Raw genomic sequence first — 134492 nt, forward strand, 5'->3', positions numbered from 1 at the left:
GCCCAGGAGGTAAGGTTTCTCCGAAGCCATTGTCCTAACTCCTGGGCTCGGGGCGGGGCGGGGGTGGGTGGGTTTGGAGGGCGCCCCCTAGTGCTCAGAGCCCTGTGTCCGGAAGATGGGACTCAGAGCTGTGCCTTTACTGTAAAGTAGGCAGCCATTGGAAATGCAACCTGCTTCTTTGTATGAGTTCTCTCTCTCTCTCTCTCTCTCTTTTTCTGTCTCCCTCCCTCCCAATCTCGCTCTCTTCCAAAAGGAAAAAAACTCAGTTATTTACATAAAACTTTATTACATCATTTGGTTACATTACTGTAACCAAAGGACCCAAGTTCAAACTTTGAATCTTGCCATAAACTTTGAATAATTAATAGTGCTTTTTTTTTCTTTTTTGTACTGTAATGTTTATTTTTAAATGCTTTTTCTACTGGCATGATTTTATATATATGAGGTTCAAGAAAAGAAAATGTTCACTCTGCATTTTTTTGTTGCCATTAATATTGTTCGTTTCATTTTCTGATTATTACTGGAAATAATTTTGTCATACAGGGCACTAGGGCATTTGGCAGGCCTCTGTGATATCCTGTTGGATATCACGCAGGGTGTGGTGTGATTTAGGAAGGGGGGAGGAGGAGCGGGTTCCAGGGGAAACAGGGAAGGCTGTAGGCCAGGCTGGGGCCCAGGTGGCACAGGCACTGGGGTCCCCGCCGGCTGAGAGTCTCATTAACAGCAGGAACCGCAGAACACAGTGTCTGGTTGGCTTCGGGGAGAGAAAGGGGAGGGGCCAAGGAGTGCGGGCTGGTCTGCGCAGGCCTCGTGCCTGGACCAGATGACTCAGTCTAGGGGGCTGTGTTTAAAGAAGGGAGAGTAGGTCAGACCACCCCCGCCCTCCATCTCCCGTCACTGAGAGCTTCCTGAGAACCTTCCTAACTCACTGGGTCCTCAGAGCACCCACCTAACTGATGGGAAACTGAGGCCCAGAGAGAGGAAGGCCCCAAGCTGGAGAGAGTGGGGACGGGAGCCCAGGTCTCCTACCTAACCCCATGGTTGGAAATCTTATTAAGTAAGTTCAGGGCTTAAATCACCTCTGATTATTGCCTTCTCTTCCATTAGGAAAAAAAAAAGTACAGAAACATAAAAATCAAACACACTTGACTACAAAGCCCAGGGGCATTTTGGAGTTAGAAGTGCCCCAAATCTTGCTTTTGCTGGTCATTAACATGACTCTGTAGTTGTCAAAACTCATAGAACTGTACACACACGCACACACACACAGTCACTTGACTTTCACTGTGTGTAAATAAGAATATAAAAACAAACAAACAAGCAAGAACAGGGGTGTGACTCTTGACCTTGAGGTTCTGTGTTCGGGCCCACCTTGGGGAATAAAACTCGTTCAAACAACAACAATTAAGAACAAGTACAGTGAATGGAGCCAGATAAGGATTGGCTGTAAGAAATGTATTGGAGGGACGCCTGGGTGGCTCAGTTGGTTAAGCAGCTGCCTTCGGCTCAGGTCATGATCCCAGCGTCCTGGAATCGAGTCCCACATCGGGCTCCTTGCTTGGCGGGGAGCCTGCTTCTCCCTCTGCCTGCCATTCTGTCTGCCTGTGCTCGCTCGCTCTCCTCTCTCTCTCTCTGACAAATAAATAAAATCTTAAAAAAAAAAAAAAAAAAGAAATGTATTGGAGTGCCTGGTTGGCTCAGCTAGAAGAGCAAGCTACTCTTGATCATGGGGTCCAGTGTTTGAGCCCCACATTAGGGGCAGAAATTACTATAAACAAATAAATAAACTTTTAAAAACATGTTAATTTTGTTAGATGTGATTAGGCATTGTAGCTATGTAAGGAAATATACCCCTCCCCCTTTTCGATGCTCATTGTATCATTTAAGTGAATGTAATGTCTGGTTTTTTGTTTTTGTTTTTGTTTTTTTAAGTATTGGAAACAATGGGGAGGGGAAAGAGGATGAAATGGTAGAATGTTGATGGTTCTTGAAGCTGGGTGATGGGCCTGTGTGGGTTTACTGTCTCTCTGTTTTTGTTTTGTTTTGCTTTATCTGCAGATGTTCATGATCTCAGTTACAATTTTGAAAAATAAAGAAGAGTTTCAGGTCACCTGGCTGGCTCAGTTTGTGGAGAGACCAGCTCTCGATCTTGGGGTTGTGAATTCCAGCCCCACCTTGAGTGTAGAGATTACTTAAAAATAAAATCTTAAATATAATAATAGTTAACATTTCATTCATTTATTTATTTATTTATTTATTTATTTATTTATTTATTTATTTATTTATTTGACAGAGAGAGATCACAAGTAGGCAGAGAGGCAGGCAGAGAGAGAGGAGGGGAAGCAGGCTCCCCGCTGAGCAGAGAGCCGGATGCGGGGCTCTATTCCAGGACCCTGAAATCATGACCTGAGCCAAAGGTAGAGGCTTTAACCCACTGAGCCACCCAGGCGCCCCAATAGTTAACATTTCTTTAAAAAAAAAAAAAAAAGTTTGCTGTCCCTTAAGCAGAGTTTGGAAAATATGGAAAACTAGAAAGACAAAGATCCATTGCCTGCAAACCCCACGACACTATTGTAGTTAACAGGTTAATGTATTTTCATTGAGTCTTTTCTATTTTATTCAGGCTTTAAGAAAATGTGTGTGTCAGTGTCTGTGTTTTACATAACTCTGTGAGCGAATTGTTTATAAAGCCCACTTTTTCCCTTCTTAAAACGTAAGCTGTTCCCCTGTTAAAACATCTTTGTATAAACACAATTTCTAATGTTTGCACAATGTTTACTCAACGAGGCAGCGTTGCCAGACATTGAAGCTGTTTCCAATTTCCTCCCATTATAAATAATGCCGCGATCCACATCCTTGTACGTCCCAGAAGCGGGATTCCTGGGCCAAAGGGTGCGGACTCTGGCAGCTCCGTCAGAATCCCGGTAGAGTTTCTGCCTGACCCGAAGCTGAAATGACCTCATTCGGTTACACTGAGATCTCACTGCTATTTGTTATTTCCTAAAGGTTTGATTCATGACTCAGGTTCATGAAAGGATGTCTTTTTTTCCACTTGCAGGAAACAGAAATCCATTCACACTAGTTTATGTCAAAAGGGGGTTGTATCAGTCAGCAAGGAAAGCGGAACAGTCAGCCTGGACTGTCTCGCTGTGTCGGTGGCTGAGATACTAAAGTACTTGCTTTGGTTGGTAAATTACGCTGCCTTGAGGCCCGCAAATGTCCGTCACCATGACCACTCCAGCTGCCCTGGTCCCTTCCCCAGAGCGTCCCAGACCTCTCCACAATGCAGCAAGAGAAGTGTCACTGTCTTGCACAGCAGTGAACCACACTGACTTCTCAGTGCCCAAAGCACTGGTTGTTAAATATTTTTTTAAAAGATTTTATTTATTTGAGAGAGAGATCACAAGTAGGCAGAGAGGCAGCGGGGAAGCAGGCTCCCCGCTGAGCAGAGAGCCTGATGTGGGGCTCGATCCCAAGACCCTGAGATCATGACCTGAGCTGAAGGCAGCGGCTTAACCCACTGAGCCACCCAGGCTCCCCACTGGTGGTTAAATATTTTGATTAGCCTCATGCAAATAACAGAAAAGCTGACTCAAATGGCTTATGCTACAAAGGGAACTTTAACTGGAAAATCCACCCCTTGGTTGGCCACATCTAAAGCTGAGACAATAGTTCAGCATTGTCACCAACGACCCCATTTTTTTCCCCTCATTCCGCCCCCATCTTTCTCTGTGGCAGCTCCCAAGATGGCTGCCAGCAGCCCTCCGGCCACCAGACACCGCCTTCCTATTCCGAAGGTAAAACAGAGCACCTCAGACTCAGCTTGCCCTGCCAAAGTGATGAGGCTGACTCTGACTGGCTGGCCGAGGTCACATGACACTGCAGCTCTCGTCACATGCCCATCTCACAGCCAATCACTGTGGCCTGGGAGTTGGGAGCAGAATGCCCAGATTGGCAGAGCCAAGTCACATGTTCCTCTTTGGCAAGATGAGTGGTTAACCCCAGCTGCTGAAGCTATAGCGGGGGGTTCAAATTCCCCTTTTTAGCTAATTTCCGTTGTCTTCTGTGCTCTGTTTCCCATCTGTGAGACGGAGATAATAATGACGCTCTCCTCCTAGGGTTGCTGTGCAGATTAATAAGGTGGCTAATGCCAAGCACTTAAAATGGTGCTCAGACACAAAAACACTTAAAATGTTATCAGCTATTGCTATCATTGATATGATCATGTTCAGCTCTGGAGGCTACAGTTCTCCGCAAGCTACTTATTTTCTGCACTCCACCTTCTTTCTAGTTAACTACTGCTGGGTAACAAATCACTCCAAAAACATAATGGCTTAAACCAAGATTCAGCCTGTTCTCTCTCACCATGTCTGTGGTCAGATTTGGGGGAAGGATCCAGAAGGGCAGTTCTGCCTGGGGATCTCATATGGTTGCAATCAGTGGGTGGCTGAAGCCGGGACAGAGAAACAGCTGGGGGCCGGGGTGGGGGGCGGCTCTCTCTCCTCACGTGGTCTCTCCACGTAGATTAGTTTGGGCTTCCTCACAGGGTGGTGGTCCCGGGGCATTTAGAATTCTGACCCTGCAGCTCAGCCTCCAATGGGTGAGTGTTTCACAAAAGAGTCAAAAGAGAGGGCATACAGGGACGCCTGGGTGGCTCAGTTGGTTGGACAACTGCCTTTGGCTCAGGTCATGATCCTGGAGTCCTGGGATCTAGTCCCGCATCGGGCTCCCAGCTCCACAGGGAGTCTGCTTCTCTCTCTGACCTTCTCCTAGCTCATGCTCTCTCTCACTGTCTCTCTCTCTCTCAAATAAATAAATAAAATCTTAAAAAAAAAAAAGAGAGAGGGCATACAATCCTCACTTCTCAAAGAGAGGGGCATCAAGGTTCTCGGGAAATATGCGGGATAGGAAACCTTGTTACAGCCAAAATTGGGAAATTACAATCTGGCTCATCTTGGTACTAATTTAAAACCCACCTCTGTCCCAACTGTGCCCAGTACCATCCCCTGGGATCATGGTGTCCAAGTCCCAATTCCAAATGGAAATCGTTTATTGAGAAGTCTCAGTGCCTGGGGATCAAAACATGAGTTTCCTTTTGTTTTACAACTACTGGCCCCATCTAATATCCATGTTAATTTCTTTTTCTTTCTTTCTCCCCCACCCCCTGCTGGATAAAGGCTGTGGGGGAACCTTAATGACATTTTCACCAGACTCTCTACTGCTTTTCTCATTGTCATGCATTTTGTTTTTATTGAAGTTTTTCTTGAGTTTGGTTGGCACACAATGTTCCATTAGCTTCAGGTGTTTACACTATAGTGATTCCGCCTCTCTAACGATTACCCTATGCTTGCTACGGGTGTAGTTACCGTCTGTCACGTTACAGCGTTATTACAATATCATTGGCTACATTCCCTATGCTGTATCTTTTATCCCCAGGACTTACTCAGCCGGTAACTTGAAGTCTGTACCTCCCACGCCCCTTCACCTATTTGCCCACCCCCCCCCCAGCCTCTCCCCTCTGGCAACCCTCCCCTTGTTCTTTGTATTTCTAGGTGGGATTCTGCTTTTTATTCATTCGTTTTGGCTTTTTAGAATCTGCATGTGAGTGAAATCCTATGGTATTTGTCTTGATCAGTCTGGTGTACTTCATTTTCATTCATTTTAAAACAGAGCCTTGGGTACCACGAGTTTGTATGGAATGAATTGCTCATGGTTTTGGGTGTAATAATGGTATTGTCATTCAGGGAGTGAATATCCTTATGCTTAGAAAATACATAAAGTCGGAAAACCCAAAAGACTCCACTCCAAAACTGCTAGAACTTGTACAGGAATTCAGTAAAGTGTCAGGATATAAAATCAATGCACAGAAATCAGTTGCATTTCTCTACACCAACAACAAGACAGAAGAAAGAGAAATTAAGGAGTCCATCCCATTTACAATTGCACCCAAAACTATAAGATACCTAGGAATAAACCTAACCAAAGAGACTAAGAATCTATACACAGAAAACTATAAAGTACTCATGAAAGAAATTGAGGAAGACACAAAGAAATGGAAAAATGTTCCATGCTCCTGGATTGGAAGAATAAATATTGTGAAAATGTCTATGCTACCTAAAGCAATCTACACATTTAATGCATTCCTATCAAAGTACCATCCATTTTTTTCAAAGAAATGGAACAAATAATCCTAAAATTTATATGGAACCAGAAAAGACCTCGAGTAGCCAAAGGAATATTGAAAAAGAAAGCTGTTCAGCTAGAAAAGGGAATGATTCGGGGTGCCTGGGTGGCTCAGTGGGTTAAAGCCTCTGCCTTCGGCTCAGGTCATGATCTCAGGGTCCTGGGATCGAGTCCTGCATCGGGCTCTCTGCTCAGCAAGAAGCCTTCTTCCCTCTCTCTCTCTCTCTGCCTGCCTCTCCGTCTACTTGTGATCTCTCTCTGTCAAATAAATAAATAAAATCTTGGGACGCCTGGGTGGCTCAGTTGGTTAAGCAGCTGCCTTCGGCTCAGGTCATGATCCCAGCGTCCTGGGATCGAGTCCCACATCGGGCTCCTTGCTCAGCAGGGAGCCTGCTTCTCCCTCTGCCTCTGCCTGCCACTCTGTCTGCCTGTGCTCGCTCTCTCCCTCTCTCTCTCTGACAAATAAATAAAATCTTTAAAAAATAAATAAATAAATAAAATCTTAAAAAAAAAAAAAGAACTTAGCAAACTCAACACCCAAAGAACAATAATCCAATCAAGAAATGGGCAGAGGACATGAACAGACATTTCTGCAAAGAAGACATTCAGATGGCCGGCAGACACATGAAAAAGTGCTCCACATCACTCGGCATCAGGGAAATACAAATCAAAACCACCATGAGATATCACCTCACACCAGTCAGAATGGCTAAAATTAACAAGTCAGGAAATGACAGATGCTGGTGAGGATGCGGAGAAAGGGGAACCCTCCTACACTGTTGGTGGGAATGCAAGCTGGTGCAACCACTCTGGAAAACAGCATGGAGGTTCCTCAAAATGTTGAAAATAGAACTACCCTATGACCCAGCAATTGCACTGCTGGGTATTTACCCTAAAGATACAAACGTAGTGATCCGAAGGGGCACGTGCACCCGAATGTTTATAGCAGCAATGTCTACAATAGCCAAACTATGGAAAGAACCTAGATGTCCATCAACAGAGGAATGGATAAAGAAGATGTGGTATATATACACAATGGAATACTATGCAGCCATCAAAAGAAATGAAATCTTGCCATTTGCGACGACGTGGATGGAACTAGAGGGTATCATGCTTAGTGAAATAAGTCAATCGGAGAAAGACAACTATCATATGATCTCCCTGATATGAGGGAGAGGAGATGCAACATGTGGGGTTAAGGGGGTAGGAGAAGAGTAAATGAAACAAGATGAAATTGGGAGGGAGACAAACCATAAGTGACTCTTAATCTCACAAAACAAACTGAGGGTTGATGGGGGGAGGGGAATTGGGAGGGGGGTGGGATTATGGACACTGGGGAGGGTATGTGCTATGGTGAGTGCTGTGAAGTGTGTAAACCTGGTGATTCACAGACCTGTACCCCTGGGGATAAAAATATATTATATGTTTATAAAAAATAAAATTAAAAAAAAAAGAAAATACATAAAGTCTTTAGGAGCCAACACTCAGGATGGTTCAGCAAAGGTCACGTGTATGAGCATGTGTGGGTACTAAGAGAGAGAGGAAGCAAACAGTATAGAATGTTAGCCACTCCTGATTCTACCGAGAGGATATGTGGGAGTTTGTGTACCATTCTCTCAACTTTTCCATAGATTTAAAAAAATTTTTCAAAGATTTTTTTATTTTAGAGAGAGAGGGCGGGCAGAGGCAGAAGAGAGAGAATCTCCAGCAGACTCCCAACCGAGTGCAGAGCCTGAAGTGGGGCTCGATCCCACAACCCTGAGGTCATGACCTGAGCCAAAACCAAGAGTCGGCCACTTAGCTGAGTGAGCCATCCAGGCACCCCTAAATTTTTTCATAGCAAATATTTGAGGGGAAAAATAAAAAAACTTATGCTGAAACCTGATTCAGAGTTTATGAAGGAAAGAAAGGTCTTGTTACTCTAGGGAACTCTGCCTTTTCCATTGTCTCCAAACAGGTTGGCACTTCCTTACTCTGCTCCATCTTTTGGTGGGGGGGGGGTAAGGGGGTTGCTGGAAGGTGGGTCAGCCTTGTACCATCTCAGTGAATTCTTTGGGTAGGTGGCTAGTTCCAATTGTGGAGACCTTAAACTTAAGCTATGGGGTAGTTGGACACTTTGGGCCCCATCTTGGGGACTTAGTAGCAATTCTGGTGGTCCTGGAAAAATCCAATTCAGCATCCTCTTACAGAAGTAAGAGGAAGAAGGACAGAGAATTCTGTTGACTCTCTGTAGCCAATGGCTGTGATTCTCACCCAGGAGCAGTGGCTGGGCAACATTTGGAAATTTGTGGAATCATTTTGTGACTGTCACAGTGACTTGGGAAAGGTTTGCTATGGGCAGCTCTTCTGGAACTTTCTCAGTCTCAGGATCCTTTTCTTACGAGTACTAAGGATGCCAAAGAGCTTTTATTTATGTGGGGTTACAATTACTGATATTCATTATATTAGAACTTAAAACAGAAAATTAAAAAAAAGATTTTTATTTTATTTACTTGACAGAGCAAGAAGGACCCACAAGTAGGGGGAGCAAGCAGAGAGAGAGGGAGAAGCAGACTCCCATGCTGAGCAGGGAGGGAGCCTGATGTGGGGCTTGATAGAGGACCCTGGGATTGATGAAGTTTTAGAATATAAGTGAGGTCTGGAGCCGACGACCACGAAAAGAATTCTTAAGACGTCTCTGGTGCAAAAAGGTGATTCTGTTAAAGCACGGGACAGGCCCCGTGGGCAGGACGAGCTGCTGCCCGGACCCCGAGTGGCTGATTATATACTCGGGAGTTGGGGAGGTGAGGACAAAAGGGGTTCAGATGGCTGACATGTGGTAAAGAAGACTTTCAGGATATTGGCGGCCTCGTAATGTCAGCCCAAGCTGTGTTTTTGTTTGTTTGTTCTCTAACGAGGTACCAACATGAAGACAGTTGGGAGTTCCTGGTGGAATGTCACATTTCTCCTGTCACAAATCCTTTTCAGTGAGCTTTAGGTTTAGAAGAAACAACCGTTCCTTTCACCTCAGCCTCCTTCAGTCTTACGGGGGCGGGGGAGGGCAGTGTTAGGGCTTTTGGAACTGAGTTATGGGTCTTTGGAAACTAGGCTATTGATAAGAAAGCCTCTTCCCTGCAAATCATGAGGACATTTGCAAACTGAGGGAGACTCGGGTCTTGCAGGATTGTGATCTCTATAAGTTAACTATTTGTTTTTCCTTTAGGGCAGCCAGGAATGCCTGAAGAATGTCACAAATATCCCATGGGGGGGCGGTTAGGGTGCCATTTTCTGCATTGTCCTCAGCTTGCCTTCTGTTCCCTCATCATTTCCCCCCTGAACAATTTTGACCCTTAAATCTTTAAGGTTTTTGAAGGTGGAAGGTCTCTCTTCTGTAACTTCTCTGTTGAATAGGGGCATCGAGCTGTCCCTACCTATGAGTCAACATTGGTCAGTTGGGGAATGTGTAGGGGAGTTACGGAAGATGGAGGTAGCTGAATCCATCAGTGACAGTACAGAACTTATCTCTGTGGGTGGTCAGGATCATGTGAATGACATGAAGTCATTGTAGCCACGGAGTCTCAGCACCAAGTGGAGAAACATTGAAGGAGGCAGCACATTAAGATTAGTAAGACTATAAGAATGAGAAGTCCAGGGGTGCCTGGGTGGCTCAGCGGGTTAAGCCTCTGCCTTCAGCTCAGGTCATGATCTCAGGGTCCTGGAATCGAGCCCTGCATCAGGCTCTCTGCTCGGCGGGGAGCCTGCTTCCCCCCTCTCTCTGCCTGCCTCTCTGCCTACTTGTGATCTCTCTCTCTGCCAAATAAATAAACAAAATCTTAAAAAAAAAAAAAAAAGAATGAGAAGTCCAGGAAAGAGATCTTTTTTTTTTTTTAAGATTTTATTTATTCATTTGACAGACAGAGATCACAAGGAGGTAGAGAGGCAGGCAGAGAGAGAGAGAGGAGGAACCAGGCTCCCCACCAAGCAGAGAGCCCGATGCCGGGCTCGATCCCAGGACCCTGAGATCATGACCTGAGCCGAAGGCAGAGGCTTTAACCCACTGAGCCACCCAGGCGCCCCCAGGAAAGAGGTCTTTAATCATTGACCATAATCCTCCTTTAAACCAGGAACTTAACCAATCGCTGAGAGAGAGAAGGATTTTGTACAGCCCCAGTTGGGGCATTCATATCTTTTATTAGTCTTGTGACATTTTTGTGATAATCTGGGATGTACACACGGCATTCTGTTCTGATCATTGCACCTGTGCGGCGCTGTTAGGACAGCTAAGGCCATTCTGTTCTGTAGGATCGCCTTGCACATCTATGTGACTTCCGTATTAAGTAAGGAAATGCTATTTAGTGAATCACTGAGTGCCTTCACGGCGCATTTATGAAGGGGTTCTACATGCCAGATGACATCCTCTAGCCCTACAGATGAAACAAAAATGGATGTTAAGTGATCATACCATTTAAAAGCAGATCGTGTCCATCTTTGTTTTAAATTGGGGAGATTAGTTGCAGTAGTGATGGTTTTTATTTATTTTTAAGATTTTGTTTATTTATTTGACAGAGAGAGAGAGATCACAAGTAGGCAGAGAGGCAGGCAGAGGAAGCAGGCTCCCCGCCAAGCAGAGAGCCCAATGCAGGACTCGATCCCAGGACCTTGAGATCATGACCTGGTAGTGATGGTTTTTAGTAACGCGTCCATGAATCCCAGCAAAACCTAAGGTGCAGTGACCTATCCACCCCAGAGGAAGCCGGGGCTACAGGTTAGTTCCAAATACCCAGTGGGTTCCACTTGGTGCTGGCCATCTGATGCCAGATCGCCTTACCCAATCAGGAGCAAACCAGTCAGTAGCCCAGAGTACTATTATTTGGGAACATGCTTCTAAGGACAGCCATCCCAGATGTCGTGTGTTACTTGTCCAAGTATCATCTGTAGGATTTCTTTGCTCCCAGCATAAAACTGCCTTTTGGTTGAGCTGTCTGATAGTGGGTGTGAGCCAGAAACATGGATCCCAGATTTGATACATGCTCTCCTCAGTATAGCGATAAGTAGGGTTTTGTAGCTTGGGTGCTGATTGGTGGGTATTAATTTGTGGGTTTGTAAGGTCAGTTAAGATTTTAATAGTTCGAGCATATGAAAAAGTTTGGTCATGTCCTGGTGAGTTCTTACTGATCACGGGCCAGGAAGAAATTTCTTGACTAGTGATAGATTTATCCTGATACATGCTATCTCTATATATTATATCTGAAATATAATCCTATAGAGTGTGCCAATCAGTGCCCTGTGAAGGGGAAACCCACCAGGGTAACCCAGACGTACTTGACATGGGCAAAATTCCACACATCCAACAACCCGTTTGATTTTGTAGTTCAGCATAACGCTGTGCCCACTGTAGAAAGGAACTGTCCGTTAAGATAGGTGAAAGGAAAGCAAAGAGAAGATATACAATCTTTTTCTCTTGAAGAGAAGTTTGAGATCTTCTGTGGGTTCACAGGAGGAAGAAGACACATTAGGTTGAGCACCGGGTTCCTGTGAAGGAGGTGCAGGCTTTATTCTAGATACATGAAGCCACGAAGAGCGGCCTTCTAGCTTTACCGCAGTGGGAGTACATAGTATGACCTGATATGGGCCTTTCCATTCTGGATTTAAGTTCTCTGCTGTATCCAACTTCCAATTTTTTAAATAAACCATGTCTCTGGGATTTACATGGGGTGGGCATTCAGTTATAGTTAAATCAGGTTTTGGGAGTGATGATTAGTAGATTCATTGAGTAATTTATTAATTAAACCAGCTTCCACTGAATAATAGAGCATTATAATCTGCATCTAATAACAGATCTACAGAAAGAAATGGTTATCTGTACAATAACTCAAAAGGGCTGAGTCTTAGGGGTTGTTTTGGAGCAGTTCTTATCCTGAGAAGTCCTACTGGCAAGAGAATAACCCAGTTTTCCTGGGTTTCTAGACCAAGTGTAGCAAGATGACGTTTTGAATTATGATTAGCCTTTTCTACTTTCCCCGAGGATTGTGGATGCCAGGCTGAATGCAAGAAATGTTTAATTTTTAAGGTTTGGGATGGGTTGAGTTATTTCAGCAGTGAAAGAAGGACCATTGTCACCTTGAAGAGATCGAGGAAGGCCAGATCTAGGGATAATCTCTTGCAACAGAATCTTGGTTACTTCTATGGCTCTTTCAGTTTTCCATGGAAAGGCCTCGACCCATCTGGTGAAGGTATCAACAACACTAATAGAAACTTAGAGCCTTTGCAGGATGGCCTTTGTGTGACATCAAGTTGTCTGTCCTCTCCTGGAGAGGATCCAGGCCTTTGGACTGGTTTTAAGAGAGGAGGAGGGCGAGCCGTGCCTTCCGGATTTACTTGGGTATAGACAATAGGGGATCGGCAGACCTGTTTTATTGTGGCTGTTAAATTTACTTCTTCAAATATATATATATATATTTAAAGATTTTATTTATTTATTTGACAGACAGAGAGATCACAAGTAGGCAGAGAGGCAGGCAGAGAGAGAAAAAGGGGAAGAAGCAGGCTCCCTGCCAAGCAGAGAGCCCGATGTGGGGCTTGATCCCAGGACCCTGAGATCATGACATGAGCCGAAGGCAGAGGCTTAACCCACTGAGCCACCCAGGCGCCCTCATCAAATATATTTTTAATTGAATGTTTTAAAGTGTCTTTGCCCAAATGAGTAGCTTGGTGTAGGCCCTGTATTAACTTCCACTGATTATCTTTGGGTATAAAGATTTTTCCCTCATTGTTAACAAGCCGGTCCTCTGTAGTTTTAGTATATCCTCGCTCCTGAGCTATGTGAGTCTCTTGATCTGAGTAGACTGGCGGATTATGGACCCCATTGGAGCTAAGACTGGCATAAGGCTTAATATCTTTTTCTGTTTTGCTACCTCTTTGGTTTCATGATTCCTGTAGATTCTAAGGTCCTATCCTTTTGATGTCCTTTGAGGTGAATCATGCTACCTCCTTGGGCAGGAGTACAGCCTCAAGAAGGGTAATGATTTCAGGCCCATGTTGGCTTGGGGAGTTATGACTTGATAACAATCCCCTTTCCTTCCAAATAGCCCCATGGGCATGTAGTACCAGGAAGGCATATTTAGAGTCAGTATAAATGTTAATTTTTAGACCTTTTGCCAACTAAAGAGCATGGATAAGTAACATTATTTCAACTTTTTGGGCAGAGGTATTTATTGGAAGGTTTTTTTTTTTTAAAGATTTCATTTATTTATTTGACAGAGAGATCACAAGCAGGCAGAGAGGGGGAAGCAGGCTCCCCGCTGAGCAGTGAGCCTGATGTGGGACTCGATACCAGGACCCTGAGATCATGACATGAGCCGAAGGCAGAGGCTTAACCCACTGAGCCAGGTGCCCCTGTCCTGTTTCTTTACAGACAGGACACAGCCCTAGTGGAGGGGGCTTGTTTGGACATTCTCTGCTCCAGTGTCCAACCTGGCCACACGTATAGCATGGGGACTTAACTAGTTCTCTGTTACCGGCCTTTTCTTTTGCCCCTGGTTAGTCTGGTGCAGCCATCATTTGAGCCTGTATCTTACCCTGCAGTTTAGTTCTCCAGTCCTTTTCTTGCCTTAAGGCCATGTCTCTATTATTAAAGCCTCCAGTCACTATTTCTAGGAGGCGCTGGATCGGAGTTTAAGGGCCTAAAGCCATTTTAGTTTGTTTTTGGCAGATGTCAGGTGCTGAGTGGCTTATAAAGTGCGTATTTAGGGGCGCCTTAGGTGGCTCAGTGGGTTAAAGCCTCTGCCTTCGGCTCAGGTCATGATCCCAGGGTCCTGGAATGGAGCCTGGCATCCGGCTCTCTGCTCAGCAGGGAGCCTGCTTCCCCACCCACCCTGCCTGCCTCTCTGCCTGCTTGTGATATCTGTCTGTCAAATAAATAAATAAAATCTTAAAAGATAAAATGCGTATTTAGTATGGTGACTCCCTCGGGTGAGTCTGGGTCCAAATTTGTATATTTCCGGATGGCCTCTACCGCTCGTCCCTGAAATAGAGCTGGATTCTCATCAGTTCCTTGTGTGACTTCCTGAAGTTTATCAAAGTTTACAGGTTTAGAGAACACTTTTTTCATTCCTTCTATCAGTGATCATATGATCTCGTTTTTCTCTCCCTGGACTGTCCTCCTGATAGTTGCAGCGTGGTTTGGTGCTAGGGACAGCAGCACCCCCGGCCAGGCAACCATCCCTGCCTCCCATCGCCAGCTCGTCATGAACTCCTGTGCTCCCTCCCAGATTTGTCTCTTTCCCTCACGGGCGCAACGAGTTAAAATGATATATATATATATATCCTGCCAGGTCAAATCGAACACAATCGATACTTCTTGAAAGCTCTCAATAAATCGAGAGGGGTTTTCAGAATACTGTCCTAATGGTTGTTTTATCTGAGCCAGGTCTGCCATGGAGAATGGGACGTGGACCGTAATTGTGTCCATTTCTCCATCAGTGACTTCCCTAAGAGGATGCATCACATTCTTAAATGGAAGATAGGGAGTCCCGTCCTGGTATGTCCAGCTGGGCTGGGGGCAGAGGGGTCTTGGGGTTTATAAGGAGGAGGGATAGCAACAGAGCAGACATCCTCTTTCTTTGGACTGGCTGCCAATTCCTCCAATATCCCAGGTTTTTAAGAGGAATCAGCCTAGTTAGACAGTCCTCACCCAACATATCCACTGGGGGTTGTTAACCTGGTTGAGGGTTACACACACTCTACAAGAGGCCTGCAGGTCCGGATCCTGATTTAGGGCCATAAAGCCTTGGACATACGGGATTTCAGTCCATTTGCCCTTCTCCTTGCAGAAGAGGTCTAACTGACAGATTGACTTGAAACTTAATGTCCCATTTATGGGCCACTTTTCCTCACCTCCTAAGGAGTACTGAGGCCATTCAGTGTTACAGAGGAAGTTCATTTTTTTTCTTTCTTAAATCTTGTAGGCCGAATTGATACCAGTGGGTTAAAAGGCATCCCAAGGGAGAATCCTTGGGAACAGAAGATGATCCCATGTTCCTAGAAAAAGAAGGTCCATTACCAAAATCCCCCCCGACTCCTGGGTGGCATCCCATACAGGATACGTCAGAGGTTCCAGGTGTCAAAAGTGACCAGAGACGTCCCTCAACGAAAATCACTATTGAGCACCATCCCTGCCTTCCTGTGACACCGTTCCTGCCGGAAAAGGCCCTGGAGGGGTGCCAGCGGCCCTCCTCTTCCCCATCGTATCCTAGGCTACAGGTGGGTGCCTGGTGAATGGACTAAAATATTGTGTCGTCCTACACTCTGGAAGTTGTGTTATTGCCATGGCGCTTTCAACCCATGGAAAATACTAGAAAAGTTTCACAAGGGGAAATTACCCAATTGTGTAGCTTCAAGTAGTTAATAGAGGACATTGGAAGAAAACCATAAAGATAGAAATCCATCATGGTCTAACCGACATTCCAACATATGTGGTCCTTACAGCCAACTTCCCTAGAAATGGTCCCCAGTTGGGTTTTAATTCAGTCATGTACTGGTTTTGGCCGGCTCCCAGTGGAGGTCCTGTGGGCAGAAGTGGCTAGACCAGGGATGTGGAGGGGATCATATTGGATCAGTCAGGAGGAAGCCTCACACAGGAGTCTTAAGATTGGCAGCCGTCCTAGTGACATAGGTGGCTGCCCTGTGCCCAAGACAGACAACTTTGTGTAAAAACAGAAATAAAGAGAGGGCATCAAGTTTCTGGGTCTTACTACCATTCTGACCAGGAAACTAACTTCCAGCCAAAAGGCAGACTTTTCCTCCCCGTAGAGTAGCCACAGGCTAGATGGTTACAGCCTGAGCAATCGACATGCAAGTGTTCCGTAAAGACCACACTTCTTGAAGGGTGCCTGGAATGAGACTAGGGGAAGAGGAAAGAAAGTACTCACCGATTTTGCGCCCAGGCTCAGAGTCCAGATGTAAGGACTCAAAGCCCCATGTTTGGGTGCCAAATGATGAAGTTTTAGAACATAAGTGAGGTCTGGAGCCAATGACCAAGAAAGAATTCTTAAGACGTCTCTGGTGCAAAAAGGTGATTCTGTTAAAGCACGGGGACAGGCCCCGTGGGCAGGACGAGCTGCTGCCCCGGGACCCCGAGTGGCTGATTATATACTCGGGAGTTGGGGAGGTGAGGACAAAAGGGGTTCAGATGGGCTGACATGTGGTAAAGAAGACTTTCAGGATATTGGCGGCCTCGTAATTGTCAAGCCAAGCTGTGTTTTGTTTGTTTGTTTCTCTAACGAGGTACCAACATGAAGACAGTTGGGAGTTTCCTGGTGGAATGTCACATTTCTCCTGTCACACATCCTTGTCAGTGAACTTTAGGTTTAGAAGAAACTCAGCTTGACCTACAGCTCCTTTCACCTCAGGATCCTTCAGTCTTATGGGCAGGGAGGGGGCAGTGTTAGGGCTTCCAGAACTGAGTTATGGGTCTTTGGAAGTTAGGCTGTTGATAAGAAAGCCTCTTCCTTGTAAGTCACAAGGGCATTTGCAAACTGAGGGGGACTCCTATCCTGCAGGATTGTGATCTCTATCAGTTAACCATCTGTCCTTCCTGTAGGGCAGCCAGCAGTTCTGGAGGAATGTCACAGATGTCACAAGGGGTGTGGGGTCTAGGGTGCCAGTGTCTGCTTTGTCCTTAGCCAGCCTTTTGCTTCCTTATCAGGATCACGACCTGAGCCGAAGGCAGATGCCGAACCGACTGAGCCACCCAGGTGCCCCCAAACAGAGAATTTTACACACAAGAACCTGGGGCCCCTGGCTGGCTCAGTCAGTAGAGCATGCAACCTGTGATCTCAGGCTTGTGAGTTCAAGCCCCACATTCTGTGTAGTGATTACTTTAAAAAAAAAAAGATAAAAATAAAGTGAAATCTTACCTCAAAATAAATAAACAAAATATGAGAACTTACAAGCACACGTTCCATGAGTGAAATAAGCTAAATGAACATATTGATATTATGGAAATCATGTGAACTTTGTCCACATGATGTCTCCGGGACCTCCCCTGGGGTCCCTAAACCAAACTCTTGAGACCTGCTCAGAAGGCGTGTATAAACCTGGGATGGCTAGGAGCGCAGAGTGTGCCCCAGTGTGTGGGCCACCCCGACGTCGGGGCTCAATACTTTATTATAAAATTTATTATATATATTTATTATCAAATAGGTCAGGTCTCTGATCAAATGTTTATTTCTCATAGACATGCTCCCTGAACACCTTAAAATCATACCCCATCAATCTCTTTAAAAAGATTTATTTATTTTGTTATTTTTTGAAGATTTTATTTATTTATCTAACAGAGACAGATCACAAGCAGGTAGAGAGGCAGGGAGAGAGAGGGAGAGGGAAGCAAGCTCCGTGCTGAGCAGAGAGCCCAATACGGGACTTGATCCCAGGACCCTGAGATCATGACCCGAGCTCAAGGTGGAGGCTTAAGCCACTGAGCCACCCAGGCGCCCTATTTATTTATTTTAGAGAGAAAGAACACAAGACCAGTGTGGGGGAGGAGGGTCAGAGGGAGAGAGGGAGGGATAGTTTTCTTTTTTTTAAGATTTTATTTATTTATTTGAGAGCGAATGAGAGAGAGTGCGTACACACACACACACACACACACACACACGCACTAGCTCAGGGAGGAGGAGCAGAGGGAAAGGGAGAAGCAGAATCCTGCTGAGCAGGGAGCCCTGATGCAGAAGCTCAGATGTGGGGCTCACTCTCAGGACCTTGAAGTCACAACCTGAGCCACAACCCAGATTCCAATGCTTAACTGACTGAGCCACCCAGGCGCCCCTCACCCCATCATTTTCTATCCCTTCCACTGGCTTATTTCTCTTCATAAAACTTCATAACACTCCACCAGGCATTGTTTCATACGTCTACTTGGTGATTTCTTTATTTTTAGCCTCTCATTAAAATATCCTCCAGCAGAACAGGATTTTTGTCCCGCCTCCCGCCACTGCTCTATCCCTAGATCCTAGGGTAGTACGTGGCACATGGAAGGTACTCAGTAAACATTAAATAGTTTTGAATGAATGAATGAGCAAATGGACATATTTTCCCATTAGCCATTGCCCCAGCCGGACTTTGACTTCCCTGAGGCCAGAGCCTGTGTGTGTCTTTGTGTATTCTCAGCACATAATATCTGATGGAAGCAGGTATCCAGCAAATGTATGTAAAAGGGAGAAAAGAATATATACGTGAGGAAAAGTAGATGAATGGCTGCCTGGGGCTGGTTGTGGGAATGGGGAGTGGCTGCAAAGGGGCCCAAGAAATCTTTTTAGGATAGGTGCGCCTGGATGGCTTAGATGGTTAAATGTCTTCCTTCGACTCCGGTTATGGTCCTGGGGTCTTGGGATCGAGCCCCACTTGGGGCTTCCTGCTTAGAGGAGAGCCTGCTTCTCCCTCTCCTGCTGCTGCTCCTCTTGCTTATGCTTGCTCTCTCTCTCTGTCAAATGAAAAAATAAAATCTTAAAAAAAAACTATTAAACAAAGCAAAATGTGTGTTGAGGGAGAATGTTGAGGGTGCCTTGGTGGTCGTCTGAGCCTTACTCTGTGTCCCTGATTGTGGAGTTACAGTGGTGACCCAGATGGCCTTTGTCCCTTGCCTTCACAGGCCAACAGTGACAGCCCAGGGGATGGGGGTGTAGAGAGCAAAATGGAGTCTCTCATGTCAAGCAGGAGCCTGTGTCAAGGAATGACGCAAGCAGTTAAGGTACCGCAGCTAGGACATATCACCGGGACCAACGTCAGCTGACACCCAGACTTGATAACGAGCAGAACCAGAGGAAGTCAGCAGAGACCCCAAACCGATGAAATCCCTTTAAAAGAGATAGGATTTTGGCAGCAAACTGTTGAGACTCTTCAGACCTGACTCCTCTCTGTCTTGACACTTAAACAAGGCAGCTGCAGGGGCGCCTGGGTGGCTCAGTGGTTTAAAGCCTCTGCCTTCAGCTCAGGTCATGATCCCAGGGTCCTGGGATCGAGCCCCACATCGGGCTCTCTGCTCAGCAGGGCGCCTGCTTCCCTTCCTCTCTCTCTCTGCCTGTCTCTCTGCCTACTTGTGCTCTCTCTGTCTGTTAAATAAATACAATCTTTAAAAGAAAAAAAAGAAAAAAAAAGGCAGCTCCTCCCAAAGACTCTCCCAATTGCTCTCTGAACAGAACCGAGACCCTTCTGTGCTTGAACATCAGAAGCAGTAGGTGCCGCCGCCTGGGAGCTCAGTTGGTTAAGCGTGTGTCTTTGGCTCAGGTCATGATCCGGGAGTCCTGGGATGGAGGCTGCCGATGCAGGGAGTCTGCTTCTCCCCCTGAACCTCTCCCCTCTCATGATCTCTCTCACATAGATAGTATCTTAAAAAAGGGGGGGGGGGGGGCCAGTAGGTGCAAAGAGTTGACCTCGACCTTGCTTTTGGTCCATTCACTTTCTGCCCCCTTCTGTCCTCTTGTTTGTCGTGTGGCTTGTCTTCTGTCCCGCTCTGTGCGCTGGGTAAGAAGCCATGTTTAATCACATGGTGAGGTGTCATTGAGCTTGGAATCCTGAACCTGCTTTAGAGTTGTGATTTAACTTTGCTTCGTGATTGAACAGAGGCGACGTCGTGGAAAGCCCCAACTGGTGCGTGCGCCTTCGTAGTGTCCTTGTGATGGGGGGCCAGACCTGGGGAGGCGTGGGGCAGGGTGCTCAGGGAGGAGCGGGAGGCGTGGGGGATGGGAGGAGTCAGGGAGCATTTACTGAAGGAGCAAACGGCTGAACCAGAGCCTGAACAATGTTGTTCATGACCGCGCCGCCAATTTTGTTTTTATCCACGCATGCGTGTTTGTATGTGCTTGAACACTTTTTTGGCCTTAGCGTCGGTCCTGCGGGTCTCTCCTTCCGAGCCCTGGTCCGGCTTGCCGAGGACAGGGCCACAAGGGGGCGGTGCTCTCCCGCGCTCGCGCTGATCCCCGCAGCCTTGCGGGAGCCGGAGGTCTGGCGGGGGCTGTTTGTCGGTGGGGGACGTTTCCACAGAGACCCGGCGCAGGGGGCGGCGAGAGGCGCGGGGGCCCGGGGAGCCGCAGGGCGCCAGCGCGGTGCGGTCTGTTCCCCCGGCTCGGGGGCGGGGTACCCCTGGGCTGCGGCGCCCTGTGGAGCTTTCCCAAGAGCAGGGGGGCGCTAAGCACTAGCCCTTTGGTGGGACGTTCCAAAAGAGCCCTTGCGGCCTCCCTGGTGCCTGGAGAGAAGGCATCGCGAGGGGCGGAACCCTCCAGAAAGCACGAGGAGGGGCTCACGTGGCCTGTTCCCCGAGGGGGGGGTGGCGCGGGGAGCCGCTGTGAGGGTGGGCAGAGCTTCCTAGACAGAACTGGAAAAGGGGCACTGAACCAGCCTGGGCTGGGTGGTCCCCGCGAAGTGACCTTGGTGGCAGTGGGGTTGGGATGCCCCACGCGGGTTAGGTGGGAGGAGGTTCCCAGATAGGGCAGGGGTGTTAGGTCTATTCTGAGAGCCGAAGCTTGGGGGGGAAGTGAGTGGGTTACCCCCAGATCTGTGTTTTCTGTGAAGGGAGAAGCACCCTGAAGAACCGGTCTCCATGGGGTGTGGGACCCAAAAAACAAGAGAGAGACTTAAAAAAACGTGCTGCTGTGTCAGATGACACTTTGGCCTAAGTTATAGAAAATGCAAATTGACCAATTTTCCAGCTCAAAGATCTACTGTTCCAAAGCTGGTTGAGAATTTCCATACTCGACTAAGAAATACAAAAATGACATTTCAATACTGAACTGATTAGAAGCAGATTATAATATTTTGAATTCTTTGGTTCAGACTCTGTTAAGAATTAGAAATCAGGGTGATTAATTTTGGGTCCCCTTTAATACCCAACCTCTCAAATGCTGGGCCAGCATTCCCTCCTACCATGTTATGACTCAGAGGTTATGGTCCCTCTCGTTTTAGGAGAGGACTCAGGAGAAAAGGCTCTGCTACTGCACCATCCTTGCCCCGACACACCCCCGCTGTCCCCAGGGGCGTCATTATATTCTTCCTTTATTGGCTGTCCTTGTATAATACAAATCTGTAAGTTTAGATACAAAAAAATCTGGAAATAAAAGATAGAAAAGTACCCGCCAGGCGCCCCCGCCTCCTCGTCCCGGACCCCTCCCCAGCGGGCACTGACGTGAGGTAACTGAGCATCTCCTTCCTCTTCCCCCTACCCCGCCTCCTGGGCCCCCAACTTGGCCCCCACCCCCATGAGACCTTGGCCCAGGGAAGATGTGGGCCCCCCAAGTGGAGGAGAGGGGTGATCGGGGTGAGCACAGCATTGGCAGTGAACGCAGCAGGTGGGCAGAGGGAAGCCCTTTGCTTGTGCTGTGTATGGGAGGGGATGACCAGACTTGGGGTGGGCCCTAGTGGGCCCAGAAGAGCCCCGAGGCAGGCGTCCCTTTTCCATCCCACCCGACACTGGAAGGTGGAAGATCAACAACAGAAACTGGGAAATGTCGCTTGAACTGAGGGCACTCAGTGGGACTGTGGCCATCCCACTGTGTTTGGGGGTGGGGGTGGGGAAGGGCATTGCCAGCCTAAGTCTGGTAGTGAAAAGGGTCCCTTAGCCAGGCCAGGTCCATCCCTGAATTCCATCCTGTCACAATCTGGGCGTACAATGTCAGTTCTGTAGTGGTTGTGGGGGGTGATCAAGGGGCTGGAGGGGATGTTGGGGGGCGCAGCCCCAGGGTGTGGGACTAGGGAGAGAGGTTGGGCCTCCATGCCCAGATGTGGGGCACCAGGAGATGCTGGGACAGGCAGGGTAGCTGGAGCTACAGTTCAATCTCGAAGGTCTTCTGCAGGTCGCTGGAGAAGGGGTTGGAAGGTTTTTCAACAGCCGGTTTGCCTTCTAATGCTGCCCACTGGGCCTCAAAGGGGTCCAACTCAGGGGCCGGGGCAGGGGCCGACTCTGGGGGCCACGGTGCCCCATTGGGACGTGGGCGGGCCTGGCCCCCAGGGGCAGTGGCCATGGCTGGGGGTGGGAAGGCTCCAGCCTTCCCGAGCAGGGTGGCGGGCTGGGGCTGGAGCTGGGCAGCAGAGCAGAAGGCGTTGGCCACCATCTGTGAGGGGGTGATGCCCACCACGGGCACCCGGGGCATGGGCGGGTAGCCCAAGCCCGGGTAGGCGGGCACAAACGGGGGCTGCATGTGTGGGGGTGGCAGGAACACGGCCACCTGGGCGGGTGCCGCATCGAAAGGCCCCACGGGGCCAGGGAAGGGCTGCAGAGCGGGGGCCACAGGGGGCACGGAGGCCGCTTGCTGCTGCTGCTGCTGCGCCTTGGCCACTTGGGACACCTCCTCCAGCCACCTCTCGGCCTCCGAAGGGGTCCGCTTGTGCCCAGGCTGGAAGGTAGTTGAGGGGGGCGCGGAGGACTCACCCCAGGCAGAAGTCCCTAGAGAGAGGAGAGGGGACAGTTGAGAGAACCCTAGGCTGGGGGTTGGGCCCTGCCACTCACTACCTGTGTCGACTTCGGGGCAAACGGCTTAACCATCCCGGACCACGGGATGGTTCCGAGCGCTCAGAAAATACAGTTCTGAGAGTCTCAGGTCCTAAGATGGAAAAGTATAGGCGAGACTGACTGTCACCAGCCCAGCTTCCCTTCTGATGGGTCAGGGCCAAACCTGTTCCTAAATATTTTTGATAGCACCCTTAGTTCTGATTATTTTGACAATGTATCGTTTTGGGAGGCTAAAATTCTAAGATGGTGTAAGTCTTTGTCGAGGGGTCCCATACATTTCCAACATAGCGAGGTTCACTAGTTTTAAGGTTGTGCTTTTGAAGATTCTAGAGTTCTAAATTTATACTGCACTTCCGAGGGCTTCTGTGGTTCTAGGATAAGCTCATGGCTCTAAGGTGATTCCAAGGCTTCGTGGCTATGAATCTGGAGGTTCTAATATCCTGTGATCCTAAGACTGTGGGTTTCTCAATTTTACGGTTCTGAGACAGGAAGGTTTAAAATGGATCCCGTGGTTCTAAGTTGACCCCGTGGTTCTAGGATGAACCCATGGCTCTGAGATCACCCTGGGATTCTAAGATGATCCAAGGCTCAAAATTGATTCCATGGAGCTGGGATGGTCGCCTAGCCCTTAGATGACCCACGGTTCTAAGCTCATGGGATTCCTAGGTTCCCGGCGTCTGGATGGAGCAGGGGCCTGCAGGCGGGGCGCTGCGGGGAGGGCGCTGCAGGGTGGCCGCTACAGGGGACGGGCTGGGCTTACCTGCTGCGGCTGGTGGCGGCCCAGGTGCTGGGGCTCCAGCGCTGGCGAAGGACGAGCTGATCTGTGTGCACAGAGCGTTGATGCTGTCACTGTCACTGGCACCCGGAGGCTCCATCTCGGGCACTGGGAAGTCAGGGAAGGGTGGAGGTCAGCCAAGGGGCCCAGGCCCTCAGGTGGCCCCCTCTGACGACCTCTGGGGTCATGGGGTGTGGGTCATGGGTCCACTCTGCGGTGACCAAATGGATCTAGGCATGTGGCATCTTGTGATTACCAAGCATGAGCCAATGCAATACCCACATGTGACCCACGAGTGTTTTCACAATTGCGTGTGAATCTGAGCTGTGACCTCCAAGTCTGCGTGATCCTGGGCGTGTGGCTTGTGAGTGTGTGTACGTCTGCGTGGGTTAGCTGGGTACGTGGCCAAGGGCATGTTAATGAAAACACCAGCTTCTGTGACTTCCCAGTGTGTGTGACTTCTGTGTGTGGCCCCTGTGACTCCTATGGAGCTGAAAGTGCGGGGTGGGGGGCAGGTCACGCCCAAGCAAGCGCGCCACTGCCTGCGGGCACACAAAGCTTCCAAATCAAGGGGAGCCACAGAGTGCGCGCGTGCCAGCCCTGGGGTGGGTGACGGCCGTGGTACGATATGGGACAGGGAGCGCATGTGTCTCACTCTCAGCCAGCACTGGCGTCTGCCCAGCAGTCACCTTTGGGAGCAGCCCAGCCTTCAGGACACAGAGCAACACCTCCATGCCAATCCCCAAGGCCATAAGAGATGGGTGTCTCGATTTAGCAAATGGAAACAGGACCATGGGCCGGACCACGTGACTTACAGACAGCTGGGAGGAAAGGCAGCCCGCTTGCCTGTCTCCCTCAGACAGAACACAGTACAGAGCCACCTCTCTTCCCTCTCTTCCCACACAGACCTGGCTTTTTAGATCATGACTTTTTTTTTTTTTTAAGATTTTATTTATTTATTTGACAGAGATCACAAGTAGGCAGAGAGGCGGGCAGAGAGAGAGAGAGATGGGGGAGCAGGCTCCCTGCTGAGCAGAGAGCCCGATGCGGGGCTCGATCCCAGGACCCTGGGATCATGACCTGAGCTGAAGGCAGAGGCTTAACCCACTGAGCCACCCAGGAGCTCTCCAAGCAGATATTCTTAATCCATCACAATCCTCCTTCCCCTGAGCCCATATCCTTCACCCAGCCAGATCTCATGGCTCCAGTGGCCAATAAATGCTTGGGAGGTTCAGCCTCCTCCTGAGCAGACAGTGGCATCTAGGCAGCTTCTCCCCTCTCCCAAGCCCCTGGCACACTTTGCTCATCGATTGTGATACAAGCCACCTCTCCCCTTTCCCTAACCACAGCAGACATTACTAATTGATCATGGCTTGTGCCACCCTTCTGCTCTTCCTTGCCAATAGTAGACACTGCTCATCAATCTCTCTCTCTCCCCCCTTGTTGGCGGCAGACGCTGCTAATCGACCATAATATGTTCCACCTCTCTTTCCCATGGCAGACAGTGCTAACCGATCAAGGCTTATACCCCTTCTTCTGTCTCTGGTGCTCTAGGGATGGTACTGATCCCGATGTTCCCTCCCGCTGAGCCCCGGGCTCACCTGTGCCCTTCACCTGGAAGTCTGTGCGCCGCTGCAGTGTGGATGGCAGCTCGTTCAGCCGTAGGCTCAGCTGCCGTTTGAAAGGGGAGTTCTTCTGGCTGAGTGCCGGGAACCCGCGGAAGGAGCCCTGGCGAACCAGCTGTTCCAGCGGGGCGTGGCGTCGGGGGATGGCGGCTGCACTGGTTCCTGCAGCCACTGGGGTGCCCGCCTCACCCTTCTCACCGGGAGATGTGGTGGCCGGTGTCGGGGACACGTGCCCAGGCTGCGCAGGGCCAGGAGCTGCAGTTGGGGCAGCTGCTGCCTCTGCTGGAGACATGGGGAGACAGGCGGTCAGATACCAGGCCTAGGCATTTGCTCCTCTCCCAGCAAGCCCCCTTGATCATCTTCCAGTGCTGCTGCCTTCACCCACTCTGTCCTGTCCCCAGGACAGGCTGGTCAGAGCCCTGAAATGCCTCACTATCACCACACCAGTACCGCCTGCCCCAGGGGGCCCTCGGGGATTCCTCCTCCAACCTGACCTTTTGGGTCTCTCTAGTTTTCTGTCCCCAATCTGGCTTTCTTCACTGCTTCTGCTGTTTTCCCTTCTGAGACCTTCTATTTCCCTTTCTGATCAATTTTTTTAGATTTATTTATTTATGAGAGTGAGCAAGCATGAGCGGGGGGCGAGGGGCAGAGGGAGAAGCAGCTTCACACAGTAAGTTCTTTGTAAATTCTAAGCAGTGTTTTCCAAAAATTTAAAAACTAGAATCCACAGTAAAAAAAAAAAAAAAAAAAAAAAAAAATACTGTGACTTAGAACACAATACATTTATATTTTAAAAAACCTGTCTTAGGGGTGCCTGAATGGTTCAGTCGGTTAAGTACCTGACTCTTGATTTTGGCTCAGGTCATGATCTCTGGGTTGTGAGATCAAGCCCAGTGGAGTCTGCTTGGGGTTCTTCTTTTTTTCTTTTAAGGTTTTATTTGAGAGAGGGGTACCGGGGTGGCTCAGTAGATTAAACGTCTGCTTTCACCTCAGGTCATGATCTCAGGGTCCTGGAATCAAGCCCCTTATTGGGCTCCCTGCTCCACAGAGAGTCTGCTTCTCCCTCTCCCTCTGCTTCTCCCCCAACCCCCACTTGTGTTCTCTCTCAAATAAAATCTTTTAAAAAAAAATTTATTTGGGAGAGAGCAAGTGAGCGTGCCCAGGCAAGCACGAGTGGGGTGAGAGGCAGAGGGAGAGGGATAAGCAGATTCCCTAATGAGCAGGGATCTGGTTGTGGGGCTCAATCCCAAATGAGCCACCGAGGCACCCCTCCTTGGGATTCTATCTCTTCCTCAGTATACCCCCACTTACGCTTTCTCTCTAAATAAATAAATAAATAAGCCTCATTGTTTTAGAATTTACAAAGTACCTGCCACTTACCTGTAATGTTAGAGACCACTGATATTTTTGTTGACGGCAACCCAGGGTAAGCAAAACCTTTTGCACGGTAACCTGTCCCCCCCGACACATGCACGCAAATACACAGCCTGGACTAAAATTATCATTAAACTACACTTCCCCTTACTACTTTCAGCTAATCTGATATTTCTATTCTTTTCTATTTCAGTTCTTTTCAGTGCCGGCCACAATCCACCGCGCTGACTTCACAACCCAGTAACTGGCCTTGAGCCACTATTTGAAATGCTTCCGAACCTCCCTGGGTTAGCAGATAACCCAGTTTTGCTGGGATCTCTGGCCAGCCGAATATGGCCCAAACAAGTGAGCTCTGTAAACTATAGCCAAACCTTGTGGCTGGTGCCCTGCTCTGTAAATTGCGGGGTCCCTCGGCCTCTGTCGCTTTCCCCCACCCCCCGCCCAGAATGGATCCCCAGGCCCCACCCGCAGCACCCACCTTTCTTTTTTTCAGGGGCCTCTCGCTCGGTGGGCCGCCCGCCACCTGACAGGCGGAAGGAGCCCTCGCGGGCGAAGCTGGTGCGGCTGGCATCGAAGGCGGCTGTGACCCCGCATTCCTTCTCCCGCCGCTGTTTCCGCTCCAGGCAGGCGGCGAAGGCACAGCCCACGGCATGGCTCAGCCTCTCCCCCTGTGGGAAGAGGGGTCAGGCCGGGCTTGAAGAGGTGGCATTGTGCCGGCTGGAGGCAGAAGCCCCGGTGCCACCAGCTCAGTGTCAGGTGATCCTGGATCAGTCCCCTGCATCCGTGCCTGCCCGGAGCCTCAGAATGCATCTGCACCCAGAGGGAAATAGGACAGCTCGGAGAGAAAAAAAAGCCAGAAACAAGAGTGCAGTGCCGTATGGCTCCCTTAATAGGAAGTTCGAGAACCAGTAAAACTAATCTGTGGCAAAAGAAGCTGGAAGCCTGGTTGTTCCTTAGGGGGCGGGGGTGAGAACTCACTGGGAAGGGGCAGGAGGCATTGGCTGGGGTAGAGGAATGTTCTAGGTCTTGATGGTGGTTTGGATTGCATGAGTATGTACAGTTGTTAACACCCCTGGGTCTGTGCACAGCAAGCATTTGACTTCAAAAAAAAAAAAAAAAAGGAGCTGGAAACGAATGCGTTCTACCGTGGGGCCAGCAAACTGAAGTGTCCGGGGGAAGCATTCTGATGTCTGCAACTTTGAAATGCATCAAAAATGGGACAAATGAGCACCAGAGTAAGCGCAGACATGCCTAACGGCGGGATCTGGGTGGTGGGTGTCCAGGTGACTGGTTATACAAGTCTTTTGGCTTCCCTGAGTGCTTGAAAGCATTTTGTCATAAAGTGCTGGGGGTGAACACAACAGCCCTGTTGAGTGCCTACTTGGGAGGCTGCAAGGCCACGATGATGCTGGCTTCCTGCTTTCCAGCTGTGTTTCTCGAGAAATCCACATCACCTCTTAGTGCCCAAGCCTCCTGGTCTATAAAATGGGGGCCCTAACAGCACTCACTGAACCGGATTGTTAGAGGATTTATCTATGAACTAATATGCAAGGCATACAGCAGAGGGAGCCAGCCCAAGAGCCAGGCACAGGGAAACACCACACAGGTGTCTCAGTGTATCTGTCCATGCGGGACTCTCCCGATCATGCCAGGAGGTGGCTGTGCTTACGAACCCATTTTACAGACAAAGAAACAGCCTTAGTCAACACGCCCATAACAATAAGCGAGTGGCAAAGTTAGCATGAGAATGAGATCGATCTAACTTCTGTTTCTTAACTAAGATGCTCAGCCACCTGTTAAACTTGGGGACAGAAATCATCCACAAAATACCAGCACAGGAAAAGGGTTACACACCATGATCCAGTGAATTTATCCCAGGAATGCAAGGTTGGTTCAACTTGCGAAAATCAATCAGTGTAACACACCACATTAACAGAAGGATGGAAAAAAGCCACACGATCATCCCCATGAATGCTGAAAAAGTATTTAACAAAATCCAGCCCCATTTCATGATTAAAAAAAAAAAAATCAACAAACTTCGAATAGAAGGGAATTTCCTCAACCTGATAAAAAGTCACAGCTAACATCATACTCAATGCTGAAAGAGTGGAAGCTTTTCCCTAAGAACAGGAACAAGACAAGGATGCCTATTTTCATCACTCTATTCAACACTGTGCTGGAAGTTCTAGAGTAATTGGACAAGAAGAAAGGCATCCAAATTGGAAAGGGGAAAGTAACATTACCTCTGTTTACAAATGCCATAACCTTATATATAGAAAATCATAGAGAATCCACAGAAGAACTATTAGTGATAATAAATGAATTTGGCAAAGTTGCAGGATACAAGGTCAATACACAAAAATCAGTTATACCTACCTACGCTAACAGTGAATAGTCCAAAAATGAAGTTACAACAATCCCGCTTACAATAGCATTTAAAATAAAATGGGACGCCTGGGTGGCTCAGTCGGTTAAGCATCCCACTCTTGATTTCAGCTCAGATCATGATCTCAGGGCCGTGACATGGAGCCCCGTGTTAGGCTCTGTGCTGGGTGTGTAGCCTGCTTATAATATTCTCTCTCTCTCTCCCCCTGTCTCTCCCTCCTGTCTCCCCCCCCCATTCATGTTCATGTTTATGCTCTTTCTCTCTCAAAAAAAAAAAAAAAAAAAACCAAAATAATGGTTATGAATAAATTTAACCAAGGAAGTCAAAGACCTGTATGCTGAAAACTACCACACACTGTAAAGAAGACCCAAATAAATGGAAATGCATCCCATGCTCATGGATTGTGATATTTAATACTGTTAATGACAGCAATTATTCCAAAGTGGTCTATAGATTCAATGCAATCCAGGGGCGCCTGGGTGGCTCAGTGGGTTGGGCCGCTGCCTTCGGCTCAGGTCATGATCCCAGGTCCTGGGTTCGAGCTCCACATCGGGCTTTCTGGTCAGCAGGGAGCCTGCTTCCTCCTCTCTCTCTGCCTGCCTCTCTGCTTACTTGTGATTTCTCTCTGTCAAATAAATAAATAAAATCTTTAAAAAAAAAAAATGCCATCCTCACAAAAATCCCAATAGATTCTTGCAGAAATAGAAAAGCTGACCCTAAAATTCACATGGAATTGCAAAGGACCCAGAAGAGCCAAAGTAATTTTGAAAAAGAACAACATAAAAGAACTCACACTTTCTGATTTAAATAGTACTCCAAAGCTACGGCAATCAGAATAATGTGATACTGCCGTAAGGATAACATATAGATCAATGACACAGAATTGAGAGCCCGATATTGACCCACACCTCTATGGTCAATTGATTTTCAGTAAGGGTACCAAGACTTCAATGGGGGAAAGAAGAGTCCTGTTAACAAATGGTGCTAGGACAATAGCCACATGGAAAAAATAAAGTTGGACCCCTACTTCACACCATTTACAAAAATTAACTCATAATGGATTAAAGTCCTAAATGTAAGAGCTAAAACTATAAAACTCTTAGAATAAAACATGGAGTAAATCTTCATGATCTTAGATTTGGCAATGGATTCTTAGATGTGACACCAAATGCATGAAGGACAAAAGAAAAAAATAGATAAACTGAACTTCATCAAAATTAAAAACATTTGTACCTCAAAGGACACTACTAAGAAAGTGAAAAGACAACTGGGGGAAATTTTTGCAAATCATACAACTGGTAAGTGTCTAGTATCCAGAATATATAAAAAGTTCTTACAACTCAACAATAAAAAGACAACCCAATTTTTAAAAAAATGGATACAGAATTTAAACAGACATTTCTCCAAAGATACACAAATGGCCGATAAACATATAAAAAGAGTCTCAATCTCCTTAGTCAGTAGGGATATACAAATCAAGACTATAGTCAGAGGGTGCCTGGGTGGCTCAGTGGGTTAAAGCCGCTGCCTTCAGCTCAGGTCATGATCCCAGGGTCCTGGGATCGAGCCCCGCATCGGGCTCTCTGCTCAGCGGGGAGCCTGCTTCCCTTCCTCTCTCTCTCTCTGCCTGCCTCTCTGCCTACTTGTGATCTCTGTCTGTCAAATAAATAAATAAAATCTTAAAAAAAAAAAAAGAGTCTCAATCTCCTTAGTCAGTAGGGATATACAAATCAAGACTATAGTCAGAGGGTGCCTGGGTGACTCAGTGGGTTAAAGCCTTTGCCTTCAGCTCAGGTCATGATTCCAGGGTCCTGGGATCGAGCCCCACATCGGGCTCTCTGCTCGATGGGGAGCCTGCTTTCCCCCTTCTCTCTGCCTGCCTCTCTGCCTACTTGTGATCTCTCTGTCAAATAAATAAATAAAATCTTAAAAAAAAACCAAAACTACAGTCAGGTACCATTTCACACCTACTAGGATGGCTATAATTTAAAAAAAAAAAAAAAAAGGAAAGTATTAAGTGCTAGCCAGGATGTGGAGAAACTGGAACCCTTGTACTTTGCTAGTGGGAATATAAAATGGTGCAGCCTCTGTGGGAAATAGCTTGGCAATTCCTCAAAACTTTAAACATAGATTTACTATATGATTTAGCAATCCAGCTCCTAGGTATGGACCCCAAAGTATTAGAAACAGGTATTCAAACAAATACTTGCACACCAATGTCCATAACAGCATTATTCACAATATCCAAAAAGTAGAAACCACCCAAATGTCCGTCAAAGGATGAAAAGATAAACATGTAATATATCCATACAGTGGAGTATTACTCAGCTATAAAACAGTAAGGACTCGCGCTACAAGGATGAGCCTTGAAAACATGATGCTAAGTGAAAGAAGCCAGCTGTAAAAGACCGCATACCGTACGGTTCAATTTATATGAACTGTCTAGGAGAGGTAACTCCACAGAGACAGAAAGCCACTAGCCGTCAGGGAGGAAGGTGTGTGGCACAGGGAATGATGGCTTAATGGGTCTGAGCTCCCTTTTAGGAGCGATGAGGATATTGGCAACTAGAGAGAGGTGATGAAGGAACAAGGTTAAGAGCCTACTAAATGCCACTGCAGTGTGGGCTTTCATATGATCAATTTCATGTGAATTGCACCTCAAAAAGTGAAGTTATGCTTGGGGAATCCTGGGAGTTCTACCACTTAATGCTTCAAACCTGTGGCTCAGAAGTGGAAGGGAAAGCAGAGAAGGTCACGCTCTCTACACAGAAGAGATGGCCTTGCTCTTTTCTTGCTTTGATTCTCACCCCCAAGTACTTTTCAAGATTTTACTTGAGAGACAAAGAGTGAGCACACAAGGAAGGGGAGGGGCAAAGGGAGAGGGAGAAGCAGACTCCCCACTGAGTTAGGAGCCCCTGCGGGACTCGATCCCACCACCTTGGGATCATGACCTGAGCTGAAGACAGAAGCTGATTGACTAAGCCACCCAGGCACCAACCCCCACCCAAGTACTTTTCAAATGATAGCAACTGTTCCTAGTGACTGAACCAGTGTTATGCAACTCTGTTCAGAACTTTCTGGGTGTGATCCTAACAAATGCTTCCCCAACACACCTGGGAGCAGCCACTGCTAACACCTCCATTTCATGGAAGAGGAGACTGAGTCCCCAAGAGGAAAGTCACCCAGGCCTCATGTCCCACAGCTATGTTGTTATAACACTGAACCCACACTAACCGTGTAGCCGCGTTTTCCATAAATAGCCACAGCAAATTTCTGGCACCTGCCCACTCCTCCAGAACTTTGGCACTCCCCTATCAGAGGTGAAGTCTGTGTTCTCTCCCCTTAGCCTGGGAAGACCTCTACGACCACCTGGACAAACACAATCCCACAGAAGCAAGGCTGTGTGGTTTCCAAGACCAAGACGAAGCAGGTGTGAGCTCTGCCTCTCTCGAACTCACACTGGAGCCCAGCGCCACCACGGAAGAAGTCCAGCTCTCCTGAACCCCCCTGCCAGAGAGCCCTTGTGAAGAGGTCCTGAGATCCGTGAAAAGTGGGGCTATCCGGCCAGGCTTCTGGGGTCACAGTTCCAAATACCATTGCGCTATAACAGCACAGGAGACCCTGGAGCCAGCACCACCCAGCTGAGCCTTGTCCAAATTCCTGACCTACAAAACCTGAGAGATAGTAAATGACAGTCATTTTAAGTCACTAAACATTGGGGCAATTTGTTCCGCAGCAACAGATAGCTGATACAACTTAGCCTACTCTGCTCAGGAAATCTGCAGTCGCTCAGGGCCCTGGGTTTCTGATATCTCCATACTAGCCCCTGGCAGGCACTCACCCATCCTCACTAATTCATCCTGATACTCTCACGCTAGTTTTCCACCCCCGGTTTGACGTCTGAGATTGTGTGTATGACAGAGGAGGTTGTGGGTGCTGAGCAGTTTTGGGAGTCCAGAGTCCTTGGGGTGGGGATTTCTTTCTCTCTCTCTCTTTTTTTTAAAAGATTTTATTTATTTATTTGAGAGAGAGACAGTGAGAGAGAGCATGAGAGGGGAGAAGGTCAGAGAGAGAAGCAGACTCCCTGTGGAGCTGGGAGCCTGATGTGGGACTTAATCCCAGGACTCTGGGACCGTGACCTGACCCGAAGGCAGTTGCTTAACCAACTGAGCCACCCAGGCACCTGGGGTGAGGATTTCTGAAATACGAAGGAATCCCGGGAAAATCTCAGAGGGATGTGTGTTATTTTACTTGCCCAGTATCTATTCCCCTTGCTTTTGATAACAGCACCCCAAGTTCCCTTTGGGGAGCTCCTCATGCATGTTGGATAAGACAATCTGTGTGCTCCACCCTCCCCTGACCAAGGGGAGGTCTTACCCAAGACAGGCCAATCCCATGCCTTCTTGTTAGAATTTTAACCCCAGGGGCGCCTAGGTGACTCAGTATTAAGCCTCCGCCTTGGGCTCAGGTCATGGTCTCAGAGTCCTGGGATCGAGCCCCAAATTGGGCTCTCTGCTCAGCAGGGAGCCTGCTTCCCCCCACTGTTTCTCTGCATGCCTCTCTGCCTACTAGTGATCTCTGTGTGTGTGCGCGTGTGCACGCACACGCGCGTGTGTGTGTCAAATAAATAAATAAATCTTTAAAAAAAAAAAGAGAGAGGCTGGATTCATTTCTGCAGCAGTGCAGTGGAAGGAACTGTCCACTCTGTGGTGCCCCAGGCTGCTCAGCTCCCTGACTATCCTGATGCTTAATGCTCTGATTGCCCTTTGATTTTTTGTAAGATTTCCCCCCATTATAACATTTTGAAGTTAAATCAGCCAGATTGGTTTCTGCAGCCAGCCACCAAAAAACACTGGCTAATGCAGGGAGCTGAGACCATGCCTTCCTACCAGGTTGGGTGTGGTCTGAGGTCAGGGTTCAGGGGATAGGGCAGAATAAAGAGGAAATTTTCTAATATCTTTTGTGGCAAGAGATGTCCACATGACTACATGCTGACCAATGGGATATAATTGTTACATAGTTCCCCAAAAGGAGAGGGTTTGCCCCTCTGCATGCCTCCCTCCTTTAGGTAGCTGGAATGAAGATGCAAGAGTTGGAGCATGTGCACCCATTTTGGGTCATGGAGTGGAAGCCACACTCCAGTGCCACGACAAGATCAAGGAGCTGCAGCCCTTGATGGGAAGAGAAGAGCCACCCCAATCCTGCACTGCCTACCTCTGGATATCTTTCACACAAGCCAGGAACAAATTTCTATCTCCCTGAACTGACTGGCAGCTGGGGATTTTCCGTCACAGCTTCAGAATCCTAACTATGAGAATGTTTCTGAGAAGACAGACCATTTGTGGCTTCTGTCAGATTCTCAGAGGGGACCCTGATGTCCCAAATATATGAAGAACCGCAGATACATTGAATGGAGGTTGAAAAGAGTGTGTACCCTGGGGTTATCACGGAGATGGGCCCGAGGAACCAGCTGGGGGTTTTTTGTAAGCAAGAGTTTATGGAGTTGTGCCCTGGACACCTGTGCATGTTACTTACATGCGTGTGACCCTCATAAAAAAGAAAAATAAGAGAAACATGCACAACTATGGACAATGAGGATGATAATTAATGCATCCCTGAGCACTTCTGACGTGCCAGGCACCGTTCCAGACACTTTGTATTAACCCTCTCCAGCCTCCCTGTACTCCTCTAAGTTAGGAGCTGCAAAGGACACGGGGAACGGAGAAGAAAGGTGAGTGTCTGGCCTGAGCCCGCCAAAGAGCAGCCAGCCAGCTTCCTCCCAGCTCCGGTGATACTCACAGAGTCCTTGAGCGCCAGGAAACAGTGGCAGATCCAGCGGCGGGTGGTCCCATCCCGGCAGATGTAGGAGAAAGCCTTGTCCAGGTTGCGGTCAGGGGCACAAAAGGAGACCTTTTCGATGGTCTGGTCTACCAGCAGGTCCTGGAAGGTGGCCGGGGAAACCAGGAGAGGAACTTGAACGGTCTTTCCTGTATTCATTCAGTGCTCCCTTATTGTCTGTTCTCTGTCTTGTCCTAAATGGGCAGGGACCCCGCACTGATTGAAACAGAGGTGGGCCCAGCTCCCATGGGGCTCCCCAGTTAACGAGGCACTCAAGGCCCATCACCAGAGAAGACACAGGCGAGTGGTCAGGGCCAGGATTGAGGGAGACACATGGACCCATGGGAGCCACAAGGAGGTGCCCAATTCCACTTGATCAGGAGACATCAAAAGCTTCCTGGAAGAAGTATTAACTAGGCAAAAAGGCAGGGAATAGTCTTTTGGGGCAAGGGAACTGCCTCTGCAAAGATGTCAATCCTGCTTAGTTGTTAACCTAACCCTTGTCATGTGCTGCTGCCTCCTTGGGCAGTTTCCGGGCAGGGAAGTCAACGGTGAGCAAACAGATGCTCTGATCTGGGCCGCGTGAGGCTCCCCTCTGGCCGGGAACAATGACAATAAACCCAGAACAGCTAACATCCACTGATCTGCGCAAGTATGCTGCCCCAGGCACCGTTTTACATGGCATGCGCCTACCCTCTCATTTAAGGGCAGGGTCCGTGTTTATCCACATTTCACAGATGAGGCAACTGAGGCTCGAGGGGTTAAATCTCATACTCGGGGTCACCCAGCAGATGCGTGGGGGAGCTGGGATCCGAGCTAAGGCTCTGCTCTGCAGCCTGTGCTCACACCCACCATCTGTGCCAGCTCATGATAACTGCAGGACTCAGCCCTGAATTAGGACTATGAGGTGTGCCAAGATGTTGCGGGAGCACATGGTCTAGGAAGGCCCGGGAGGGAGGGACATCCTGGAGGTGGGTGGGAAGGCGTCCTAAGTCCTGATTCAAGCCGGTGGGGTTGGGGGGCGAGGGGCCCACCGGTGCCCCCTCCTACCCCCACAGGCCTCCTACCTTGGTCTTGTCATCCACCACTCGGAGTCCGTCAGCTGACACCCAAAGGACAGACTTCACGGACTTCCGGCCCATCTGGGGTGGGGGAGGAGGACAAAGGGCCTGGTCAGGGCTGCCTCCTGGGGTCTGAGCCGGGGTGGGGGGGGGTGCCTTCCCGGCTCCAGCCTCACTCACCGCCTTCAGCTTCTTCACGGCATCTTCACACACATGCATCCCCCGGGACTCCTCCACCTCCACGTGGCCCAGGTACTTGAGGGAGAGGAAACGGGAGGACAGGAAATCAGCACAGTAATCAGTACCTTCCCAGTGTGCCCTGAGCAGCTGCGACCCCTCCTGCAATGCGCCTAGCCCATCATATGTATTAATCCACTCTGCACCTCGGCCCCGTGAGGTGGCTACTCTGCTCCCATCCCAGGCATACAGACGAGATTGCTGAAGGAGGCGGGTAGTACCGATTCCCATCTTGCCTCTATTCTTGGGCCTTAACACGTTACCCTCTTCCCTTTGGGCCCCAGTGTCTGCGAGCCCCAGGACTGGCCCACTGATGAACTGATGGGAGCTGGGGTACACTCGCCCCAGCTCCCTCACCCCGTGGCTAGGATGGCTCTATTTCCCAGCATTTTCCCCAGCAGCATGAAGCCAGGGCTGAGTAGCTGGAGGGAGGCACTGGCCTCGAGTGTGCATGCCTCTTAGAGGGCTTTCTTGCAGGGTTCGGGCGACGAGTACTCAGGACCCTGGGCCAGGTCCAGGTGGCCGCCCTGCGGGCCCACAGCTGCAGGTTAGTAAAACAACCTTTACTGGCCGCCTACCCTTCTTCGGCCCCACAACGTTTCCCACACCACCAGATGGACCCCTCACACTCCATGTCTGCTTCTGGAAGAAGGAAAAAGAAAATGGAGGGTTTGTGACCATCGGCTGTGGTCACCTCACCAGGAAGGGACTGAGTGGGATTTGAACCTGAATCCTGTGGTCTCCCTCACAGAGGTGCAGTATGTGTTGTGAAAAGTCGTCCAGTGCCTTTTGGAAATTGTGAGCTCCCACAGAATAGGGTGACTAATAGGAAGAAGGTAACCCCCTCACTCCTCAGGTAATAACTTCCTGGTACAAGAGAATGTGTTGAGGTTTTGATCCCGCCTTTGAAGGGCCCAGGCCCAGGCCGTGGGGTCCTGCTCTAGCAGGATGAACCTTCAGCCATCCCTCTGTATAGGACAGGCCCTCAGCCCTCTCACCCAACACCAGGGACCCGGAAGCTCACAGCGTCCGCCCATGGCCCCGCCCACTCACCCGGACTGGGAAGCTGCACGTGCCCTTGCGCACAGCGTCCTCGTCCGCTTGCCACTGGTGGGGGCGCGACGCCTCGGGCACGTAGGCTGGTTTCCGCCGTCTCAGGCTCTGCCGTAACTTATTCATGGTGCCCGCCCCTTCTGGTGACACAGGACGGGGGCACGGGTCAAGGGCGGTGGCTGGAGGCATGGGCTCCAGCAGGATGGATAGAGTGCTCAGGGAACATGGGGTCAGATAACATGGGATCTGGGTTACAGTAGGGGGCGTCACTGGGTCAGAGGTATGGCATTCAGGGAACGTGCATCAGCAGCAGCCAGGGGACACCAGGAAGGCAGGGTAATGCCAGAGTAAGCAGTGGCGTTTCAGAAGAAAAACTTGGGGCCAAGGTACATGGAGGTCGGGGATGGGGAGGGTCATGAATCACAGCTTTTAGAAGTCTGGAGATTAGGGAGGTGACAGTCAAGAGGTATGAGGATCCAAACTAAAAGGGAGTCAAGACACTGGAGGGCACAGGGCTTAGAAGGCATAAGGGCCACGGGTCATGAGGCCAGGGGTTTTAGGGGTAGGAAGCCAGGGGATGAGATGGTCAGAGAGCACAAGAGTTCTGAGTTGCCTGGGTTCGGTTTGGGGGGGACTCAGAACATCCAGGGATTGAGGTCCAGAACCCAAGCCAGAGGGTGTGGGGGCTGGGGGCTCATCTCTATGCCCCTCAGATCTGCCCCTCTGTCAGCTGTGTCTAGTCGAAGACAGGAGACCCTGGGGTGGTGTGCACCTGCGACCATCAGATGAAGGAGCGAGAGTGGAGGTGGGACAGTCTTCATTGACTAAGACAGTCTTCACTGACTGAGAAGCCATCCTGACAATCCCAGGAGCGTGAGGGCCAACTAGGACAGAGCACCAGCAGCAGATGGGGACTGTGTGTGTGTGCGCATGCAGGTGTGCAATTGGTGTATTTCCAGTGTCTAGATCTGAACATGCAACCATTGTGAGTGTGTGTATTTCTGAAGACTGTGTGTACAGAAGGCCACAGGTCTGAGAATGGTTGTCTGAGAAAGTGTGTGTCTGGGAATGCAGTCTGTGAGGGGGTCAGTGTCCAAGAGTGCAGTTGTTGTCCGTAAGTGAAGGTCCTGGAAGGTTGTTGCTGAAGGCTATCTAAGTGTGAGATGGTTGTGGAATGTGTGTCGGGAATGCTGCCTGTGGGGATGTGTCTGAGCATGAAGCTCTTGGCTTCAAAAGGGTGTGTCCCTGACTGTTGTCTTGGAAGCTGTGTGTCCATGTGAGAGTGTGGCTACCGCCTTCCATGGCTGTCACCTCTGACGGTGTGTTCCTGTGACTTATCAGAGAGTCTTTGTCTCTGGCCAAGAGTGCTGTCGGTGGTGAGGCTGTGTGTCTGTGGCTTTTGTCTGGGAGGATATGTGTGTGTGTCAGAGAGTGTGGCTGTTGCAGAGACTCTGGGCTCATGAGTGTTGTGCTGAGGCTGTGTCTATGCAACCAAGTATCTGGGTAGATGTGGGATAGCACAAGGTTGTTGTCTGTGAGAGTGTATTCATGTTATTTGCGAGGGTGGGCCTGATGGTCACTGAGTGTGCAGGGAAGACATTCGAGGGCGCCCACTCCTGAGTGTGATGAAGCCCGTGTGAGCACAGGGACAGTTCCTCCTGTCGTGAAAGCCAAACCCAAGCACACACTCAGCCGTTGCCCTGGCCCCAGCTGGTCACTCACCTGGCTCCGTCCTGGAGGTTTCGGGGGGCCCCGGGGCCCCACAGGGGGCTGGGGGCAGATGCTGCTCAGGCCTCCTGGGTCCGCCCTGCCCAAGGAAGGGAGGAGAAGGTGAGAAACTGGCTTGGGGTGGGGCTCAGTCCCCTACCTCACCACCTCTTTGGACAACAGCCAACCCCCCCCCCCATTTCAGGCTCCCTGATGAGAGCCCCAGTTGTCATAGCAACTGTTACTAAGGAGACCAGCCACCTGGTAGCAAGAGCCCAGGAATGAGTTGGTGCATTTCTGGGGGCATGTGCTGGGGATGTCCTGGCCTCAGGAGGCCCTCAGTACCCAAGGGGATGGTGTGAGGAGGGAGTGGCCTTGACCTCTAGACACCTGTCCAGGCTGCACATAAACATACGGTCACATGCATGCACACACACAACTCAGGTCTCCAGCTGTCCCCAGCACCTGGGTACAGCTCCACACATGTGTCTGTGCAGACACCACAGCAGGGGCACACACCAGGTCCCACAGACACACAAAAGTGGCGGCAGCCACTATCACCAGCTGGTATCCTATCCATGTTCACAGACACAGACATCTGTCCATGTGAGTAGCAAGTCCCAGCCTGCCCAGGCACGGCCATAAACACCCGGTCACACCAGCTACTGGATGTTTGGTCCTTCCTTGTTTTCTCGGCCACGTATGGACAGCCGGGCCCAGGCACCCCCACCAGAGCAGCGCTCACTCCCAGTGAGATCTCCTCAGGCCCCCGCCTGACACACTTGCGTCGCTGCCCCTGGAGTCACACCGGTCAGAGGTCGCCCACTAGCACAGACAGGGTCCCCATCACACACACCTGTCACATGCGGCTCTGCTGCTGTTCGAGGACATGTGGTCACGGGGGCATGCAGACACATGGCCACACATTCGGTCCCACACTACCAGCCTCAGCCATGGCCACGGGTGCCTCCTCATGTCCAGGCACACGGCAACCCACAGCTTCCTGGCCCCAACTGCAGCAGCCACATCAACATGTTGTTTGGGTCACGTGCTATCACAGTCACACACACACCCAGTCACAGGGACACACATGTGGTCACCATATCAGCCACCCTTACATGGAGAGCCCTCCCTGACCAATCACAGACAGAGACACGGATGGCCACAGTCTGTGCCTGGTTGAGGACCAGGCACGCACACTGAAGACATGCACAGAACCACCCAGAGACGACTGTCCCTCAGGATGGCCAGGCTCAGGTACGGCCAGATGGATGCTGACTCAGAGTCCCAGCCATATGCATTTCAGAAATGGCTGTGTGTGCCAAGCCACACAGCATCGGTGTCCCAGTACCCAGCCACATGCCCTAGCCATGCTACAGTCCCCCAGTGCCTCCACCACCCGGCTGCACCATGTCACCCCTTCACCAACACATGGCTTCTCTTCATGCAAACACATGAAGAAGAAGCCTGTGGCCACATACAATGACAGTGCCATGTGGACAGACACACAGCATCTCACACAGGGAGACATCGGCATGCAATTTCTGTGTCACACGTCATAAGCACACAGTGATGATGAGACAGAACTCAGAAATGCGGTGACCCGGACATGGCGCTTATAGCTGCGTCCACCCAAAAGACACGGTTCCTGACAGAGCCATGTACGCAGTCAGGAGAGTCACCCAGTCACCAAACCACCCAGATGGAAACACAGTCCAGCACGCACACATAGACAGGGACACTCACACCAGCCACACGGCTATAGACATGCGCACTCCCATAGGCCATGACATATAATGCGCACTCCCATAGGCCACGACATATAATCACCCAGGGTCGCAGATGTGCAGGTCCGACACAAATCTAGAAGCCACCATCACCTCTATCTGCCCCCCCCACACACACAGTTCCCTGGTGCCACCACACACAGCCATAAGTAGAGCTTGAGTCACACATGACAAAATAACCCTCTATTAATAATCAGTCAGGGGTCCAGACCCCTACTCCAATCTGTCACCCAGATCACACGCAGACACAACTATAAATGTGCACACTTTGTATCGACAGAGCTAGATGGAGACCTTTCTACAACCCAAGTCACATACATAGATGTGGCCATGGACACACAATTGCTGTCCTACATGCCACAGGGCCATCACACAACCAGGCATGGGGTGTCTTCGTATACGATGGCAGTTACACACCCAGAGTTGCAGGGACAGTTGTGTGTCATAGAGACGTATGTGTGACCCACATATACGATCAGTTGTAGACGCAACCACAAACATTCGCAAGTCACTGGGAGAGCAGCACATGGCCAGAGTCATAGACACAACTCCACGTACCACCATCCCAACTCCACCCACGGCTAGTCAATGGCCACACATTCTCCCAACCCCAGACCCAACACACACACTGTCACAACCCAGTGATATTTACCAAAGCACACGCCTAGGGTCACAAAAGATGTAATCACAGACCCAACCACACAGTTACAACCATGCACACGCACACTCAAACAGACTAAAAAGTACAGGGTTCAGCATAAGGAGCAGCTGTCTCACACACACACACACCCACACACACACACACACACACAGTCACACCAATGCCGGGGTCACAGACACCATCACACACATTACCAGACACAACCACAAGCACAAAACACAGACACATGCACAGGATTCCTTGGTCCCCAGCTCTAGCGCACACGCGCGCACACCCACAGCCACAGCCACAGTCACACAAACACCGGGTCACACTCTTAGCCACCTCCCTATCCCTTGCTTTCCCCCTTCCCCCCAGGTACCACACACAAAGCCGCCGTCACCCGCAGTCGCTGCAGACAGATAGGGCTGTGCTTGGTCCCTGGGGAGCCGCCCCCCACCCCCAGCCTGAACCTTGGAGCCTGGGGGGCCATACCCAGGAGAGGGAGGCGGCGCATTGTCTGCGGGTGGGGCTGCTCCAAGACAGTGGGCAGCCCCAGGGATCCTTCACCAAGCCTTTGGGGGTTGCCTGAAATTTCCCTATTTTATTTAGGCTGGGTGGGGGGTGGAGTCCCCGGAACAGGGAGCTTGTTTTGAGAAGGGGCTGTTCCTGGGACGCCGCCCAAAGATTTGTGGGGGGATGCTGTGCTCAGGACGTCTCTGAGGCCTGAGTACAGACTGTGCCTGGAATCCGACCCCCCCAGGCCTTGGCTTGGTGGGGGAGCTGTGCCCAGGGACCCCCATCCTCAAGACCTTGCCTAGAGGGTTGTTGTGCTCAGAGACCACCTCAGGCAGGGAGGAGTAGGGATTGCGTCTGCTCTGGAATGGCCTCCTGGAGGCCTTGGCCTAATGTGGGGGTTGTGTCCTGGACCCCAACCCTAAAGCCTTGCCCAGGGAGTTGTACCTAGAATCTGTCCCCCTGCCCTTGATTGTTTTTTTCTTTTGAGGGGCAGGTCTATGTCCAAGATCTCTATCTCCAGGGCCTTGTCAAGAGAGGGCCTGTGCCCCGGACCCCTGTCTCTCAAGCTTTGGCTTAGAGGGTGCCTGTTCCGGACCCCCACCCAGGCCCACCCTCCCCACCCTTGGCACCCTCTCTCCATCCGGGCGCCGCGGCCGCCTCCCACCCTTCGCCACATCAGCAGCGGCGCCGCCCCCCACCCGAGTCCCCCTCTCCCGCCCTTCTCACGCTGGCCGCCGCGCTGCGGGACATCCAGGGCCCGGGCGCCCCCGCCTCCCGTGGCCCCAGCTGGGCCCGGATCCCCGAGCGTGCTGCTGCTGCTGTGGCGGCGGCGGCAGCTCGGTCTGACGCGGGCCGGGGCCGGGGGATGGTGCGGGATGCACGCGCGCGAGCCTGCTCCTCTCCCGGGAGGATTCCGTTCCGGGGGCGGGGGAGCGACCCTCCTGCCTCGGCTCCCCGCCCCGGCCCCGCCCATTGGCCCCCCGCCTTCGGGATATGCAAGAAAACCCCGCCCCGGCCCGGCGCCCGGCCGGCTCAAGCCCCACCCCCTGGCCTACAGGCCCCGCCTATACGCAGATATGACCCCGCCTTCTCTGGTGCGGCCACCGCCCCGCCACGCCCATTGGCCAGTCCCGGACTGAGCCAGCATGTGAGCCTCGTTGAGACCTTACCCTAGGCCTAACCAGGCGTGGGCTCTCTTCGCCTCCGTGAACCTTGACCTCAGGTCCCCTTCTGTTCCACGTCTGTGAAAGAGTTGCTTCGGGAAGCTCTTTGCCGCCCCACATACCCAAATCTTCCAGCTAACCCCACGGTTCTCCCAGCCCAGCGGGGGCGGGCAGAAGCGGTGACGAGGCACTTTTTGCAAGGAAGGGGAGGGGGAACGAAGAGACCCTGGCGTCCTAGTGTGCGAGCGGTTCGGCTTCGGGGGTGGGGGTGCCGGGCTGGGACCAGGGTGCTGTTCTGGCCATCACTGCACCCCCGCTCCCACTCAGTCCTGTGGGTTTGGCAAAGCAGCTGGCAGGGGCATTACGGTCCATTAGCAAAGGCGAGGTTGCCGGGAGCCGAGGCGAGGGAGCGCGGAGCCCGGGAGGTGTGTGGGGCGGGGGCAGGCCTTCTCAGCTGCCGCGGCCTTTCGAGCAGGTGGTCAGCACGTGTGGGAGGGGCCGGAGGAGGGGCGGGTGGGAGGGAAAGGGTAGAAGGAGGATCCCGGCAACAGATGGCCCAGGCTGGGCTGGGGCTTTCAGACCAGAGGATGGGAGGGGGCTGGCCATCTGCACCTGGAGGCAGGCTGAGAGCTCCTCCACCCCCACCTCTCCCAGCGCAGAGAAAAGAGCCGGGAAGGGGAGCCGCTTTTATTCCATCTGAAGTTTCAAACACCCTCCCCTACCCCCTCCCCAACACATAGAAAAGAGGGAGCTGGGAAGAAGGGGGAGAACGCAGCTGGTGGAGGGGTGAGGGCAGCAAAGGTGAGGGCTGCCTCCACTAACCCCCTTCCTCTTTCATTGGCCAGATCGGTGGGAGACCTGAGGCAGAGGTGAGGGGCTCCCCATCTACAGGAGTCTGGATCTGCATGCCTGCGCGCAGGGGACCTGAGGCTCTTAAATGTGGACAAAAATAAGTTAATTCCTGGCGCAGAGTTCCTGGATGCCAACTTTGGAGTGGGGAGAGCAGGAGATGGGGGTGTGAAGCTGGGAGTTCCCTAGCCCAAGGGTTCCCCAGCTCCCAGGAAAGGAGTGAGGCAAGACAGGGAAGCCGGAGGGGGTGGTCTCCCGACCTGCAGGAGAATGGAAAGGAGGCATCACAGCACCACCTCCCCTCCATGGCCTGCTTTGGGGCCAGAATCCCTGGATGGAGGCCGTCTAAGGGGTCTGACCAGGCATCCCCTTTGGTCAGGAGGCCGCAACCAGCGGCTACGCCTGGCGACTGGCCCAGTAGCGGTGGTAGGTGTCCTGGAAGAGATCCCGGCAAGCGATGTGGGCGCGGAGGCGGGCACAGGCCAGGAAAGCCCCTGCCAGCTTGCGGTGCAGGGCGTAGGTCTCCTCAGGCGGTGGGCGCAGCCGGTGCCGCAGCAACACGGGGATGAGGCCCTGCACTCGGCGGGCAGTGTCACCAGCCCCAAAGTCATAGGGGCCGGGGGTGGCGAAGGGTTCCCCCAGGATCATCACTGCCTCCACGTGGGCCTCCGAGAATGCCTGTGCATAGGGGGGAGCAAGAGGCACGCAGGGTGGAGGGACGGGCCTCCTCTCAACCCACAAGGGACAAACCCCCTGGTCTCCCTTGTACTCTCAACTATAAACACAAGCCCCCCACTCCCTGATGAGTCGTAAGCAGCCTCCCCTCCTTCTAGAGACCCTAGGCCTCCCCAGAGTGGCCTTTTACTTCCTCTCAGAGCCTCAGTAGACAAGCAGCCCTCTATCTCTCTAGAACAAACAGCTCCACTTCCCCACCCCCAGTACCCACCAGCAGCCCCCCACTCCCTCCCTCTAGAATAAATGGGGCCCATTTCCTTCCGGTTTCTGAGTAGCGAAGCAGCCTTCATTCCCCCCACTCCTCCCCAGAGCGCCCCAGTAGAGATAAGCAGTCCCCAACCCCTCTCCAGTGTTTCCAACCTTGGTTTCAAAGCCTGTGAGGAATCTGAGGTCCCGGGATTTCTGCAGGACCCGGTCTCTGTCTCCATTGGCTGCTGCCATCACCACCTGGGGAAATGGGTGTTTGGTAGAGGTCAAAGGCCAAGGGAGTGGGGTTCAAGGAGGGCTCTGGAAAACTGGCCTGGCCCTCCCTACATTCTGGTCTACTTAAGCCCTCTCCCCTAGAAGCCGCTCCCTCCTCACCTTGCCCCTATCTGTATCTCCTCCCTTGGGCCTGTTCCAGAGCCTGGCAGGGATGGAAAGGGGGTAAGGGGGGTGGTCAGGGGATTTTCCCACTTGGCCTAGAATGTAGAGCCTGCCTGGAAACTACCACAGTGAAACAGCTGGAGGAAAATAAATGTCAACTGCTATTCGTGGTCCAAACACTCAACTAGACAAGGATGTGACCATGACCCAGAACTCCATCTGAGGTGGCCACTGGGCCATCTCTGTAACAGCCTGATTGATGTCTGTCTCCTGCTGGGCTTTGCACCCCAGAGATGCCAGACTTGTAGCATGAGGCCTGGCATTCAGGTGGCCCTTGGTGAACCTGTTTGGCAAAGAAGCACGTGGAGCACCAGCCATGGGGGCGCGTGGGGAGAGCAGGTGTTGAGCTGAGGGCGCGGACAGACAGAAGTGAGAGCCAGACTGCGGGGGGTCCATCCCAGCTCTGCCACTTGCTGGCTGAGAGATTCGGGGCAAGGCACTCAGCCTTGGCCCTCGACTTCCTCATCTTTGGAGCTGGGACGATGAGAGGATCGTCCTCATGGGGGGCTGTCGGGAGGCAGGAAGAGGTGTCTGCGGCGTGTGGTGGGCTGTGCCTACGTGTAGGGTCCGCCATGATGGTGAGGAGCCATGACCGTGAGGAGCCACCGCTATCAGCAGATGGATGGTAAGGTCCCTACTTCACGGAATAGCAAGGCCGGGAGGGAAAACGTTAACCACTTTCTCGGGAGGAAAGGGAATACAGGATTCAATCTGACAGTTCCAGTCTGTCTCAGCTCCCCCTGCCCGAGCCTGTCTGGCCATCTGTCAGGCCTGTGGTCCTCGGGGACTGATGTGACAGGGCTTTTTTAAACTGGAAAAGGCTGGGGAGACCAGAGGAGAGCCAAATAGGCCTGGGGGCGGGGTTAGGGGGACACACAAGATGTCCCACCCACCCAGAGAGAAAGACCTTGGCTTTGTGCCTCAAGGGGCCGGGAGAAAGGGCCCAAGGAGCCTCTGTGTGTATGTGTGCACGTGTATATACACAGGTGTATGCACATATATGCACACATATACATATGTATATGCACACGTGTGTATGCACAGGTTGGGGGTAGGGACTGCCAGCTCCTCTTTCCTGTCCCTATGTCAGGGGTGGCCCCACCATACCCTGAGTCCCCAATCCAGAGCCCTGGGCCTTGTCCTCTCCTCCCTTCCCTGGGCTCCCAGCCCCCCAGTCTCAGGAAGTTTTCTAATTCTGTCCCTCCCCTGCTCAAATCCCTTCTGGGAGTCCCCCCAGCACCTGGATAAAGTACAAGGTGCCCAGCATGGCTTTTCAGACTCAAGAGTGATTTGGCTCCAGCCTTGTCGCGGGCTCCTGCTCCACCCCGCACCTGCTGGCCCAGTCAGAAATGAACTTCCTTTTGGTCCTCGAGGACTGACTATTCAAAGTGTGGTCCCTGTACCAGTCGTTCTGGCATCAGCTGGGAGTGTGTTAGAAATGCAGCATCTTAGGCCGGACTCCAGAGCACGATCTGCACTGAACAGGCATGGGGGGCCGGTGGGTGTCTCATGGACACTGAAGTTTGAGAAGCGCTGCACTAATGGGAATATCCCTTCTCTCCTCTTGGCCCTTGTATGTTTATCAGTGGGGGATACCCTCCTTGCCTCTTCCTGATTGGTCTCCTCGTCCCTCAGGTCCCAGTCCTGATGCCTCTTCCTCCAGGAAGCTCTCCCTGACCCCCAAGGCTGGCCCAGGCTCCCCCTCTGGGCTCCCACCATCTCCTGTGCTCCTCCATTCCAGCCCTGGCCGCTCTGGGTTCTTACTGTCTCTCCCTGTCCTGGGCTGTGAGCTCCGTGAAGGAGGAGACCAGGCTGGGTTAGTCACCCGGTTGGTATTGCCCAGAACAGGGCTGGGCACAAGGGGGTGTCAGAGAATGCTGGAACTGATGAGTAAACGAGTAGCAGGCCCCCGTCAACTAGTCCATCTCAACAAATTAATGAGATGCCTTAGCTAGGTGGGTGGGAAGGACAGGCAGCAGATGTTCCTGAGGAGAAAGCTGCCCCTAAGGGAGCAGCCGGCCAGAGAGATATGTGAGTGTGAGGCTGAAGGCCCGGGACAGCCTGGGGTGTGGGGAGGTGGCAGGATGGCCACTGTGGGCCATCAGGGGCTAGTCAGGGTTCGGGAACACGGGCTCTGGGCCCAGGCTCCCGGAGTCTGAATCCCAGGTCTGCTGTCACCTAGGGCAAGTGATTTCACCTCTCTGAGCTCTAGTAACTTCATCTGTAAAGCGGGACTAAAAATGGTCCTAACCCGAGGCACTTGGGTGGCTCAGTCAGTTTAAGCCTCTGCCTTCAGCTCAGGTCATAATCTCAGGGTCCTGGGATTGAGCCCTGCGTCAGGTTCTCTGCTCAGCGGGGAGTCTACATCTCCCTCTGCCCCTACCCCAACTTGTGCACCTGTCCCCGTGTGCTCTTCTCTCTCAAATAATTTTTTTTAAATAAATATATTTTTTAAAGATTTTATTTATTTATTTGGCAGAGATCACAAGTAGGCAGAGAGGCAGGCAGAGAGAGGGAAGCAGGCTCCCCTCTGAGCAGAAAGCCCAATGCGGGGCTCAATCCCAAGACCCTGAGATCATGACCTAAACCGAAGGCAGAGGATTTAACCCACTGAGCCACCCAGGTGTCCCAAAATAAATACATTTTAAAAAATGCTTAAAAATGGCCCTGACCCCATACAGTTACTCTGTGGTTTAAATCAGTTACCCCATGGACAGCACCTCAAACAGTACCTGACATTATATTAAGGGCTTTTTATTTATTTGTTATTACTATTACTATTATATATGATTTCTTAATTCCAGATACTGTATTTCTCCTTCTCACCCTCGCCTCAGTATCGGGCTTGAGGCCCTTCAAAGACCTCAGGGTTGGGGGGACTCACCTCGATGTAATGGTCTGTGAATTCAGTCCCAAATTCCCGGCTTGCTCCGAAGTCCAACAGGGTCACCTGGGACAAGGGATGGTGAGAGGGATGCTGGGAGTCCACCACCACTCCCCACCGACTGAGGTTGGGGGGGGCCCGGGTCCATTCCCCACACTGTGCCCCTCATCAGAGTCCCCGCCCTGCTGACCCTCTGGATTCCTGGCCTTCCATCTCCACACTTCTTATCCACCCCCATATGAAACTGAAGGGAACTGGCTTTTATATTGTTGATCCTATCTTTATAATAATATGTTTTAGGCATAGAAAAAAAAATCTAAAGAATAATAAAATATGGGGCGCCTGGGTGGCTCAGTAGGTTAAGCCTGGGATCAAGCCCTGCATCAGGCTCTTTGCTCAGCAGGGAGCCTGCTTCCCCACCCCCTCTGCCTGCCTCTCTGCCTACTTGTAATCTCTCTGTCTGTCAAATAAATAAATAAAATCTTTTTTAAAAAGAATAATAAAATATGTGGGGAAAAAAATGAACACCCAAAAATCCCAGCGGCCCACTTAAAATGTTCAATATTACCAAACCAGGTGGAGCCTCCCATGGACGCTGGCCTGCTCTGACCTCCCCCGTCCTCTCTTCCAGGGTCACCACTTTCCCAAGATTATCATTACTAAACTATTATTTTCTGAAATTCCCATGTGTGCATGTCTACATTCTCTACGTATGTGTGCACCTGTGAACAATAAGGAGGCATGCTATGTGTGTTTTAAAACTTCATATAAACAGTATTTATGATAGTTACCCTGCAGCTTATTCTTTGTGCCCAACATGGTTTTGCAACTTATCCCCGTTGCTGTGTGCAGCCCTGGCTCATTCATTTTTTCCTTGCTGTGTAAGGACTTCATCGTGTAAACATATCAAAGTATATTTATCTGGCCAGTGGACACTGTGGTTGTTTCTGGGTTCTGCTATTAGAAACAGTGCCCGATGGGTGCATGTATAAGAGTTTCTCTAGGGCAGTGGAGTTCACACTATTGATCACAACCCACAGCAAGAAATACACCTTATAGGGGTGCCTGGGTGGCTCAGTCATAAAGCGTCTGCCTTTGGCTCAAGTCATGATTCCAGGGTCCTGGGATCAAGTCCCACATCGGGCTCCCTGCTCAGCCGGAAGCCTGGTTGTCCCTCTCACATGCCCCATTTGTGTTCCCTCTCTCACTGTCTCTGTCAATTAAAGAAATAAAATCTTAAGAAAAAAAAAAGAAATACACATTGTTTTTGGGCACCAGTACCCAGGCACACCCAAATACAAGGTCAAACAATAGCATCCCGAAATAATATGGATCCCTCCCATCTGTGACACACTGGTATCTTCTATTCTATGGTTTTAAAACAAAAGATCCTGTTGAGACACAATAAACTGATGTCAGGACTTGTATCACCGCCCCTCTCATCCCAAGTTACAAAAATATTTCCTTGTGGTGTGAGCCTCGCAGGGACACACTATCTGTGCACTTGGCAAGGAGGGGGTGACAAGAGACTGAGGCTGGGGACTCAGTGGGGCCACATCACACTCAGCAAAGTGCTCAGACTTGATCCTGAGATGGCCACAGAGCTATGAAAGGGATAGTTCAGCCAGGTTTGTGTTTTCAAAAGATCCCTCCGGGGATGGGATGCATACAGACCACGTTAGAGAGCCGTCTGGCAGTCATGCTCACTGAGTCTTTCAATCCAAACTCTTATCCCAGGCCTTTGGCTACCCTGTGTCCTCTGCCGGGAACACTCTTCCCTTTTCTTCAGGTGGCCGTCCCCTTCTCATCTTTCTGGTTTCCGCTTTTTTTTTTTTAATAAAGATTTTATTTATTTATTTGACAGACAGAGATCACAAGTAGGCAGAGAGGCAGGCAGAGAGAGAGAGGAAGGGAAGCAGGCTCCCTGCTGAGCAGAGAGCCCGATGCCAGGCTCAATCCCAGGACCCCGAGATCACCACCTGAGCTGAAGGCAGAGACTCAACCCACTAAACCACCCAGGTGCCCCTCGTTTCAACTTTAATGGCACTTCCTTCGAGAAGCCTTACTTGACCTCACCTACCCTGTGCCAGGTCAGCCATTTCCCTGGCTCCCCGCAGCCCCCTGTGCCTCCCCTGTCACTGACCACTCCGACCTGTGCTTCCCCATCATGGTACTAACTACTCGGTCATAACTGTCTGGTCACAGGTCCCTCCATGGGATTGGGAACTCTGAGAAGGTGACGATCAGGGATGTCTTGGCATCACTGTCTAGAGGCAGTAGATGGTTGGTGTGTTAAATGAATGATGGGTGTGGTAGCGATGACTAACTGCCTTCCTAAAGCTGTTGCCGCTAGGGAACCATTGCCTAGCGGAGATTCCATTTCCCAGCGTCCCTTGCACCTAGCCAGGCCGTGTGACCAGTTTTTACCAACGGAATGGTACGGGAGGGGACGGCGGGGGAGACAATGTGTCACTGCTGGCAAAAGCAATTAGGCAGGGTGCTGCCCTCTTAACCTCTCTTTCCCCCTTCACTGGAAGGAGAGCATTTCAAGGCCTAGGGGATGGTGCCATCACAGAAGGGAAGGAGCCTGGGTCCCTGAGTCACCATGTGGAAGAGGGCCACTCCAGCCTGTCATGTGGGTCATAACTACTGTTGGGCTGAGCTACAGAAATACAGGAAACTGTCTCTTAAAGCGGCTAATGTACCGTGAGCCACATCATAGGGAACCGACCTGGTGGCTGGAGGCATCATAGAGGAAGTTGGCCCAGTTGGGGTCTGTCTGCATGAATCGGAACTCGAACAGCTCCCGCAGACACAGCCTCAGGAGCTGGAAGCAGATCTGCAGTGGGGAGGAGTAACAGACATCTCAGACCCATCGGCCCCTCTAGAGTTCTCTCTGGCCGGGAGGCGGATTGTGGGCCTGGCCAGCCCTACCAGCCCTGCCCAGGGGCAGCGCCCTCCCTACTGTCCCTCGAGCCCCTGTACCTGGTTCCGGATGTCCTGGCTCAAGCTCTGGCACTGGTCCAGGGGCACCCCTCCGGCCAGCTCCATGCCCAGCACCCGTGTTGTGCACAGCTCCTTAATCACAGCTGGTACCCGGAAGAAAGGGTCATCGGCCAACAACTGCCTGGGTCAGTAGGGAGGGGAAAGGACAGGACTTCATGCTTCAGGGCCCTGTGGCCCACCTTGAGGCCTCCTCCTCTTCCTCTGAGAAGTGCTCGAACAGTCTCTGTCTTGCCTTCCCTCCTCACACCTGTCTAGCTTGAGTGATGGCCAATAGCTGGCCAGACTGACATTCATTCAGACACTTCATTCACTCATTCGCCACATTATCTCCATAGTGCTGCTCTGTGCCTACCCCTAAGCTGGCTGCCGCTGGAGCCCCAGTTACCATTTCCCTACTGGGAACACTTCCATGACTTTCTGGTGCCCCAGTAGAGAGCTCAATGTATTAAGCTTGATGACCTTTTTTTTTTTTTTAAAGATTTTATTTATTTATTTGACAGACAGAGATCACAAGTAGGCAGAGAGGCAGGCAGGGGGGCGGGGGGTGGGGGAAGCAGGCTCCCTGCTAAGCAGAGATCCCGAAGCGGGGCTCGATCCCAGGACCCTGGGATCACGACCTGAGCCAAAGGCAGAGGCCTTAACCCACTGAGCCACCCAGGCGCCCCTGAACATTACTTTTTCATCAACTTATTAATTAATCCAACCCAAAAAAGAATTGCTGATATACCTACCAATCGCCAAGTCCATAGTAATATTCATTGGCCACTCCTTGGAGGCATTACTCTGAATACTGGTTAATACTGACTCCTTCTTGGGACACCTGGGTGTCTCAGTTGGCTAAGCGTCTGCCTTCGACTCAGGTCATGATCCCAGGGTCCCGAGATCAGGTCCCGCATCAGGCTCCCTGCTCGGCAGGGAGCCTGCTTCTCCCTCCACCTGCTGCTCCCCCTGCTTATGCATGCTCTCTTTCTCTCTCTCTCTCTCCCCGATAAATAAATAAATAAATAAAATCTTGAAAAAAGAAAAATACTGGGGCGCCTGGGTTGGTCAGTGGGTTAAGCGTCTGCCTTCGGCTCAGGTCATGATCCCAGGGTCCTGGGATCGAGCCCCGCATCGGGCTCTCTGCTCAGCAGGGAGCCTGCTTGCCCCTCTCTCTCTGCCTGCCTCTCTGCCTACTTGTGATCCCTGTCTGTCAAATAAATTAAAAAGAAAAAAATACTGACTCCTTCTTTGTGTCTGTCCCTGCATGGGACAATGCGGGGTGACAGAGCAGTGAGTGAGTTCTGGGCCCGCCCTCCAGACACCAGAGACCACACTCTAACAAAAACACACACAGACCAATAATAGACTGAGTTCAGTGTGTCACTGTAAGATTTGGGAGGCAAAGAAGATGAGCAAGATCCATGGCTGAGACCTGTGGGATGGCTGGGGCTGGGGGCAGGGGGTTGGGGAGGGCCAGGGGAATGATCCAGGTTTTATTCTAAGGGCACTGGGAAATCCTGGAGGGAACGGGGCTACCAGATCCCCCACAGGACTGCCCTGGCCCAGCCCACTTAATCCTCTTCTCTTCAGGGTCCCACTGCAGGGCTTGTATTTTTGTCCTTGTTTGTAAAATCTCTGATGTTCAAACTGCTCATCCTGGGCCAGGCCCTGAGCCAAGCATTTAATTAACACAATCCCCTTTCCCCCTCTCACCCTCCTATGAGGATGCTGCTCTCCTGAGGGTGCAGATTCAGGCCACCCAGCCAGTTAAGGGCTGACCTGGGGCTGGATCCCACTTCTGGGTCCAGGGCCCATGCCCGGAATCACCGCCCTCTGCCGTCCCTTCTCTCGCTCCGTATCTACAGACCTTGGCTCAGGGCACCCACAGGCCATGCAGCAGAGGACCTCCTGGAGTGTAATTAACTGCTGGACACCACAAAGCTTCGAAGATACAACCGCTTTGTTCCTCTGTAATGGAGTTCATTCATTTTCGCTGCTATATGACATTCCGCTGGTGAGCAGACCGTCATTTTTTTTTCTTAAAGATTATTTATTTATTTATTTGACAGAGAGAGAGATCACAAGTAGACGGAGAGGCAGGCAGAGAGAGAGAGAGAGGGAAGCAGGCTTCTTGCTGAGCAGAGAGCCCGATGCGGGACTCGATCCCAGGACCCTGAGATCATGACCTGAGCCGAAGGCAGCGGCTTAACCCACTGAGCCACCCAGGCGCCCCAGACCGTCATTTATTATCTACCTTGCTGAATTCAATAGATTTCAGTTGGGTCTAGTTTGGGGCAACTGCTGCTCAGAGCGTTCTGGAAAAGGCTGATGGTGTACACCAGCCTAAGTGTCCCTACAACATCTGTTTAGCAAGGAGGGCGTTTACAGGGTTACATGTGGATCCTGGGTCTTAATGAGGCCAGACTGTTCTCCAAAATGCTGATGGTAAAACCTCCTCCTTCCCACAGCAGATAAGAGATGACCTGGAGCCCCGTTCTCTCCCACCGGTGACACTGTCAGACTGTTAATGCTTTGTCCATCCATCGGTGTGAGGGTATCTCATGCCTGCTGACAAATCCATCTCCCCCACCAGACTGTAGTAGTCGTACATCCCATTTGACAGATGAGAAAACTGACAAGAGAGAGGAAGTGATGTGCCCAAGCTCACAGAGGACACAGGGGATAAATCAAGCCAGAAGTGAATGGAGGGAGGAGGGATGAGCAAATGGAAGAGACACAGGAGTTTGCTGGCTCTACCCCAGGCCTCCAGCTGCCAGTGGCTGTGGAAGGATCCACTTCCCACTCATCCCGGGAGGGGAGCTAGGGGTCCTGGGCGGCCCTCAGGGGGCCCAGCTCACCTGAAGCTCTGGGCACAAGCCGCTTCATGACGGTAGTCACACTCCCAAGCCAGCTCCTGCTGCAAGGCCCGCAGGCTCTGCTCAGCGAACAGCCCTGAGGGGACAGCCGTGTCGGGCAGGGAAGGCCACAGCCTGTCCCAATCATGACAGCCCCCCCCACCCGGCGTTTCCACTCAGGGATGTCTTCTCTTGCCATTCATGTCTCTCGCTGTCTGTCACCGTCCCTCACGCCTTCTGCCCCAGGCCTTTTACCACATCATCTGCCCACACTCACCTCCGCTCCGTCCCTCACACAGCTGCGGCCTCTCCTGCAGTCTCCCCTCTGGGGTCTCTTTCTCAGGCACATGTGCCAGGCCCCAGGCATCTCTTTCACAGTCCCACATGCCACTGACCCTCTCTCTTTTTCATAATTTCTCATACTGTTCTCAGGGCCTCAAAATCTTACTTCCATGGAGGCTCCCTTCCTCCCCAACACACACACACAAGGTCCCGCTTACATCCCCTTCCTGCTTCTGTGGCTCTTTTCCAGACCTCCAGGCCCTCCTGGGCACCCTGTCTGTTTCTGAATTTCAGTGTGGGCTTCTGTCTCTGGGTCCGTCAGAATGTCTGTTTGTCTTTTTCTCATACATTCAGACTGTCTGGGCTCTCCCTGCCTGGGTGTCCCTTCTTTCTGTCTCACACTCATGGACTTGCACATTCACCCGTGCTCACACCTGAGGGCACACCCTGCCCCCAGCTGGCCTCTCCCCACCCCCATCCAGCCCCCTTTCTCCCTGCAGGGGGTCCCTCCCCGCAGTCAGGGGTGGAGTGGCCTCTCACCCTCGGGCAGGGCCACACTCATCTTGAGCACTGCCAGCAGGTTCTGGACATCACTCTGGATGCTCTGGGCCACGCCTGGGTACTGTGAGCATGGAGGGACAGAGGGCAGAAGTCACACCTCTGGGACCCCAGGGTGCCCTCTCCCACCCCTGCCGCCCCCCCTCCCCCACTCACCTGGATCTTCACGGCCACCTCCGTCCCATCCCTCAGTGTGCCCTGGTGCACCTGTCCGATTGAGGCTGCAGCAAAGGGCACCTCCTCTAAAGAGGCTATCTTGGCCTGCCAGTCCTTGCCAAGCTCCTCTTCGAGAACTTTCTGCAGACAGTGGTTGAAACAATCATCGTTGCAGTTAAGAACAGGGAGATTTATGGGCTGGAACCTGTCTACGGTGGCTCTGGGAGGGGCAGTCATGACCCAGGGTCACAGGGCCAGTGAGCAGAGAGATCAGAAGGCAGGCAGGCAGCTCGATCAGGATTCTGCACCCTCACCCAGTCACTAGAACAGTTTGTGTCTTGGGCACTTACTTGGGGCCGGGGACTGTGCCAACCTACTTACAGACACAATTGCTTTTAATTAAGAAAACTAGTACTGGGGTGCCTGGGTTGCTCAGTCAGTGAAGTGTCTGACTCTTGATTTCAGCTCAAGTCTCAATCTCAGGCTATGAGATCGAGCCCCTCATCGGGCTCTGCGCTCAGTGCAGAGTCCGCTTGAAGTTGTCTCTCCTCCGCCCCTCCCCCACTGGCCCCACTCGCATGTGTGCTCTCTCTCTTAAGTAAATAAATCTTTTAAATAACTAGTAATAGGGGCACCCGGGTGGCTCAGTTGTTAAGTGGCTCTTTTTGGCTCAGGTCATGATCCCAGGGTCCTGGGATTAAGTCCCACATCGGGCTCCCCGCTTGCCAGGCAGCCTACTTCTCCCTCTTCTGCTCCCCCTGCTTGTGTTCCCTCTCTCGCTGTCTCTCTCTCTGTCAAATAAATAAATAAAATCTTAAAAAAATAAAAAAAACTAGTACTAATAACAGTCAGAACTTGCCTGTCACTTGTGGTGTGTCAGGGGCCCTTTTCAAGTGCTTTACAAATACTCACTTATGTAACCCTACAATGCAGGGGTTCCTATCACTATGGCCAGTTACAGATGAGGTAACTGAGGCACCGAGAGGTCAGACCACATGACTGAGATTATGCAGGCAGGACCCAGCAGAGCCAGGATTTGACATGCACAAAGTCCGGCCCCTAACCTCTGCACCCCTACCTCTTTGGCAGCCGTGATGGAGCCCTGAGCCTGCCCGGGACTGCACGAAGCACTCCACGCCATTCTCTCATGTCATCAACTCAACAACTCTCTGAGATGTGTGCTTTAGTGATGCCCATTTTACAGCTGGGGAAACTGAGGCTTCAGCAAGGAAGCCAGGGGTTGCGGGGGCAGGCTGGTGGAGCCCGCCTCCCTCACCAGGCTTCCCTGACTGGGCACTCACCAGCATCTGCCAGCGGGGCATGAAGTCGGCGCTCTGGCGGACGCGCTCAAAGATGCGTTGCAGCTGAGGACTGATGAAGCTGTTATCTGGGGAGATGGGGGGTGGAATGAGGGAAGCAGTGAGGGAGGAGAGGGGGGCCCTGTGGGGGTATCTGAAGTCAAAACTTGTAGGTGGGTGGGGGTGCTGAAGGAGTGAGGTCAAGAGTAGGGGTCGAGGGTCATGGCGTACCCTGGATGCTGAGCATTTGGCCAACCTTGAGGGCAGCCCCCCGCACTGTACACAAGGTCTGCACAATCCGCTCGGCATTGGCCTCTGACAGAAAAGGGCTGGAGCCTGGCCGGGAGCTGCTCTCTGGGGTGGAGAGAATAATCACTGGTATTACGCACACAGAAAAAGTCATTATAGCATCACTGCAAAACCCCCAGGATGGCTAAAATGAAACCGACAATACCAAGTGTTAGCAAGGATGTGGTGCAGCCTAAACACCCATAATGCTGATGAGCATCGTGGGTCAAATCCTTTGGGAAGTTTCCAGTACAGCACATGCCTACAGCCAATGTCATTTCTCTCCTAGGTATGTACCCAGGAAAAGGCGGATGTGTGTCCACTGACAGTTATCCCAAGATGGTTCACAGCAGCACTATTCATAATGGTCCCCAGCTGGAAATAACCCGATGACTGTCAACAGAATGAACAAAGGCATGCTGGGAGAGTCACAGAGTGTCTCCTACAGCACTGAATAAACCACCTCCCTCTAACCACAGCCATACGGAGGCATCCCTCCGATAGAATGTTGAGCAAATGCAGCCAGACAGGTATGAGGACATGCTCTCTGATTACACTGGTATAAAGAGCAAAACCAGTCAAAATTAATCTTGGGATGGGGCACCTGGGTGGCTCAGTGGGTTAAAGCCTCTGCCTTCGGCTCAGATCATGATCTCAGGGTCCTGGGATCGAGCCCCACATCGGGCTCTCTGCTCAGCAGGGAGCCTGCTTCCTCCTCTCTCTCTGCCTGCCTCTCTGCCTACTTGTAATCTCTTTCTGTCAAATAAATAAATAAATAATTAAAAAAAAATTAATCTTGGGGTCAGAAGTCCAGAGAGTGGTTTCCCTTGGTGGGGATGAGTAGCCAAGACAAGGCAGATAGGAGCTTCTGGAGGAGACAGTGATTCTCAAAGTGTGGTTCCGGGAACCCTGAGAGTCCCCGAGACCCTTCAGGAGGCTCTGTGAGATCAAAACTATTCTTATAATCATATGAATGTTATTTGCCTGTTTTTACTCTCATTCTCCCATAAATGCTCAGTGAGTTTTCCAGAAACTCCATGACCTGGGATGATGCCATTGCTCTGATTGCTGATGGAATGCACGTGTGTGCGTATTCTTGCGTTCTAAAAATCTTTTCCCCTGAAACTAATATTACACTATATGTTAACTAATTAAAATTTAAATAAAACTTGAAACAGAAAAAAAATTGCTTTAACCTCGAATGCACTAAATATCCATAAATATAACCCCAAAATATAATCTACAACCAGGTTCTTTGGGGTCCTCATTCTATTTTTTATGGGCATGTAATTCACAAACCGTGTAACTCACCAATTTAAGGCATACAGTTCAACGGCTTCTAGGACATTCAGAGTTGTACAACTATCACCACAGGCGATTTTGGAACATTTTCCAGCCCCAACAGAAACCCCATATCTATTACCAGTCCCCCCCACCCCCATTCTCCCAACCACCTGCTCCGGCATCCCCAGGAACCATTAATCTGAACTCTCTATGAATATACTTGTTCTGGACATTTCCTATGAATGGAATCATACAGTATGTGTCCCATTGTGTCTGGCTTCTTTAGGATAGTTTTCGAGATTCATCCACACTGTAGCAGGGATCAGCACTTCATTCCCTTTTCTTTCTTTCTTTTTTTTTTTTTTTAAAGATTTTTACTTATTTATTTGACAGACAGAGATCACAAGTAGGCAGAGAGAGAGGAGGAAGCAGACTCCCTGCTGAGCAGAGAGCCTGATGTGGGGCTCGATCCCAGGACTCTGGGATCATGACCTGAGCCGAAGGCAGAGGCCTTAACCCACTGAGCCACCCAGGCGCCCCGAATCATTCCCTTTTCTAGCTGAACAGTATCCCACTGTGTGACTGTAAGATATTTTGTTCATCTATTTCTACGTTTTAAGGGTATGCAGGGATCCTGAGATGGCCAAGTTTTCGAACTGCTGTCTCAAGGTTTCCTGATCTGGGCACACAGATGTATCCACTTGGTGAAAATGAACTGAGCTATATGCTTAGGAGATGTGCCTGGCTCGACATGCAGATTATAGGATTATTCAATAAAGCGTTTATTAAGCTTTTATTTATTTGATAAAAAAATTATTGAGCTCTTTATCTAGCTAGGGCTCACTCTGTGCAAAGCAGAATTCCAAGTGTCTCTGTGGCTTCTCTGGCTGAATCCCCACAAGGAGCCCAAAAGTAAGAACTACCAATGCCTCAGTTTTCAAGGTGAGGAAGCAAGACATTCAGAGAGGTACAGAGCCTGGCTGGGGGTCACACAGCACAGAGGTGGCAGAGCAGGGGGCAGACTTGGTTTGGGCTTACCTCAAGCCTAATCCTCCACTTCCACCCACCTTTTTATTTTGGGGAGAATAAAAATCCAAAATGAACAGAAAAGTCACATGCCCAGTTTCCAGTTTCCACCCGCGTATCCAGTTCAAACTTTTTTGGTTTTTTCCCCCGATTCAAACTGTTCACCTTCAGCCTCACCTGCATAATTTATCTGTGTGTATGTGCCCAAACACTCGCCCTTATTTTTCACGGGCCCACTTACATGCAGTTGCATACAACCTGTGCTAAAAATAAGGATATTCCCCTACTCAATCACAGTGCCATCACTGTGCCTATAAAAATGAACACGAATTCTCTCCTATCTGCTCTTCAGTCCAAATTCAGATGTTCCTGGTTGTCCCCAAAAGTCTTTGATAGTCATTTTTTCTCAGGCTGCCATTCTATCATGGGTCACACATTCCATTTGTCAGTTCCTATGGCCTTAGTCTCTTTTTCATCCAAAACATCCAACCCCATTTTTGCTTCCGGACGTGGGCTTGTTAGGAAATCTTAGCCACCAGTGCTAATCTCCACTCATGTCTTTCCGTTTCTGTTGTCCACAGACACTGCCCACCCCTGGACACTCCTATTCTCAGCTTTCCTCTCCTGCTCTGAGTTTTAGGAGCTCAACTCCCAATTCTTTTTCACACACAATAGGCTTCTGCTCCTCATGACCCTGACAGAAGCTTCATGATGACCCTGAGACAGGGGTACATGATCATCCATTTTCCAGATGAGAAAACTGGGCTTGGAGAGGTGAAGCCATTCAGCCCAGGTCACGTAGCAAAGGCAGGATCTGAACCCAAGTAGTGTGATTCACTCACTCACCTGATGGTAGACGTCCTCCCAGCAGAGACTTCTTGGCCACCTCTGCCAATGCTCCCAGCCCCAAGCCCACAGCCAGTCCTGGGGAGTGAGAGAGGAGTCTGGGTGCCTGCCTGCCCCCGGGGCCTTGTCATCTGACCCCCGCCTGCTCTCAGCCTCTCCCTAAGCAACCTGTCTCCCAGCTCTTTGCTGGCAACTCTCTGGTTCTCTCTGTCCCCAACTCTGTCTCTTACTTACTCTCTCCCCGCTTGGGGTTCCCTTCAAGGTGCGGCTACCTCTTTCTCCATCACTCTGTCCACGTCTGTCTCCTGGGCCAGAGGTTCTCACCCCTGGCTGTACATCTGAGTCATGTGAGGAGCTACAAGGCCCACCCAGGTAAATAGGAGGCTGAGGTTTTATGGTCTGAAATGAGCCTTAGAATTTGAATTTATATATATATATGTATATATGTACATATAAATATATAAATAAATAAATAAATATATATGTAAATTTATATATAAATAAATAAATAATATGTATATATACATATATAAAAATTATATATATACACACACATATATGTATACGTATATGTGTGTGTGTGTGTGTGTGTGTATATAATTTTTTTAAAGCATCCTGGATGATTCTAGCATGCAGCTAAGGGTAAGAAAGCCCTGAAATTATCTCCCTGGGTCTCTGTCTTCCTATGACTCCCATTTCTCTGTTCACACTTTTCTTCATGCTCACCTCTCCTTGTCTAAGTTGGGTTTTCTCCGTCTCTCTGCTTCCCTCCACCTGGCATATCAGTTCAGCCCTCCTCTCTCTGTCCTTTTGATGTTATCTCTCTGGCTTTGATTTCCTCTGCCTCCTCTGTCTCTTTGTCACTAAAGACATCTTGAGTCTCTGTCTCTTTCACTGTCACCATCTCTGCAAATCATCATAGCGGCATTTTCTGGGTGCTTGCTACACACTGGGAACCATCCCTGGTGCCTTAGATGCATAAACTCATTTTATCCTTACAGAAGCAAAAAGGAAACCGAGGCTCAGAGAAGTTAAGTAATTTGTCCAGAGTCACAAAGCAAGAGTGCAGCAGAATCACCCCTGGAACCCTGGACAGCCTGATATCAAAGCTCTGCCCACTGCATTTAACTCCCTCTTTATACTGTGAATCAGTAACTTTAAAATTTGAACCATGATCCACACTAAAGAAAACATATGCATTGTAACAGTATATATACATATATTTCATGAAATAAGAACTTCCTTTATTCCACATGTGTACCCATGTTTTCCCTTCTATTTTTTCTTTTTAAGATTTTATTTCTTTGAGAGAGACAGAGCACAAGCAGGCGGAGGGGTAGAGGAAGACGGAGAAGCAGATTCCCAGCCAAGCCTGGGGCTCCATCCAAGGACCCTGGGATCATCACCTGAGCCAAAGTCAGATGCTTAACCCCCTGAGCCACCCAGACACCCCATTCTATTCTTTTTTAATGCTGGTTGCAACCCCCTGAATTATTTCATGCAGACTGTGACCTCAAGTTTGAAAACTCCTGCTGCATAACCTGGGGTCAAGTCACTTCACTTCCCTTTGCCTCCGTTTCCTCATCTATACGGTGGAAATTAACACACATCAAATTCAGGACAGACAGATCGAGCGTACATGAGGCCTTGCACATTCCATGTGCCGAATAAATGTTACCTTCCTCTCTCTTTCTCTTGGCTTTGCAGGCCTTTGCCTTCCTTCTCTTTCCGTCTCTCACTCCTCTCCCTGTCTCTGATTCACCCTCTCCCCCTTGCTTCGTTCTGTAAACGTGGCCTCCTCTGATCTAGGTTACAATCTCCCACAGTCACACCTACCCCCAAAGTTGGCCAAGCGGCTGATGCGGGAAGCAGGCACCTTGCGTTCTCGAGAGCGGTCGCTCAGCTGGGAAATGGGGAGAAGGTCTGAGGGTGGGAAGGTGAGCATAGCACCCAGGGAGTCCAACCAACCTGCCACCATGCCCTTCCCCAAGCTTGGGAGGCCAGCTGCCTTCAGGGGGTGCTGCTGAATGGGTGGGAGACAATGATACCTGGGGCCGGGGTGTCTTCCTGATCCGGGCCTCCCGTATCCTGCGAATGTCCTCCTCACCCAGGCCTCTGCCAGGCCCATCCTTATGAAACATTTGGGGCCGAGAACCCCCACATGGCCGCTGCAAGAAAAGTGGATATTGGTAAGGAGTGGAGGACATGGGATCTGCGTGGCCCTTTTGGAGCCCTCCCTGTCATTTTACACCCTAAAACCTCCCCCAGACTCTCCCCCTTGGAGACACCTCTTCAGGCTCTTACCCACCAGTGGGGCCCAGGCCCCAAGGCCCCACAAGACAAACCGACAGTCCGTCCCAGCTGTCCATAGGTCCCCCGCAGTAAGCCCCCCACCTCCAGCCACATCGCCTGGGGGAGAAGGGGATTACTCCGGTAGGGGTTGGCACTGACTTCCCCGCTTTGCCCTCGTCTTTGCTAGGCCCTCACATTCCTCTGTGTCCACCCTAAGATTCCCACCCACTAAAGACTTCCTTTCCCGTTTAATAGTTCCCCCAGTTTCTTCTGGTTCCCTCTCTGGTTGCTAGGAATCCATAGCTCTTTCTGCGCACCTCCCAAAACCCACTTTCGCCCTGTCCCACTCCCCGCCGTTGCTAGGGTCCTCCCCCGTTGCTAGACACCCACAGATTCTCCAGGGCTAGCTCTCCACTCCTCTGAGCCCCCCTCGTTGCTAGGCACTGCCTTCCTTTTTGTTGCTAGGCACCCACAATTCCTACCCCCCACACCCCAGCCTCCCATTACTGGGCACCTCCCCCCGTTGCTAAGCACCCACTGTTCCCAGGATCCGGGTCCGCTACAAGCGGGAGCCTCTCGCGCTTCCGGGAGTCTCTGCACACCCGCCCCCTCCGGTTAGCTAGCCAATGGCGGAGTAGCACCTCACTGACTGCCGCGTAGCTTGCCCCGCTGTGCATCAGGGGCGGGACTAGGGGCGTGGCCTGAAGGTGGGCGTTGGGGCTTGCTGGGATTGTTGGGGCAACCGGGGAGCCGCGCACGTGCGTGCCGTTTTCTGCCTTTCTCCGCACTTCAGAGTGCCTTGTGCGTGGCGGACCTTTCTTTACCCCCCACACCGTCGTTTTGCAAACATCCCTTACGAACTCCGCATCTCTTCTCTACGCGAACATCTTGCCAACCTACTTTCTTATTTTTATCCCCAACAGACTGACGTCTTTCCTTTGAACACACATCTTCCCAGCAAACATATCCCTTGCTCCGGGAGCCCCTCCACTTTGCACATCAATCCTCTGCTTCAAACACCCACATGCTGGCACCCATCTTCTTCCCTCGCGCATATAAACCCCCATGCCTTGCTTGCCAACTGCCCCCCTCTCATACACCTCCTCACACTCAGCCCTTTGCACGCTGGCCCCCCCCCCCCCTTTCTCTCATACACTCTGCTCTCTCTCCGCTCCCCGCCCACCTGCGGGATGGTGTGAGTGGGAGCCCTCTATTTCCTGTAGGCCTGACATTTCCCAGAACACACTCAGCCAAGATTCCCAGTGCTGAGTCAGGAGCCCTAGCATCCCAGAAAACCAGCTCCCAGCCCATCTGGGTGTCTGTTTGCGGGGCGGGGATAGGGCAGGCGGGCCTAAAGCCTGCTCCCCCAACAATAGGCTGACTCACCCCTCCTCACAGTCTGGAATAGAAGCAGCTTGCTGGGGTATCTCTCCCACCTTTGGGAGAAGGAAGGATGTGACAGGAGGGATGGGACACTTTCCTCACAGAACCTTCCCCATCCCCAACTGTCTAACCCTTTTGGTTAGAAGTCAGACCTCCCTGTCTCTGTGCTGTGACCTGAGAAGATCCCCAACTCTTTCTGGACTTCTTCCCAGCCTGTGTGACTTGTTAGAGGGCTCCTGTATGATTCTTCACTGGTCTGTGAAGAGATGACTCACTTTAGAGCCTTGGGCCTGTGCCCAATGCCCCCCCCCCCCCATGACTCAATTTCAGGACAAAACACCCCCTGTCACCCTCTACACGTAAGGGTCTGACTCAGGAGCCGGGTGACAACAAACCCTTGGGGGCAAAAATATATAAAAAGCACCTATGTCGGGGCGCCTGGGTGGCTCAGTGGGTTAAGGCCTCTGCCTTCGGCTCGGGTCATGATCCCAGGTCCTGGGATTGAGCCCCGCATCGGGCTCTCTGCTCAGCAGGGAGCCTGCTTCCTCCCCTCTCTCTCTCTGCCTGCCTCTCTGTCTACTTGTGATCTCTCTCTCTCTGTCAAATAAATAAAAATCTTTAAAAAAAAAAAAAAGCACCTATGTCAATAATTAACCCTATAGAACTGTGGCTGGTGCCAAGGCTTTCCCTTTATGAGGTCATATCAAAGGCTACAAGCAAAGGATAGAGGCTGGCAGATTTCTGAGCCTCAGTGTTCCGTCTGTAAAATGGGGCGGTGTCGTCTTGCTCAGTATTAGAAGTGCAGTGAAACAGTGTCTGTAACGAGCTTCTCACAGGACCTGGTACAGAACAAGAGCTCTATACATGAGAGAAATTTTTTTTGGAAAGGTCATTCTTTCCAAATTTCGTAGTAAGCACTTAGCATGTACCTTTCTAATGGACACAGCAAGGAAAATCCAGGCAAAAATATTTGCTCTCTTGGTGCTGGCTTCTGATGAGGGCCAAAATTAAAAATAATAATAATAATAAATAACTATATTTAATAAGGTGACATGTATTAAAGAGAAAAATAAATCAGGAAAGGGGGGGCAAGGAGGAGAGATTTTGAGCTTTTCTTTTTTAAGATTTTATTTATTTATTTGACAGACAGAGATCACAAGTAGGCAGAGAAGCAGGCAAAGAGAGAGAGGAGGAAGCAGGCTCCCCACTGAGCAGAGAGCCCGATGCGGGGCTTGATCCCAGGACGCTGGGATCATGACCTGAGCCGAACGCAGAGGCTTTAACCTGAGTTTAAACAGATTTTTGAATGGTCAGGGAAGACCTCACTGAGGAGATAACTGAGGAGGTAACATTTGAACAGAGACCTGAGACAGGGAGGGAGCTATTGGAATATCAGAGGGGAAAACATTCCAGGCAGAGAGAACAACCAGTGCAAAGGCCCTGTGGTGGAAAATATCTCAGAGAAATAGCAAAGAGGCCGATAGGCATAGCTAGTGAAGGGGAAAGAAGAGAGGAGGTCTGGGATATAACTAGAGGCAGATCACTTAGGGGTTAGTGAGTCACAGGGAAGACTATGGCTTTTACTCTGTGGGTTGGGAACCATTGAGGGCTCTGAGTAGAGGAGGACATGATCCCATTTAGAGAAAATACTCTGAACTTCCGGCTTTTTCTCTCACACCCCCAGCCTCAAAAGCAAGTTCTATCGCCCTGTAGGGACCATGGGCCTGAGTTCAAGTCTACACAACTTAGATTTATGACCTTGGACTCACTGCTTTGTCTTTCTGTGCCTTGTTTTCCTGTTTGTGCAAAGAATGACGATGATCCCTACCCCACAAGAGTTGGGGCATAAACTGTTAAGTACAGCAGCTGGCACAAAGCAAGTAAACAGATGTAAATGTTGTAAATTAATAAAACTCCCATAACTCTCCTGTGAGGAAATTATCCCCCACTATCCCTTTTTCGCAGATGAAAAAACAGGCTCAGAGGAGACAAGTCTGCAAGGAAAGAGCACCCCAGAAGTGACTGCTAAAGCTGAGATTTGAAGCCAGGCATCCTAGCTTCGGAGTTAAGGTCCTGGCTTGCCCCTCATCTAACCTCACCTTTAGACAAATTCTTTCATGGCTCTGGAACTCAATACCCCTGTTGGTAAAAATGCCTGCCTCTTGTGGCATTGAACACACGTTTTCTTTTTTTTTTTTCTTTTTTTTTTTTTAAAGATTTTATTTATTTGAGAGAGAGACAGTGAGAGAGAGCATGAGCGAGGAGAAGGTCAGAGAGAGAAGCAGACTCCCCATGGAGCTGGGAGCCCGATGCGGGACTCGATCCCTGGACTCCCAGGATCATGACCTGAGCCGAAGGCAGTCGTCCAACCAACTGAGCCACCCAGGCGTCCCGAACACATGTTTTCTAAAATAATATTATGTATCCTCATTGAGCCTGGGGCTGGGGCAGGAGGGAGGGAAAGTAAGTCACACACTGCAGGTAACACGGCTAGTCAGTGGTGGAGGCGAGTCTTGAAGCCAGGTCCAAAGGAATTCCAAGTCTTTGAAAGTCAGTCCGCGCCCCATCGGAAGAATGGGAGCGCTGCTGGACTCGTCATTGAGGATTACAGGAAGGCTAAACTGGTCACTCGAGGGTGTAGGAAGGTCGGATTAGTTGCAGGGGTCGAGGAAGGGGTTCCCACCGCCCCGCAGCCAGGACACCAGGGGCTCACACCCAACCTCGACCAGTTTCGAGCTCTTGGACAGGAACCTCTCCAACAGGACCAACCTCTCCAACCTCCTGGCACCAGGCAAGGCCCGTCCCCCTGGCGTCACGTCCGGGGCGGGGCCTCGGGGCTTTCCCGGTTGGGGGGGCAGAGTATCGGTTAACCCCTGCGCGGCCGGACGGGCAGGACTTCGCGGGCCGGAACCCGCGAGTCGGGGCTCCCCAGCCACACCCCTCGCGGGATTTAAAGGGGCAGGAGGGGCCGGGCCGGGTCGAAGCCCGAATCTAGGGAGCGGGCATGAGGCGCTGCCCGTGCCGGGGGAGCCTGAGTGAGGCAGAGGCCGGGGCCCTGCCAGGAGCGGCCCGAATGGGGCTGGAGGCGCCGCGAGGGGGGCGGCGGCGGCAGCCGGGACAGCAGCGACCTGGGCCCGGCGCAGGAGGCCCGGCGGGGCGGCCCGACGGGGGCGGGCCCCGGGTCCGGATCGAGGGGCCCAGCCTCCACACCGAGCCCGAGAGGGTCGGCCTCGGGCCTGAGCCGGGGACAGACGGACACGTTGAGCCCGAAGCAGCTAGCCTGGGAGTGGAGACAGAGCTGCCGGGCCAAAAGACGGAGCCAGACGTATCCAGCCTCCGGACATGTCCCGAAAGGAGCAGCCACTGGTCAGAGCTGGAGACAGCCGGTCCCTGGACGGAAACTGGGACAGATGGCTTTTGGACTGGTCCACACAGGTCTGGCCTCCAGTCTCAGCCAGAGAGGGCCAGCCTCTGGACGCAGCCCAGAGTCGATGGGCCCTGGACAGAGATAGAGATACATGGGACACAGACCCAACCAGAGAGGGCCAAGACCTGGGCTGATAACGTCCAGACCCACAAGAACGGGTCCAACCTCCGGACTCAACCAGAGGGGGGCCGTCCCTCAACAGAATCGAGTGCTGATGCCTCCTGGAAAGAAGTGTACACTGATGGCTCCCAGATACAACAGGATACTAAAACAGCCTGGAAGCAGGTTGGCACTGAAGATTTCCCAACACAGCAAGATACTGTTGGCTCCTGGACACGGTCTGGCACTGATGGTGCTCAGACACAAGATATTCATGGACCCCAGACAGAACCTGGGACAGACTGTTTTTGGGGGGAGTCCAAGCAGGATGGCCCATTAGAGGAACCAGAACCTGGGGAGTTGGGGACTCACCTATACTCTCACCTGGAGTGTAGCTCCCTGACCCCTGTGCCCCGCCTCATCATCACTCCTGAAACACCTGAGCCTGAGGCTCAGCCAGTGGGACCCCCCTCCCGGGCTGAGGGGGGCAGTGGCGGCTTCTCCTCTGCCTCCTCTTTCGACGAGTCTGAGGATGATGTGGTGGCCGGGGGTGGAGGTGCCAGCGACCCTGAGGACAGGTCTGGGGTGAGTGGGAACCATCCTGCCCTTGAGCCACACCTCTCCAGACCCCTTATCCCATCCCCTTGCCTTTGCTTTCGAAGTTTTCTAGTACCCACCAACAATTTCATCTCAAGGTACCTGCCTCTTCCATCTGTCAACCTCCTCCCTCTACCATTGGGGTTACCAACCCACTCCTGGCACACTCCTCATCCTTTCCTTTTCTCTTCCCCCCACTGCCTCTGGTACTGGTGTCTAAAGTGGACAGCTGCTGGTTGACTTAGCGGTGCCCAGGAATTCCTGAAATTGTGTGATCGTGCGAGTCTGTGTGTGTACACACATATTTCTGCATCGAGTGTGTATGACTTCTTCGGATTTTCTAGAAAGTATGTAACCTCAAAATCTGGAGTGCTCTAATATAGAAGGACAGAAAAGGTGCACTTTTCCCCCCTCTGATTTTTTAGTCTAGGGCCTGTGACTGTCTTAAGGGGTCCCGAACCTTCATCACCCTTTAGCCATTCATTTTTGTAGGGAGTGATAAAAAAGTGAGCCCCCCGCTTTTATCAGATTCTCGAAGGGTTGTGTGAGCCCCAAATGCTAAGGATGCCCAGCTTAGCCAGGGAGCTTCTGGTCTCCTGGTTGCCCCCCAGCTCCGCATGGGGGACCCTGCAGACTCTTGTTTACATCCTCGGCTTGGGTGTGGTTCTTCCCTGGTGAATCAGGAGCGCTGGGCAGGAAAGGTTCAGGGAGGGTCAGCACCAAGGCAGGTGTGAGAGCCTCAAGTGGGTTGGTCTGCTGGGTCTTACCACTCTCCTGGGGCCTCTGGCTGGAGCCTGCCCTGAGGCCCCCTCTCCCCCCAGGCCTTCCTTAGGAACGTGCTCACACGTGTGGCCACAGGTAGAGACAGACCTGCCTCGACCTGCCTGCACCCAGAGCAAAGGAGCTGACTCTATGATCTTTATGCCTTCGCTGTTCCCTCCACCTACTCTCTCACATTCTTGGCATCTCAGGACAGCTGATCTGGAAGACAATGGAAAAAAAAAATAATAGCAGCTAGCACTCATTTATGCGCAGCTCTGGACTAAGCTCGTTGCTCATATTAACTCATTGAATCCTCATGGCAGCTCTATGAGGTAGAGACTATTATTAATCCCATTTTATAGATGAGGAAACTGAGGCCCAGACAGGTCATGACACTTGTCCAAGGTCACACAGTTTGGAAGACACAGAGCTGGGATTCAAACCCTTGGAATACCAGGCACTTTTCTAGGTGTCATGTACGTGTTAACCCCAAGTCCTCAGAACAGCGCTCTGAGATTGGGATTATTATCGTGTCCACTTTATAGATGAGAACACTGGTTTCAAGAAGTTCAGCCACTTGCTTAGGGTCGGTCAAGCCTGGTTGGAGCCAGGATTCTAATTCAGTTCTGGCTGAATTTAAAACCCAGTTACTTCAGCCTCTGGGACGTATGGGTCAATCTGTCCCTCACTTGCTTTCCTCTCAGACCTCCCTGTGTCCAGTTTTTCTTCATCCTTCCAGAATCTGCCTCCAAGACCCACTTTTGGTCAACTTTTGAAACTTCCCTGCTTTCCGTGCCTTCCATGGATCCCCAGGGCCTTCCAGACAGTGATCAGAAATTCAGTCCTCTGTTCAGAGCTTCCTGTCTCCAGGCTGCTTCCCACGTTCAGCTTCCTTGCTTCCCTCTTGACCCCCTCCACTGCCGTGAAGCCCAAGGGCACACCATCCTGCCCCCCCTCATTGCTCTCACTGCCCAAAATACAAACCCTGGCTTCCTTCTTGTTTCATTTTGAAATCCCAGACAGACCCACCACCCTACGGAGTGGTCAGGGCTGGGATAGGGGAAGCCGAGTGTTGTGGAAGACCGTGGTCGGGGTGGGGGCGTGTGTGATTGGCTGCACCTGGGGTATCAGAGAGGGCTTCCTGGAAGAGGGGGCGTGGAAGAGGAGACCATCGTGAAATCATCTGAGAAAACCTGGATTAACCATCAGGTCTAAGAAAGAGAAAAGATACTGAATCTGCTTATGATTAAAAAAAAAAAAGAAAAAGGAAAAAAAAAAAAAGACCATAACAGCTAATACAACTAATGTTCTTTAGTCCAAGCGATGTTTTTGGAGCGGCTGTTTGTGCTAGACTGTGGCTGGGGACATAGGCATAACTATGAGAACCCCAATCCCTGCCTTCAGAGTTCATAGTCCAGAAGGGGTCTAGCTTGTCAGCCCAGGGCGGTGGGTTCCGAGTCGGAACCCCAGCACTGCGCTGTGTGACTGAGGCAACTGATTTCATCTCTCTGGGCCTCTGTTTCCTCTGTAACAGAGACAACAATCCTCCTGGGGTTGTGTTTGTAGGATTAAGTAGGTTATGGCTCACCGAGTCTTTCTCATTGTGCCTGGAATGTTCCAGGTGCTTAGTAAACAGGAACCTTTATTAATCACCTCCTCTCCACGGCTGGCAGCTGGAGGGTGGAAGGAACAGCCATTCCTGAATCCTGCAGTCCCAGCGCCCTGCCTCTGCATGACCTTCCCACCATCAGTTAGATGTCTGCCAGGTGGCCGAGCTCTGAGCGGGTGGGAGAGAACATGGCTTTAACCCCAGGGTAGTGGGGGGATGGGCCACACAGCTTCCTTCTCTGGAAAGGACCCCTTGTCCTAACATTTGCTTTAGGGCCTGCCATGTGCTTGGAGCAAAGAGTGTGTTCTTGTGTCTGTGCACGCGTGCTCATGCTTGTGAACCAGACACTGACCCGGTCCCAAGAACCTCTTGGCTGAGTCAACCCGATACAAATAAATCTTTGTTTTCAGTTCGCTTTACTGGTTTTATGTTGCTTGTTCTCTCTCTTTCTTTGCTTCTGCTTATCTCTTTCTTTCCGGTCATTGCTTTGTATCCATGTCTCCCTTTCTGTCTTTCTGTATTTTCTTTCTTTGTCTTTTGGCAGCCCTGTCTCTCTCTTAGTCAGGCTAGGTCAGGGTTTGCTGTAGTAACAAACAGCCCCCAAACTTAGTGACCTGGAACAACACGGGATTATTTTTGTTCACACTGCACAGGGACTGTGAGCCACTGGTGGGTGAGGGAGCTCTGCTCCATGCTGTCTTCACTCAAGGCCAGGACTGAGGAAGCTTCTGTTTCTTTTTACACACTCCCCACCCCATTGTACAGCAGGGCAAAGGACACGGAAACTCATGTACTGGCTTTCACGCTTCTGCTCACATTTCATTGGCCAAAGCAAGTCAGAAACCCAAGGTCAGGATGGCAGGGATGTCCCTGGAACAGGGAAGGGCAGGAGCCATTTGGTGAGCTGTGCTCATGACTGTTCCAGTCTCTGGGTCCTGTGCCTGTCTCTCTGGCTCTGTCATTACCTTGTCACCTGCTTCTGTTTCTGTCTTTTCTCTGCGGTTTTGCCTCCACTCACCAACTCCTGCTTCTGTCATCTTCTCCAGAAGGTCTGACTTGGTTTTGGGACAGAAGGGAGGTTTCCAAGTATTTGGTGTGTGTCTGTGGAGGGGAAGACTTGGGGGGCTGCTTGTTACTGTAGCAAGATCTGGCCTATTTATACTCTTTGAGGACAGAAGAAAATGGACAGACTCTTCCCCACCTTTGCTGAGGTCTTTAGGGGACCTCGAGGTGGCTGAAGTGGTGGGTGTTGCTCAGCCCTGTGAGCGTGGGAGCAGCGATCCCAGGAAGCCCCCTGGCCCTGGAAAGTCCAGCTGGTTCCCCTCAGTGCAGCACCCTATCCCCTTCCCTCCCTGCCCTTGACACTGACCCTACCCTGCTCTGCCTCACACAGAACAAACCATGGAAGAAGCTGAAGACAGTTCTGAAATACTCGCCCTTCATGGTCTCCTTCCGAAAACACTACCCTTGGGTCCAGCTGTCGGGACACGCTGGTGAGAGCAGGGGTGTGGGCGCTGGCAGGGGGCAGAGAAGCCTGGGCTGGGGGAAGAAAGCTCCAGAGCCATTCTCCATAGCTCAGCTTGCCCCATCTGTCACATGGGCTTGAGGACAGTTTCCCCATCACAAGGCTGGTATGGGACGTGCTTAAGCCTGGGTCGGGCCATCCATACATCAGGACTGTAGGCTGTTCGCTGTTGTCTCAGTGCCGGGGGAGCAAATCCTAACCCTGGGAGAAGAATGGTCCTGGGCTCAAAGCTTTATATATGGGAGACCCTGGGCCAGTTACGTTCTCTTACTAGGCCTTGGTTTTCTCACCTGTGATATGGAGATCACCATACCTCCCTTGCTGGCTTAACAAAAGGGTTAAGATCAAAATGTATATGCACGGGCCACCTGGTTGGCTCAGTCGGTAGAGCATGCGACTCTGAATCTCAGGGTTGTAAGTTCAAGCCCCACATTAGGCATGGTGCCTGCGTAAAATAAAAATAAAGTCAGATATTTAAGAAAATGATAAACCAAAATGTCTATGGAGATTGAGGCGTGGGCCCTTATAAATGGAAATAATCCTTCCTTGTTCTCTCCTCATGGCCAGATAGAGTAGGCCCTCCGTAGACAGCAGGTCTGATGGTTTTCCCCAGGTCCTGGCATGATGTCTCTGATAGTAGCCCAATGCCCAGCACAGAGCAGTTTCTGAAAAGAGCAAGATAATAAATGTGTTAGGTTCTGTGGGCCAAATAGGCTCAGTCACAACAACTCAGTACTGTTGTTACCCAGCATGAACGCAGCTACAGATAATGCATAAACACGTGAGCGTGTCTGTGTTCCAATAAAACTTTATTTACAAAAAAACAATAGTGGTGAGAACTAGACAAATGGGGTGGGTCCACCATCAAAGGGAGACAAGAAGGGGACTTACCTACCTGGTTTGTTGCCAGATCTGTCATTGAAAAGGCTGGCTCCCCCAGCCACAGGACCACCATCTCTCTGCATTCTCATTACTCTGGCTGAGTTAAAATACCAAAAAAAAAAAAAAAAAAAAACCCCTCAGAAGTGAGTGCTTAAAAGAAGACTTAGTGGAATCAAAGGACCATTTTATTGCAGTCCCAGGTTTGGGGTCAGGAGTCTAGACGGACCATGGCAGGGACGGCCTGTTGCTGCTTCATGGTATCTGGGAACCCAGCTAGGACAACTCTTTCAAACACAGCAGGGTGGAAACTTTATTTTAAAGATATTATTTATTTATTTGACAGGGAGAGACTTAGTGAGAGAGGGAACGCAACCAGGGGGAGTGGGAGAGGGAGAAGCAGGATTCCTGCTGAGCAGGGAGCCCGATGTGGGGCTCGATCCCAGGACCCTGGGATCATGACCTGAGCTGAGGGCAGACACTTCATGACCGAGCCACCCAGGCACCCAAGGCTGAAACTTTTGAGATGCATTCATGCCTGTGCCTTGCGATCGATTGTCAGCTGGCTCTCAGCTGAGACTGTCTCCGTGTGGCTTCTCTGTGTCACTGCTTGGGCTTCCTCACAGTATGGTGGCCTCGGACTAGTCCACTTTCTTCCCCAGCTGCTCAGGACGGCAGAGGCAAGCGTCTCTGCCCACAGAGTGGAAATCACTTTTCCTCTTGTGACCTAGACTCTGAAGTCCCAGGGTTGCTTCTGTCATCAGCCTACCCAGGTTCAAGAGGAGAAGAAGAATTAGATTCCACTTCTTGATGGGGAGTGGTGAATTTCTAGAAGAACCTGTGGGCCAGGAGTTATTGTTGTAGCCATCTTTGGAGAACATAGTCTGAAAATACACTTTGCCTCAGTAAGAATTCGTAGTTCTAATCTGTACACAATCTGCAGGGGCCAGGAAATGCCAGATTTGTCATTTAACTTTTTGAAGACTTTTTTTTTTTTTTTAGGTTTTATTTATTTATTTGTCAGATAGAGAGAGAGCACAAGCAAGGGGAGAGGCAGGCAGAGGGAGAAGGAGGCTCCCAGCTGAGCAAGGACCCTGATGGGGGACTTGATCTCAGGACCCTGAGATCATGACCAGAGCTGAAGGCAGATGCTTAACCAGCTGAGCCGCCCAGGCGTCCCTACAGTTAAATTGGTCCCAGGTGTTAGCACTGTGGAACTCTAGGCAGAAGCAAATGCAAATTTTTTAAAAAAATTTTTGAAGGTTTTTATTTATTTGACACACAGAGAAATCACAAGTAGGCAGAGAGGCAGGCAGAGAGAGAGAGAGGAGGAAGCAGGCTCCCCGCTGAGCAGAGATTCCCGATGTGGGACTCGATCCCAGGACCCTGAGATCATGACCTGAGCCAAAGGCAGAGGCTTAACCCACTGAGCCACCCAGGTGCCCCAAAATTTTTTTTAAGATTTTTTTATTTCTTGGAGAGACAGAGAGAGATAGTGAGAGAGCACAGGAGCAGGGAGGAGAGGGAGAAGCAGGCTTCTCGCAGAGCAAGGATCCTGATACAGGGCTCAATCCCAGGACCCTGAGATCATGACCCAAGCTGAAGGCAGATGCTCAACCACCTGAGCCACCCAGGTATCCCAAAGCAAATGCAGATCTGCTCTGGAGCATCATGCCCTCCACTCGGATTGCACAAAAATTCCCACAGCCGATCACGAGCTCCCCATGTAAAATGACAAAACAAAAGAGGACACAACGTGCTATGAACAGGACTCTGAACAAGGAGCAGCAGGTCCTGCCCTTGCCACATCGAGGCCAAGACTGTGACAGTTGCGGGGAGGAAGAGAAAGCCCTTCAGAAGGGTCAGGCAGGAGGAGGGAAGCCACGATCCAATGCATCCGGGAGATGAGGAGATCCTCGGGCTGATCCAGCTTCTTGTCCACTGTGCTGCTCCTAGGGAACTTCCAGGCAGGAGAGGACGGTCGGATCCTCAAGCGTTTCTGTCAGTGTGAGCAGCGCAGCCTGGAGCAGCTGATGAGTGACCCCCTTCGGCCTTTTGTGCCCACCTACTATGGCGTGGTGCAGCAGGATGGCCAGGCCTTCAACCAGATGGAAGATCTCCTGGCAGATTTTGAGGGCCCCTCCATCATGGACTGCAAGATGGGCAGCAGGTAGGTTGAGGGGCAGGTGTGGGGCCGAGGTGAAGGGCCAGGGGATGCCCAACCAACTGAGCCACTCAGACATCCCCCACTTCCCTCTCTTAATTGTATCTTTAGATAAACAGAAGCACTTTTAATCCAGGCCAGTTTGCCATTTTTCATTGTGATTAGGAGCTTTGTGTTTAAGAAATCTGCCTACTCCAAGATTGTGTGATCTCCTGTGTTTTCTTCTATAAGCTTTATTGTTTGAACTTTCACATCTAGCTTTGTGATCCATCTAGCATTAATCTTTATACATGGTGTGAGGTAGGGATTGAAATCCCCCCCATGTCAATATCACGAATCTGTTGACCCAGCGTCGTTTATTGAGAAGACCTCCTTTTCCCCACTGAATTGCTGGGCCTTCTTCATTGTAGTTCAGGTGAATATACACGTGTGCATCTGTTTTTAGACTCTGTTTCTGTCCGTCGATCTAGTTGTCTATTCTTGTGCCATGCTGTGGGTTTATTACTTGTCTTGATATCAGAGAGTATGTCCTGTGTCTTTGTTCCTCATAGTTTTCTTTGTCACGTCCTCTGTGTCCCAGGACCTACCTGGAGGAGGAGCTAGTGAAGGCCCGAGAAAGGCCCCGGCCCCGGAAGGACATGTATGAGAAGATGGTGGCTGTGGACCCCAGGGCCCCCACCCCTGAGGAACATGCCCAGGGTGCTGTCACCAAGCCCCGCTACATGCAGTGGAGGGAGACCGTGAGCTCGACCTCCACTCTGGGCTTCCGGATTGAGGGCATCAAGGTGAGGGCCAGGAGCTGCTTGCCTGTCACCAGAGGCCTGAGCACTAGATCAGAGACAGGGCCTCATGGGGAACATGGGTGTCAGGGAAAGCTGGGGAGAAGCAGGATGTGGAGAAAGAGTGGGAGACTGTGGAAGATGAGTAGACAGGGGCTCAGGGAGGTCCTGCTTCTCTCTCACCCCTATCAGTGTCCAAGTTTTGTTTACCTGTTTCCCTGAGCAGCTCCTAATTCCCTCTGCTCCCCTCCCTATGGCCCTGCCCTAGTCCACCCATCTTTCCCACCTAGTCTTCCTAGTCTCCCTGGTCTCTCTTCACCCCAGCCTCCCTTGTCTCTCCCCCGACCTCCAGCCTCTCTGGTCTACCCCCTAACCCCACCACCAGCCTCCCTGGTCTCCCCCACCAGCTTCCCTGGTCTCCCCCAACCCCAGCCTCCCTGGTCTCTCCCCCACCAGCCTCCCTGGTCTCTCCCCTACTAGCCTCCCTGGTCTCTCCCTGTCCAGCCTCCCTGGTCTTTCCCCCACAACCCTACCACCGACCTCCCTGGTCTCTCCTGTCCTAGGCTGCCTGGGCTCCTGCGTCCTTGTATCACCCCCCTCTGATCTGCATCTAACATGGCCGCTGAAAGGATCCTTACTTCCCTGTATGGGGAAAGATTTTCCTTTTTGCTTTCTCTCTTTCCTTCTTCCTCTCCCTTTTGTGTAAATTAAACCTAATTGTTTGAAGACGGATTCACACAGTTTAAAAATCTGAATTATATAAAAGGGTATGGGGGGGCATCTCTTTCCTGACCCTGCTGCTCTCCTTCCCATTCTGCCCCTCCGCCCCTGCCTGCTTCTGGAGAACCACCTTCTGGTTTCTTCTGTTTCTTCCTGCAAATACAAACAAATGCAATTGCATATCCTGAATTTTCCTTCTCCCCTCTTACACAAAAGGTAGTGTAGCCCTGGAGAATTTTCCATATCCTTCCATGGAAAGTCTGCCTGCCTGCCTTCCTTTCTTTTCCTTTCTCCCTTCCTGTCTTTCTCAGCTGTGTAATAGGTCTCTCTGAATGAGATACAGGCCCCTACGGATGGCCACCTGGGTTTCCACTTTTTGCCATTATAAACAGTACCTCAGTGAATCACTTTATATACAAGACACTTTGCAAGTGGGTGGGTTAAGCTGTAGATGAGAGTCCCAGAAACAGGGGCATGGTGTCGAAGATGAGGTACATTGGGAATTTGGCTAGAGATTGTCAAACTCCTTTCACAGGAGTAAGACCATTTCGCACCCCACCAATGACACATGAGAGTACCCGTTTCCCAACAACCTTGCCTGAGCCATCTTTCTGAGTTGTACATCTGATGCTCATTCTCCTATTCAAAATCCTTCCATGGCTCCCTAGTCTCCTCGAGAGACGTTCCCTGGCCTAGAGGGCGCTCTAGGGTTTAGCCTCATCTCTCCCCAATCTCTTCCTCTTCATCTATCTTTAGGCCACACTAAAGCAGTTTCATTTGCTTTAAAGAGTCCCGCTCTTTCCTGCCACAGGACCTTTGCGCATGCTCTTACCCCATGTCCCCCTGATTGACTCCCAGTCATTTTTCTGTCTCATTTTATTTTTAATTTAATTTAATTTAATTTTAAAAATTCATTTGAGAGAGAGCGCACGCACACACATGGTGGGGAGGGGCAGAGGGAGAGGGAGAAGCAGATTTCCCTGCTGAGCAGGGAGCCTGGTATGGGGCTTGATCCCAGGACCCAGAGATCATGACCTGAGCCAAAGGCAGATGCTTAACCATCTGAGCCACCCAGGCACCCCTATTTTTTATTTTTATTTATTTATTTGACAGAGGGAGACACAGTGAGAGAGGGAACACAAGCAGGAGGAGTGGAGGAGGGAGAAGCAGCCTTCCCGCTGAGCAGGGAGCCCGATATGGGGCTCAATCCCAGGACCCTGGATCATGACCCGAGCCAAAGGCAGATGCTTAATGACTGAGCCATCTGGGTGCCCCTGTTTTTTTATTTTTAAAGATTTTATTTATTTATTTGAGAGAGAGATCATGAGCAAGGGAGGGGGTAGAGGAAGAAGCAGACTCCCCGCTGAGCAGAGAGCCCAACATGGGGCTGGATCCTAGGACTCTGGGATCATGATCCGGCTGAAGGCAGACACTCAACAGACTGAGCCACCTCCAGTCTTTTAAATTTCACTTCCTCCAGGAAGCCCACCTTGATTTCTATCGTGCCAGATCAGGGCCCTATCTTTACTTCATTATTCTTATTTCCCTTTGTGATGATCTTATTCCATACCTGCCTCCTTCACCCGACTATGTGTCTGTCCTGTTACCTTCATGTTCTCAGCACCCACACAGCACCTGGCACAATGGGGTAGAATGACTCAAGTGGCTTCTCTGTGCCCCTCTCAGATATTAAAAAAAAATAATAATAACACTAGTCTCATTTACGGAGTGCTTCTTTAACTGTGCACCAGGCACTGTGCCATGCGTTGTACCCATCCAGTCTCCTCTAATCCTTATACTGGCTTTAGGTGGTAAATACCAATAGAGTCCCCATTTTCCAGATGTGGGAACTGAGGCTGAGGCCGGGGAAGCAGCTTGTCTGAAGGCCGCCAGCTTGGAAGTAGCAGAGGCACTGTTCAAAGCCAGACCCAGCCCTCTCCAAAGTCCACTTGGCTAGACTGGGTCAACCAGGGGGTTCAGTGTTAGACTGGGAAGGACTGGTTGCTCTGGAGTGGGCCTTGGTGGAACTGGCCTGGTGGGCGAGCGGTCTCCCCCTCCCGAGCGGCCAGGAGCCCGGGGACAGGCAGGTGGTCCCGGGAGGTGCCTGAGGCTGCTTAGTGTCAGCCCATGAAGGAAAAGTTATGACACTGTGTCTTCTTCACCCCTCGCCCTGCAGAAGGCCAATGGGACCTGCAACACCAATTTCAAGAAGACCCAGGAGATGGAGCAGGTGACAAAGGTGTTGGAGGACTTCGTGGAGGGGAACCGTGGCATTCTGGTGAGCGGGACACCCATGCCCCGAATTTGGCAGCTTAAGACAAGCAGACCACCGCTGCCATCATTGCTCCTAAGGCAATGGTCTGCTCCAGGCCCGGGTTGGCCGACACTGGCCTGCCTTGCTTACCATCTGCGGTCGGCTGGTGGCTTGGCCAGAGCTGGCTGGTCCGGGAGGGCCCTGCTCATGTGTCTGGTGATGGGCTCACCATCTCGGCTCATGACTTGGCCGCTTGTCTCTCACGCTCCAGCAGGCGAGCCTGGGCATGTTCTCAGGGTGTAAGCAGGTGGCCCAGAGAACCAGCAAAAACACAAGATGTCTCGATGGCTCGGAGTGGCCGCCATCATTTCTGCCCCGATTTACCAGCCAGAGCAAGTCCTCTGATCAAGCCCAGATTCAAGGGACTCGGATTCCACCCCTCGGTTGGAGGAGCTGCTGAGAATTGTGGGTGTTCATGTAGTCTCCCAGCCACGCTCCGCTCTGTGCCACCCAGGGGCGGCCAAGCCTCTGCCTGCCTCCCATTTCCCCCACGCGGCTCCCCTGATCCCATCCTGGCCAGGTTTTGCCTGCTCCCTTGGGGCAGTAGGAAGGGGACCCAGAGTCCCTGTACTAACCAAGAAACTCTCTCTCACACACAGAGAAAGTACATGACTCGCCTGGAAGAGCTCCGAGAGGCTCTGGAGAACTCCCCCTTCTTCAAGACCCATGAGGTACGAGCCCCAGCTGCCCTGGGAGCGGAAGGCCCTGTGTGGGGTTGGGGGTTGGGGCATCAGCCTCCGGGTGGCACCGAACAGAAACCGCTGACAGAGTTACAGGGCAAAGCTATTAAGAGGAACCCCCACGTTTTGGGGTTTGCTCTTCAGGGCAGGCAACAGAGGGGATTTCAGGGAGATGGGATAGTTCGGAATGTGGGCTTGAGCCAGGAGGTCTGCAGTGAAGGCTGTTGGACTCTGGGCACACGATTTACCTTCTAGGGCCTCAGCTTCCTCCTAACATGGGGGAAAACAATGTTTTTTGTTTTTTGTTTAATTTGAGAGAAAGGGAGCATGAGCAGGGGGGAAGGGCAGCGGGAGAGAGAGAGAAATAGGCTCCCCACTGAGCAAGGAGCCCAATGTGGGACTTGATCCCAGGACCCTGGGATCATGACCTGAGCCCAAGGCAGACACTTAACTGATTGAGCCAATCCAGGTGCCCTAACTTCTTGCTCTTAAAATTCCTTTGTAATTTTAATTATCATAATTATTTCTAATTATTGGTGTCCGCCTTCCCGTTTGGTGGCTCTTCCCCTTCCCTCTCCTGTGCAGCCTGGTCTCTTTAGAAACAATTTATCTGGGCTGTCACAGGAAGTCTGGGAAGTTATGACCTCCCTGCATTTGCGTGTCCTCTCCCTCCTCTCTCCAAGCTCTTCTACCACCCCCACTCAGGTCCCCCTCACTTCTTTTTCTTGGCATCCCCAACTTCCAATAGATCCCTGATCTGGGAGTTGGGCCTCCAGGTTCGAACCCCAGTCTGCACTCCTCAGCCTCCAGTGCCTGGGACATGTCTCCATACAGGCATGATGGGCTAACAGAGCCCCTGCCTCCTGGGTAGGGTGACGATATGGCCCATTAAGCATGGAAGCAGGACCCATAGTCCACTCTCAGTGTGTGCCCGCTATGACTGTCATGTTCATTATCATCAAATGTCACCCTCATCGTCCTCGTCACTGCCTTGGGCTCTACGTTCAAGTCCCAACGAGGAGGCCTGGGGATCTCATCTCTGCTGTGCTTGTGTTCGTTTTCACCCACTTTAAAAAATGAGTTGCCAGCATCTAAAAAACAAGAATTGACACCCAAGTTGGGACTGCCAGTTTCCCCGGCCCGTTGGGAGATGTGGCAACAACTGGGCTGTCCGCCATGTGCCAACACCCAAACAGAGTGGGGCGGTGGCACCTGCCCAGTCACCTGGGTTCTCTGGGAGCGGTGCAGTTTGAAACCCGACTAGAAAAGGAGAGGGCCTTGCACACCTAGAGTCCCATGAAGGCAATGGAAGTTGTTTCTAATTTTAACCACCACCACCCTGCCGCTGCCATGCCAGCAACTACCAAGGGCTGTGTGTCCAGCACCACGAGGCACTTCGTGAGCCCATGGCGTCGTGGGATGCTGCCGTGACCTCAGCAGGTTGGGAGGTGGAGGGTGTTAGTATCATCACCGTTCTCCAGTGGAGGGAACATCACCACCAGCTGCAGTCCGAGGAGGCTGAGCTCTTCTTTCCTGGGGGAGGCATTATCTGCTTCATAGTGCTGGCTGGGCTCCCTGGACCCATGCGAGGTCCTGCAGGCACCTGAGTTTGTAGCCCAGCGTGGAAAAGTCTCACGTTGGCGGTCCATCTGCTATACCAGCAGGTGTCCTAAGGGCCTTATGTGGATGAATTCCCACATGTGATGGGCACAGCAGCCTTCGAGGCAAATGTACTATGATCCCAAGCACGCAGAGGTTAAGGTCGCCTGCCCAAGGCCACCTAGCCAGTCAGCAGCAGAGCCAGGATCAGAACCCGGATAGCCCAGCTCCGGAGCTCATGCTGTCAAGCACCCTGCCCAGCTGCCTTTTGGGAAGGGGGCCTGAAGCCGGTGCCTGCTCCTCCCTCTAACCTCTGAGCTCTTTCCCTGCAGGTGGTGGGCAGCTCCCTCCTCTTCGTGCATGACCACACTGGCCTGGCCAGGGTCTGGATGATTGACTTCGGCAAAACAGTGGCCCTGCCTGACCACCAAACACTCAGCCACCGACTGCCCTGGGCCGAGGGCAACCGCGAGGATGGGTACCTCTGGGGTTTGGACAACTTGATCCGCCTCCTTCGGGGGCTAGCCCAGGGTTGACCCACCTGCCCGCTGCCAGGTTTATTTATTGGCTGGTACCTATCTGGCTGGTGGTGCCCCAAGATTGGCCATGGGGGCACTGACCACGGGGATGGGAGAGGTGGCATTGGACACCGCACAAGACCGGATGGAAGGTCTGAAGGGCCTTGGAGACCAGGTAGTGCCCGGCCCTTCCCATGATTCGGAGGTTTTAAAGACTGGAGCAGGGGTGTGACATGGCTGCATCCCACAGTGCATCAGAACCAGACTGGGTCTTCCGCCCAGCCCAGAAATTTTCTGAGGGGCTGCTGGAGACCATAACTGAACCGCGAGCCCTGACAGAACACAGTTCAGATGCCACTGGCCACAGGCATGACATGGTGCCTGTTGCTATAAGAATGAGTGTAATCACTGCCTCCTTGTCAGCCCCCTCCTGGCTGTAGGCTGGCTCCCCGAGGCCGGGGACGGTCAGTTTCATTGCTGGTGCGCTGGAGAACCAGCCTTCACCTGCAAATAAAGGCAGGAGCCACCTGTCTGCCTAGGAGAGTTCTGGCCCCATCTGCTTGTCCCCAGGAGCCACTCCAGTACCCACAGACCTTGGGGAGGGTATGACACCACATGGGGCTGGTCTGAGCGCTCTGCTGTCCGGTGGGACCCAGTTCACCCTGTCCTGCCTTCTCCTGGCCCCATGAGGATCCTCCCCACTCCAGAAAGAACTCTGCCAACCCCCTGCAGACTGAGACCATAGCCACTTCCTGGGCCTCCACTGTGACTAGCCCCACCTTGTTCCTTGGGCACCGGCCTCAGCCTGGGGACTTCCTCCTCCCACCCCGTACCCTTTTTCCCTTGCTCCTAGCTGGCCTGTGGCAGGAAGGGCTTTCAGCCATGGAAAAGCAGGTTTGGGAAGCGGAGCTGCCTTCCTCCACGGGTGCAGGGTAGGTCGGGCCACTGGCTGTGGCCTCGAGTGTGCCACCGGGTCCACCCCACTGACCCTGGCAGCACCAAGCGTATGTGATGCCCATCCCATCCCCCTCCTCCTGCACCTGTACCTTTGGCTTCCTGGCCTCTGAGGCAGGGAACCAGGCACCTCCCTCTTCCCTAAGCTGAAGCTCGAATGTGTCTTCCGGGCCCGAGGAGATGTGCTTCTTTTCTACTGACCGTCTTTATACTTATTTATACGGGAGGTAGTCGTTAGCTGGGGCAGTGTTGGGGAAACAGGAGGCAAAATCACTTTGTGTACTTTCCCCTCCAGGACGACGCCCCAATAAATCACACCGAATCAGCTTTGTGGATTTTTTTCTTTCGCATCTGGGGTGTGTGGGCTCCAGGCTCCCGGTTTCACTGTCAGTGCTGGGTGGGGTCATGGGATCATTCAGTCTGAGTTCACCTGGCCGCTGCTCTTCTAACCTCTCTCTGTGTTGGACAACGTGGGGAACAGACTCATGAGTGGGACAGCTCCCGGCTGCGCCCTCAGGGCCTCCCAGGACAGCACACCGGACAGTGTGGGGTGGGGGGCGTGAGGGCGGGGGTGCTCTCTTCAGGGGAGAAACACCGCAATGGACAGCATCTCTAAACAAGACCCTTTGCCCGGCACTGAGTACATGGGACCAAGACAGACCTGCTCCTCCCCTTTCAGAGTGGGAGCGATGGGTCTTTGTTCAATCAGGAACCTCTTTCTCCACCCACATCTGTACAATGACTAACTACCAGTTTGCATCCTGGCCCTGCCACTAGCCAGCCGTGACCTCAGGCCAGACCTCACACACTTCTCCGGGCCTCAGTCTCTCTACCTGTAAAATGGAGGAAGAACTAGTCCCTTCCTTACATGGAGAATCTGAGGAGTTAAAATGGGCAAAGGGGTTGGCACATGTTAGCACTTTCTGTGTGTTTCTAAGCCAGAAGGCAAGGTGGGGAAGGAGCCATGCCTGAGGCTAGGGAGTCTTCCCAAGGAAGATGAGCCAAAATAGAGAATTAAGAGGAAGATGAGCCGAAATAGAGAATTAAGGAGTTATCCTTAGCAGAGGATTGGGTGCAGGGGAGTAGGACACTCTGGGGACCTGGAAGGCCAGTGTGGCTAGATGAGCTGGGGCTGGGAGAGTTTAATCCCTGTCCTGTGAGCAATAAGGAGCTGCTGGAAGCTTCTGCCGAGGTACGTGGTAAGACCTGGTTTGTATTTTGAAAGGCAAGGCATCCTAGGCTCTATGGGAACAGACGCAGGGGGGCGGCAAGCGGTGCGGTGAGAAGGCTCCTGCAGGTGTCCAGAGAGAGGAGGCTGGTCACCAGAGAGAAATGTCTGGATGCAACATCAGGGTGGGGCAGACAGGCAGGACCTACAGGCCGCCTCCGCCTCCGGTGAGCTCTTTCCTGGAGAGGGAGCTTGTTTGACTGGCTCCTGGCTTGGATCCCAGCCATGCATCAGAAGCCCGATACTGCAGGGTGGGCGTGAGAGAAGGGGACTGGGACCAGACGGACTGGGGTGGCAGAGGGCCTCTGCGTGGAGGGTCTCTGGCTAGAGGTCCTGGGGAACATGGCCCACATCTGTGAGCTCTTGCAAAGGGAGAAACCGGGGCACTCTTCTCATGGTGACAAAGCCAAGCTGTGGCCGGGATCCCGTCAGCCCGGCTCAGGGCTGTGGCAGGCTAGGGGCTGGAGTCCCGTGGTCTGAGCAGCAGGGCCTGGCCACAGAGGCCGGCCCGCACCCCGCCAGCAGGTACCATGTACGCCCGGCCGTCGGCGGCCCTTGAGGGTGAGAAGTCCGTCAGCTGGAGGTTGCTGTCCCGGACCTGGTTATAGTCCCACAGCTGGTAATGCCAACTCTTGCCCTGCTTGGAGAGAAGGTAGACGGCTCCTGCGGAGCCTTCTTCTGGCAGGGCTGGTGGCTGGTGGGGCGTGGTGGGCACCGGGTGAAACAGACCTGGCAGCTCGGGGTCCTCAGAGTAGCCGAGGTGCGGCACAGCCCGCACGCCCAGCAGGACCCCTGGGAAGAGAGGGGGGAAGTTGTGAGCGGGGGGGCGCGCTGACTCCATGCCGGGACTCATCGAGCTCCCCCCACTGCCCTTCACGGAAGGTGTGGGTGCTGCCTCCATGCATCCCTGAGTAGCTGGCGGGGCTGCGGGCACACAGCTGGGCTGGGACTGGACCTACGGTGTCTGGTCCCAGGCCAGTAGCACAGGGAGGGGAAGGGGCGTTCAACAGAGTGGGCATTGTCACCCAGTGGTTTCCTGCTGTCTAGTAAAGGAAGGCTCAGAGGAGCCAAGGCCACGGACCCAGGCATGGGGCAGCCTCCCAGGCCACCCAACATGCAGGCGGTGGGGTGGGGTGGGGTAATGAGGATGTTGAGGCCGACTGAGGCTGACGCTGACTGACACACGCAGTGTGCCTGCCCCATTCGGACCTTTATATGCTTTGCTACCATCGCCCAGATTTTCAGATGGAGGAAGGAAAGCCCAGAGTCACAGAGCCAGGAGGTGGCTGGACCCACTATGGAGCCCAAATCCTAAAGTTTGTACTCTGAGCTTCCGTTTGTGGAAACCCTGATTGGCAGATACTGAGGCACCTGCTGCCTGTCAGGTCCCTAACTAAGTATCCTGTGGGGACGGGGACAGGCCAGCCCTGGTCCCTGCCCTGAGCACAAGAGACATGCCGGTGTCAGGCTGAGAGTGTGGGGTGCTGGGGGGGGTGCTGGGGACAAACAGGGGGAGCACACAGGAGTATGGGAGGGGAGACCCACCTGTGCTCACTGCCCAGTGGGCCTTGTGGCCCTTCCTATGACACGGCTCGTGGTTGAAATCCTCATCGTAGCTGGTGTATGGGGTTAAGGCCAAAGCTGCAGTGTGGCCCTGGGACCCACCCTTCTCCCTCCCCACCCAGCTCCCTTCAGGGCCCTGGGATACGGGATGAGCAGGGGATGCCCAGAGACAAGGTGCCACAGGACGCGGGCTCTGTTGGGACCGCCCAGGCCACCATGGAGCTGCTCCACCTGGCAGCCCAGTGCCTCCTGGGCCAGCTTGCCCATGTCGGCCACTGCAGGGGTGACAGAGACAGAAGGATCACTGTGTGCCTGGCTGCAAGCCAGGGGATAACTGGGGATCAGCACCTCTAATGAGCACTGCAACCGCCACCTCTCTGGATAAATGCAGGAAATGAGGCACAGAGAGGGTAAGCTGCTTGTCCACTGTCACCCAGCAGGAGGGGGCAGAGCTGGGCTCGGAATGAAGACAACCTGCCTCCAGGGTCCACCTCCTAATATTCTACTAGGTGGGGGAGAAGGGCCAGAGGATTGGAACAGGGTCCCCTCGCAGGACTGGCTTAAGACCGTGCCCCCAACTCACCAGAGAACATCTCTCCCTGGGCCGTGTAGCCTCTCTTCATGGCTATCTCCACAAGTCTCTCCAAGGGGATGCCGCTGGGTGGTGCCAGGAGTGTGCCTGCCATCCACAAAGCCACCAACCCGCACCTGGGGAGAGACAGGCCCAGTCCCTCCACCCCTAAGTCATGTCTTTACCAAGCCCCCTCTGTCCCCAGAAGCTGGAGTGTAAGGAACTGGTGTGCTGTGCTGGTCCTGGGGGAGTTTCCCTTTTCCCAGGCTTGGTGGGCTGCAGGGAGGGCAGGAAGGTGGGGAGAGAGGTCACCTGGGCTTCCAGGAGGAGGTGCCAAGTGGAGTCCAAGATAAAGACTATTCACTTACTTACTCGCTTGCCCATTCATTCCAACAGTTCACTGCGTATGCACCCAGGACCCCACCCTCCAGCCCCCCTTTCCCTCCCCTCCACCTCCTTCCAAGATGCCTGGGACAAACCCATGCCTCCCTCCCTACAGAGTGGCCCTCAGGAAGCACACAGCAAAGGCAGAGTGGGGTGGGAGTCCCAGATCAGAGCACACGTACTGAGGGCCTTCCTGGATGAGGGACGGCACGTCTGCACAGAAGAGGATCCATTGTAAGTCATTTCTGAAACTGAATCAGAGCAAGCTCAGGTCACATGGGAACCAGCTCAGGTCGCACAGGAACCAGCTCAGCTCCTAGATCTACCCCCCAACCTCCCCACCCCCTGGCCTTGAGGTGCGATTGGAAGTGGAGTGTTGAGGAATGGGGAGAGAAACCCAGGTCTGGCTGTCCTAAGGCCGGAGGGCAGCTCGAGGCTCTGATGCTGACTTCCCTCTCCCCTGATGAGCCACTTGTCCCTTCCCAAGCCTCCGCATCCTCATCTGCTCAGTGGGAATCCTCCTTCTACCTGCTGCTCCCTGCTCCTTCTCTCTGTTGTTGTAGGGGCAAAGAACAGATGTACACAATCTTTGGAACTTGGAGCCAGGAAAATGGACTTATTAGAGGAAATTTTTTGAAGGCGGGTGACTGTTTACCCAAACCCTTCCTGTGATTTTTTTTTCCCCCTTCTCAAGCCTATTCAATGCGGATGAAAATCCCTTAACCCAGCCTTGAGGAGAACCATGTAAGACCACACTCCAAGCCTAAGAGATCAGCCGGATAATGAGCCCTTGCAGGCCTGCCCAGCCCCACCCTTGGGGAAGTCCTGTATAGGATTTTGAGCCAATACAGCCCCAGGACTCAGGAGAGGCTGGGCAACATGCTTATCCAGTATTTCTCTTCCAAGGCCAGTGAAAGAGCAAGGCTGGTGGGGGTGGGGTAACCCCAAAGCTCCCGGTTCCCAGTTTGAAGCATTGTCCTGATGGAAGATGGTAACACAGCACAGTGGTTAAAGGCACCGAGGCCTGCTGCCAGAGTGCAGATTGGGTTCCTCTAAGTGCTGTGGCGAAGTAACCACCTTCATAAGCCTCAGTTTACTCATCGGGAACATGACATAACCATAGTTCCTCTCTTACAGAATCACTAACCCAATGAAATAAATGCTTAAACACACTGAGAATAGTGCCCGACAAACGTCCTAACCAAACGGATTATGAACTTGTCCAGAAAGCTGGAAGTTTCTTCCGTGAGTCTGGGCAACTCACTCCTTGTTATACCAGGTCACCACAGCCCCAGGCCGGATCTAGCCCTCTCCCACCTGGATCTCTGGGGGCTCCAGCTTCCTCCTGGACCCCCTGACTCTCTCACCACCTCCAGTCCCCACAGGCAGCCTCCCTCTCTGTGCAAAGCCCTTCTGCAGCTCCCGCTGCCCTCAGGATCGTCTGCCTCCCTCCACGCGGTGCCCCTGCCCTGTGTGACATAGCTCCTGTCCACCTGTGGAACTCCACGTTTTCCACCTCCCCCATCCAGTTGAAGAAATATTTGCAGATCCTGGAAAAGAACGCCTCTTCATTTCAGCCTGTGCCTCTGCACAGGCGTTAATTCTCCTCATCACAGCTGGGACAGCTCTCAGTCCCCACTAACCCCCAGGTCTGGCCAGGACCACCCCCGGGACTCCCTTACTATAGCTCTCACCACTTTGGGCTGTCACTGGTGAGGGAGGGATCTGTCCCTGCCCCTGGACTAGGTGCCTGTGGGGGCAAGATTTCTCCTCTTTGCAGAAGGCGTGCCCTGCATGGGTCTAAGCAGGGAGCTGAGGTTTTTGACCTTGAGGAAATAGGAAACCCCAAGAGAAGACAGCTGAAATGACCCGGGGACAGGTGGTTCGGTGACACCCTACCGGTCCTTGTGCAGCTTCAGGAGCCTCTTCACATCATCTCTGCTCCTGGGGACTGCGCCGGCCTTCTCTAAGGCCTCCTTCAGGAGCTGGCTCTTCTCTAGGCCGAAGACATGAGGAGGAGCCAGCCCCCTGACAGGGGGTGGAGGTGGCAGTGGGGGTGGGGGTGGGGGGATAGAGGCCTGGAGACTTGAGGGAGGTGGAAAAGCTAAATTGGGGACATTTGGGGGTAGAGGAAGTGGAGTGATGGGGGTTTGGGGAACAAGGGTTTGTGGAGGGGCTGGGGGGTCTACCAGGGGAGAACACTGAGAAGTCATTTTGGGGTCTATGACATGCAAGTGCTGGAATATCAAGAATCGGGGCCAGATGGATACTCTAAAAATGAGTTAGTTGCAGGCATGGACGTTCTGAAAGTTTTAGCGTGGAGTTCCAGAACTTGGGTGAAGAGTGGGCCTGAAAGGACAAGGACTGACACTTGGAACGATGGAAGCAGGGGTTAACAGGGCGGATCCCTTATCCGGAACTAGATTTGTGGTTTGGGGCTGGGTTGCAAGGTTCGGAGAGGAATTTAATTAAGAGTTACTGTATTATCCCAGGCGAGTTTTAGAAACTCGGGAATCAAGGCTTGGCTCTAGGGTGGGGCGCCTAAACGGCGGGAATTTGGAGCCCAGGGCTAAAGACCAGAGAATTCAGGCTCCGTAACCCCTCACATCCCAGGCCCGAATTCGGAACCTTGGAGCTGACCTTGATAAAACAGAGGTCAAGACATCAAAAGGACACCTGGCAGGGAGGATGGCTTAGTCGTGGAGAAGGTCCTGGAATCAGAGCGCGAAAGGAAAAGCTCTCTAGGTTGGGGAAGGCTCAGAGATCAGAGGACGCTAAGAACCGCGATACCGCCGGGATAAATGACGGAGACAAAAAGTAAACGCGCCTCCCCTTCCAGCAAAATGGCAACCGCAGCACACATTATCCCTTATCACGTGGCGGGACTCGCGACTCGCGCCCACCCCTACAGAGCCACGTAACGAGAGAAGGCGGGGCGTGGGGGGGGGTGTTGGAGAGTCTTTCAAAGGACCGCCCCCGGAAGCTGCCCAAGGGCGAGCGGCTTCCCCATTGGTCAGAAGCGCGTGAGGGGGTGGGCCTTCGCTGATTGGTCCCTAGACCCTCAGGACGGGTCGGGCGGGGTTTTTCTACCGAGGCGGGAACCCAAATGTCGTTTTGATTGGCAAGATTTGGGCCCAGGGGCGAGATTGATTCTGACTGGTCAAGCTACTGAGTTTCTGCGCGGGATTGGCTTGCAGAAAGACAAAGGCGGGACCCGGAGAGGAAGCTTTTGTAGTCGACGCTCAGAAACCTACGCGGCGACACTTGCAGGAGCTGCGGCTCTGTAGGTGAGTAATCTTGGGCGACGGCGGCCATCGACGCCAGGCCAGGGGAGCGTTCGCCTCCTGGGCCTTCTCGCGCCTCGTGTGAGGAAACTATCTTCCCGCTGCGCGAGGTTAGGGCGTTTCAGAGTCGTCTCTTTACTTAACTGGCTCTTACATCCGGGTTTTTCTCTTGGGCCGCCCTTTGAGCTCCTAGGCCAATGGGGTTCGCCACTTAGGACGCCCCGCCTACTGGTTCACGTAGAGCATCTTGGGACTCGTAGTAGACCTCTAGAGGGTTCCCTCTACCACGCGGGGAGGAGAAGCGGGGTCCCGCTTTCGCTTTGTTTTCCGAGCTGTGCAGCTTTCTCGCCTCTCCTCACTTCTTCCTGGAAGTAAGATCCCTGAGCAGCCCATTAAGCCCGCTTTGGGACAGAGGAATTGGAGAAACCCAGGGCTGAAGGTACCTTTTTTCCTTCTTTCAGCTCTACTTCGGCACCTCTCCATGGCAGTTCCCGAGACCCGCCCCAACCACACTATTTATATCAACAATCTCAACGAGAAGATCAAGAAGGATGGTGAGTTCTGGGGATAGTCCAGACTCCAGGTGACCTCGCAGGAGCCGGCCCCTTCTTCCATCCCCCGCATTCACGTCTCTTCCTTCGCCTTCTCCAGCCAAACTATCGGTTAATCCTTCAGCCTTTGCACACGCTGCTCCTTGTGTCTTTAACGCTCCTGCAGTCCATCTTAACGCTCTAGCCATTAACCTGGTCACTGTGGTTCATCCCTGAACGTCTCAGCTCACAGGACTCCTCCAAGAACCCTTTGGCGTCCCCTTACCACTCAGGTGCCTGCCCCTGACTTCCCATAGGCCTTGGACATGTCCCTCTCAAGCCCTGATTGTTCTGGGCTGTTATGGGGTTGTCTGCACTGATCTGGGAGCTCCATGAGGGTAAGCGCTGGGATGGTCTTGGTCACGGTGGTATTCTCAGTGATCAGCCCACGATGGAGGTGTCTGATTTCCAAAAGGAGACGGAATTATAGTAACATTGCTAACACCATCATCGGGTACTGATATGTACATTTTTACTACTTTAAATTCTCCCAACAGCCCTTCAGGAAGGAGCTGTAACACCTTTTTCTCAGATTAGGAACCAGACTCAGGGGTGATGTGACTTGCCCAAGGCCACACAGCAAGATAAAGGGGTTGAGGCCACCAGCGTGGAATTCGGCTTAAGAACTCGATTCTTTTTTTTTTTAAATCTTTTTTTTTTCTTTTTTAAGATTTTATTTATTTACTTGACAGAGAGAGATCACAAGCAGGCAGAGAGGCAGGCAGAGAGAGAGAGAGAGAGAGAGGGAAGCAGGCTCCCCGCCAAGCAGAGAGCCCGACGCGGGACTCGATCCCAGGACCCCGAGATCATGACCTGAGCCGAAGGCAGCGGCCCAACCCACTGAGCCACCCAGGCGCCCAAGAACTCGATTCTTGACCTTCGATGTATTTTTTTCCATTTCCTTTATCACCTTTATTGAATTTCATTTTCTATATCTGAAAACTGAACAAAGTCCTGGTACTTTTCTTTGCATGGACGTTGCATGGATTACCTGAGCCAAACATCATCTATGCAGTGCTTCTTTATATGGTATCCAGTTGTTAGTAAGGGCTGGGTAAAATTTGTCTCTTATCCCCTTAAGAAAAGTCTTGGGGGAGGGCGAATAAAAAAGAAAATTCTCAGGGAGAACCAAAGGAGTTTGCTGGGATTAAGTTTGAGGTTGCCAATAAAGTTACCATCGAAGAAAACCAGACAAGCCATGTAAGTCCCCTGTATGTGCTCTTAGAGTATGGTGCCCAGCCAGTGGGGCACCTGGACAGAGGCATTTGTTCCTTCTCAGAGAAGCCTTCCAGGTAGAGGAAGCTGTGTGTATGTTGTGGTGAGGGAGAAAAGTGTTCCGAACCTGGACCAACATGGGCAGATTTCTAACGGCCAAAGAGACCCTGGGGCATTCTGGAAATAACAACTAGTTTTGTGTGACGGAGGCTTGTGTCCAGGGAGAACCCTCCAGTGAGTAGTACACTGAAGGTTCCTGGCCTCTTGTGGGCGGTGGGCCGTTAGACTTTGTCCTGAGGCCATCTGGGAGCCAGGCGAGGGACACAGTCTGGTGTGAGGATGATGTATGGAGACTGAACCTGAGTGGGCAAGAGGGGAGAAGGGAGAGAGGCCCAGATTCCAGGGGAGTGGCTTTTTTTTTTTTTTTTTAAAGATTTTATTTGACAGAAACACAATGAGAGAGGGAACACAAGTGAGGGGAGTGGGAGAGGGAGAAGCAGGCTCCCCACCAAGCAGGGAGCTCAATGCTGGGCTCGATCCTAGGACTCTGGGATCAGGACCTGAGCTGAAGAAAGACGTGCAGCCAGCTGAGCCAGCTAGGTGCCCTGTCAAGTGTGGTTGTTTGTTAGATGCAGTGGTGTGGGGTTCAGATGGACTTGGGTGCCGCTCTGTAGCTTCCCAGTACCTCCGGGGCACTCCAGAGCCCCTGATAATCCTCTGAGCATCTGTTTCCATTTAGTAAAATTAAGACTGTTACGGTCACTATCTCCTGAAGTGGTTATGAGAATTTGGTGAAGTTTTTTCCGTAAAACATATAATGGTATCTTTACTCATGCAAATGTTTTTGGAGATGGGTGGCCGCTAAAGTCTGCACGGAGTATTGCAGTACACAAGTGGGAGGGGCTCGTGGTTAAGGATCACTAAACCAATAAGCACATCCGAGGTCAGGAGGTGGGCAAGACTTCAAAGGAAAAGCAAGTAGGGTATGAGGAGTGGGGAGAGTGGCAACAGGGCACCTTAATTAAAACAGGATGGTCAGGGGGAAGCCTCTGAAGTGGGAACACTGTTACTGAGACCTGGTTGACTAGAAGGAGACAGCTGTGGACACAACAGGATAAAGGTTTTTGTGGTGGAGGCAGTGGTCTGGGCAAAGGTCCTGAGGCAGCATCCGTGTCCTGGCCTGGGAAAGGGCTGTGAGGCCAGCGTGACTGGGAGTAGGGGAGTGGGGGGGGAGTGGGGTGGAGTGTGGGGGAACGAGGTTGGAGAAGTTGGCCAGGGCTACCTCACCCAGACCTGGGTCAAGGTGCCAGTGACCGGAAAAAGCATGCTCACATTTATTGAGCATTTGTCATAGGCCCTTTGTTACGTGGGTCTCCTGTTCATCAAGCAGGAGGAGGTACCGGTACCCTCCGTGCTCTCAGAGGAGCCCCCACAACTCACCCCAGTGTTCTTGGCTGCTGCTCGTACTGCTGGCCCTTGAGGGGTTCCTGACCTGTGACATTGTGTCAGGTGGCTGATGGTTTTCCTTCTGGGCCTCACTTGGCTCTGAAAAAGGATCTCAGTCCCCAGTACAGGTACCAAGACTTCCAGTCACCCATGGGCCTTTCCTTTTTCCCCCTGCAGAGCTGAAGAAGTCCCTGTATGCCATCTTCTCCCAGTTTGGCCAGATCCTGGATATCCTAGTTTCCCGAAGCCTGAAGATGAGGGGCCAGGCCTTTGTCATCTTCAAGGAGGTCAGCAGTGCCACCAACGCCCTGCGCTCCATGCAGGGTTTCCCCTTCTACGACAAGCCCATGGTGAGTGCTGTGGCAGACTGGGTGGGTCTGGACCTCTTGTCACCCGTAGTCTGGTCCCCTGTAGTCTGGTCCCCTGAAGTCGGGAGTCTCTCTGGCTGTTTGTTAGCATTCACTGTTCTTTGTGCTGGAGCCAGCAGGGGGTACCCAGTGACCGAGGGAGCCCCCAGCTCTGCCCTTGCAGACCTCAGGTAGGGACGACCCAGAGGAGTCAGGAGCAGGATAGGGGAAGTGCACAGATCTTGGGGAGCTTAGGGGACACACCTGACCCAGTCTGGGGGTCCAGAGAAGGCTTTCTAGATGTGAGGCTCAAAGGAGAAGGACTAGCTAGGGAAGGCGGTGAAGAAGGTGTTAGATAACCGAGAGCATCTGCAGTTGAGGGAGTGGGTCAAGTTGGTTTGGCTGGAGAGAAGGGTGAGCATGGGGTGGGGGTGCTGGGGAGCCTTGGAAGTGTTTAGGGAGATGCCTCTGGCTGTTGGGGAGCATGGATTAGAAGCCGGAGTTTAGGGGAGACTGCATGTGCAGGAGCTTCAGCCCCGACCAGGTGTGGGCCGTGAATGGGTTGAAATGGGTAGATTGGGGTTAAGAGACCATGTGCACAGCCAGGGGGCTGCATTTTAAGGTGGAGAATGGCTTAAAGTGCCTGCCCTGTACTAGTGTTCCTATCGGATCGCTGGCAGCCATCTTTTGTTCTTGGGGCCCTTTCCCTTATCCCTCTATCATCTGAGTTTCACCTGATGGGAACATGCCTCCCTGAACCAACTCCCTTGGGGAGGGAACAGCAAATGCTGGTATGTCCAGGTCCCAGGCAGGTCACCTCCCGTGGAAGACAGTGGGCCCCGGGAGCGGTGAGGTAGCCTGGAACTTTCCCCTCTGTGTGGATGGTGCACTGGTTTGTCTGCTGTCGCCTCTGGACGTGAGCCCAGATTTGCTGCATCTTACATGGCTTTTCTGGGGCAGCTGGGAATTCGCTCTTGAAGTATAAAGACCATAATGTTACTGGGTCAATCCTCCTCCCCTGCTCCCCAGATCACTGCTTAGAGCATTTCAGACACTTTTTTTTTTTTTTAAAGACTTTATTTATTTGACAGAGAGATCACAAGTAGGCAGAGAGGCAGGCAGAGAGAGAGGGGGAAGCAGGCTCCCTGCTAAGCAGAGAGCCCCATCTGGGGCTCCATCTCAGGACCCTGGGATCATGATCTGAGCTGAAGGCAGAGGCTTTAACCCACTGAGCCACCCAGGCGCCCCCTGGCAGTAGAGTTCTGTCCAGGAGTCTGTCAAGCCGGTCTGGCCTTTGGAACCTTCACAGCGGTCTGCTTCTTCCTCCTCTCCCATGGCTTTCCTGGTCTCTGCTTGGACCCCTGCTCCCCACAGGCTCTTCTCCACATGTGGCCTCAGGGCTGCCTCCAGCACACCAGTGAAATTTGCTCACTCCCTCCTTAGATCTCCCTCCCTCCCTCCCTCCCTTTCTACACCAGTGTCACTTCACTGAGGCCTCTCTTAGCCACACTCTGAAATTTTTGATTCGTATCTTTTTTTTTTTTTTTTTTTTAAATAGGCTCCATGCCCAACCTGGGACTTAAACTCACAACCCTGAGATTGAGAGTCACATGCTCTGAGCCAGACACTTTTTAATCTTTTTGTTCATTCTCTTTCCATACAGCATGAGAGTGGGGCCTTTGTCTGACGGGCTCATTGCTGTACCCCCAGAGTAGAGGGTCTCCATAATCTGCTGAGAATGAGCTTTAGCCTGCGGGTGTAAACTTTTTTTTAATTTTTTTTTTTTAAGATTTTATTTATTTGACAGAGAGAGACACAGTGAGAGAGGGGACGAAGCAAGCTTCCCGCCGAGCAGGGAGCCCGATGTGGGGCTCGATCCCAGGACTCTGGGATCATGACTCAAGCCGAAGGCAGATGCTTAACAACTGAGTCACCCAAGCACCTCTGGAGGTCTGAACTCTTGTGTGATTGGAACCACCCCTTCCCCGCATAATGTTCCTATCCTGGCCCTGTTTCCTCGGATTTCTGCCTTTGACCCGATGCTCAGTACTGTCCCATATTCCCTTCAAAATCCCAGCAACCCACTTACTGTGTGCCAGCTACTGTTCCAAGCACTGAAACTCATTCAGGCCTTATGGTCATCTTTTCAAGTGGGAAATCTCCACAGTCCCCATTTTCAGATGAGGATGTTGAGGCCGTGCGATTTCAATAACCGGACTCACTGAGCTTCTGGTAAAGGTCTGCTTTTGCACCCAGGCAATTAGGCCTTGAGATCGACACTCTTCACCCTTCTGCTCTCTGTTTGGCAGCGCATTCAGTATGCAAAGACTGACTCCGATATCATTGCTAAGATGAAGGGCACCTTTGTGGAGCGGGACCGCAAGCGGGAGAAGAGGAAGCCCAAGAGCCAGGAAACCCCAGCAGCCAAGAAGGCTGTGCAGGGTGGGGCAGCCACCCCTGTGGTGGGGGCTGTCCAGGGGCCTGTTCCGGTAAGCCAGGGCCAAGAGATGCTGCCCTCTCTCCATCAGGCCTGCCTTAGCCTTATGGCCTGGCATGTGGGCACAGTCGGGGCAGGGAGGGCTCCCCTTGGGGTTCTGGCTCCCTTTCCATTTCCTTCTAGAACTTGTTCGCCTCTCATTGAGGGATAGCACAGCTGGGTGATGTCTGCACTTGGAAGTGCCTCCATGCTTGTCTAACTGTTTTGCAGAAGCTTTCTTACTCTTGTGTGTCTGTCCCTTAGTTTCTTTCTCCCCTTGACCTTGATCTTGTTGTCTGTGTCTTAATGTCTGTGCAGAAAATCAAGAGGAAGCCACGAACCAACTTTTTTGGATTAATTAGTGAATTTAATTTAGCAGGCTCGCCAGAGAGTAGATCAGTGTGGAAGAAATCAGTTTTATTTCTCTGTGCTAGCAACAAACAAGTAGACTCCAAATTTGAAAATACCTCAAGATTAAAAGTAACGAAAGGTGTGCAGAAACCACCCACTAAAAGTATAGACTATCACAGAGAGAAGTGGGAGGTGAACTCAGCAAATGGATGGGAGACTCAAAACTTAAGATGCCAGTCCTCCAGATTGGTCTAACACGCAACACAAATCCAGTCAAAACGCCAGCAGGAATTTGGGGGACATTGGCGGTCCATTTCCACAGGTGTGCGGAGAGGCAAGGCAAGGCAAGGCGGGAAAGGAGAATAAAACGGTGGGGGGGCACTGCAGTCATCAAGGTAATGTGATGTTGGGGAGGAAGATGGACCAGGTTGCAGAAGAGGGTCCAGAAAAGGTCCACACAGGCTTTTTCAGCCTGTAAAGGCTCCAACAAGGTCCAGTGGTAAATGGGCTTTTTTTTCCCCCCTAATAAACAGTGCTGGACCAATTGGTCCATATTTATGAGGCAAAGTATTAGTCTTACCTCAGCTATGAAAGTTAATTTGAGATGAATCATAGACCTTAGTGTGACAGCTTAAACAATAAAGCTTCTAGAAGGAAACAGGAAAATCTCTTCATGACCTTTGTGAGGGCCCGAGAAGTAGAAACATCCTGTTTTCTAAACAGAATGGAGAAAAGCACAAACTACTTCAGAAAAGTCTTCGCCTTACTTTGGGGTCTCCACGTTGGCTTTGCTGCTTGGGTCACACGTGGTTTGTCCGGCTTTCGCCGATGCCGGCTCCCTTTCTGTCTGGCCTCAGCAGTGGGGTGGTGTTACGGCCCCGCTTCCCTGCTCTGACCCACTCCCCTCTTCTGCACCCAGCTTTTTGTCCACCTTTGAGTCCTCAGCTGTGGTTCCCGCTCTGGCCGCCCCATCTCCTCTGGGGGTGGGAGTTATGCTCCCTCGGCCTGGCTCCCTTCTCCCCACCACGCCTCCTGTCTCAATCCGCATCTGCCCTGCCCATCCCCTCCCACTCTGCCTTCCACTGTCTGTTCCTCTCTCTGCAGGTGTCTTCCCCCACCCAGGTGAGTTTTTGTAAGGAAAAGTATAGCCTGTGCTCATGTAGGTTTTGCTCCATCCATTTTCCTTCCGGTGACCTTTGTCTCCATGGGTGCCTTGGGCTCTCTGCTTGGTGGCTTTCACACCCGATGAGCTCTGTTCCTCTCTGCCTCCTGCTGACGTCACACCTGCCCCGCTCAGCCCTGCCGTCCTCTCTCTGTAGGGCATGCCCCCGATGACCCAGGCACCCCGCATCATGCACCACATGCCCGGCCAGCCTCCCTACATGCCGCCTCCGGGCATGATCCCGCCCCCAGGCCTGGCTCCCGGCCAGATCCCGCCAGGGGCCCTGCCCCCACAGCAGCTTATGCCGGGCCAGATGCCGCCTGCCCAGCCTGTAAGTGTCTCCTCCTCCTGGGTGTCATAAATAGCTGGGACGTGCGAAGGGAAAGGACAGGGATGGGTGGGGGCTCGGTTATGGGGGCAGAGCTTCAGGTGGTCAGGGTGAGGCTGGAGGGGCGACCAGAACCTAGTCAGACTCGGTGAACTGCAGAGAGCCTGCCGATGGCTACAGCAGTGCTCTTTGTGGCTTGTTTCCTGCTGGGGGCAAGGCGGTATAGACAGGCAATCTCCGGGATGTCAGGTGAAGGGCTCAGAAAGAATTCAAGCAGGGCGGTGCTGGGAAACAGAAAGGCAGTAGGTCCTGCACTAGACTCATGGCTCTGTCACTCCCTTGCAGCTTTCAGAAAATCCACCAAATCACATCTTATTCCTTACCAACTTGCCCGAGGAGACCAACGAGCTCATGCTGTCCATGCTTTTCAACCAGTAAGTGGGGCTGGGTGCTGGGCATAGGCCAGAGGGCAATGGCCAGGAGATAGCACCATGTCCAGGCTGGTGGTGTCCTGAGCCAGCTTGGGATTTGCAGACAGGACAGTGACTGGAGGCCTAAAATGTGGAAACTGAGGCCAGGCCCATGGCCAACGAGGTGCAGTAGTGGCAAGCCTAGGGCATAGCAGTGTGGGACCTTCTTTGACTTCGTGAGGGGTGGGGGAGCCCCTGGGCCGCCACTTTGCAGTCTCTAAATCAGAAAAATGCTAGGTGCATATAAAATAATGGTGAGGTGGTACCTAGCAGTTGGAAGGTTTTATTTATTTGAGAGAGAGAGCCAGAGCACAAGGCAGGGGAGGGTCAGAGGGAGAAGCAGACTCTGCTGAGCAGGGAGCCCTATCCTGGGATTCCAGGATCATGACCTGAGCCGAAGGCAGATGCTTAACCAACTGAGCCCCCAGGCGCCCCCTAAAGATCCTCTTAAGACAAGTTCTGGGCGCCTGGGTGGCTCAAGCCTCTGCCTTCGGCTCAGGTTGTGGTCTCGGGGTCCTGGGATCGAGCCTCACATTGGGCTCTCTGCTCGGAGGGGAGCCTGCTTCCCACCCCCTTGCCTGCCTCTCTGCCTGTCAAATAAATAAATCTCTCTGTCAAATAGATAAATGGAATCTTAAAAAAAAAAAAAGACAAGTCCTAAGGGGTGTGGTGTGGATGGACCTCATTTCTCAGGCTGCTGGGGAATTGGGGAGATGGGAGAGGTCTCTCGTGCTCCTCGGCTGTGGTCTGCTCTGGGGCAAGCCGGAGGAACAGAGCAGTGGTTCTTTGTGACGGTGCCGACAGGGAATTTTGCGAAACTCCGTAAGACAGAGAAAAACAGTACCACACGTATATCCTTCTGTAAAACAATACGTACTTTGTAAGAACAGCGGCAGAAGAAAGTGTACCCAGCAACCGTGAGCATGGTTGCCCAATGGGGAAGGAAGTTAAGGAAGAAAACAGGGAAATGAGAGGAACAGTGGATCGTAAAAAGGGTAGTGTTATTCCCGGAACAGGGTGGGTGGGTTATGATTGGGGAAGGACATGAGGGGGGGCAGTGTCCTGTTTCTTTATTTTTTCTTTTTCTTTTTTTTTTTAAGATTTTATTTATTTGATAGAGATCACAAGTAGGCAGAGAGGCAGGCAGAGAGAGAGGAAGGGAAGCAGGCTCCCTGCTGAGCAGAGAGCCCTATTTGGGGCTCGATCCCAGGACCCTGGGATCATGACCTGAGCCAAAGGCAGAGGCTTAACCCACTGAGCCACCCAGGCACCCCTCCTGTTTCTTTTTCTTAATTTTTTAAAAATTTATTTTTATTTTTTTATTATTTATTTTTTTTTTAAATTTAAGAATTTATTTTTATTTTTAAAAGACTTTGAGGCAGAGAGAGAGAGAGCCCAAGCAGGGGGAGGGGCAGAGGGAGAAGCAGGCACTGAGCAGGGAGACCAATCTGGGGCTCGATCCCAGGACCACAGAATTATGAGCTGAGCTGAAGGCAGATGCTTAACTGACTAAGCCCCCCAGGTGCCCCATGTGTCCTGTTTCTTGATCTAAGTTGTAGGTTACAAAGGCATAGGTGTTCACGTTAAAATATTTCCCTAAATGACACGTTTGTCTTGCGTGTACTTGTTTCTGTTGAGGTTCCTCCACTTCGCACTGTGTGCATCTGGGGGCTGGATTATCATCGCCCGTGGTGCATTGTGGGATGTTCAGCAGCATCCCTGGCCTCTACGCTCCCAATGCCAGAACATTCGGGGGAGATGCCGAGTCTGGCTCCCTGAGATCTGTTCCCTTCTTTCAGGTTCCCTGGCTTCAAGGAGGTCCGACTGGTCCCTGGGCGGCATGACATTGCCTTTGTGGAGTTTGACAATGAGGTCCAGGCAGGGGCCGCTCGGGACGCACTGCAGGGTTTCAAGATCACCCAGAACAATGCCATGAAGATCTCCTTTGCCAAGAAGTAGCACCTTTTCCCCCTGCCTGCCCCTGCCCCCTGTTCTGGGGCCACCCCTTCCCCCCCCCTTGGCTCAGCCCCCTGAAGGTAAGTCCCCCTTGGGGGCCTTCTCAGAGCCGTGTGTGAGTGAGTGGTCGCCACACAGCGTTGTACCCAGAGTCTGTCCCCAGACATTGCACCTGGCGCTGTTAGGCCGGAATTAAAGTGGTTTTTTTGAGGTTTGGTTTTTCACAACCATTTGTCGTTTTTATTTTCTTATGCTCTGTGCCTTCTTTTCTTACACATCAGAATATTCTGGGTGTTTGGACCTCTTAGCATGTTGGGGTTTGCAACCCTGGGGAAACACAGAATAGTGTAGTAACTTTGTCTAAGCTTTAGGCATCTTTACCAGTTTGGAAAAATTCCTCTTTTGTCTCCTTTGAGCATTCAGAGCTGGAAATGGAAACCCCAAATGCCATGTACAGTTGGGCAGGTCGTGTACTATATGCAAGGATGCCACCTAAATTTAAGGGCACACTATTCATTTTGTAGATTCGTATGTTTTTTTCCTAACATGATAAGAGTGTCAAGAAAGAGGTTTTTCTATTCCTTTTTTGAATCTTCAGAAAAAATGCTTCTGTCATGTGACAGGCTCCAGAAACCATGCTGGATACTTCAGGAAAAAAAGGAAGGGAACTGGATGCTCAGGAACTCATTGGAAGGATAGAAGGAGAGGTATCCTGGGCTTGAGACACTTGAGTTGAGGTTTGCGGTCTCTGATTGAGGTGCAGTCCGGCCTTCAGGAAGGAGTGGAAGTGCCCTTCCCACATGGGAAGCCACTGACCAGGCAGGCACAAAGGGTGTGGCCACTTCAAACAGCGCTAATCTTCCCTGCTGGCAATCTGCCAGCCAGGAGCCTCGGCCAGGTGGCTGAACCATGCCCTCCAGTCCCGGGGCTGCAGGGGAGTCTAGGAAAAGGAATTTCTGATTGGACAGTCACATAACCCAGCTGAAGCTATGGGTAAGAAGGGAGATCAAAGGAGGGACCTTCTTCAGCAGTCTCTTACACACCTCATCTGGAAAAAAAATTTTTTTAAGATTTTATTTATTTTTTTGAGAGAGAATGGGGAGAGGGCACAGAGGGAGAGGGACAAGCAGACTCACAGCTGAGTAGGGAGCCCAACTTGGGCCTCGATCTCAGGGTCCTGAGATTAGGAGCTGAATGAAATCAGATGCTTAATGAGACACCCCTGGCAATTTTTTTCATGGACTAAAAAATACATACATGTGTTGCTTAAGACTCTTACGCCATGCACATAGAAAAACGAGATCATTTGCCAGTAGAAAATTGACCATAGAAATGAGTATCTGAAGCCAGTGTTCAGTACTGTCTGGTCATTGTCTGTGGAGGCTCTCATCCCAAGCTTGCTTCTGTTCTGTCTGCTCTTTTCTATTAAAGAGGAACATCAGCATTTGCAGTGATAAAGACTTACAGCACCAAATACAGTCTCTCTCCTTTAGGATCTGAAAGACTGAAGGGAGAAAGGAATCCTTGTCTCCACTAAGGCAAGTCTTTATTGCCGATGGCAAATGGAAACATCTTGCCCACCACTCTGGCAACCACAGATCCTGGTTTTTATTGTCTGCCCGGTGCACTCCCTAGCTGTTCCCCAGGAGCAGTGGATGTCCCGACTCCAAGCTTCATTTTCTTCTCCTGAAAGGGAAGAGTTCCTGTATGTTAGTACTTTGGTCCTTACTGTCAGTACACACCACTACCCCAAACACACACCCACTGCTGCCAGGCACTCAGGAAACACTATAAACTCAGCAAAGACTTGCTGAGTACCTACCGTTCTCGGCACAGGACACAGTGGTGAATGAAATACACAAGCCAACTGCAAATACTATGTTCTGATAAGACAGCTGGGGTGGTAGGGCTGGCAACAGTCTCAGGTGATCAAGGAAGGCTGGTCATTGGACGTGACTTTGGAGCAGAGCAGTTTCTCCTGTCCATGGTGGCGGTGCTGGGTATTGGAGGGCACAGAGATGGCTGAGGTCCAGGCTCTGACCTTGATGAATTCTGCCCCACCCCCAAGCCCAATTTACTTCCCCCTCACAAAAGTTTGGACTTGAGGCCAAAGGTAAGAATGCTCGAGGACGGGAGATGCCACCCAGGAGAATGACCTGGGCACGGAGATCTATTGGAAACAGTTTTAGAGGTTGAGACTTGAGTTCGGATCCCCCTCCCCCCACTTTCTCCTGACCTTGGGCAACAGACAGCTCCACAGCTCCACACTCTGATGGGTGTGGGCCTAGAGCCAGATCTGGCCTTTCTGCTTCTGGCTCTAACCTTGAGCAAGTTTCTGAAGGCTCTCCCTGCCATTTCCATGGCAAGGGGTTATAACAGCCTTCTTAAGGTGATGCAGAGTGTCCATTTGAGTTAATAAGATAAAAATTATGTGCTGAGTACTCTGAATGACTTTGCTTTCCTGATCCCCATTTTACAGAGGAGTAGGCGAGGCTCTCAGAAAAATTGCTTAGCCCAGGTCACCCAGTCAGGAAGTGCCTTGGGAAGATAAATAGTGATTATGGGAGGGCATTACTAGCCTTAAGATCCAGCATAAAATACTTGGTCCTTGAGGGTGGGGTCTGTTTCTGGCGATCAAAAGGCTGCCTTGTTCTGTCCTCAAGCACAGGAAATTCCAAGGTAGTTTTCTGTACTAGCTCCCTGTTTCTGTTCGTGGAAGGGGCCCAGGTACCCAAGCAGCCTTAAGAGAAGATGGAATTGAATATCTCAACCTGTATTGTTGAGGGGGTGGGGGGTGGCTGGCACTTGGAGTGGCCTGGGCTGCTTTGGGCCTATCTGGGCATTTTCCTGGGCAGGCAGCCCTCACCCTATCCTTGAAATGGTTCTGGCTGGGTAGCAGCCTCTCCATGTTGTGGGCAAAATTTGGGACTAGTTAAGGGCGGAGAAAGCATGGAGAACACAGGTTTCCTTGTGTTGCTGGAGAGAGGGAGGGCATAAGGAAATTAGAGACCCCATTTCCCCCTCGATCACTTTCTTTCTCGGAGCCCATGATGGCTGGGTCACCAGTGTTCCTTGTTGTCATCATTCTGCTGTCTGCCTTCCTGGGGCCCAGTGTCGGGGGCCGCGCCATGCCCAAGCTGGCTGACCGCAAGCTGTGTGCTGATGAGGAATGCAGCTGTAAGAGCTGGGGACTGGGGGCTGGGGTGGCCAGCCCGTGTGGAGGGTGCTGTCATTCCCTTCTCTTCCTTCCCCAGACCCTATCTCCATGGCTGTGGCCCTTCAGGACTACGTGGCTCCCGACTGCCGTTTCTTGACCATACACAGGGGCCAAGTTGTATATGTCTTCTCCAAGCTGAAGGGCCGAGGGCGGCTCTTCTGGGGAGGCAGTGTGAGTCTTCAGAGAACAGAAGAGGAAAGGATATGGGGGTGGGGTGGGAGTATGACCTAATTTTCCACCCAAAGGGAAAATTTGAGGGGGTGGACTGAAGTAGTTTGGCAGGGGAGAGGGGGTATTGTGATCTATTTGGTGTTTACCTTGTTGAGCAATCATGGGGCACCCACTATAGTGCCAGGCTCTGTTCCCGACCCTGAAGATACAACAGTGAATGATCCCTTTTATTCTAATAGAAGGAGACAGGCCATCCAAAAATATCAGCAAATATGTGCTCCTCTGAGAATACACATTGACTGGGTGGCTACTTCGGGTGGTCGGGGAGGGCTGCTATGCAGTGACTGTAAGCTGAGGTCTGAGCGACAGGGATGGAGCCAACCATCTGGAGATCAGAAGAAGAAAAGTGCTATGGTCTTCAGTAGGAATGAGTTTGCCATCTTCCCAGACCTGGCTTTGAATTTTTCCTCTCCAGGTTCAGGGAGATTACTATGGAGATTTAGCTGCTCGCCTGGGCTATTTCCCCAGTAGTGTTGTACGTGAGGACCAGACCCTGAAACCTGGCAAAATCCATGTGAAGACAGATGTGAGTGTCTTGTGGGCTGGCGGGGATCCAGAGGGAGGACCCTGTGGTTGGGATAATGAGTAAAGATTCTCCTGCCTTTGGTTCCCCGGCAGCATAGCTGTGTGTGCTGGGACAAAGTCCCTGCCTCAGTTTTCTCCTCTGTAAAATGGGGAGTGATTGTTAAGTCCCTGTCAGATTGAGCGGTGCAAAGATTAAGGGGCTCTGGGCTAATTTGCATTGCACGCGTTTGGCCAAACCTGGCCCCTGCCGCCACAGCCTTTGCTAAAACCACTAGATCCTTTGTGGTGTGTGTGACCGCTGGTTTTCTCCCCACTGTTTTCCTTTCTCTTTTCCAGAAATGGGATTTCTACTGCCAGTGAGCTCAGTCTACCATTGTCCCTGCTGTTTTTTTCTTACCGGCTTTATGCAAATATACCAGCCAAGTGCAATATGCGGATCTCTGTGGTCTTAATGGGGCGGGGGGTGTAACAAAGAAATTGTTTCCCCAGGCTCCTGAATTTAGCCAGTCAGCCCCCTGACCGTGGTAACGTCAGTGGTTGCTAGGCAGAATTCCACTGACTAAAAGCTCTTCGCTCCATGCTGGGTAGTGGAGGTGGGTTCCTAAACTTAAATATCACACACAAGCAAATGAGAAGGCAGAATAACCTGCACAGCTCGGTTGCGGGTCATAGTGCCCTCTCTAGACCAACGAGAGGGAGTTGGACTATTGGGAATGAGCGAATCGGACCATGAGGAAGACACAAATCACAGAACAGAGGCATTTGCAAAGGGATATGGGAGGTTAGTCTGCGCGTATCTCCCCCACCCCCGAGTTTTCCTCTTTCTTGCCTTTGAGGTCAGTTAGAGCGTTCGCCAGCTCAATATCCGCTGTTCTTCAGGGTCTTTCTGTCGATGCTGTCCATGCCCACTTCTTTGCAGCCATGTCCCCGCCCCCAAGCCCACTCCTACCCAATCCGGAGTCTCGACTCTGCACCGGTACTCCTGACCAAATCCGTTTCTCAGGTCGGCAAGGCATCTCTGTACGGTCCCTTCCCACTAGCTCCGCCAATCGCTCGCTTGGTCCCTCCCCCTTTAGCCCCTCCCTTCTCGCGCCGCCAATCCTCGCCTTTTGTCCCGCCTGCCGGCCGTCGAGCTCACCAATCCCTGCCTCTGGGAAGCGTGGCCTGGTATCCCTCAGCCCTAGCGGGTCCTGCCGTAGGGAGGTGGAGGCGGAAGTGGCGGCGCCGGCCCCGGGAGTAGGAAGGAGCCGGGGCTGCAGCCGGAGTGGAGCGGCTGCCAGCCGAGGAGCAGGCGCTGCCGCGGCGCCATATTGCGGCCCCAAGCGGCCGCGACCGAGTCATGGCCGAGACCTACGGTGAGGGTGGTGGGCCGAAGTTGGGGTCTGCGGTCTGGGCCCAGGGAGGATGCGGCCTTTGGGGAGTGGGGCGGGGCCTTATGTGCCAGGGGGCGGGGTCTGGCATTGGGCAGGGCCTAGTGGATGCTGGGAGGGGTTTAGTGGGTCCGAGGCTGAGCTCCATCGATTTGGGCGGAGCCTGAGGGTCTGGTGTGTGGGTTAAACGGGTCTGGGGCGGGATTTGAGGGAACCAGTCTTGATGGACCTGCGCAGGCTTTGAGGAAAAGGGTAGGTCTTAATGTGTCGGGGCGGAGCCTGAGTGGATGGGGTGGGGCTGACTTTATGAATGGCAGGGCTGGAGGATGGTAGGCGGGGAGAACCCCGAAGGGATGCTGTGGACCCTGGGACTGCTCTGGCTTGAGAGGTCTGCAGTGGGGTTGGGGATGAGTTGTCCTTGAATTAAGTGGTGGGAGGGACTCGTGGCAAGGGCCGGGGCTTACACTTGAGCGTGGGGGCAGAGGGAGGGATGGAGGAACCGAGAATTGAAAAATCTGGAAGGATGGATGGATGGATGGATGAAGAGGAGGAGGGAGGACAGGGTGCGGTAGAAATAGCACTAGTACGAGTAAGAAGGAGCTACGATCCTTCAACAAGCAGGGAAAAGTGGAGGGAACAAGTGCAAAGATCCTGAGGTGGGACCCAGCTTGCCATTTTCAGGGAATAGACTGAAGGCCACCGTGGTGGGGGGTGAAGTCGTGAGGGGCAAGGGCAAGCCTATATCCTCCATAAGATGGCTTTCAAGAGGCTTTAACTAGGTAATAGCCAAACTTTTGAACTCTGGAGCCAGTAGACCTGATTCAGATCCCAGCTCTGCCCAGCTATGGCATCTTGGGGAAGCCAGTTAAACTTTCTGGCCTCAGTTTCCTCATCTGGAAGATGGGGATACTTTTTAGTATCCTCCCTCATAGAGTTTTTCTGAGGAATAAGTGAGCTTGCGGTAGTGAAGAACTTTAGAACCGTGCCTCTTATGTGGTAAGCGCTGTGTAAGAATTGTCTGTGACCGTTGTTACTGTTGCTCTGTTGCTGCGTATGTCTCTTTGTCCCCTTGTAACTGTGATGGTCTCTTGGCTTCCATTTTTTTGCCCTGTATCATTCTCTCCATATGGGTTTCCCTGATCTTGGCTCCATCTGCTCAGACTTCCTCTTCAAATTCCTGGTGATTGGCAGTGCAGGAACTGGCAAATCATGTCTCCTTCATCAGTTCATTGAGAATAAGTGTGAGTTTCTGGGAGTGGTCCTGGGAGCACTGAACTGTGGGCGTGGGCATGGCGGGGGCAGGGGCAGGGCTGGCCATAAGTACAATTCCAGTGCTGGCTGCCTGGCCCTCGCCTTTGCTAGATCCTCCTTGAGCCTCAGTCACCCCAGCAACGAGAATGGTTTGGTACAGGCTGAGGAGGCCAGGGAGGACAGGGAATCTTTTGAGCCCCTGCACTGCCTCTTCTCTCCCTCCCACTCCCAGTCAAACAGGACTCCAACCACACAATCGGCGTGGAGTTTGGATCTCGGGTGGTCAACGTGGGTGGAAAAACTGTGAAGCTCCAGATTTGGGACACAGCCGGCCAGGAGCGGTTTCGGTAGGTGGGCTGGGCTCCCAAGGGAGGGGGGCAGAGGAGAGAGGAGAGAAAATGAGAGAGCAAGACAGGGAGAGAGAGAGGTGTGTGCAGTCACTTGGAGATCTGACACAGAGCCATTGAGAGAGCAGGCAAGGCAGGGGAAGAGAAATGGAGACTGAGTACAGGTACCTATAGCCAGAGAGAGCAAGAGTCTTGGAGAGGGAGCAGGGATAGTACGGGAAAATGATGTTGAGAAAGAAGCATAATGAAGGGACAGACCCACAGACCCTAGAGAGACTGCAGTTGATCAACCCATATGGCTGGAGGGATGGAGACTTGTGCCCAGGGAGAGGCACCCAGGGTGGGGGCGATGGGGTGAGGTGGAAAGGGAGAGACTAAAGAGAGGGAGACTGGAAAAGAGGTACACTCAGAAAGGGACAGAGAAAGACTGAGACCCAGAAGAAGAGCAAGGTAAGGGTGATAAAGAGACACAGAGAGAAATAGGTCAGAGCCAGAGACAGGGAGGGTAGGACAGGTGAAGACACAGAGATGGAGATATGGATGTGTGTGGCAGAGGGGAGAGAACTGTGTAGGGCTCAGCACACAGTATGTCTTCAGGAAAGGTCTGCAGACAAGGTGGTCGATGCCTGGAAACCCCGAGTTGGAGAAACAGAGACAGAGAGGAGGGACATGAGGGAGTCAAGTCCATGGAGAGGTGTGGCCCCAGGCCAGCACCAAGTAGCTGCTAAGTTAATATTGGTGTGTTGATCTGCTGAGCAAGAGAGATAGACAGAGGGCCACGGATATACAGCTTGTGCTGGGCTTAATGCTTATGGAATGACTGCCCAAGTTCAAGGGAGACCCAGACAGGTGACACAGAGATTCGGGCCATTGGCCCCCCAATGCCCATTGCCTCCCAGAGACGGGGCAGAAGAGGGACAAGCAGATGTCCTTGCAGAGCACTTGGTCAGGACTGGGCAAAGGGGAGATGGCAGGAAATGAGGAATGAGCGAATGCATGAGAAATTAAGAGCAAGGATGAGAGGACCAGAGCCAGAGCGACAGACAGAGATAGAGAGCCTTCAGGAATGAGAGAGACACACATGTAAGAGAGACGGAAAGACACAAACCAGTGAAGAGATACAGAAAGACAGAGACACAGAGAGAGTCGAAGACAGGCAGACCACTAAGAGAGGCAGAGATTGAGGGAAACAAAGAGAGCAGCAGAGAAGGGAATTGTGCTGAGACCAGACCCTCGCCAGCTTTGGGGGGATGGGCCAGCAGTAAAGGGGGGTCTCCGAACCACCAGTCTCTCTCCGCAGAGGGGGGCAATCTCAGGGCAGACCCCAGCCTCGGGGGTGACTGGGTTCCCCTGGCCCCACAGGTCGGTGACGCGGAGTTACTACCGAGGGGCGGCTGGAGCCCTGCTGGTGTACGACATCACCAGGTGGGTGCCCGGAGAGGGTGGGGCGGGGCTGGGCGGGACCCCCAGCCTGTGCCTGCCTCCCTTCCTCCTCTCTCCCTTCTCCTTAGCCGGGAGACGTACAACTCGCTGGCCGCTTGGCTGACGGACGCCCGCACGCTGGCCAGCCCCAACATCGTGGTCATCCTCTGTGGCAACAAGAAAGACCTGGACCCGGAGCGCGAGGTCACTTTCCTGGAGGCCTCTCGCTTTGCCCAGGAGAACGGTGAGGACCCTGTGGTGGGCCAGCGGGGGAGGGGGCCTCAGGAGAGAAGCAGGGGCTGTCCACTGGGGCCCGTGGGCCTCCCAGTGGCTGTGCCTAGCAGGGCAGTGTGGACACTGAGAGGTCTGGGTTCAGATTCAAGTGTTGCCGCACATCAGCTGTCTTTCCTTACCTGGGGAGTGGGAATCACAGTGTTTCTGCCCGCATAGCACAGGCTGGTTTAGGGGATTGGTCCCTGGGGAGCCCTCAGCACTGCCTGGACAAGGCAGTGGGCCCTGGGTTAATGGCTGTCAACAAGTGCAGGCTGTTGGCGTAATGCGGAGGTTGCAAACTCCGATGACCCGGGGAGACTGGCCTGTTTTGTGAGTAGGGGAAAGAGGACAGGGTAGACTCCAAGTTAGCAGGCAGTAGCCTTAGGGGCATGGACAGGACCAACAGCCACATCCAAAGGTGTGTGAGTGTAAACTCATTTGAAAACTTCTGTGTTGGCCAAACATCTACTAAGCTCAGGGTCTGTCCGTGTCCCTCCAGTTGGTAACCTCCAGGTTTGGAGGATGGTTTTTTGCCATCTGAAAGATGTGGGCTGGAGTCCTGGCTCTTACTTTCTGTGAGGCCTTGTCATGTGGCTCAAGGGTGGACCATGGTAGGCCTGGGCCTGTCCTAGCGGTGCTGGGAACATAGCTGTAAAGACACCCTGGGCCCACCATTTGCAGGAAGGGAGTCAGGACCCTTTACGGAGAGGTCAGGGCTGGGATAGAGGAGGCACAGGGGGCTGTGGGAGCCCAGGGGGCTAGGAGGCCACCTGATCATGCTGGGAGGTCAGGGAGGACTTTCTGGAGGAGGAGGTATGTAGGCCGGAATCACCTGGGGAGGGGGGCCCTCCATGGCAGGACAGCAGCCTGAGCAAGGGCCTGGAGTGAGGGCAGAGGTGGAATGCTTGAGGAGCAGAATAATAGGTGGTCAGTCAGAGTCAAGGGGAGGGTGGGGACTGACTGAGACCCTGCTCCCCAGAGCTAATGTTCCTGGAGACTAGTGCCCTCACGGGTGAGAACGTGGAAGAGGCTTTCCTGAAGTGTGCCCGCACCATCCTGAACAAGATCGACTCAGGTGAGGCCCCTGACTGCCCAGAGTGGGAGTGGGAGCGAAAGGCAGGGCCCAGAGGTCTCCAGGGGGCCAGTCCTGACCTCTCCCCTGCCCCCCACCTCCCAGGCGAGCTTGACCCCGAGAGAATGGGCTCGGGCATTCAGTACGGGGATGCCTCCCTCCGCCAGCTGCGGCAGCCTCGGAGCGCCCAGGCCGTCACCCCTCAGCCATGTGGCTGCTGAGACGTGCACGGAGCCAGGTGGGAGCCTGGGGCCCTGGGACGGCAGGGGTAGGGTCCTGGCAGGGGGGAATGCTGAACAGAGACAGAGACACAGAAAAGGAGAGGCCATGAGAGAAAGTGAGAAAGAGGCAAAAACAGTAGAGTGAAAGGAGCCATTGTCCTGGCCTTGGGGACGTCCTTTCCATCTTGCCACCAGCTCTCTGCCTGGGATCTCTGACCCACCCATGCCTAATTCAGCAAATATTTATTGAGTGTCCGCTGTGTGCCAGGCCCTGTTCAAGCAGTGGGCCAAACAGTCCCTGCCCCTGTGGAGCCAACATGCTCTTGGGAGGAGACAGGCAATAAGCAAGACACGTGAGAAAATGACGTGGTAGTTAAGAAGATAAGAGCTGTGGAGAAAAATAAAGGGAAAGTCAGGGTAGGTAAGAGGTGAGCAGAGGAGATATTCCATGATGAGGGAAACCCTCACTGAAAAGGTGACATTTGACCAAAGACCTTAAGGAGGGGAATGGAGCTGGGGGGTTCATATGGGTCCCTGGGGGATGAGTGTTCTAGGCAGAGAGAACAGCCAGTGCAAAGGGCCTGAGGTAGGGGCATGCCTGGCCTGGATCAGGAAGTCCATGGAGGCCAGTGTGGCTGGAGCAGAGTATGTGTGTGTGTTTGGGGTGGGAGGGAGGGAGGGAGAAGATGAGGTTAGGTATGGGGGGAAACAGATCGGATAGGGCCTTGTTGTCTATGAGGAGGTTCTGGGTTGTACCCTGAGCTGGATGGGAGCCATGGGAGGGCTCTGAGCAGAGAAGGGACAGGACCTAATTCAGTTGTTCCCAGGATCCCTCTGGCCACATATAGAGAGGAGGGGGTGGACAGGAGTGGTTCCTGAGAGACCAGTGAGAGACTACTGCAGAGTCAAGCTGAGAGACAGTGGTGGACAGGATGGGGGAACAGGCAGAGGAGGGACTGAGACATGGCTAGGTTTGTTTCCTCCCTGGTCTCTGTAGTCTTGCCCCCTCTTGATGTAGCCACTGGGTCTTTCTAAAGCACAAATCTGATCCTGTCCCTCCCCTGTTTAAAACCACCCATGGCTCCCAGGGTCCATGGGACAGAGCCGAAGCTCGTAGCCTGGTGTTTGCCCCGCCAGCCTCACCTGCCTCAACTCACACCTCTCCCCACCGCTCAGGCCTCTGCAGACAACCTGAAGTTCTTCCCCTTTCTCTGGGTCTTCGTTCATGCTGTTCCCTCTGTCAGAAACACTGTTCCTTCCCTCTCTTCCCTCCTCCCCCTCCTTCCCCTCCTCCAGGAAGCCATGCTTCCCCTATTCTTGGTCCACACTCCTTGCTGGGCTTGCAAGGCCCTACAGGATAAGGTCCCATCCCCACCTCTTCGAGAGTGTGTATGTCCTGCCAATTCGCCCTGAGCTTCACAACCCCCCACGCCCCCCCCCCCCCCCCACTGCCTCCCCTGCTTCCAGCCATTGGCGGCTCCAGGGTGGCTGTGGGGAAAAGTGCACAGACCTTGGATATACTTTGAAGGCAGAGCCAACATGATTTCCTGATGAATGGATGTGGCATTTGAGAGAGAGGAGTCAAGGGTGAGTGTTTTGGGCAGCCCTGTTTCCTTCCACACCCCTGCACCTGCTGTGGCTCCGCTGGGGCGTATCTGTCCTCCAACCTCCTTTCTTTTTTCTTTCTTTTTTTTTCCTTAAAGATTTTATTTATTTATTTGATAGAGATTACAAGTAGTCAGAGAGGCAGGCAGGGAGAGAGGAGGAAGCAGGCTCTCCGCTGAACAGAGAGTCCGATGCAGGACTCGATCCCAGGACCCTGAGACCATGACCTGAGCCGAAGGTAGAGGCTTTAACCCACTGAGCCACCCAGATGCCCCTCCAACCTCCTTTCTTTCACCAACTGCCCCTTGTCATCTGGTCTTTGCCAGACCCTTGTCACCTTCCCACCCGGGGCCACCACTACCTCTAGCCGGCTGGTCTCACAGGTGCCCCCTACGTTTTATTTATTTTTTTATTTTTATTTTTATTTTTTTAAGATTTTATTTATTTATTTGACAGAGATCACAAGTAGACGGAGAGGCAGGCAGAGAGAGAGAGAGAGAGAGAGAGGGAAGCAGGCTTCCTGCTGAGCAGAGAGCCCGATGTGGGACTCGATCCCAGGACCCTGAGATCATGACCTGAGCCGAAGGCAGCGGCTTAACCCACTGAGCCACCCAGGCGCCCTCCCCCTACGTTTTAAAGCATTCAGCTCTGAACACTCAGTCATTATTGTGTTTGTCTTCCCCATCTGAGAAGGGAAGGAGGTGACAGGTGAGAGATCCCAGACCAGGGTGCCTGGGTTTTCAACTCTGACTCTGTCGCTTCCTACCTGCATGACTCTGGGCAAATTCTTTATGTATTTATTTATTTATTTTTAATTTAAAGATTTTTATTTACTTATTTGACAGAGAGCACAAGTAAGGAGAGCAGCAGGCAGAGGGAGAAGCAGGCTCCCCACTGAGCAGGGAGCCTGATGCGAGGTTCAATCCCAGGACCCGGGGATCATGACCTGAGCCGAAGGCACCACTTAACCCACTGAGCCACTCATGTGCCCTAGGCAAATTATTTAGACACTCTGGGTTCTCCATTTTCTCACCTGTAAAATGGCGCTAATAATAGTACCTACCTCCTTTGGGTGTTGAGAAGATTAATTACATCAATTCATGTAAAGTCCTTAGCACAGGGCCTGATGCTTCCTAAAGACTTGAGAAATGAGGGCTGTTTATTTGAAAGAGCTGGGGCTTTGTAGGAATGGATGGGTGTGTATTCTTCACCTGAGGGCTCAGAATGGCGTGCTTTTCAGGGTTTGCTCTCAGTGAATCAAATGTAATAAGACCGTGCTTTTTCAAACGTTTTTGACTGCACTCTGCAAGAGAAGATACATTTTAGACGTCTTGATCTGATACAGTTCCACACACATCAAAGCTGAAACATGTTTTTCTAGCACTAATATTCTTTGTTTTTGTTTTTGTTTTCAGTCGAGGTGAAATTCACATGGCATATGTTAGCCATGAAAACGTTCCAAAAATACATTCCAAAACATTTTCGTTGCCCTAAGGAAACCCCGTACTCATTAAACATTTCCCCCAGCCTCTGACACCCACCACTGCTTGGTGTCTCTAGGGATCAAATAGTCAGTATTATATCTGATATCTTCTATTTTATTCTGTTTCATTGAAACATTGGCCAAGGACCATCACACTGATTTCCCAGCCCACTAATGCAGTGCTGCACATTGAAATCACCTGGAGAGCTTAAAAAAATTCTGATGTCTGGGCCTCACCCCAGAGATTCTGAAGTGCTTTCCGGATTTCTAGAAGCTCCCGGGTAATGCTATCTGTAGCTGAAGCAACAAGCACTAACCGAAGGTGTCCACTCAGTTTGGAAGACACTGGAATGAGCCAGGGCAGTCCAGAAACACAGAGGGACACAGAGATACAAGGGAGCGGGGCGTGAAATTTAGATACTGAGATACCCCTCTGCAGACTCCAGGGGTCAGCCCTCTGAGACAAACAGGGAGATGCAGGTACCCTCAGAGTGACAGCCCCAAATTACCAGCAGATGAGAAACACAAAATCGGACAGTGCAGAAACTCTGGAAGAGGGAGAAAGGTATGGACAGACGGACACAGATAGGAAGGCAGGAAGATACCCAGAAATGAGACAGAGACACTAGCCAGGTAGACCCAGGGTCCCTTTAGTTCACCACATGCTTTTTTTTCAGCTCATCCGTTCTCCAGGACCAACCCTGCCCTTCGGGCCGGGGCCCAGACCCAGGCCCTGGGAGGCTGAGCCCCTCACCTGTCCTGGCCCCAGAGAAGCTGCCCCGCCACCTGTCCCCCTTCCCTGGCCTGGTGGGGCCTGGCTGAGGGGCAAGACTGAGCCACGGGGGAAGGGGGAATTCGTACCTGCTGCTGCTTCCTCTGTCTTGGCTAATCCCCGTCCCCCCAGAACCCCTAACCATACTCGAAGAGTTCCCAAAGCCTGAGATCAGGGCATTTGGCCCCAGCTCCCCGCCATTGCGAGTACGTGTTATTTATTGCCTGGAGGCCTGTCCAGTCCCCACCACCCCATAAAGCATTGTTTACACCAGTGTCTTGGCCTCTCTTATTTTGGGGTGATGGGGAGGGAGGGGAGACAGAAGAGATCCCTGATGGAAGAACCACGTGTCATGGTGTGTGGGGGTCATGTTTCTGGATTGGATGTGGTGTTGGGGGGACACTGTGACTCAGGTGGTGCTGTGGAGGGAATCTGTAACTGCCCGTGTTGTGCTAAGGCATGCTGGAGGCCCACCTGTGTAGCACTGGTGTCCTGTGATGCGTGTGTGACAGCGTCTGTAGGCATATGTGCTGATTGTGTGTGTGACACCATTCCTCATGACTACTTTGTGCCCTTGGTGACTGTATCCATGAGGCTGGTGTTGTTTGGGACCAAGGAAATTCAGGCCTCTAGGTGATCTCCATGCATGTTTGATGCTGGAAGTTCCCAGACTGTGTCTGATTGTTGCGTGTGACTGTGCGTTTATGCCCTGAGGTCTGTGTTTGTCTTGTGTGAATTTGGCACCCTTGATACAGCTGTGTGTGACCGTGAACCCTGAGTAGGGTAGGCCTTTGTGCAACCCTTACTTGTGCATACTTCAGTGTCTGTCTTTGTGTCCTGGTGAACTGATAGTCGCAAGTGCCCTGCCAGGGACAGGTGCAACCCCTTCAGGACATCCCCAACTTCTTTGCCATCCCCAAGTCCGCACTAGCCCACCTACAGGGTAGGTCTGAGCCCCTGACCCCCTCCCCCAAACCTGGCCAAGGTGGAGGGAGCGCGGCATTTAAATAACCTCATCTGCATAGTTCTTCCCGGCTGGGTCGCCCAAAATGTTCTTAGACCCGAGGCTGTTAGACAAAAGTCTTCTCTGCTTACCGGGCGTGGCTTTCCTAGGTTGCTTTATTCAGATTCCCACAATTTTTCCCAAAAGGAAAGGGTGGAACGGGTCATACTGTGGCATCCCTTTAGGTCTCTTCCTCTATCAGGGATGTTCCGCACTTTCTTAAGTACTTACGTAAATTACTTGCTAATGTGTGTATTTACATACATTTTTAAACTAACTGCGCAGATATTGGCCTATCACAGCTCTATTCTGGGGCTGCGAGGAGGGGCTGACCATGTAAATAACATGATTTGCATGCCACTGTCCAGCCCCGCTACACGTCATTCTCTGGCGCTCCGGACTCTGATGGGGTGGGCCGGCATATGCAAATAACTCTATTTGCATATCCCTCCCACGTCGCTTGGCCTAACCGCTGAACTACCCCCAACCCTTCCCGGATCCAGCCCTTTCTAACAGCCTTCTTCCCCTCGCCCATAAGGGGCGGAGTGCAGTATGCAAATGACAGACCCATTTCCCCTATCTGGAGGTGGGGGGGATGTTCTGAACTTCCTTGCTCCGCCCCACGCGCCTCGCGCCTGCGCACGCACGGTCTCCTCCGCGGGCGCGGTCACGTGCCCACCGGGTGAGGCGGGGGCGGAGCGTCGCGGGAGGTGGGGGCGGGGTATGGCGCGCTGTGCGGCGCAGGGCGGCTGGCACAAACGGCGGCGGCGAGGCCGGAGGAAAAAGCTCGGTGAGGAGAGCTCGGGGAGGAAAGGGGCGAAGAAGGCGCGCGAGCCGGGCGTAGTATGGGGGCGCGCGCCGGCCGGCGTGGCCGAACGCGGCGACCCCGGGAAGGGAAGGGTGGGGGTAGGGCGTGGGGGAGGGAACGCGCCGGGCACATTGAGTGCCGGCCGTTTGGGGGGGGTGGGGGCGGAGAGCGCGCGCCGGCGGAGGGGGAGGGGAGGAAGGGGGCGCTGGGTGCGAGCGGTCCGTAGGCCCGGTCTCCGTCGCTTACAGCGCCCCGAGTGGCGAGGCCGGCACCAAAGGGGCTTGGGAGGGGCCGCCTTCTCCCGTCCTGTCCCCGAGTGCGTGAACCCTTCCCCGCCCTTCCCCCACACCGTCGCCGTGGACCCTCCTCCCGCGGCTGCCTTCCGTCTGTCTGTCTGTCTTAGGCCCTCCCTTCCGTCTGGGTGTGTGTCAGCCACCGGCAGGCTTCCTCCCGTTGGGCTTAGGTTGACCCTTCCGCCCCGTTCTGTCCGGCTGTCTCAGGCCCGCCCTCCCAGCTTCTCCCCGGTCGGAGTTTCCGTCTTTGGGCCCCTCATTCTCTTTGTCTCTGGGCTCCCCGGTTTGCTCTGTGGAGCACCCCGTTCCCGCCGTGTGTCTCTGGAATCCCCAGGCAGATCTCCCGCTCCCCACTGCTCTGGCATTCCTTTCCTACTTCAGTTCTCCTGCGTCCTTTCTGTTGGCTATGTGTCTGTCTGAGGATGCCCTCCTCCAGCCCCCACCGCGCTTCTGTGTCTTTGGGTCATCTCCCCAGCTTCACTCCTACTGCTGCTTCCCTCGCTGCCTCTTCGCTCCTTGATTGCACTACCCCCCACAGTTCCCATGATCGTGGCCTCAGGTTTTGGGGGACTGTGTAGCCAAATCTGTCTTCCTCCCTATTGCCCTGCTGCCCCTCACCCCACATCACTCGGAGTGCCTCTTGCTCTTCTCACATTCCCTTTTTTTCCTCTCTCCCCCTTCAGCCACCCTGACAGGTCCTTTCCCAAGCCCCTAGGGGCAGCAGAGGACTTGGGGACCAGCGAGCACCCCCAGGGCACGAGAAGAGCCTCTGCTGCCTGCCCTGCCTCACCCTGCCCTACGCCAGGCTCAGCCACCCCGGCCCCGGGCTGCATCAAGTGGAGGAGGCAGAGGCGGAGGAGGGTGGCACCATGGGCCCGGGCCGTGCCCTCCATGCCCGGGGGATGAAGACGCTGCTGCCATGGACAGCTCGTGCCAGCCGCAGCCCCTGAGTCAGGCTCTCCCTCAGTTGCCGGGTTCTGCGTCAGAGCCCTTGGAGCCTGGTCGGGCCAAGATGGGGGTGGAGAGTTACCTGCCCTGTCCCCTGCTACCTTCCTACCACCGTCCAGGGGCACCTGGTGAGGCCTCGGCGGGGAGTGGGACCGCCAGGGCCACAGCCACCTCCACGACAGCTAGCCCTCTGCGGGAGGGCTTCGGCGGGCAGGGTGGTGGTGAACTGCGCCCGCTGCAGAGTGAGGGCGCTGCAGCGCTGGTCACCAAGGGGTGCCAGCGACTGGCGGCCCAGGGGGCCCGGCCGGAGGCCCCCAAACGGAAGTGGGCAGAGGATGGTGGGGATGCCCCAGCACCCAGCAAGCGGTCCTGGGCCAGGCAGGAGAACCAGAAGGCAGAGGCTGAAGGGGAGGGCAACATGGGCTGCGGCAGTGGCAACAGCGAGGCCAGCGCGGGGCCGAGGGAGGAGGTGCTTCCCACTGCACCCGAGCGGCTGGCCCTTGACTATATCGTGCCCTGCATGCGGTACTACGGCATCTGTGTCAAGGACAGCTTCCTGGGGGCAGCACTGGGTGGCTGTGTGCTGGCTGAGGTGGAGGCCCTGAAGCGGAGTGGGCGCCTGCGCGACGGGCAGCTGGTGAGCCAGCGGGCTATCCCGCCGCGCAGCATTCGTGGGGACCAGATTGCCTGGGTGGAAGGTCATGAGCCTGGCTGCCGAAGCATCGGGGTCCTCATGGCCCACGTGGACGCTGTGATCCGCCATTGCGCTGGACGCCTGGGTGGCTACGTCATCAACGGGCGCACCAAGGTAAGGCCGCAAGGGCCTTGAGGGGCCCCCCCAGCGCCTGCCTTCGGGGTACCTGGTGCTCTGAGTATCAGTGCCCTTGGAGGTAGGCTTGTGGGGTCACAGAAAGATGCAGGCAGCACCGGTGGAGTAAGTATCGGTGCTAGAGTTGGGTTTGGGCTCTCCCTTACGGTGGGCACTTTGGGGGTCTGTGTGCTTTCTCTTTCCCCATTTGCCTTTCTTTTCATCTCTCCGTCTTGTCCTTTCAGTGGCCTGTCTCTGTTCTGTCCGTTCAGTCTCCCAGGCAGGAGAAGCAGGAGACATAGTGGGGAGGGTGGCATTGGTGAGACCTGTGCCAGGCTGAGGGAGGAGGTGCTGCCCACGGGCTTGGGGCTGGACTGCTTTTTGCCCTGTGCCATACTGTGCCATCCGTGGCCTGGACAGCTTCCTGGGTGCCTGTGTGCTGCCCTGGGGGTGGGGGTGTCCTGTCCTTCATCTTTCGTATGCTTCCCCATTCTGATGCTTGTCCTGTATCCTTCCTGTCTGTCCATCACTGTGTTTTTGTTCCTTCTGACCTGTTCTTTCTCTGTTTTGTGTTTCTTCTTGGTTTCTTTTTTTCTTGCTTTACAGTAGTTGTTAACCAGTTTTTGTGGGGGGGGGGACATGGGCTTTTTTGAGAATTTGCTGAAACCACAGATCCTTTTTTAAGAAAAATGCTCGTTTGTCTAGTTTATGGGCAATCATCAGTGTCTCTTGAGCATTTAGCCCCGTTCGAGAACCTAGGTCAGGAGCTCTCCACAAGACAGTGGTCTTTTGGGGCTTTTTGGTCTTCTGACACAATAATTCTCTTCATAGAGGGGTGAAAGGGCTCTGGCCTTGAGTCCAGGACAAGTGTCATTTGGCCAAGGCCCCCGCAGGGAGTACCTGCTGCACACCAGTGATTACTGGCTGATGGCAGGGCTGTTTGCTTCGCTCGGGGCATGTGGCTGCACTCCTGATGTCTCCTCCCTCCTCCCTCCGATCTCATCTTGGGTTTTGCCTCTGTACAGCTTCTGTCTCCAGCTGGAACTGGCTCAGGGACCCAGGCTCCATCGGGCCAAGGCCAGCATCCTCCCCATCCAGCTAGGACTTGTCCTACTTCTCCCTGCCTTCTGTTACTTGATAGCTGGAGAGTCAGAGGAGGCCTTCCCTGTGTTCTGTTCCTGTGCAGGCAGGAGTGGTAAGAGGGAGCCTCCCTGGCCTCAAGGGGCTCAGCATCTTCACCCCAGGTCACTCATCCTCGCAGAAGGAAGTGTGAGGGGAGAGTGGGAGAGCTGAATGGCCCATGGCGGCACACTTTCCTCAGCCTCAGTTTGCTTATCCACAGGAGAGGAAAATCAGTTAAGTTCCCAGCTAGTGTTTGGCAGTTTTAGGCGGGGAGGTCAAAGTAGATTGAGCAGATGTTTCCCCCTTGGTGCCTTGGATGTGGTTTGGGCCAGGGCCTTGGCTAAGATTGGGGGCTGGGGGCGGTGGCTGGGACTATTTTAGCTCTGGGTGACTTCTGTTGACCTGGGAGGTCAGGACTGGCGGGGGAGACAACCCAGTCACTGGAGTTCTCTTAGACACCCCCACCAAACCCATGAGACACCTGCTCCAGGCTTCCCCACCTTCAACAGGCAACCTCTGGACTCCCTCCCCAGGCTCTGAAATAAGAGTGTGGGGTACTGAGGTGGGTGGTCACAGAGGTTGGTCGGGGCACACATCACCAGTGTGGCTGGAGTCAGCCACAACCTGCCTGTTGGTCACTCCGGAATGGAGCTCCTATGTTCTGTTCTCCCAGCTATCTCTAGTCTCTCTGCTCTGCTGACTTGCAGGTGGGAGAGGGTTGGCTCCGCTGGCATCAAGGACAACCATAGGGGATCACAGGGAGGTCCTGGCTGGCTTGGTTGCCCCTTTAAGAGCAGCTTGGAGGTGGGGCCTGCTGTCATTGGCTCAGTCCCCAGTTTCTGCTGGACTGTGTGTATGTGTGTATGGGTGTGGGTGTTGGGGCTTTTGGCACATTGTCACTAATAGCCTTTAATTCTTTAGTCTCCTGGCTGTGATGCTAGCTGCCCCTTCTCTGAGATGGGAGGGTGAGGAGCAGGCTTTTATGTCATTCTGCTTGTTGTCCCTTTCCCTTGTGGGTGCAGGAAGTAGGTGCTTCTCTGGGGCCAGAGGATACCCCGCCTTCCCCACCAAGGTGTATATGTGGAGGGATTGGTGGGAGTTTAAAGGGCCTCTTTCTCTGCCTAGGCTTCATGCATGACTCCCCTTCCACACCAGAATACAGACACTGTCCCTGCCTGCACGGTGGGAAACCCTGTGTGAGGGTGTGCAGGGCAGGACGCAGTGGAGGCCCGGAGACCCAGAGTGCTTCTGTAAGCAGCTACTGCCTGGGCACTAGGGAGACACGCCTGGCCCCAGGGGCTTCCACGAGACTGCCTGTTGGGCCAGTACTAGGTAAACAAGCATCCGGACTGATCTCACATCTGGCGGGGGGGGGGGGGGGGCGGGGGGGGTGGATATGGAAAAATCAGCAGAGATGCCTTCAGCCGAAGTACTGAAGGTGTCCTTTGATCTGAGATGTGAATAACAAGGAGCACCAGGGGAGGTGTGTCCCAGGCAGGAGCAGAGGCCTTGTGGATGAGCGTGGCCTGGTCAGAGAGCAGTTAGGAGGCCTGAGAGGCTATAGCGGAGTAAAGCAGTGGTAGCAGAGATTGGTGGCCTTGGAGGCTGAGGCTTTGGGACGTGGTGGGGGTTCTTGAAGGGATTGAGCAGTGAAGAGCTGGAGGAAAGTGTCTCTGGCCGCTGTGTGGAGGTGGACTGTGGGCAAGAGGCTGCAGCCCTGGACCCTGTCCCCACCCTTGTGCAGACCCAGCAGTCTCTGCTTGGATTCTCTCTGGGGAGGGCAGTGAGTCACTGCAGGCCCCCTGGGCATGGCTACTTTTTTCTCTCCCAGTGAGGTGGTTGCTCAGAGCACTGACCCATTTGCAGGGAGTGATCAGTATAGAGAAGGTTCTCCTGAACCTGGGGGTTGTGGGGGCCAAGGTCTTGCCCCGGTGCCTCCAAGGCTCTCCACTGCTGGGTGGCCTTACCCAGCTGCAGGCCTCCTGGCCTCTTTCCCAGGGCGGGAGCTGGGGTGCTTCGGGTCCACACACGTTTAATGCAGAGCTGTGGACTGCTCATGCTGGGGAGAGCCTTGGGAGTACCATGTTGGAAAAAGGCTGAGGATTGAGTCAGCCTGGCCTGCTTGGGAGCGCTAGGCCAGCCTCCTGTTTGGGCAGCAGATGCCCATCTTTTTGATCAGGAATGTTCATCCTAGGGCTGTTTTTCGGTGCTGTGGCCCACGGGTGTAGCTGAGTGTTAGTGGGGAGCAGCAGGTGGCAGTTTCGAGCCTGGAATAAGTGCGGGCCAAGGTGTCAAGACAGAATGGTCCACAAGCTGGAGATTCTGCACGCCAGTACTCCCCTGTTTGCCTTATACACCCCTCCTGAGTAGATGAGGGTAGGATGGGGACTCTTTTTTAAAATGTCATTTCAGCCTGTCCTTTGACTTTCCATCATGTGACAGGCACTGTGCTTGGTGCCCTCCCAAACATTTGTCTTACTGAATTCCCACAACTGCCTGTGAAGTAGTTTATCAGCTCCATTTCATGGATGAGGAACCTGAGACAGGAAGCATAGTCTCCCACCTGAGGTTACTGCTGGTGTGGCAGCACTGGGCCTTGAACCTGGGAGTTAGGTCTGAAGGAACTTGTGGGCCCTTTCCCTCCCTCCACATCCACTTTTCTGGTGGCTCCCTGATGAGACACAGCCGAGGCCTCCACGTGGTCAAGCAGGGAGAGGAGGTCAGAACCTGGGGCTAGACCTGTACACACACAAGCCACGGTCTGCAGGGGAGTCAGGAGTCACCAGGTCTGTAAGCAGAGGAGGCGTTCATTAGCTTGTTGAACGGGTGAGGCCATTGAGGCTCGTTCAGGTCATGGGACTGTCAGGGGCTACCCAGCAGGTTGTCCTTGAGCTCAGATTCTAGTCACAGTGGGGGTTTTGATACTTGTTTATATGTGTAGGAAACACTATTTATCTAGTGGGGTTTTTTTGTAGTTAGGGGCAGCAGTTCTCAGCATTGCTGTTCTCAACATTACGGTTATTTGGGGCAACTTTAAAAATTCCAGGCTCCACCTTAGACCAAGTATTTCTGAACCGTTGAGATGGGCCTGGGCATCAGCATCCCAGGTGATTCCATGCTGAAGCCAAGGTCAAGAACCCCAGGTGCAGGGCTGTGTGGCCACATCCCTCCATACCAGAAACATGTAAATTGGTTTTATTCTGAAAGGTCTGGTTGGGGCAGGGAGTCAGGTTATCTTTAAAAAGTCAAACCCTCAGTTACTCATCGAGCGCTGTCTGGGTTCCAAGGCTCTGGCTGTGTGTGGGGAGGGGGCTATCGCGCCCCAAGAGCTAAGGTTTCTGGTAGATGGTTCCTTGGCTGACAAAAAAGGAAGTCTGGGCGAGAGTCCTTGGAGGAGTCTGGGGAGAGACGAGGGGCTGGGAGGGGTGAGAAAGAGGAGGTAATGGCTGCCTCCCCAAATATCCCTGCCTTGCCGTCTAAGCCCCCTCCTGTCTCTGTCAGGCCATGGTGGCGTGTTACCCAGGCAACGGACTGGGGTATGTGAGACATGTAGACAATCCCCACGGCGACGGGCGCTGCGTCACCTGTATCTATTACCTGAATCAGAACTGGGATGTCAAGGTAGGGCGTGGGGGAGTGAGGGTTGGGGTGGGAGGGAGGATGAGGTGGCTGCATCCACTCCATTTTGGGCTTCTGGCATTCTCCGGTTTCTCATATGGGCCCACAGTTGGGCAGTGCAGTGCCGCCTGCTGGCTGGCTCCCTCTTGCTGGCAATGGCACCACCTTGTCTCCAGCTGACCTGGTGGTGGCAGCACCCCCCATCCCATTTCCCGTCTCCAGGAGCTTCCTGACCGCCTCCATGGTGATGCAGAATCTGGCTGTCATCACTCGGGGAGCCTGAGTGGTGGGAGGGAGGGATGTGTGCGGCCGCCAGAGAGCAGGCTCCAGGGGGCAGGGGGTGCAAGGCAGCGGCTGCAGGCCTTGCATCTGCCATCTTTTGCCTCATCCTCTGGCCTGCCCTCAGGTGCATGGCGGCCTGCTGCAGATCTTCCCTGAGGGCCGGCCTGTGGTTGCCAACATTGAGCCCCTCTTCGATCGGTTGCTCATTTTCTGGTCTGATCGGCGGAACCCCCATGAGGTGAAACCAGCCTATGCTACCAGGTATGACCAGTATTTGGGGGGACGAGCTCAGGTCTCCTGCTCTGTGCCAGCAAAGTCTTGTCCGACCCCAGGAGTGGCTAGGAAGTGAAGCGCTGAGAGGGGCCGAAGTGGGACAGAACCAGGCTCAGAAGGGTGAACTGTGGTGTCACTGTGGATGTGGTGGCTGGAATTGAAGACAAGTGTTGCTAACTGCCCTTTGGGGCTGCTCTGGTCCCCAGGTACGCCATCACTGTCTGGTATTTTGATGCTAAGGAGCGGGCAGCAGCCAAAGACAAGTATCAGCTAGGTACCTGCTTCCCAAATGGCACCCCCTCTGTCGAGCCCTTCCTATTCCATGTACGTCACAAGGCCTCAAGTCCCCTTACCCACCTCAGTCTCTTCCTAAATTTTGCAACTCCTTTTTTCTCTCCTCTGTCCTCTACCCTAGACAGCCCTCTCCTTTGGCACCCTCAGCATGCGGTCCTCTCCTCCTCCTTCCCGTGTTTTTCTTGGCCTCTGGGTCCCTTCCCTGATGACTCCTGTCTCCTCTCATCTCACCCCTAGCATCTGGACAGAAAGGTGTCCAAGTACCTGTGTCACAGCCAACCACGCCCACCTAGTGGCCAGCCCCAGAGCTGCATGGACAGACAGCTTGCCCTGACTTCGGGAGAGCCTCTGGCCCCGTGCTGCCGGCCCAGCAGCCCACCACCCTTGGTGCCTGCGCCCTTTAGGCCAGTGCTGCTGCTTCCAGCTTTGCCTCTGTCCTGCCTGGTGTGGAGGGCTCCCTCTGACGCTGAGGACCAAGGAGGAGGAGAGACGTCTGCTGCCCTGGGACAGGGGCTGGGCTTGTGACCTGGGCTGGAGCCAGTATCGGGAGCTGCCATCGCTGGAGCTGGGGCCCTGTGGCTCACCCTGTCTGGCTGTGCTCCTCTCAGATGTGGAGAGTTGGAAGGAGGCATTGCCACCTCCCACCAGGATCCCACCAGGATGCAGGATCGAGGGTTGGGGATGTCACGGCCTCTTACTGGCAAAGGTTTGTTGGGGGGACAGTATCCCCAAGCCCCCCACTCTCCCAGCCTGGAATGTGAAGTGACTCCCCAGCCCCTATGGCCGTGGCACCTTGCGGACTAGGCCGCCGCTGCGTGGGCAGGAGAAAAGGTGCAAGGGGGAGCACGGGCGTGAAGAGTCCTGTCAGCCAAGAAAGAAATAAAAGGTTACCTCAGAGCTGCAAACGTGATTCTCCCGCTCCCTCTTACTGGTAAGGAGACCTGTCTGCGGTTCGGGGCCTTTATTGACCAAAGCGGGTAGGGAGGTCTGGGAGCCAGTGAGCCGTCGGGCTCAGCGGCCCACCAGCCGGAGCTGGAAGGCTGGGGGGATGTTGCCCAGGCCTGTGCACTGTGGGGTGAGGTTGATGTCGGCGCGGCTGCCCACAGGGAGCAGGCAGAACCGCTGGAGGATGGCGGTGAAGAAGAGGAAGATCTCTGATCGTGCCAGGCCTGCACCCAGACACATCCGCTTTCCTGAGGACACGGGGATGCAGGGTGGGAACCACACCCCTCCCAGGCCTGCCCCTTGTCTCCTCCCTTCCTGGCCTTCCCTGGGGCAAAGGGCATGAAGGCATCGTTGCTCTGGAACTTGCCCTTGTTGTCCAGGAAGTTGGTGGGGTTGAAGCATTCTGGGTCTTTGAACTGGGTGGGGTCCCGGTGTGAAGATATGAGCAGAGGAATCACAAAGGTACCCTGGGGGCGGGGGTGCACAGGGGTTACCCGGTAGACTTGGTTAGTTATCCAAGACCCCATTTAAAAGCCAGTGGGAAGGTGGGCCTATTTTCCCTACTCCCAGGGCTGTGTGACTCAGCATTGCACGTGCTCAGGGCTGATGATTTCGGCTGAAGGTGCTCCCAGGCCTGCACAGAATCCCCATGCATGGGCACCTTGGGCAAAAAGTAGCCGTGCAGGTGGGTGTCCTGGGTGAGGGCACGGGGCAGCCCTAGCGGCAGCACGCTGATGAAGTGCTGGATCTCGTGCAGCACGGCGTTGGTGTAGGGCAGGCGCTCATGGTCCTCCAGCCTTGGGGTGCGTGTCCGCCCTACCACTGCATCCAGCTCGGCCTGCACTTTGGCTGGGGGCGGGCAGAGGCTGTGAGCTGTGCATTCCCGGGCCCCTAGCCATCCCCACACCCAAGCCGCCTCATTCCAGGCTTTCCAGCTCCAGGACCTGCCACCTCTGGGTACTTAAGCAGAATGAGGAGCCCATAGCGCAGAGTGGTGCTTGTGGTCTCAGTGCCCCTGAAGAAGAGGTTGTGCGTTGTCATCACCAACGTCTCCTCCTGGAAATGGCTCTCTGGGTCTTCCTGTTCCTGCGGACAGAGATGGGTGTTGTGGCTGCCTGGGGGGGTTTAGGGTAGTAGGGACCCGCACCTTACTCATCTGATCCAGGAAGCAATCGATGAAATTGCGGGGCTCCCCAGGCTGCCGCGTCTGCTGGTGCCGCTTGATTTGCTCAGAGATGAAGACCCTAAGCTCCGTGAAGTTTCGAAAGATTCGGTGGTGCGGGCCTGGGAGCCAGTCAAGGAGGGAGGGGAAAATGTTGTACATCTAAGGGGACAAGACCGCAGCAGGACCTTGAACAAGTGCACTAGTTCCAGTGCAGGGAGACTGCACCAGGACTTTGATGTTCTAAGTTCTAGAACTCTTTCCAAGACTGATCCAAGGTTGGTAGGTCTGTGTACTCTAGGTTTGGCATAGGAGGGAGGGACTGAGTCTGGCCCTCTCACCTCACCCCATCTGGAACTCATGATGCGGAAGTTATCATGGAAGAGGTCCAGGAGCCTCAGGAACTCTGGGTCCTCATAGCCATAGCGGTTCCCGAAGACCACCGAACAAATAATTATACAAATTAGATACAGCATTATCCAGTAGCCGTCGGGGGTCGAACGGCGCTCCTGGGAGGGGGAACGGGACGGGGTCTTTACGTGGTGGCTAGGCCTACTGGCTTCTTTCCACTACAAATGCCTTCCAACCCGCCCCCCCCCCCCCCGCCGCTTTTTAAAGATTTTATTTTTAAGTTCTCTCTACACCAAACCTGGGGCTGGAACCTACAACCCCGATGGACAGTCGCTGGCTCTGCCTACTGAGCTAGCCAGGCGCCCTGCCCTGCCCCTTCTTGATCTTTGGCCACAGCCGCAAAAAGCCCCTCTCCTTTCCCAGGTCGCACCAATGGTGGCTTGAAATTTGCCAAGCAGACAAGCTGCCTCCTCCAGGATGCGCTCCTCTATGGTCCGCGTTCCCAGCCCGAACTCCTTCAGTGCTCCCAGCGCAAAATTGCGCAGCGTCCACCAGCGCGGCCCGTTGGAAAACACGATGCCTAGGGGAGAGCAGAGAAGGGGCGGGCCGGGGAGTTGGCCACGCCCCATCCGGGCCCTGTCGGGTTTTGGAGCTGGCTTCCTCGCGACCTTTCAATTCTGCTGCTTTCTGTTGCTCTCGGCTGCAACCCCAGCCTTCTCGGCCCTATCCACGCGTTGGCCCCACCACTGCTGGTCTCCATCCCTGACCAGTGCTTGCTCGCTTTGGCTTGAGCTCTTGGGCTCTTCTCTTCCTTCTATTGGCTGCACCAGGAACCAGCCCCTCCAATTCGGCCTCTACATTTTAGCTCCGCCCCACCTTCTCGCTCTTTGCCTTCACTGGCCTCGTTCGGCCCCGCCCCATCTCCCGACCCCGACCCTTATCGCTCAAACTGGGTGGTCCGGCCAGCATTCCGCCGCCTGGGACTCACCGTTTCCGCTAGTGAAGCGCTGGAAGACAGCCATGGCCCTGCGGCCGGAGAAGGCATCCGCCTGCAGCACTAAGGCGTCCCGCAGCGCTGAGTAGCCGCACAGCACCACTGCAGGACGCCGGCCCAGCCGCACTGTGAACACTGGGCCCCAGTGTCCAGAGAGCTACGCGGAGCGGGTGCTCAGCGGGTCCTGGTCGGGGCTCCTGACCCCCTCCTCCACCCTAGAGCCCCCGCCCCCAGCTCCCTCTTCTTTCCGACCCAGAGTCCCCATGTCATCCCCTCATTACTGACGGAGGAGTTCAGATCCCCACCTCCTTCCTCCTTCCTCCGCAGGAGTCCAGCCCCCCAGCTTCCTCTTCCCTCGGGATCTGCAAGACCAGGGCCCGAGCCCTCTGCACCCACAGAAGTAGGCGTCTGGACCGTCGGTGGTCTCCTCCCCACCTTGAACCCGGAGAGCAGACCTCTCGGGACCCCTTCCCCGCTGCCCGCGACCTAACTTCTCACTCTAGGCTCCTCCTCCCTGAGGACCCCAGACTGGGGGGAGTAGGGGTGGGGTGGGGAGGGAGGGATCCCGGTCGACTCTGCCCGGAAGTCAACCCCATTGGCCCTCTCCTCTCTCAAGCAGATATCCAGGCTCCCAGCTTCCACCCGTAGTCTCCTTTCCTGGAACACAGGGCTCCAGGTCCCTCAACCCTCCTCAGGACTCAGGGGTCGGAGCCCGAGGCTGTCTTCAATCAGAGCACCAGGACTTCCAGCCCCCGAGCCCACTGTCGGGCGCTACCTCCATGAGCGCTCCGTCCAGGCGTCCAGACTCCAGCTGCAGCAGGTTCCCCAGCAGTGGGAGTGGCGTTGGCCCCGGGGGTAGGGTCCCCCGAGTCTGAGTGCCCTGGGCACCCCAACCCCGCCTGGCTAGGGCCAGCAGCAGGACCAGCAGCAGCAGCAATGCTGTGACTCCCGTGACCATCGTGCCCTCTATCGTCCATGCCTGCCCCCCTTTGCCTTTATTTGATTCCCTTTGGGTCTTGGGTGGAGCTGGGCGGATAACCAGGAGTGGGTATGGCCGCTCATTTTGCAGATTCCCCCACCCAAGGTCTCCACCCAGGCCCCCAGCTCTGTCGCTGTCGTGCCAGGCGCAGCCGGCCCCATTTGGCAGCTTTGTTGCACTAGCGTTTCCACGTCAATACACCTGCCCGACAGGTGCACCCTACTGAGCCCTTGGGTCCTTGGGGTCCATCTTCCTTGGCCCAGAGGTGTGCATTTCTGAATCCCCTGGCCGCCCATGACCCCCTGAAAGCCATACCCTATAACTTCGGATTCCTAAATACATTCCTGACTTCCAAATACACTTCTAAAAACACCCCTGGTGATACACCCATTAGCCTGGCCCTCCTGTGCCCTGTGCTTGTGATTCCCAGGGACAGGCGCCTGAGTCCTTGTCACTTCCATGCCCTTGCTCTTGAAATGGTGTATGCTGTACCTGTACACTGTTCAGAAAGGCGGCTCACCCTCCCATGGACCCCTGCCTGGCCAGATCCAGCCTTCCGCCAGGTGCCTGGCACAGGGCCCAGACCTGGGGAGAGCGTGGGGGCGGCACAGCTTTTGGGACTGGCCTTGTTTCTGGGAGTGTCTCTCAGGGTCTCTGTCTCTGTTTTATCTTTGTTTCATCTCAGCATCTTCCTCCTTGTTTCTTTGTTCATCTCTCTCTTTCCACCTCTGTTTTACTCTGCCTGCTTTTGTTCTTTTCTGTATCCCTCGCAGTTTCGCTTTCCCTTCATCTCCCACTTCCCTGTTTCCCTGCCCTCTGGCTCTGCCCTCTGGCTCTGCCCTGGGTCTCCGGATCTGTCAGGCTTTCTTTGTCTGGGAACCCAGGTGACAGGCAGTGGGTTCAGGGCAGGGCCCCTGCTTCCAGGGCACTGACTCCACAAGACACTGGGGGGTTGGTGGGGGGTGCCCTCCCTGGGTCCCACCCAGCCCATTTTGTCAGACTCTCTGATGAGCCGCTCTCTCTGGGTCTCTTCAAGAGCTGGCATTTGTCCTGCTCGCTTCAGTATCCCCAGCACTAAAACAGTGCTCGGCACACAATGGGTGCTCAGCAAACATTTGTAGAGCGAATGCATGACTCTCTTTATCCTGATTTCTGTTTCTGTCTTTATCTCAGACTGTTTTCCTCCAGCTCTCTTTTGCTGAATCCTTGTGACTGTCTCTCTCCTTGTCTGTCTTTGTGTCTCATTTTTTAAGGCTCCTGTCTCTCTAGCTCCCTTTCCCTTCTATTCTCAGATCTCTGTCTCTCTTCATCTCTGTTCCTCTCAATTTCTAGCTCTGCTTTAGAATCTCCTTGTCTTCCTTCTCTCCGGGCATCTGTCTCTGCCTTCCTGTCAGTGCGTCCCTGTCTCTCTGTCTCACTCCCAGTCTTGGTTTTCAGGATCTCTCCCGTCTGTTTCTCTGCATCTCTCCATCTCTCCTATCTCTCTCCATCTCTTTTTTTAGTACTTCCATGTGTTCCTCTTTGCTATTTCTTTGCTATGTCTCTTTGCTCTTTGCTATTTCTTCCTTAGGACCTCGGAGTCTCTTTCTCTCTCTCTCCACCTCCTTGTCCCTGCCTGGGCCCTTGGGGCAGACTCTGTGGTTGGCTTGTGCTGGCAACAGTTTAGGGATTAAGGAGCTGACGCCTGGTGGGGACTGCCTATAATTCTCAGCAGAGCGTGTCCCAGCTTCTGGATGGCCTTGGGGAGACCCCGTTTAGGGTAGGGTAGGCTCGCCAGGGCCACCTCCACCCATGGCTGGGGGGCCACCACCGCTCTGCCTGCCTCTGGCCCTGGATCCATGGAGCTGAAGATGCCCAGTTCATTGAGAAAAGCTTCTGTCAGCAGGATGTCAGGCTGACAAAGCCAGTCCCAGGTTGGGAGGCCCCATGCCCCAGACTGCTATCCCCACCCCAAAGGGAAGAACTGCAAGACAAAGGGATACTCTTCATTGCTCTTCCTCTCTGGCCTTCTCTGGCCATTTCTGTTTCCTTCTTTGTCTCTCCTCTTCTCGCTGTCTCCCCATTTCTCCATGCCTGTACCCTCTGCTTTCCTCCGTGTCTCTGACTTGTGACGTGGAAGGGAACAGTGTTGGAGTCTGAGTTCTGTTCCCAGCCCTGCCCACTTCCGACTGTGTGATCTTGGCCAAGTCATTTCAGCTCTCCAAGTCTCTAAAAGTGTATAAGGTGGGACGCTTGGGTGGCTCAGTCCGTTGACCATCTGCCTTCTGCTCAGGTCATGATCCCAGAGTTCTGGGATAGAGCCTCACGCTGGGCTCCCTGCTCAGTGGGGAGTCTGCTTCTCTTTCTCCCCACTCATGTTTTCTCTCGCTGTCTCTCTTTCTTAAATAAATAGATAACATTTTTTTTAAAAGTATATAATGGGGCACCTGGGTGGCTCAGTGGGTTAAGCCTCTGCCTTCAGCTCAGGTCATGATATCCGGGTCCTGGGATCGATCCCTGCATCGGGCTCCCTGCTCAGTGGGGAGCCTGCTTCCCGCCCCCTCCCACCTGCCTCTCTGCCTACTTGTGATCTCTGTCTGTCCAATAAATAAAATATTTTTTTAAAAAAGTATATAATGCTTTTTTGTCCTATAGGGAGTTTTAAATGGGGGCATTTAGAGTGAATAGGAAGCACTGTGTGTTAGTGTCATTTTTCAGTCTCTGTCTGTCTCCCGGTCTGTCCCGTTCTCCCTGCTTCCATCTCCGTCTCTGTACAGCACCCACATCTCTAGCAGACTCGTTCTGTGTATCTCGGGGCTTTCTTTTTCTCTGCCTTGGTTTCTCTGCCTCTCTGTCGTCAAGCTGTCCTCCAGCTCTTACCCCAGGAAATAATTTCTCCCAGTTTCTAGCCACTCTAAGGGCGAGGGTAGAACTAGTCAGTTCAGTCTCTCCTTTACAGCCCGACATTCCTTCTCCCCGTCCCAGGGGGCTGCCCTCCTCCCTGTAATTCAGTCCAGGCAGGTTTGAATCTTTTATAAAGATACTTTATTAGAAAAAGGTAAAAACAGGCCCCCAAAGGGTGCACAATAGAAGAGGCAAGCTCTTCCCCTTCCCCTTGCGTTTCTCTGCCTCTGAGGGCGCAGACCAGGTCAAGATGGGGACCGGAGGATGGGCAGGCGGCAGGCACAGGTGCGGGGAAGCAAGCGTGAGAGCGAGAGGGATGGGCTGCACAGCGGAACGACCAGGGGTACCGAGCCAGCTCCAAAATCTGCCTCACCGCTCACTGGCGAAATCCGCAAGGGCGTGGCGTCAGCGCGGGCGCAGGCACAGCTGGAAAGGCCGCGGTAAGTTGCCAAGCCCGGAGCTGAGCGGCGTCAGGTCGATGTCCTCGGGCGCCCCCAGCGGCTGCAGCGAGAAGCTCTGCAGGATGGCGGTGAGGTAGAGGAAGAGCTCCATGCGTGCCAGCGACTCGCCCAGGCACAGTCGGCGACCTGCGTGGGGGGGAGGGTGCGGAGCAGCGTTGAGGTAAGATGGGGTGAGGGGGTCCAGTCGCAAATTCTCGGATAAAAGCATACAAAGCTAATGATTGGAGACGGCACAGAGCCTGCCTGTCAAAAGGTCTGGGAAAAATGTTTTAAGTAAATCCGAGGCCAAAGAGGATCGGGTGATACAAGGACAAGTTCATGGACTCGAATTCCGCTTTGTTGTTACTAGTTCTGCGATCTTGGGCAAGTCAGTTTCTGGGTATTTCAAATGGGGATGATTGGGGCGCCTGGGTGGCTCAGTGGGTTAAGCCTCTGCCTTCGGCTCAGGTCATGATCCCAGCGTCTTGGGATCAAGCCCGGCATTGGGCTCTCTGCTTGGCGGGGAGCCTGCTCCCCCCCCCCCCCCCCGCCCGCCCCTGCCTGGCTCTCTGCCTACTTGTGATCTCTGTCTGTCAAATAAATAAATAAAATCTTAAAAAAAATAAAAACAAAATAAAATGGGGATGATTAAAATAAAATAAAAATAAAATAAGAGTAGGGGTGATAGTAGTGCCTCATTAGATTGTTGTGAATGCTAAGTGCAGGTAAAAAAATGAGAATATGGGGCACCTGGGTGGCTCAGTGGGCTAAAGCCTCTCCCTTCAGCTCAGGTTATGATCCCAGGGTCCGAGCCCCACATCGGACTCTGCTCAGCGGGGAGCCTGCTTCCTCCTTAAAATCTTTAAAAAATATATGAATATAATGCCATATAGTTCATATTGCCTGTCAAATGTTACTCTAAGCCCTATACTGATAATATAATTTAATCCTAACAATTCCAAGAGACGGGCCTTGGAATGATATCATTCTCCATTTTATAGATGTTCCATTCTCCATTTTATAGATGTGGAAGTGGAGGCACAGAGAGGTGAAGTAAGGTATTCAAGACCGTTATAGCTAGGAAATGACAGATCTGGGGTCCGGCTGGAAAACCGAACTCTTAGCCACCACTCGAATAAGTCTTCTTAAGAGTAGAGCTTGGTACGCGGTAGGCAATATGGTAAATGACTTATTATTATTCCTCCCTCCCTTTTTATTTCTGCTACTGGGTTAAACAGGAAAGATTTTTTTTCAGCAGGGTAAAGACCAAAGCCAAGAAAAGGAGAACTGCTCGCCTGCGCCACACAGTGGAGATACTGACGGTGACCACTTCCAAGTTGAATTAATATCCTGCCTCCCCACCTCCCTCCGCAAGGATTTTTATCTGCCTATAGGAAGAGAGCTGGGAGGGAGAACAAATGTCTCCGCACACCCAAAGTTGAGGATGCGGTGGGATGAAGAAACGAGAGGGTTTAAAGAGTGGAATGAGGAATGTAGGTAGGAATATGGGACCCCAAAGATCCTGACTCTTGTCCACATGGCTCTCACCTGCTGAGAAAGGCATGAAGGCAGGGTTCTTCTTGAAGGACTGATTAGCATCCAGAAAATGCTCAGGGTTGAATTCCTGGGGCGTCAGGAACTGGCTGGGGTCATAGTGGACTGTGTTAAGGAGGGTGATGATATCCGTGCCCTGTGTGAGTGGGGAGGCAGAATCAGTGGTGGTAGAAGATCTGGGAGATTCTTTAGCTGAAATTTCCACTCCACAGGACTGGAGGTCCCAGGGACTTGACAAATGGGCATGGAGCCTAGGACTCCAGCAGGGATTCAGGAAATGGGGTTCCAAGTGATGGGTGCTGGAAGCTGTGTTGACAGGGATGGGGGATATCGCCCCTTGTCAGAGCAGATTTGGGATTTCTAGGAATAGGGAGAGTTCTTTCAGAACCGTGCTTAGGCACAGGGCGTCCCTAGGATGAAGTCTTAGACCCTGGGGATGCTGGACAGGGGTCCTAGGAAGGGGAACTGTCATGGGGAAGGGTCTGAGGTTCAGTCCATTATAGTACTGAATGGGTCCTGGGAAGGGTTCTGAGGTTCTGGATTTAAGAGCCTCAGATATCTGTTGTTAGGGCTTGGGATGCCAGTCACTAAGTCTCCAGGTACTGGGATCCTCCTCGCTAGAGACCCGGATGCCATTGGCAAGTCGGGGATGCCTCTTCCTAGTGTGCCAGACCTCCATTGCCAGGTGCCCAGCACACCTTGGGTATCAGGAAGCCGCGAAAGGCTGTGTCCCGAGTGACGCGGTGCGGCAAGTTCATGGGGATGACGTCTGCGAAGCGCTGCACCTCGTGGATCACCGCATCTGTATAAGGCATGGCCGCGCGGTCCTCCAGCGCCGGCAGCCGCGCGCGACCCACTACGCGGTCGATCTCTTCCTGTACGCGGGCTGGAGGTGGGGCCTGAAGCGTTAGTCAAGGGTCCCGGCGGCCTCAACTGGGCTGGGCAGAGGCGTGTGCATGTGTGGGCGGGGTCCAGCCAACGTTTCCCAGTAGGGGCGCGGATACAGAGATTACTGTGATGGTTAGCAGGAGCCTCGAAGGGAAGGGTTGGTTTGGGAGACGTAGCTGAGGACAAAAATTTGGTTGGTGTAACGGGCAACCAAATTTTGGGGTTTGCGGGGTTATGCGGGCGGGGCTTTAAGGGCTGCCTGGGATCCAGGCCCCGGATGGGACTGTGGTCGGCGGCGTTCGAAGACCAGGCGGGATGGAGTTTTAGGTCGAGTGGGTGGGTAGTGGGAAAGCCCGGAGAGATCCGGGATGGGGCAGTGCTTGGAGTCCAGGGTTCGGGGATCCGCCCAGAGGCGGGGTTTGGAGAGGTGGGGTCCCAGACTGTGCTGTGTGGGCGGGTGGTCAGACTGTGAGGGTCAGACGGGTGATTTCTGGCTGGCCCTGCTGGTGAGCCTCGGGGCCAGGCTCTAGTCTACTGTGAGATGGGGACTCGCTGTGTGGTCAGGGTCGGGGTGGATCGCAAAGTAAGACCACGAGGGCGAGGTCCAGGTTCTGGCGGACTTGGTGGACCGCGGGAGCCATGGGGATGGCGTCGGCCTCAGTGTGGGTTTGTGGACTTGGCTAGAGGGTGGGGGGTCTCGGGCGTAAACTGCAGGCCTGGGCTATCTGGCATGCTGGGCGGGGCCGTGCCCATGGTTGTGGGTGGGGCTGAGACATAGGCGAGTTGAGGCTCGTGGGGCACGAGTGCTCAGAGGTTGTGCCCCGCGGCCCTGTGTGCAGGATCCCCGGGCCAGGCTTGGGGCGCGCGCACCTTGCACTTTTGGATACTTCATGAGCACAAGGAAGGCGTGGCGCAGCGTGGTGCCCACAGTCTCGGTGCCGCCAAAGAGCAGGTTATGTGTGGTCATCAGCAGGGTATCCATGTGGAAGTGGCTGTGCGGGTCCTGCTTCTCCTGCGGGGGTTGAGGGGTGGGGAGATGAGCCCGGGGCAGGGAGATCCTGCCCAGACACTGACCACAGGCTCGGAGTCTGTGCGACCCGCTCCCCACAGAGGGGCGCGACTCCTGCTGGGTGTGTCCGTTCAGTCCTTCCTCTGTTTAACTTTCTTTCCCCGGGGAAGCTGGGGAGCGTGGAAGGACTGGGTAGAGAAAATCTCTGCCGCAGCGCCCACAGTTAACAGATCCTTAAGGACTTCTTAACGAGCTGTTAATTAGCGGTGGGTCCCGAGTGGCTCTGGGTTCCGAGCCGAGCCAGGTGTTCCGACTTCACCCGCCAGTTGTAGGAAGATCATTCTCAAACCCGCTGCACCCGGGATCCTTGCTGGTTTCCGGCGAGGGCGGCAAGTCAGACCAGAGATGAGACTTCCAGCCCAGGCTTACTTGTGCCATCTTGTTGAGGAAGCAATCAATGAAGTCCCGGGGAGAGTTGGGGTCGAGGGAGTCCTGGTGGTCGCGGACGCTGCGGGCGATGAGGTCCTTCATGCACCCGTAGTTCTGGAAAAGGCGTCGGTGCGGCCCGGGTACCCAGTCCAGGAGGCTCGGAAAGATGTTGTACAACTGGGGATGAGAGAGAGCGAGAGGGGTTTGGAGGATCAGGTAGAATGTGTGTCTGGGTGAGTGGGGGGGGGGTTGCCAGTGAGGTCGGGGTGGAGCTGGTAGGCTGGGGTCTTGTGGGTCAGCTGGGTTCTGGAGAGACCGAGGTGGGGCGGGGGCTCTGGGTGTCTGTGGCAACTGGGTGGGGAGATCGACCTTGGCTGGACCGCTTGGTGCGACGCGGGGGCGGAGCCAGAGGGAAGGGGCGGGACC

At 52.9% G+C, this 134492-nt stretch overlaps 10 protein-coding genes and 1 long non-coding RNA gene across 31 annotated transcripts in view; 6 read left to right on the forward strand and 5 right to left on the reverse strand.

Annotated features, from left to right (window-relative positions):
• Positions 1-21194: 21194 nt before the first annotated feature.
• Positions 21195-43360, reverse strand: NUMBL (NUMB like endocytic adaptor protein). Of its 4 annotated transcripts, none has more exons than XM_047711884.1 (10): positions 42835-43360; positions 38735-38819; positions 37013-37152; positions 35903-35977; positions 35729-35803; positions 34623-34763; positions 26916-27105; positions 25040-25342; positions 23424-23546; positions 21195-22597 (listed from the first exon to the last, which is right to left on the reverse strand). In XM_047711884.1, exons 1-10 carry the CDS (start codon positions 42946-42948, stop codon positions 21978-21980), a joined length of 1866 nt encoding a protein of 621 aa, XP_047567840.1. In that variant the 5' UTR covers positions 42949-43360; the 3' UTR covers positions 21195-21977. The 4 variants fall into 4 exon arrangements, with proteins under 4 accessions (XP_047567840.1, XP_047567839.1, XP_047567842.1 ...); XM_047711883.1 differs by having other exon boundaries at positions 25040-25345; XM_047711886.1 differs by lacking the exon at positions 42835-43360 and adding an exon at positions 42392-42644.
• A 140-nt stretch (positions 43361-43500) lies between these two features.
• COQ8B (coenzyme Q8B) lies at positions 43501-65935 on the reverse strand. Of its 6 annotated transcripts, XM_047711889.1 has the most exons (17): positions 65918-65935; positions 65297-65382; positions 63329-63453; positions 61827-61931; positions 61571-61690; positions 61359-61425; positions 59523-59600; positions 56310-56432; positions 56082-56167; positions 54781-54921; positions 54607-54688; positions 53788-53881; positions 50927-51068; positions 50673-50780; positions 47942-48007; positions 44773-44859; positions 43501-44355 (listed from the first exon to the last, which is right to left on the reverse strand). In XM_047711889.1, exons 4-17 carry the CDS (start codon positions 61926-61928, stop codon positions 44074-44076), a joined length of 1578 nt encoding a protein of 525 aa, XP_047567845.1. In that variant the 5' UTR covers positions 61929-61931; positions 63329-63453; positions 65297-65382; positions 65918-65935; the 3' UTR covers positions 43501-44073. The 6 variants fall into 6 exon arrangements, with proteins under 6 accessions (XP_047567845.1, XP_047567844.1, XP_047567846.1 ...); XM_047711888.1 differs by lacking the exons at positions 63329-63453; positions 65297-65382; positions 65918-65935 and adding an exon at positions 62353-62445; XM_047711890.1 differs by lacking the exons at positions 63329-63453; positions 65297-65382; positions 65918-65935 and adding an exon at positions 62349-62392.
• Positions 65936-66058: 123 nt separating this feature from the next.
• On the forward strand, positions 66059-82148 carry ITPKC (inositol-trisphosphate 3-kinase C). Its single transcript, XM_047711882.1, has 7 exons — positions 66059-67308; positions 71085-71184; positions 74052-74265; positions 74840-75044; positions 77935-78036; positions 78672-78743; positions 80684-82148. The coding sequence occupies exons 1-7, from the start codon at positions 66202-66204 to the stop codon at positions 80885-80887; spliced, it is 2004 nt and encodes a 667-aa protein (XP_047567838.1). The 5' UTR covers positions 66059-66201; the 3' UTR covers positions 80888-82148.
• ACTMAP (actin maturation protease) lies at positions 82146-88492 on the reverse strand. 4 transcript variants are annotated; one of them, XM_047711893.1, is made up of 6 exons: positions 87469-88477; positions 85752-85820; positions 85198-85322; positions 84760-84889; positions 84597-84667; positions 82146-83843 (listed from the first exon to the last, which is right to left on the reverse strand). In XM_047711893.1, the coding sequence occupies exons 1-6, from the start codon at positions 87780-87782 to the stop codon at positions 83506-83508; spliced, it is 1047 nt and encodes a 348-aa protein (XP_047567849.1). In that variant the 5' UTR covers positions 87783-88477; the 3' UTR covers positions 82146-83505. The 4 variants fall into 4 exon arrangements, with proteins under 4 accessions (XP_047567849.1, XP_047567851.1, XP_047567850.1 ...); XM_047711895.1 differs by having other exon boundaries at positions 88210-88469; XM_047711896.1 differs by lacking the exon at positions 84760-84889 and having other exon boundaries at positions 83707-83843; positions 87469-88492.
• Positions 88493-88660: 168 nt separating this feature from the next.
• Positions 88661-99421, forward strand: SNRPA (small nuclear ribonucleoprotein polypeptide A). 2 transcript variants are annotated; one of them, XM_047711902.1, is made up of 7 exons: positions 88661-88856; positions 89315-89407; positions 92282-92454; positions 94761-94940; positions 96598-96771; positions 97114-97202; positions 99038-99421. In XM_047711902.1, exons 2-7 carry the CDS (start codon positions 89335-89337, stop codon positions 99195-99197), a joined length of 849 nt encoding a protein of 282 aa, XP_047567858.1. In that variant the 5' UTR covers positions 88661-88856; positions 89315-89334; the 3' UTR covers positions 99198-99421. The 2 variants fall into 2 exon arrangements, with proteins under 2 accessions (XP_047567858.1, XP_047567859.1); XM_047711903.1 differs by lacking the exon at positions 88661-88856 and adding an exon at positions 89090-89224.
• A 1452-nt stretch (positions 99422-100873) lies between these two features.
• MIA (MIA SH3 domain containing) lies at positions 100874-103596 on the forward strand. 2 transcript variants are annotated; one of them, XM_047711905.1, is made up of 4 exons: positions 100874-102371; positions 102449-102582; positions 103058-103168; positions 103504-103596. In XM_047711905.1, the coding sequence occupies exons 1-4, from the start codon at positions 102242-102244 to the stop codon at positions 103525-103527; spliced, it is 399 nt and encodes a 132-aa protein (XP_047567861.1). In that variant the 5' UTR covers positions 100874-102241; the 3' UTR covers positions 103528-103596. The 2 variants fall into 2 exon arrangements, with proteins under 2 accessions (XP_047567861.1, XP_047567860.1); XM_047711904.1 differs by having other exon boundaries at positions 103058-103596.
• A 408-nt stretch (positions 103597-104004) lies between these two features.
• Positions 104005-113256, forward strand: RAB4B (RAB4B, member RAS oncogene family). 5 transcript variants are annotated; one of them, XM_047711900.1, is made up of 8 exons: positions 104360-104522; positions 105698-105778; positions 106021-106135; positions 107498-107560; positions 107647-107801; positions 108810-108905; positions 109008-109140; positions 112889-113256. In XM_047711900.1, exons 1-7 carry the CDS (start codon positions 104507-104509, stop codon positions 109121-109123), a joined length of 642 nt encoding a protein of 213 aa, XP_047567856.1. In that variant the 5' UTR covers positions 104360-104506; the 3' UTR covers positions 109124-109140; positions 112889-113256. The 5 variants fall into 5 exon arrangements, with proteins under 5 accessions (XP_047567855.1, XP_047567854.1, XP_047567853.1 ...); XM_047711899.1 differs by lacking the exons at positions 105698-105778; positions 112889-113256 and adding an exon at positions 112144-112882 and having other exon boundaries at positions 104005-104522; positions 107436-107560; XM_047711898.1 differs by lacking the exons at positions 105698-105778; positions 112889-113256 and adding an exon at positions 110212-111224 and having other exon boundaries at positions 104005-104522; positions 107436-107560.
• A 1416-nt stretch (positions 113257-114672) lies between these two features.
• Positions 114673-123337, forward strand: EGLN2 (egl-9 family hypoxia inducible factor 2). Of its 3 annotated transcripts, none has more exons than XM_047709997.1 (6): positions 114673-114776; positions 115771-116843; positions 121467-121586; positions 121990-122126; positions 122345-122412; positions 122670-123337. In XM_047709997.1, exons 2-6 carry the CDS (start codon positions 116007-116009, stop codon positions 122723-122725), a joined length of 1218 nt encoding a protein of 405 aa, XP_047565953.1. In that variant the 5' UTR covers positions 114673-114776; positions 115771-116006; the 3' UTR covers positions 122726-123337. The 3 variants fall into 3 exon arrangements, with proteins under 3 accessions (XP_047565953.1, XP_047565952.1, XP_047565954.1); XM_047709996.1 differs by lacking the exon at positions 114673-114776 and adding an exon at positions 114963-115110; XM_047709998.1 differs by lacking the exon at positions 114673-114776 and adding an exon at positions 114977-115215.
• Positions 123338-123342: 5 nt separating this feature from the next.
• LOC125088555 (cytochrome P450 2F5-like) lies at positions 123343-126842 on the reverse strand. The gene is given in 10 exon segments (XM_047709762.1): positions 123343-123620; positions 123698-123844; positions 124039-124226; positions 124322-124463; positions 124525-124701; positions 124881-124994; positions 124996-125048; positions 125321-125470; positions 125879-126041; positions 126660-126842. Coding segments are annotated over 10 exon segments (1494 nt in total). The 3' UTR covers positions 123343-123443.
• Positions 126843-129865: 3023 nt separating this feature from the next.
• Positions 129866-134492, reverse strand: part of LOC125088693 (cytochrome P450 2F5) — a 9648-nt gene continuing 5021 nt past the window's right edge. Inside the window, exons 6-10 of one of the 2 annotated variants that reach the window (XM_047709994.1) lie at positions 134067-134243; positions 133499-133640; positions 132439-132626; positions 131735-131876; positions 129866-130333 (exon numbers count right to left, since the gene is read on the reverse strand). In XM_047709994.1, the coding sequence (XP_047565950.1) occupies positions 130152-130333; positions 131735-131876; positions 132439-132626; positions 133499-133640; positions 134067-134243 (831 nt within the window). In that variant the 3' untranslated portion in view covers positions 129866-130151. Of the gene's footprint in view, positions 130334-131528; positions 131877-132438; positions 132627-133498; positions 133641-134066; positions 134244-134492 lie in introns of those variants that run through there. The other variant, XM_047709992.1, reaches the window with a different exon arrangement.
• Positions 130259-134492, forward strand: part of LOC125088698 (uncharacterized) — a 4422-nt gene continuing 188 nt past the window's right edge. The window contains exons 1-2 of the long non-coding RNA XR_007123758.1: positions 130259-130367; positions 131442-131683. This is a non-coding gene — a long non-coding RNA (uncharacterized LOC125088698). The remainder of the gene's footprint in view (positions 130368-131441; positions 131684-134492) is intronic.

The sequence above is a fragment of the Lutra lutra genome, chromosome 17 (assembly GCF_902655055.1).
Source record: "Lutra lutra chromosome 17, mLutLut1.2, whole genome shotgun sequence".
Taxonomy (NCBI): domain Eukaryota; kingdom Metazoa; phylum Chordata; class Mammalia; order Carnivora; family Mustelidae; genus Lutra; species Lutra lutra.

Coding starts and splice junctions, on each gene's coding strand:
- RAB4B (XM_047711899.1), top strand. CDS start 104,089: ATGTCCCCGCCCCCAAGCCCACTCCTACCCAATCCGGAGTCTCGACTC. Junction 106,136..107,435: donor GCCGGCCAGGAGCGGTTTCG/GTAGGTGGGCTG, acceptor CTCTCTCCGCAG/AGGGGGGCAATCTCAGGGCA. Junction 108,906..109,007: donor CCTGAACAAGATCGACTCAG/GTGAGGCCCCTG, acceptor CCCACCTCCCAG/GCGAGCTTGACCCCGAGAGA.
- EGLN2 (XM_047709997.1), top strand. CDS start 116,007: ATGGACAGCTCGTGCCAGCCGCAGCCCCTGAGTCAGGCTCTCCCTCAG. Junction 122,127..122,344: donor AAACCAGCCTATGCTACCAG/GTATGACCAGTA, acceptor TCTGGTCCCCAG/GTACGCCATCACTGTCTGGT. Junction 122,413..122,669: donor CAAAGACAAGTATCAGCTAG/GTACCTGCTTCC, acceptor TCTCACCCCTAG/CATCTGGACAGAAAGGTGTC.
- MIA (XM_047711904.1), top strand. CDS start 102,242: ATGATGGCTGGGTCACCAGTGTTCCTTGTTGTCATCATTCTGCTGTCT. Junction 102,372..102,448: donor TGCTGATGAGGAATGCAGCT/GTAAGAGCTGGG, acceptor TTCCTTCCCCAG/ACCCTATCTCCATGGCTGTG. Junction 102,583..103,057: donor GGCTCTTCTGGGGAGGCAGT/GTGAGTCTTCAG, acceptor TTTCCTCTCCAG/GTTCAGGGAGATTACTATGG.
- ITPKC (XM_047711882.1), top strand. CDS start 66,202: ATGAGGCGCTGCCCGTGCCGGGGGAGCCTGAGTGAGGCAGAGGCCGGG. Junction 71,185..74,051: donor CCAGCTGTCGGGACACGCTG/GTGAGAGCAGGG, acceptor TGCTGCTCCTAG/GGAACTTCCAGGCAGGAGAG. Junction 78,037..78,671: donor AGGGGAACCGTGGCATTCTG/GTGAGCGGGACA, acceptor TCTCACACACAG/AGAAAGTACATGACTCGCCT.
- NUMBL (XM_047711883.1), bottom strand. CDS start 42,948: ATGTGGGGCGGCAAAGAGCTTCCCGAAGCAACTCTTTCACAGACGTGG. Junction 27,106..34,622: donor TCCTGGCGCTCAAGGACTCT/GTGAGTATCACC, acceptor CTCTTCCCACAG/GGGGAGAGGCTGAGCCATGC. Junction 22,598..23,423: donor GCCGCCACCAGCCGCAGCAG/GTAAGCCCAGCC, acceptor TCCTCTCTCTAG/GGACTTCTGCCTGGGGTGAG.
- SNRPA (XM_047711902.1), top strand. CDS start 89,335: ATGGCAGTTCCCGAGACCCGCCCCAACCACACTATTTATATCAACAAT. Junction 94,941..96,597: donor CTGTCCAGGGGCCTGTTCCG/GTAAGCCAGGGC, acceptor CTCTCTCTGTAG/GGCATGCCCCCGATGACCCA. Junction 96,772..97,113: donor AGATGCCGCCTGCCCAGCCT/GTAAGTGTCTCC, acceptor ACTCCCTTGCAG/CTTTCAGAAAATCCACCAAA.
- ACTMAP (XM_047711893.1), bottom strand. CDS start 87,782: ATGACTTCTCAGTGTTCTCCCCTGGTAGACCCCCCAGCCCCTCCACAA. Junction 84,890..85,197: donor CCAGGGAGAGATGTTCTCTG/GTGAGTTGGGGG, acceptor TCACCCCTGCAG/TGGCCGACATGGGCAAGCTG. Junction 84,668..84,759: donor GGGCATCCCCTGCTCATCCC/GTATCCCAGGGC, acceptor CCCATACACCAG/CTACGATGAGGATTTCAACC.
- COQ8B (XM_047711889.1), bottom strand. CDS start 61,928: ATGTGGCTGGAGGTGGGGGGCTTACTGCGGGGGACCTATGGACAGCTG. Junction 56,168..56,309: donor CCAAATGCTCAGCATCCAGG/GTACGCCATGAC, acceptor CCATCTCCCCAG/ATAACAGCTTCATCAGTCCT. Junction 53,882..54,606: donor GAGTGTGGCCCTGCCCGAGG/GTGAGAGGCCAC, acceptor CTGTCCCCTCAG/GGCTGTTCGCTGAGCAGAGC.